At 51.6% G+C, this 112,858-nt stretch overlaps 3 protein-coding genes and 2 long non-coding RNA genes across 22 annotated transcripts; 2 read left to right on the forward strand and 3 right to left on the reverse strand.

Moving 5' to 3' along the window:
- Window positions 1–3,431: 3,431 nt before the first annotated feature.
- Window positions 3,432–63,813, forward strand: MARK2 (microtubule affinity regulating kinase 2). 13 transcript variants are annotated; one of them, XM_077862134.1, is made up of 19 exons: window positions 3,432–3,902; window positions 47,467–47,646; window positions 47,869–47,922; window positions 50,746–50,794; window positions 51,109–51,174; window positions 51,262–51,332; window positions 51,553–51,609; window positions 52,332–52,568; window positions 53,264–53,383; window positions 53,488–53,587; window positions 53,665–53,777; window positions 54,734–54,866; window positions 55,170–55,351; window positions 55,639–55,736; window positions 56,743–56,904; window positions 57,556–57,813; window positions 58,843–58,869; window positions 60,909–60,953; window positions 61,596–63,813. In XM_077862134.1, the coding sequence occupies exons 1-19, from the start codon at window positions 3,849–3,851 to the stop codon at window positions 61,954–61,956; spliced, it is 2,367 nt and encodes a 788-aa protein (XP_077718260.1). In that variant the 5' UTR covers window positions 3,432–3,848; the 3' UTR covers window positions 61,957–63,813. The 13 variants fall into 13 exon arrangements, with proteins under 13 accessions (XP_077718260.1, XP_077718254.1, XP_077718259.1 ...); XM_077862128.1 differs by lacking the exon at window positions 3,432–3,902 and adding an exon at window positions 39,768–39,901; XM_077862129.1 differs by lacking the exon at window positions 3,432–3,902 and adding an exon at window positions 39,770–39,901 and having other exon boundaries at window positions 55,173–55,351.
- On the reverse strand, window positions 8,178–21,368 carry LOC144292213 (uncharacterized). Its single transcript, XR_013359679.1, has 3 exons — window positions 21,322–21,368; window positions 10,212–10,425; window positions 8,178–9,787 (listed from the first exon to the last, which is right to left on the reverse strand). It is a non-coding gene; the product is annotated as an uncharacterized LOC144292213 (long non-coding RNA).
- LOC144292212 (uncharacterized) lies at window positions 26,641–39,708 on the reverse strand. Of its 3 annotated transcripts, none has more exons than XR_013359678.1 (5): window positions 38,756–39,708; window positions 30,699–31,270; window positions 29,425–29,514; window positions 29,176–29,317; window positions 26,641–28,392 (listed from the first exon to the last, which is right to left on the reverse strand). It is a non-coding gene; the product is annotated as an uncharacterized LOC144292212 (long non-coding RNA). The 3 variants fall into 3 exon arrangements; XR_013359676.1 differs by lacking the exon at window positions 38,756–39,708 and adding an exon at window positions 38,247–38,749; XR_013359677.1 differs by lacking the exons at window positions 29,176–29,317; window positions 38,756–39,708 and adding an exon at window positions 38,247–38,749.
- Window positions 63,814–64,020: 207 nt separating the features above from the next.
- On the reverse strand, window positions 64,021–69,104 carry RCOR2 (REST corepressor 2). 3 transcript variants are annotated; one of them, XM_077862143.1, is made up of 13 exons: window positions 68,464–69,099; window positions 68,297–68,359; window positions 67,647–67,703; window positions 67,259–67,339; window positions 66,971–67,023; window positions 66,723–66,884; window positions 66,485–66,609; window positions 66,322–66,391; window positions 66,030–66,245; window positions 65,607–65,684; window positions 65,414–65,471; window positions 65,056–65,285; window positions 64,507–64,954 (listed from the first exon to the last, which is right to left on the reverse strand). In XM_077862143.1, exons 1-13 carry the CDS (start codon window positions 68,588–68,590, stop codon window positions 64,640–64,642), a joined length of 1,635 nt encoding a protein of 544 aa, XP_077718269.1. In that variant the 5' UTR covers window positions 68,591–69,099; the 3' UTR covers window positions 64,507–64,639. The 3 variants fall into 3 exon arrangements, with proteins under 3 accessions (XP_077718271.1, XP_077718269.1, XP_077718270.1); XM_077862144.1 differs by lacking the exon at window positions 68,297–68,359 and having other exon boundaries at window positions 68,464–69,096; XM_077862145.1 differs by lacking the exons at window positions 65,056–65,285; window positions 68,297–68,359 and having other exon boundaries at window positions 64,021–64,954; window positions 68,464–69,104.
- A 19,726-nt stretch (window positions 69,105–88,830) lies between these two features.
- On the forward strand, window positions 88,831–110,677 carry NAA40 (N-alpha-acetyltransferase 40, NatD catalytic subunit). 2 transcript variants are annotated; one of them, XM_077862146.1, is made up of 10 exons: window positions 88,831–88,989; window positions 96,051–96,146; window positions 97,455–97,507; window positions 100,927–101,022; window positions 101,102–101,260; window positions 101,433–101,516; window positions 101,975–102,052; window positions 102,336–102,448; window positions 107,204–107,297; window positions 110,422–110,677. In XM_077862146.1, exons 1-10 carry the CDS (start codon window positions 88,984–88,986, stop codon window positions 110,426–110,428), a joined length of 786 nt encoding a protein of 261 aa, XP_077718272.1. In that variant the 5' UTR covers window positions 88,831–88,983; the 3' UTR covers window positions 110,429–110,677. The 2 variants fall into 2 exon arrangements, with proteins under 2 accessions (XP_077718272.1, XP_077718273.1); XM_077862147.1 differs by lacking the exons at window positions 107,204–107,297; window positions 110,422–110,677 and having other exon boundaries at window positions 102,336–104,947.
- Window positions 110,678–112,858: the final 2,181 nt, after the last annotated feature.

Here is a 112,858-nt window from a genome sequence, read left to right on the forward strand (position 1 = left end):
GTTTGGTGTCTGTCTTCCTCTGAGATATATGTTCCTCAGGGTGGAGATCTTTGTCTATTTTGTTCACTGGTATACTTGAGGAACCTAGAACAATGTCTTGCACATAGCAGGTGCTCCATAGAGATTTGTGAATGAAAGAATTTGCAGACTGAAGAGGGGTATATGTGTGGCAATCATTAATTTTTGAGGAGAACTAGGTAGGTTAGGGGATTTGAGAAAGTGACATTTGAACTGAATCTTGAAGTATGTTATATTACATCTGGAAGCAGAGGGTGGTGCAAAACTTGAAGGTGAGAGCTTGGTGGCAGGGCAGGAATTAGGGGAAGGTATCAGTTAGTGATATCTAGCTGGAGAGGATAGTAGCAAGATAAGTTGAGGCTAGACTGTGCAAAGTTTTGAGTACAGGCCAACGCTTTTCCTACCACCAGGACCAGCTACCAGATTTGTGGGGCCCAGTGCAAAATGAAAATGCAAGGCCTCCTTGGTGAAAATTTCAAAAGGGTAACAGCAGAGTTCTATTTTTATTTTTTTTAATATTTTATTTATTTATTCATGAGAGACACAGAGAGAGAGGCAGAGGGAGAAGCAGGCTCCACACAAGGAGCCCGATGTGGGACTTGATCCCAGGTCTCCAGGATCACACCCTGGGCTGAAGGCAGGACTAAATCACTGAGCCACCCAGGCTGCCCCTGCCAACAGCAGAGTTTTAAATCGAGCTCAAGGGTTCCCTGGGTGGCTCGGCGGTTTAGTGCCTGCCTTGGCCCGGGGCGTGATCTTGGAGCCCTGAGATCGGGTCTCGCGTCGGGCTCCCTGCATGGAGCCTGCTTCTCCCTCTGCCTGTGTCTCTCTCTGCCTCTCTCTCTCTCTCTGTGTGTGTGTCTCATGAATAAATAAATAAAATCTTTTAAAAAATAAAATAAAATAAATCGAGCTCGGGCAGCCCCAGTGGCGCAGCGGTTTAGCGCCGCCTGCAGCCCAGGGCATGATCCTGGAGACCCCGGATCGAGTCCCGCCTCGGGCTCTCTTCATGGAGCCTGCTTCTCCCTCTGCCTGTGTCTCTGCCTCTCTCTCTCTGCATCTCTATGAATAAATAAATAAAAAATCTTAAAAAAAAATAAAAATAAATCGAGCTCAAGGCCCTTCTAAGAGTAGGGTCCTATGTGCATAGGTCCCAGGCCCAGGAAGCCAGCTCTGCCTACCCAACATGGGAACTGGTGAGAGCCTTCTAGCAGGGCAGAGATGTAATTGGAGCTGGACTTTAGGCAGATTATTCTGGCATGTCTGGTGGGATAGGTTGGAGAGAGTTTAGGCAGGGAGACCAGTTAGGCAGCCTTGTGAGGAAGAGGAAGGGACATGTGGGGTGGGGGTAGGGGTTAAGGGACAGAAGGCAGGGGTGAGAACTGGAGTGAGTTAGAAGCATGGAGAAGGTAGGGTTTGCTTAGACAAGAACATGGCCAGGAAAGACTCTCAAGTGCACCTTCCTTTGCTCCTAAACCCATTTCCCTTCTTTTATTTCTTTCCAGACCCAAGCCTTGGAATGGTATGGGGAATCAGCAGTGTGTCTCCCTTTGGCCACCAGAGGGCAGGTCACTCTCATGGATTTTCCCGATGAATTTGGGGTGGGGGGAGTAGACTATCCTCTGTCCCTACCTCTTCCTCTCTTTTCCCTTCACCTCCTCCTGTGCTCCTTCATCAACTTCTTCCTCAGTGGCTGAGTGCCTGACTGGACCAGGATGGGCTATGGGGAGGTGCCCTGCAGTACCATAAGCAGCACCTGTTGCCTTAGGAATCGCTTTCATAACATCCTCTCCTTGCATCTGTCCAGCTGCCTATTTCTCCGGGTGACTTGGCCAAGGGCTCTGCCCAAGATGGGAGTTGAAAGTCAAGTGTCAGAGGTCCATCCAGCACTTTCTCCCCGCAATTTCAGGGGCCTCTCTGCTCTTGTACCTTTGGGGACTTGTTGCTTGAGCCCAGTCCCTGGCTCAGGTGGGGCCTCTGGCTTCTGTCCACCTTGAGCCCCGGGGTGGGGGTGGGGCAAGTTCCACACATGTCCACAGTGAGTGGAGGCAGCTTGGAGTGGGAGGCATGAAACCGGCCTACTGCTTCTCCCTGGTGAAACAGTCTAGGGGGAAATGAGGAGTGGACTCAGGTTGCCACGTGGACTCCCTGTTGGAGTTGGGGGTCTCTCAAAAAACGAGAGGGTCCTCAGTTTACTGATGAAACTGTAGCCGAGGAAAGGAAGGGAACTTCCCCTAGTGCCCATTCTTTGTGCCATCCTGAGGAACCCTCATTTCCAACCAGTGTCTCTTTTCTGTGAGTTTTCTTGTCTTAAGAGGGATAAATGAAAAATGAATTAAGATGAGAATGTCTCCCCTGCCTTACCTTACAGGGGTATTTTAAAAGGTAACAGGCGTGACTCAGTATTACCATAGTGCAATGTCATTTTGTGCTATTTTGAACAATTTAAAAAAAGGTAAGTGGAATTCAAAGACGTTATTTAGAATGTCATCACTGGAACAAAAGGCATGAATTCTCTTAATATAAGGACGTCAAGGAGTCTAAACTCGGAGGTGTTATGTAATCCTTCCAAGATCACATTGCATTTTCATTCCCCTGAGCGGGGGAGCTGAGGGGACCCCTGTAGCCTCCCACCGCGGGGCGCCCAGGATGCTGACCTGGTGCTGCTAGACCTTAAGGAACAAACACTGCAGACCAAATGTGGGGTGTGTGGAGAGGCAGAAGCCCAGAGAGGCGATGGCAGGTGAAGAATCCTAGCTAGACAGGTAGTAGACTGGCGCTGCATTTGACAGGTGACACACATGTTGATATGTTGGATGAAAAACGAGATGGATTTTATGAGCCAACAGACTGACACGCAGACGGGGAAGCTGCTTTAGAAAGAACCAAGTGATGCCAACCGTTGGTTCGGGCTAATAGCTTTATTTCCTATTTAGTCGAATAATAACGTGCGCAGGTGATCCAAGCTTCCCGTGCAAGGTTTGAAAATACCCGGAAACTGACGGAAAGAAACGAGGAGTCAAGCTCTGGGTACTGCTCCAGGGAACAACTCCGGGCTCGCCGGGTCTCGGGTGTTGCCGGAAACGGCCGACGACCGCGGTCGGCTGCGGGGCGGGGCGGAGGCGGGGCCGGCTCCCCGCACGCGGAGCCGCTTCGGGTATTTCCGGAAACCGCAGCGAGGCGGCTACAAGTGGGCGGGGAAAAGCCTATGGGCGTGACTGTGGGCTGCCGAGTGGCTTCGTGGATTTCCGTAAACAGAGCCGAAACTTGGGCTTCGGAATCGAGGCGGCGCGCGCGTCCCCAGGGGTTACCTTCTTCGGGTGTTTCCGGAATTCACCCGTAGTCGGCGGCCGGGAGGAGGAGGCGCGCCCCCCTCCCGTTCCTCTCCACTTCGGTTGTTTCCGGCTGCTGCCGGCGGAAAGAGCCGAGGGCCGGCGGTGGTGGCGGCCATGTTGGGAGCAGCAGGTCCGGCGGCGGCTGCCTGTGTGCCGGGCGCGGAGCGGTGCCGCTGAGGGCAGGGGAGGAGCGAGGCAGGCGGCCGGCTGCGGCGGCAGAGAGTAGGCGGAGCGGCGCGGCCCGGCCGAAAGGCGGCACAGCCCAGCCGGGGGTCGGGGGGGTGCGGTCCGGAGCCGCTCGGAGCCGGCGCGGCCTAGCCCGAGCGGCGCATCCCCGGGCTGGCGTGAGCGGCTGCCCGGCCTCCCCGCACCCCCGGCCGGGGCCCATGCGGCGGGTGCCCCTGCTGTGAGAAGCCCCGCCCGGCCGGGCTCCGCGCCTTCCCTTCCCTCCCTTCCTCCAAGCTTCTCGGTTCCCTCCCCTGAGATACCGGCGCCATGTCCAGCGCCCGGACCCCCCTACCCACGCTGAACGAGAGGGACACGGAGCAGGTAAGGAGCCCCGAGGGCTCCCCGAATTCTCTGGCTGGGCCCCTGCACCTTGCAGAGCCTCCTCCCTCCTCTGCTCTACTCGTGTCCCTGCTGCCACCCTGCAAGCCTGGCTGCCCTGTCATCTGGCTCTCGGCCTCGCACATCCCCCTCTGAGTCCTGTCCTGGGACCCACCTCGTCCTGACTCCAAGCTGCACACTTGTCTTTTCTGCTGACCTCCCTCTCTCCTCACCGCCCTCCTGCGCTCTTCCGTGTTACCTCCCTAGCTTCCCCTTCTCTTCCCTTTTTCTCTCAGGGGCCTTTCTGGTCTTCCTCCACCCACGCTTAAAGCCGCCACCCTCCTGCTCCTCGAATAGCACCCCGCGATTTGCCCCAGATCGTTGTCCACCTCTTCCTCCATCTCTCTAGCCCTGCTTCTCCTCTCCCCGCACCGGTTCTCCCAGTCCTTGGTTATCACCCTCAGGGTCCTTGCTCCGGAGTGTATTCTCGATCCCGATCCCCTTCCAGTTCCCCAGCCTTTTTTTTTTTATTTTTTTTTTTTACCCTCTTCTCCAAATCGTGCTCTCCCTCGTGCTTGCAACCCACCAGCTCCACCCTCATCACCTTTCCAAATGGTTCGCCTACTCTTTGCTCATCACTTTCCCTTCTTCAGGAGCTCCCTGGTGCCTCGCGCTGGCATTTGTTGCTTCCGTGTTTCCCATACTGCTGTCATGCGCATAGTTTTCCCACAGGTTGTCTTTGGGGTTCCAGTCTGAAGGGTTCCCTTCAGAGTCTGGATCTCTCCAGCTCTGTTTTCCCCAGGTTGGGTTTTAGTCTCCAGGCTTCCTGTTTCTCACCGAATGCTTTACCAGCCTGCTCCCTGGACTCTTCCTTCCAGCCCCGCTCTATCATATTAATACAACCTGTTGCTGAATCCTTTCCCTGGTCACGCTCCCTCACCATCCTTGCCTTTCTGTTTCCTCACAGTGCAACACAAACCATGATGCCCTCCTGTGTCTCCACTCCTGGTTCTGTCACTTTCCATAGTTTCTTCCTCCCTGCTTGATGCTTTCTGGTTTTTCTACCCTCACCTGGTCTTTACTCTTAACCAGGGTTGCCTTTCATCTCCGGATTCGCCTCTTGCCTTTTTCACATCATCTGTCTTTGCCCCACACATGCCCCTGCCCCTTCCTTCCCGACTGGCTTATGTTTTTAAGTCCTAGTCCAGGCACTCAGCATATTTGTTTCTTGAGCTACACGCCGCAACACCACCCCCCCCAATCTTCCTGGCAATCACTGCTATCATCTGTCACCCAAGCTTTAACGTTTTTCTGTGTCACCTCACCTGTGAGCTGAGAGGCATCCACTTTCTACCCCTCCTCTTTCTTTCACCGCGTCCCTTGCTGACTGCTGCCTGCTCTGGGGAGAGTCCCCTGCCTGGCACACCCTTGTCGGTGGAGAACTTTACTAGGCCAGAAAAACTTGACTTGAAAAAGGAGCTCTTCTCCCCTGGGGCTGCAGCACCTTTCTGCATCCTCTCCTATGTGACATTCTTTATGTTTTCCTCTCGTTCACTCCTTAGCCCAGTAGAACTGTTGTTCTCTTCTCTTGCGTGTTCACATCCTTCCCTGGACATTCTGCCCTGGTTGCGTTTTCCTGTGTTTCTGTGTCCCCTGCCCTGGCTCTACTTCACCTGGGCAATCAGGAACTCGGGAGGAGTTTTTGTTTGCCACGCTTGACCCTTTTGTTCCTGATGGATTGCTTGCTTCTGGAGGCAAAACGAGTTGAGAGGGAGGGCTGGTGGATTTCAAGTTTCATCACCGGGTTTTGCAACTGGCTCTGCATGGGACTGAAGTCTTTGGAAACCAGAGCATGGTCTGTAGCTCCTAGTCTTGCCCTCACTTGCCACTGTTTCTCTCCTTGCTGGGAACCGCTTTTTCCAGGCCCTCCTGAGGTGGCCTGTTCCATTCCTTTTCCTATCACCACCTTTGTATTAGCAGGTAAACCCTGCTTAACCAGAGAACTTTCCCAGACTGTTGATTATGAGCTGGTAGGAGGAGGCCAAGTGACTACTGACTGGCACCCTCAGGCATGTGGGGAGTGGCGTCCGCCGAGGCTGTGGGGGGCATTGTGTTCAGCAAAGTAGAGTAACAGACTGCCTCGATGTGGTTTCTTTGTGCTGTTTACTAAATGTAAATGTATTCTCACCGTGGTCTCATTCTTGCAATGTGTGCATTGATTTCCTCTTTTTCCTACATGCCTAGCACACCACTGAGTGCATAGTAAGAAGTCGGTACACACCCGTTGATTTTATAAGAGCAGTGATGGGGGGTGAACCATTTGGGACTGCAAGCTGCTCTTTGATAACTTTGTCTGGAGCAGTGGCTGCATACTTTGTCACCCTGTTACAAATTATGAATTACTCATCCTGTTTGCACTCTTCATGGACTTGGGTCCCCCTGAGCCACTTCATCACTTCTGGTGTTCTCAAGGTAGCCAGTCATGCTACTCACTTGATATTAAGTCTCGTCCCAGTAAAAGCACAGCTTTTGGGAAAGCTCAGCTACACCTACCACAGGCAGATGCCTGTATTTTTCAAAACAAGAAATAAATAGCAGCCTTTCTGGTCACCAGGCCAGTGATGCCAGAAGCAGTGGCCTCCTTTAGACTAGATCATGCCACCAGGTAAGAGCAAGAAAGCTCTTGATTCTGGTCAAAGTAGTCACGGAAGTGCAACCTTTGCAGTAAGCCATAATGTTATGAAATAAAAAGCAAGGGATTCGGTTGTGCTGATTCCTTCGCCCCAAAGATTCTCCATCACTTTATTTAGGTTTAAATGATTTAAACTGGTTTTACCAGGAAATAGGTAAATAAACTCTTCTGGTTGTCTTCAAGCTCCAATCACTTTTTGCTCTTCCTCGCCCCCTTTCTTTATTAAAACCTGTGGCTAATGAGAAGCTGTTTCCAGGAGCTCTTTGATCACATCTGAATTAAACACCCATAACGCACACACACACACACACAGAAAATGTGGAAGCATAAAAATAAACCTTGTGTTGCAGGAAGAGTGCCTGTTTGCTGTCAACTCTGCTTCTGACAGTGAAAGTGGGAAATAAAAGTCAAGCCTGTCTTTAAGATTTTTGTGACACCTGGTTGTGGATATGCTTTTTCACAGCCATAGACTTCTCTTTCACTTGCAGAAGGAGGGTTATGACCTGGGGCTGGTAGTTTTGGGGATTCTCAGTCTGCGAGCTGAGCATTCTGTCCACTTCTTGTCCAAATGGCTCTGCTGGCCTAGAAGCTTGGCTATGGTGAAAGCAATCAGCAAGATGACTGTTTGTCTTCTAGCCAGGGGCAGCAGTAATAAGCAGGTGTGGAGAGGGGTCCAACTTCAGAGCTCTCCTGCTGCTGGCAAGAGCTTCTTGTAATACCTGGTAGAGGACCTACTGGCTTCAGACCTGCCCCACCCCTGGGTCTCCAGAACCACAGGGAGGGCTCCTGAGAAAAAGCAGGAGCCTTTCACTACCAGCCCCAACTCTGCTGCAGTGGGCAAGGGTGGGGTTTGCCGTCATTCTTCTGGGGAGTGAGTGGCATTGTTTATTCTTTTGGGTGGTTCTAGGAAGAAGAGTGTGGAAGTCTGGCTGAAGTGAGCAAATCTAACATACAGAATCCTGTAAAGAACAGCTGAGCCGCTCCAAACACGTATCCCTTGGATGCCAGTGTTGATTCTGGCTGAATGTTGCATTGAGTAATTTGGTTTTAGTGGCGACTCTGATAGAGAGCTTGGTTGGTTCTCGTTTCCCTCTGTGTCCTGGTAGCTGTGCAGCACTGTGCTCTGGGTACAGACTCCAACCCTTTGACTCTAGCCAAGGGCTCCTTGGTGGTGTCGCCTTCCTGTCAGAGGTCTGGGTGGGTGTCAGACCATACATTCTCACTTCCTGCATGGCCCTAGAAATTAAAGTGAGGCCTTGATAGAACAAGGACTTTAGGAGTCTGGAGTTCACATAGTTGTTCTTCCTACCATAATCTTTGAACCCAGCACAGCTAACCACCTAGTAAATTGTAATAATTTCTCTACAATCTGTGGACTTTGGGAAGTAGCTAAACAGATGGATACAAGATGTCGTTGAAACTTGGCCTGCTTTAGATTAAAATCAAGTTTGCACAGGGAATGACTTGCCATCTTTCATATGGTGACCAAAGATTGGGCCTGAGAGTCTTTTCACTGTCTTTTTTTTTTTTTTTTTAAGATTTTATTTATTTATTCATGAGAGACACACAGAGAGAGAGGCAGAGACACAGGCAAAGGGAGAAGCAGGCTCCATGCAGGGAGCCTGATATGGGACTCGACCCTGGGTCTCCAGGATCACACCCTGGGTTGAAGGTGGCACTAAACCGCTGAGCCATCCAGGCTACCCTTCACTGTAAGATAGGAAAAAATCAAGAATTGTCTGCCTGAGAGATTTGCATGGTTAGATCTCTTGGAAATCAAAAACTTCTCTGACGAGACACTTTTCCCCTTTGGACAAAACAGCCCAGTTCTCAGTGGGCATTTGACCAGGACTAACCGGTGCCGCTGTGAACTCTTTCACATTGCACACTTAGCCCCCTGGCTGGCCTTTCTCTTCTCCCAGGAGCTTCCATGACTTTCCTACATATGTATTATGTCGACTGGAATGAATATTTTATGCCTAGAGTGCAGCCTAGCCTCAGACTTTGTGGCCCATTATCCACAAGCCGGATGGGGGCTGGGCGCCACCTTTGGCCCCATGATAGCTCTGCTAAATGGACTCTCTGAGTCCGTCCGACGTCCGTCTGTCCGTCCGTTCCCCCCCCCCCACCTCCAGCAGCACTTTGAAGCCCATTAATGGATTGGGATGAAGTAACCTCAGCAGATGGAAAGGGCAAGGAAGGTAGTTGTCCTTCCTTCCCTAAGACTGCCTGATAAGGCTTTCTTGCAGTAACCAGGTCCCACCCAGCCCCCCGCTGCTTGGTTAAGCTGTAGATTGTGGCTTCTAGGCTGCCACTGTGAGAGGAGATGGAGAAAGGGTTTTATTCTCTTGGAGCCGGTGGTGCTGCCAGGTTTGCCACTTGCCTAGCAAAGCAAAAACTGAGAGGGATGGGGAAAGGGTGGGTGGAGTTTAAACCTAGGCCTTCCTCCAACGGAAGTTCAGCAAAGTGACAAACCAGATAGGTGGCTGAGTTTCCTTCTCTTGATGGGAGATGCCAGCATTTGTACCTTTTTGCACTTCTAGCTTGGATTCTCCAGGCTTTCTCGCAGGTTTCATCAAACCCGAGTGAGTCACTGCAGTGTTATCTGTTCATTTTCCCCTTCTATCTCAGCAGAGGGAAGAGTAAGCCTTTACAAACTTTGTGGGGGAGGAAACCACCCATTTCCACTTCTGGCATGGGAAGAGGCCATCTCTCCTGACGTTAACTCTGAAAACTCTAGCTCTCAAAGCAGAATGTCACCACCCCACCACAGCCCTTTTGGTAGAGGCTACTGAGTGCCATTGCTGTCTTTTGGGCTGCCATGGTACATCTGCTTCTGAAACAGTACTACGAGAGAACCTGGCCTCTTGGTTTTCAGTTATCATTCATTGAAGGAGAGATTCCAGTTCCTTCTCTTACCCACTCACCCCACTCCTCCTTTAGGGAGGTAGAAATAGGTCAGATCCCTTCATCTGCCTGTCTGCTTTTGCTAGAGGGTTTAAAGTTTTTCGGCCGCTAGGCACTTTTCTCCCTGCTTCCATTTCTCTCTACATTTCTTATCAGAAAATGAGGGTAGAAGGGGCAAAAACAAATGCATTTCCTTTTCCTCATCAGATGTTAGACTTATGAAGGCGGACAAGCACAGTTTTGGTAGGTGAAGGTCGGATGGACACTGATATTGATGGCTAGGTGAATCCTGAGGAACAGCAGATAGGAGGGGGGAGGAAGGTGGGCAGGGGGAGAGGAGAAGAGGAGGGGTGTGTTCAGTGATTGGCTCCAAGCCATCTTTTTCTTTTTAACATAAAGAAGGCAGAACAGACCCGAGGCTTCTCTGTAGAACCAGTCAAGCTGGTTTTGAGCAGCCTCGGCCTATTTTCCTCTGTGTGCTCTTTGGGAAGTTGGCAATACAAAGGTCTGCCTCCTCTGGGACTGTGCTCTTTGAGGTAGGAGTCTGGATGAGGTTTGTAAACACACACACACACACACACACCACCCCCCCCACCCCCCCACCCCCCCCCCCCGCCCTCCACAATACTGAATGGGTCTCTGAGCTGGGGGCCTCTACGTGAGTGGGCTCTCTCCACCCCCAGTGCTGCTCAGGGCAACTTCACCTTACACACCTTTCACTGGACACTCCAAGATACAGCTCCTTTTCTTAGGCCCTTTCGCAGGTCATGGCTTGGCAGAAGGCCCTCCAGCCTGGTCCGGGAAAAGGGACCGGGGCGGTGGTTTGTGGATGGGGAACTGACTCCTGGCTTCTGTGATCTGGTGGTTAAATCGTGTAAAACCCCAGATCTTTTGGCTTGATGCAGTGGGACTGTCTGTCCAGGCCTGCTGAGGAAGAAAAAAGAATGGGTTTTGGTCTCTGGCAACTCAGCAGGTACGTCAGCCGCAGGGAACAGTGTGAGTTTGTTCCTGCTTGGTACCTGTAGGAAAGATGGGGGTTATCGGTCACCTCGTGCTGGCACTTCCTAAACAGTGGCAGGAAATCTTTCTCAGGAAAAGGACAGAGGATTCTGAGGCTCCTGTGACTGGCAGCACTACTAATACAGCAGGATCGTTTTCCCAGCCCCTGCTAAATGGAAAACCCCCACGTCCAAAAGTTTGATGATTAGTGAGTGAAACCACCTGCAAATAGAGTTCTTGCCCTTGCCCGTGAGAGTAGGCTACTCCTGTTCCTACTACAATGATCTACTCATTGCAGACACATGCAGAGGGAGAAGCAGGCTCTATGGCAGGAGCCCGACACGGGACTCGATCCGGGATTCCAGGATCGCACCCCGGGCCAAAGGCAGGCGCCAAACCGCTGAGCCACCCAGGGATTCCCCCCTTCTTTAGACCCAAGGGTCTGCTGGCCTTCCGCTACCGCCCCCCCCCCCCATCACTTCCCCACAGATGGCCATCATCTGAGTGTCTTTGCATGTGGTGTTGGATGCACTTGCGGCTTGTTGCTTTTTTTTGCCCACAAGAGTTTGAATTACTGGTTCTCTAGTCACAGGAAGTAGGGCCCTTTAGGTCAGCTTGGTCTAGCAAGAGCATTCTAATTGAGTTGAGCTTATGGCAGAGTTGAAAGGAGATCCCAGCACTTGGGGACTTCGAATAAGTAGTGTGTTGTGGTTACAGCAGGCTCTACAGTTCAATTCCCTGTACTGGAATCTTGGTCAGCCGCTACTATGACCTTGGGTTTACTTAATTGCTCCAGGCCTGTTTGCTTATCTGTAAAAAAGAAGTAATGATAGTACCTATCTTGCAGGTATAGTTATTGTGAGCATTAAAAGGGGTAATGAATATTAAGTCACTTAGAATAATGCCTGGCAGGACGAAATAATCCTTGTCCACAGTGTTCTAGTTGAGCAACTCAGTGGGTTTTCTCTGAGCACCATACAACTCCAGGTGAATGTACATTGGAATTTCTCCTAACTGAAAGAATCTTGGTTTCTTTTAGTAATTAGGGTCTCTTAGCTGCTTTTTCGAGCAACTTTTAAAAATTTATTTATTTTAGAATGGTGTGGTGGTGGTGGTGGTATTTAAAACCAAACAGCAATCTATCAATCAATCAGTCAATAAGAAAAAATAAAATAAAACCAAACAGCTATCTGAATAGAATGCTATTGGAGAGGTTGAGGTACTATGGAGATCACTATTTACAGGATATCGATATTAGGTGGTTTTATCGATTAAGAAAAAAGAAACAACCCAAAACATTACCATCTGCTTGCCCATATTTCTGTGAACGGTGTGGTGGTGGTGGTCGTGGCAGCAGCGGCCATGTGTATGTGCAACCCCATCAGTGCCTGGGAGGCTGAGTCCGAAGTCACCCGAGGTTTCTGTGAGTGCTGGGATCCAGGTGTTACAGGAGACCCAATGAGGGAGAGGGAACCTCCCCGGAGGGAGCATGGGATGGAGCATGGGATTTCTTTCACAGTCCTTCAGTCCTTTCTTCAGGTGCAGTATTAACCCTTTGGCAGCAGGAGAAAGCTCCCCGTTTCTCTTAAAGACCAGTTGTGAACCTAGCAGCTAATGATTTTAGGTTTTTTGTTGTTTTTTTTTTCACTGGTAAAGGGGCCTTTTGGGGGAGGTCCTTGCTATCTCTGTTGGCTTCTCTGAAGTGAGAACAAAGCCTCCCCTTTGTGAGGCCTGGAAGGACCGCAGCCATTGCTCAGCCGCTCCTAGGAGTTTGCGGGCTTTGAATCTTGGGCTGAGATTTTGGTCTCAGTTGGTTCCTTGTTTATCTTCATCTCTTGTGGCTTCTAGAGCCTGAATGCCTGGTCGGAACAGCAAGTAAGTTGCTTAGGTTTTTCACATTGCAACTGCGGCCAAGGAGAAGGGTAACAGTGCCACCCCAGAGCTCATCAGGGAATTTCTTTCACTGTATTTTCCTCTTCCTTTTGACCCCTTTGCTGACTTCTCTCACTTCTTTTTTTCGGTTTGGTTTCTTTGAACTCTGTTCCTTCATTATCACTGTCCATCTCAGGTTTTTATCTCTATGTCCTGCTCTGCCTGACCTGTTTCTGTGCCTCTTTTGTGGCAGGGCTCAGGAGGGGAATTCTGATAGTCTGAGATCTCCTTCATGTATAGAATCCCAGAATCACCCAGTCCCTTCTCCTATTCCTCTGATTTTTATAAAGTTAAGGATTCGCTGCTTTAGAAAACATTTTCTTTTTATGTCTCTTGAGCCACCTTCCTTGGTAAAGCCAAGCTTGGCGATCTGACAACTTATTAGGGTTGGCATCCCAGTTTCCCTAGTGACAGGGTCTAAGCTAGTTCTCGGCTGTTTCCTGTGGCCTATCCAGAATGCTACAACACTGGACCCTGTCTTAGGGGAGATCTGAGGACGCACTTGTTAATTGTGATAATATGACATTGAATTTGGCTCCCGAAGTGTAATTGTGATAATACGACATTGAATTTGGCTCCCGAAGTCCTCAGGTTTGAGGACCCTGGGGCTCCCTGAGACCCATACGGCAGTATATGAAATCAAAATTAGTTTGATCACAACATTAATGCAGTATTTGCCTTTTTCCACTCTCATTCTTTCGGTGTACAGTGGAGTTTTCCAGAGACTGAATGATGTGTGCTGACATCATCACCTTTGGCTGATGAAATGTGTGCTTCTGTATTCTTGTGTTTTCTGGAATGTTTAAGGTAGTCCTTTAAGGTATAAATATGGAAGTTTGCATTGATGAACTCCATTTGTTCTCAGTACTTCTGGACTCTTACTAGCTTTCTTCAGTTGTGTCTGCTGTAATCCCTGCAAACCTCATTATTGTCCTATAAATCACTATTTTGAGATCCCAGCATTTTCCTGGCACCTTCGAGGAAACACAAGAAGTAAGTACAACTTGTAAAACTTAACTTGTAAAAACTTCGGGAAAAGCTTCTCATTTAAAAAAATTCACTTACAACTTATTTTAGCACTTTATTCTAAAACAGGAAGATTTATCATATTTCTCTTATATTTAAGGATGAATTGTTGGCTTTAAAAAGGGAGATTAGAAGGCTTGCAATCTCTGTTTATTGAAATGGATACACCAACAAATGAATGGGAGGAATCTGAAGAACCTAGGCAAAACTGTAAATAAGAAATGAAAAATTATTAAAAGAAACAATATCACAATGAAAGCTATCTTCTCCTCAGCTTTATAGATGATAACAACATACTTTATTGTATCTTATGCAACAGAACACGTTTGTGTTAAGTTGCAATATCACATCAATACCAATCATTCAGAGCTTAATGAAAAAGGAATTGAGTATTTTAAGTGTACACACCGTGAGCTCTTTAAAAGCCAGAATTTGCTCCAGCTTTCCAACCTAGAAATGAAAATGTCACTGAATCGTACAGGATAAGTTATGACATTGCTTTGGTTGGAGAAACCCACCCAATAGCCGAGAGACTAAGTGTTGAACAGCAGATGTTGCTGAAACCCACTGGATGAAAAGTCAGTAAAATTCAGGGCAGGGCCACTTCATGTGTTACCATGAGTCGTCAAATTAAAAATCTAGCTACACATACAAAGACTGAGTTCATGTCTTGTTTATAGAGTTGTGCTTTTGCCTTAAAAATGAGCAGATTTACAGATGTGGCTCGACTTGTGTCAGCACCAACCATGCTTCAAAGAATTTTCTTTTATGTGAATGCCCAGCGGTGAACACAAGTAGTGATAAATATGCAAGGGATTGAATAATTCTTTTGACTCTCCTGGTTCATCTTGGAACAGCTTCATTTCCACTTGGACTATTTGTGCAGAAGTAATGGCAGAGAAAATTGCTGGCATCATAACACAATCAAGGCAGTGGCACCAGGACTCTACTAGTGGTAGTAGTCATGGACTTCCTTCCTGCTCTATGCTTGTGAGTTTAAAAACAAAACAAAACAAAAAACATTTTCACTTAATAATGTCTTGGAGGAAGCACTAAAAATTTGTAATTTTTATTAAATATTAACCCTGTAATAAAAGTTTTTAATATTTTGAGTGATTAGGGGGTGCCTGGGTGGTTTAGCAGTTGCGCAACTGCCTTCAGCTCAGGGTGTGATCCTGGAGTTCCAGGATTGAGTCCCATATCAGGCTCCCTGCGGGGAGCCTGCTTCTCCCTCTGCCTTTGTCTCTGCTTCTCTGTGTTCTCATGAATAAACGAATGAATGAATTTTGAGTGATGAAATGCCAAGTAGCCATGGAGCCTAGGTACCAACCATAGTATAGTGATGGTCTTGAGAAGATGCACTAGTGTGTTGGAGCTGAAGTAGCTGCGTGGATCATTTTTACTTGAAAGAACAACTGATGGGTAAACTATAGTTATTCATACTTGAGTATTTAGTGGACATTTTTTTGAAATGGAACAAAGTGAGTCTGTCACCATTGCCAGTGATAAAATTCAAACTTTCAAGCGAAAATGAAATTTTTGAAAACTTGTATTTGTCAGAGACTTTTTTGATAAGCTCAGTGGTGAAATGAATGGAAAGTGATTTTTTGATATTGTATGAAATGTCAGTATTTGGAAATTTCTGTATAATTCAGCAAAGGACCATGTCCCAGATTGTCAGTAGGTAAAAGAGCCACTCAAAGTGCAAGATGACCAATGGATTTTAATGTAAAAGTACACAAAAAAATTCATTGGTAAAATTTCAGATTGCACACTGAAACTAGGTTTTCAAAAAATTACTTTTGAGTTTTGGTCTGGTGTCAAAGAAGAAAAATTCTCAATATCTGAAGAGCTGTTAAACTCCATTTTCCAATGACAGGTCTGTATGAAGTGAGATTTTCTTTATTTTTTTTTTTTTTCTTTTTCTTTCTTTTTTTTTTTTTTTTTTTGAGATTTTCTTTATATCTTAACAACCAGAACAACATAACGAAACACATCAAATGCAGAAGCAGGTGTGAGAAGTTGGCCCTCTTCCATTAAGCAAGACATTAAAGATTGTACAATGTAAAACAATGCAACTTTTGCCATGAATTTAATTTTGTTTTAGAAAATACAGTTTTTTTCACACACAAAAAAAATAGGCTTTCCAAATAAACATGTAATGGGCTTATTATTTTGAATGAATTAATAAAAGTGTCTTTTAAATTACCTTTTCATTTTCTAATAAGGTAGCTATCAATAGCTGTAATCCATATAAACAAGATTTGTGCAGTCCTCGGTAATTTATGAAAGAGGGTAGACTCTGGGGACCAATGAGTGAGAAAAACTTTATAGACAAAACTTGAGTTGATGGTCTTTCTTGGGCTGGTTATTTGCAATGACTTCATAAGGAGCCCTTGTTTACAATTCTGGCTGCATATGGCCCCTGTCTTGGCCTCAGAGACTTTTACCCAAGCTAACTTATTTCCTCTTCCTCATACATACAGCATTGGCCCCGTGAGGTTTTTGATCGTTGTTTTATCTTGGCTTGTTTGTTTATTCCCCTTCCCTCTTTTTCCTTATTTTTTTTTCTTTTTCTCACTTTCCCTTTCTCTTTATTCTTTTGTTTCAAGTTTTCCTTATTTTTTTTCTTTGTTTTTTTAAGGTGGGTTTTTTGAGTTTTTGTCTAGTATTGTGTTTTGATTGGGGATTATGAGATCAGCTCATGGGGTGGACTTCCTTTGGTACGTGTGAAATTGTGGTTCGGCAGATACAGTGTTTTTTTTTTTTTTTTTTTTTTTTTTCCATTAAAAATAAGTAACTCATGGGACGCCTGGGTGGCTCAGTTCTTGGTTTCAGCTCAGGTCATGATCTCGGGGTTATGAGATTGAGCTCCACATCAGGCTCTGTGCTCCATGTGGAGTCTACTTGAGATTCTATATATCTCCCCCTCTCTCTCGGCCCTTCTGTGCAAGCTCTCTCTCTCTATCTCTCTCTCTCTCTAAACCAAATAATTAGGGACACCTGGGTTGAGCATCTGCCTTCAGCTCAGGGAATGATCCCCGGTCCAGGGATCCAGCCCCACATCGGGCTCCCTGCGAGGAGCCTTCTCCCTCTGTCTATGTGTCTGCCTTCCTCTCTCTGTGTCTCTCTCATGAATAAATAAAATAAAAATCTTTAAAAAAAAAAACAATTTTTTAAAAAAAAGATAACTTGTGTTACCTTTGTAATGGATTTATTATGTTCTTTTAAATGGATGGATATTAAGATTTTATTTATACATGAGAGACACAGAGAGAAGCAGAGACACAGGCAGAGGGAGAAGCAGGCTCCATGCAGGAAGCCCGACGCGGGACTCGATCCCTGGTCTCCAGGATCACACCCTGGGCTGGAGGCAGCGCTAAACCTCTGACCCACCTGGGCTGCCCTGGATATTTATTTAAATCTTTTCTCTGGGACGCCTGGGTGGCTCCGCGGTTGAGCTTCTGCCTTCAGCTCAGGGCACAATCCTGGGGTCCTGGGATCAAGTCCCGCGTCGGGCTCCCTGCATGGAGCCTGCTTCTTCCTCTGTCTATGTCTCTGCCTTTCTCTCTGTGTCTCTTATGAATAAATAAATAAAATATTAAAAATAAGTAAATAAATCTTTCTCCTATTTTTTTTAAAAGATTTTATTTATTATTCATGACAGAGAGAGAGAGAAAGAGACAGACACAGGCAGAGGGAGAAGCAGGCTCCATGCAGGGAGCCCAGTGCAGGACTTGATCCCGGGTCCCCAGGATCACGCCCTGGGCCAAAGGCAGGCGCTAAACCGCTAAGCCACCCAGGGATCCCCTCTTTCTCCTATTCCTAAATACAGTAAGTATTAATAGATAATAGTTCATAGAAACAAAAGCTTTTTGGGGACTCAGTTATTTTTAATAGTTGCAAAGAATTTCTGAAACCGAGAAGTGTAAGAATCAGAGTTGTAGACAAAACTTGAATTACTTCTTTCTGTCTTTGGTTGGTCAATTTCTTGGTAATTTCATTAAAAACATTTTGCAATTCCCAGCCCCTGTTTGGTCCTGGCTGGTTCTCAGAAAGGTACTTGCCATCTTGGTTTGCTGTTGTTCTAGCTGAGGAAGCTGGTTCTCAGAGATCTGAAGGATTTTGACCAAAGTTGGCTCATTTTCTTCTTCAAATACAGAGCATTGGCCTTGTGAGGCTTTTTTAAACATTTAATTTTTTTTTTAATTTTGAGATAATTTTAAGTTAGAAAAGTTGCAAAACTAACCCAAAGAGTTCCTGTACATTCTTCACTCAGCTTCCCCTTATGTTAACATCTTACATAACCACAGAACATGTATCAAAACTAAGAATTAACCTTGGTATAATACTATTAACCACAGTACATAACTTCTTCAGATTTCATCAATTTTTCCACTGATGTGTGATTTCTGTTCCAGGACCCGTCCAGGATCCCACATTGCATTTAATTGTCATGTCTCCATAGTCTCCTTAGATCTGTGACCACTTCTTAGTCTTGCCAGGTCTTTTGTAACGTTGACAGTTTTGAAGAATACTGGTTAGTTTATAGAATGTTCCCCAATCTTCTCATGGCCTTATGTTCCAATTCGCTTTTTCATTGTGGTAAAATACATATAAAATTTACCATTTTAATCATTTTTAAGTCAAGTGGCATTTAAGTACATTCACAGTGTTATGTAACCATCTACTATTTCTAGAAGTTTTTCGTCATTTAAACAAATTCTGTATTCTTTTTTTTTTTTTTTAAGATTTTATTTATTTATTCATGAGAGACACAGAGAGAGAGAGGCAGAGACACAGGCAGAGGGAGAAGCAGGCTCCATGCAGGGAGCCCAACGTGGGACTCAATCCTGGGTCCCCGGGATTACACCCTGGACTGAAGGTGGCGCTAAACCGCTGAGCCATCTGGGCTGCCTTTTAATTCCATCTTAAAAGTTAATTCAGGAGGCACTTGGGTGGCTCATCCGACTCTTGGTTTAGGCTCAGTTCATGATTTCAGGGTTGTGAGATTGAGCACCACAGAGGGTCCACACTCAGCCGGGAGTCTCCTTGAGATTCTCTCCTCCCTCTGCCCCCACCCAGGTGTGTGTGTGTGTGTGTGTGTGTGTGTGTGTGTGTGTACACACTCTCAAATAAATACGTCAGTCTTTTAAAAAAAAGTTAACACAGGTTTTAGTCTGATGCTATGTATTGAGTTAATGTTAGAAAATGTAATTATTAAAATGTGTAGTTGTAATGGCTTAGTAATATTTTAAATAAATTAATAGTTGAACATTTTCTCAGTTTTAATTATAATACAGTTGTTATAACCCACATAAACAAAAGCTATTTGAGGTCCTTAATAATTGGGTCGCCTGGGTGGCTCAGTGGTTGCGCGTCTCTGCCTTTGGCTCAGGGTGTGATCCTGGGATCTGGGATCAAGTCCCATATTGGGCTCCTTGCATGGAGCCTGCTTTTCCCTCTGCCAATGTCTCTGCCTCTCTCTCTGTGTCTCTCATGAATAAATAAATAAGATCTTTAAAAAAAGGCCCTTAATAATTAAGAGTGTAAAGGGTTTCCAGACAGAAGTGTGAGAATATCTTTTGTAGACAAGCTTGGGGTTGATCATCCCTGTCCTTGATTGGTTGGTTACTTGATATGACCTCATACTGAGCCTTTGTTTTGCAATTCCCAGGGTGCTGCCCAAGCTGCAGGAAGGTACTTGCTGCCTCCGTTTGCAGTCATTCTAGCTGAGGAAGCTGGTTCTCGGTGACCTGAGGGACTTTGACCAAAGTTGGCTTTTCTCCTCCTTCTAATACAAAGCATTTGCCTCCCCACCCCCCCACCATTAAAAAGATCATTTGGCTTACTTGGATTTCATTATGACAGATTTTTTTTTTAAGCTTATGTGTTGGCTATTGGTCAATTCCAAATTTGAAAACTGCAAAGCTTGCTTAGCCTCTATCCTTGAAGAACCTTGGTGCCTATAATAGCTGAAGGCCAGTCAGCTCCAGTCGCTTACTACGGCCAGAACACGCCAGAACACCCGACAGTCTGTTCCCTGGGTGGCTGCAGAGCTCACACATTTTGTTCCTATTTCTTCTGTGTTTAACTCTTTGTTGGCTCTGTTTCCTAAAGAAACATGCCTGCCAAATCCCACACTTAACGGAGGTACGCTTTATTTTCTCCTGTAAGAGGTAAGCAGATTTGGTGTGTAACAGCGTGTGAATTTTATTTGCTTGATGAGTCTTTTTTTTCCTTAAGATTTTATTTATTTATTCACAAGAGACACAGGGAGGGAGGCAGAAACAAAGGCAGAGGGAAGAGAAGCAGACTCCATGCAGGGAGCCCAATGTGGGACTTGATCCCAGGACTCCGGGATCATGCTCTGAGCCAAAGGCAGATGCTCAACCACTGAGCCACCCAGGCATCCCTGCTTTAAGGGACAGGTAAAATAGCCATAGATAACACTGTTTTTAAAGTGTTTTAGGATTCTCAGCCTCCTTCTTTTGTTTTTACTTATCTTCTAGTCTCTGTGGCCCCTCTGACTTTGGAAGGCTTCCCTTGGGGCAGCTAGTGGTAGACCTTGGGCCCCCCCCCCAGCAATAGTCACTTGTACCAGCTTGAAGCAGATCTTTTTAAAATTCATCTCATTTGCTCAGAATCACTTCTCATAGGGTCATTAAAAAACACTGTTTAATCAAGTGCTTAACTTATATCAATTTGAGTCTACATATAGACTTGGCGGGATTATAGCTCCATTTCCCATCACTCAGCAGTCCCATAATCCTCTGCTTTTTACACAAAGCTTATTTCTTTTCAGATTCACATGTGGCTTTCATTTCAATTCCAGAATTGAACTTGATGTGCTTTTCTCTCTCTCTCCTGCTGCTGGTCTCTATGGAAGATAGACTTTTGCTTTCAAAGGAGATTTGTTCACTCTATTAGCTAAGGCAATGACTCAGTAACGGTGCCTCCTGGATGGCCCTCTAGTACATTACTCTCCCAAGTGGTTGGGGAACTCTTGAAGAGAATGGACTGAGTACTTGAAGGGTCGATGACCCCTGCCCGTTCTCACTCCCAGGGCATCATTTGCACTGAAGCTATAGACATAATAATAGCCAATATGTATTGAACACTTAGTTTGTGCCAGACACTTGTTTAGCTGTCTTATATTGACTCATTTAATCTTTGTGAGATGGTAGATCTTACTCTTTTACAGATGAGGAAATAGAGATCCAGAAATGTTGAGTAACTTGAAGGTTACAAACCCAAGTGGTCCAGAGTGTTTGTCTGTGTCCGAACAAAATTTTCTTGACTGTTGGTGAACCCTTTGGTTCTGCTTCAGTTGTGTCTGGGCAGTGGGAGGTGAATCCCTTAGAATTCACTCCTAAACACTGTGGGGTAAAACCCATCTCCCAGGTTAGCCTTTTTGTTGTACATGGCCTCCTCTGCCCCAGATGGTTTCTTTCCACCCTTTGTGGCCCGAGGGTGCAGATGCAGCTCTCTGGGCTTACTTCCCTGGTCTTGACAGCTCCATCTAAGCTATGGGAAACTTTTTTTTAAACTTTACCTTTTTTTTTTTTTTTTAAGATTTTATTTATTTATGAGAGATGCAGAGAGAGAGAGGCAGACACACAGGCAGAAGGAGAAGCAGGCTCCGTGCAAGGAGCTTGATGTGGAACTTGATGCTGGGACTCCAGGATCACACCCTGAGCCGAAGGCAGACGCTCAACCTCTGAGCCACCCAGGCGTCCCTTTTAGACTTTACTTAATCCTGGCTTCTGATTGTCCTCTCTCTATCTTCTCATCTTCTGGCATTTCAAAAACCTTTTGAGAAAAGTCAGTCCTGAGACCCAAAATCTGTAACCAGCAAGTAAGTACCTCATAGTATGAGACAGCTTAAATTCCTGGATTTGACTGTCCTCTGTAGCACCCATGAATTGCTGGGATTCTAGAACTCTCTTTGTATGCACTCTCCCACATTCCCACCCACCCATCCCCCACAAAGAAAAGAAAAAAGCTTTTTTTTTTTTTTTAAAGAAAAAAAGCTTTTGTGTGTGGATCTTAACGTGTACATTTTATCATGAAAATAATGTTTTCCCTTTACAGCCCTCTACATGCCACTTCCACAGAGGGCCAGAGCTGCTTGCTTTCAGCCTTACTGCCAAGGGCGCTGAGCACTGTAGCTGGTAGTGCCAGGCCGCTGTGTGCATTTGCGCCTTGCCAGTTCAGTCCTGGGAGCTGAGTTCTGGCTTCCTGCTGTGCCTCTTTTATCCCATTGCTTGTTTTATATGCCACTACTTCCTATTTGCTTTTGTCCGGTCTTTCTTTTGGTTCCTTCTCCTGACGCTCGGCCCTATAGCTATGCTTCTGGTTCTCCCAGACCTCTGCATTTGTGTCTTAGAGTCATTGTTCTGTGCCCCCAATGGAATTTTAATTAACTTGAGTTTATGATTTGATTTACTTGGTTGTCTCACCTGGGCAGTAGTGCCTTTTCTTTTATTAAAAGTTCTGAAATTTTTTTTAAAGCTTTTATTTATTTATTAGAGGCAGAGACACAGGCAGAGGGAGAAGCAGGCTCCATGCGGGGAGCTCGACGCTGGACTCGACACCGGGTCTCCAGGATCACGCCCTGGGCTGAAGGCAGTGCTACACTGCTAAGCCACCAGGGCTGCCCGAAAAGTTCTGACTTTTTTTTTTTTTTTTTATGATAGTCACAGAGAGAGAGAGAGAGAGAGAGAGAGAGAGAGAGGCAGAGACACAGGCAGAGGGAGAAGCAGGCTCCATGCACCGGGAGCCTGACGTGGGATTCGATCCCGGGTCTCCAGGATCGCGCCCTGGGCCAAAGGCAGGCGCCAAACCGCTGCGCCACCCAGGGATCCCCAAGTTCTGACATTTTAAGGCTATTTTTAAGACACCAGCCTGGAGTGAGAGTAAACCGGTGATCTGTTGGCCTTAATGCAAGCATCATTGACCCACCCATGCCCCTCTTGCTGCCTTTACAGAGCAAAGAGAGGGAGTCCAACTAGAAGATTCAGATTTGTGTTTCAAATCTGATTTGGTTCTCCATGATAATGGTTATGTGCCATTTCTAAATTACTATAGAACCCATCTTTTTTGTTACAAGGGTAAAACCAAGGTCCACGTAAATTACGTGGAGAAGCACAGTCTTTAGGCCTGTTTATGAGTGATCTCCCCTCCCCACACCCACCTCCAACATATTTTTATCTCTTAGCAGAGGTAGCCACTGTTCACACACAGGTGTTCTCTAGTGATGCGGGCTACCGCTTCCTTGGAGAGTGCATGGCAGTGTTTTCTTGCTAATAAAAAGACTGCCATAATGGGTTAGGCCCATAGGGGCTCGGCCCTTCTGTACTTGTATTCCCAGGGAGAAAAATCTCTACCTTAATTACCACATCACACTGGCAGAGAGGTGTGGCTGCTAATTGATTAGATGACAGTCCTTTGCATTGATGCACAACTGTTGGGTGGTTTTGTTTCGTTTCATTTTTAAATAAACAAATAGATTTGAGCCAGGTAAATTTATGCTGAAGAGCTGAGTAGGGATTAATCTTCTGTTTTTAGGGCTTTTTCTGTGTTCTTATTTTCTACCGTGGTAGCAAGCACGAAGTAGGCTTTTCTTGCCATTTTGGTGCACATGGTGAATATGTCTTTTTCTTCCCTGCCCCCTCTGTGCTCCCTCTCTATTTGATAGAACCAAATTCCTTTATTTGGTTTGCTGTTCATTCCCTCCTATCTTGGAATGGTTGAACTCTATTCTGAAATATATTTCTAAGATAGTATTTAAAAGCAAACACTGCCTTTCTTGAAACCACAGAAACTGCTTGTGAAACAGCCGCCAGGGCAAGCTGCCAAACCTGCACTGTTAACCCACCCCAATGACAAATGTCAGACACTGACGGCACACTGTAGTCATGATTGTGGTGTGAGGATTTTCTCAGTAATGCATGTGTAGGTGCTGAGCTCCCGGTTTCACCACCAGAATGTCCACATTACAACATTCTTCATGGTAAACCATTCCTGAAGGGTCTTGTATAGCTAATCTGCTCTCTACTATGCAGGAAAGGTTTTAAACAAATCCAATTCCCATTCCCCCTCCCCTGCTTTTTTAATTTTAATTTTTAAATTTTTATTTATTTATTTAATTTCAGGAAGTGATTTTCTTTTGAGGTGAGTTAGACCAACTCTCTTACCAGCTTTTCCCATTTTTAAGTTAGAACTGGTTTGAAAAAAAAAAAAAAAGAACTGGTTTCAAAATTGTTTTTCCTCATGGTGGAGGAGGACTTGGGCCTTGATCTTTATCCTCAGGCCCTGGAATGACTTTATTTATTTATTTATTTATTTATTTAGTAAGTAATGGCACAGAATTTTGTTTGTCTAGGGAATTTTATTTCTTCTCAGGTACTTTCAGGAGTATTTGTTCCTTTCTACTATCTTCTAAAAGAGCTCTGGCACTGCTGGTAGCCTGATAGGTAAAGCTACTATTTAAAAACTGGTATCGGGGGATCCCTGGGTGGCGCAGTGGTTTGGCGCTTGCCTTTGGCCCAGGGTGCGATCCTGGAGACCCAGGATTGAATCCCACATCAGGTTTCCCTGCATGGAGCCTGCTTCTCCCTCTGCCTATGTCTCTGCCTCTCTCTCTCTGTGATGACTATCATAAATAAATAAAATTTAAAAAATAAAAAAAAATAAAAAAATAAAAATAAAAACTGGTATCGGGATCCCTGGGTGGCTCAGCGGTTTGGCGCCTGCCTTTGGCCCAGGGCGTGATCCTGGAGACCCGGGATCGAATCCCATGTCGGGCTCCCGGCATGGAGCCTGCTTCTCCCTCTGCCTGTGTCTCTGCCTCTCTCTCTCTGTGGGACTATCATAAATAAATAAAAATTTAAAAAAATAAAAATAAAAATAAAAAAACTGGTATCAGTGTGCACTTAGCTATGGGACTGATTGAGTGGGAGTTAAGGAGGGAGACCAGGCTTGACAACCAACACTTGGGAAATAAAAGGAAAAACCTATAAAAGCCTCCCTATTCGTAGTCAGCACTGTGATGGAGGTTGTAGATGCAGAGCTTTAGGAGTCCCTTCCAAATCTTCCCCAAGAGCACCGTCTTTTGTTCTCTTGCTAGGGGTTTATTCTGACTTCGTTTCCATGATCTGAGTCCTGAACAACTTTTTTGACTTTGTGTTTAAGCTCTTCCCATATCATCTTTGCTTGTCTGTTAGGCCTGTCCCTAGTTACCAGATGGGGAGGAGACCGGGAAGGCTAAATGATTGATTCTTTGGTGACCCTCCCTGGGTTGACTTCCCCTTATGCCAGCATCACATGACTCACCATGGTTGACCCAGTGGGTGGGCATCCCATTCACAGAAACCCCAGGGTTTAGATAGATCCCGGCAGAACTCAGAACTGTGGTCCTAGCTAGAAGTGAGACCTGCGACCTTCAGATCTCTGCCCATGGTACTTACAAAACCATAGACTTCTAGTAAACTGGGGGAATAGGCAGGCTGTGAATTTTATTTAATACCTGGATTTGGTCCCACATTGGACTGTATGATTTGTACTTATTTATCTCTCTTACTAAGTAATCAGCTCTTTTGACGTCTGGGCTGTTTTATCTTTTTCTGTATTCCTTCCTCCCCCAGAGTCTTTTGGAGTGCTTTATGCATGGTCATCTCTCAATTATTTGTAAAATAAAGAGCCAGAAAAATTATAAAATAGGCATTCTTTACTTACAGCCACTCTTGAGGGAGTGTGGCCATATTGATTTGTAAATCAGACACCTCTTTATCCAGTTTTTGGACATATAAGTCTTAATTTGTGTCTTAATAGGTGTAATAATGACTAAAGAGAACAACTTTTTCAGGATGAGAGGTTAAGGAGAAAAGTTAATGCTGTTACTGGGTTGTGTTAAGAACCCAGAGAGGAAACCATATGGGGAGAACACACTGCTGAGGAAGCCCTGTCTGGCTTCCTGAAGCAGGGACTAGAGCCAGAAAGCAAGCCCTCCTAATTTTGCTGAGTTCTTTTCTTGCCTTTGACATCTCTGGCTACATTGTTGCTTCTGGTTCAGTTGTCCTCATCCTTCTCTCTTTTGGATGGGTGAACAGAGGTACACACTGAGTGTTGGGGATTTTTTTTTTTTTTTAAGATTTATTTATTTATTCATGAGATACAGAGAGAGGCAGAGACATAGGCAGAGGGAGAAGCAGGCTCCATGTGGGGAGCCCGATGTGGGAATCAATCCTGGGACTCAGGCAGGCTCTAAACTGCCGAGCCACCCAGGGATCCCAAGTGTTGGGAATTTTGTCCAGAGTTGGAGAGATCATGTGGTCAGAAGGCTGGAGTTATTTATAGTGGGAGAAAAGCTCAGGAGCGTGGCACAGGAAGAACTGATTTCACACCACCTCAGTGCCTGATGATGACGAGAACCCAGATTTTTCTTTGAGCATCTTGGGGGGAGATCAGTTGCTTTTTGTGAATTGACCAAGAACTGTGAAATCAGGGACCATGTTCTCCAGGACCATTGTGTATAAGGCAAGAATGAGAAAGATGACCATTTTTTTTTCTTTCTTCTCAATTCGCTGATTTTTGTGACTCAGGGTGTGAAAGCTCTGACTTTTGAATCTCCTGTTTTGGAACTGGTGCTGAAGGCACTAGCTGTATAGGGTGGTAGCAAAAGGACCTGTTGGACTAGTCTGCTTGGACCCACTTCCCCCTCCCCTTACTCAGGGCAGGGAGACTGAAACTGCTGCTTGGGGCTCTGCCAAGCCAGTCTCTCCTCGTGGGTCACCTCCCCAGGGCAGTCAGGTGGGCAGCTCCCCACCCAGGAGCTCTCAGAGGAGCCAGGCTGCTGGAGAATCCTGCTGCGGATGGGCATAGGCACTAGGTGTGCCACGTACCCTACGAGGGGTGTGCCTCTTCAGCACTGCTCATGCTCAACATGCAGAGCCCTGGGGCCTGCTGGAAATAGACTCTGTCATGGTGCCTTTCCCTTGTGCCTTGTAGCCACTCTCATAGTAGGCAGAGAAGCTGGGAGGGTTGAGGAGCTTATAAATTGTGGGTAAATGAAGTCTGGGGAGGGAGAGGATCTTTCCCTAGAGCACACTGAGTTCAATGTTATAATGTTTCTAAGTCTGGAGTAGTCACCTGGGTTAACTTTAATTTTTTTTCAGCCCTAGGCAGAGAAGATTTTCCAGTATATGAGCCCATTGTCCAAGGCATATTAGATGAGGTTTATATAGGCCAGACTTTTAGGCAGGTTGACCTGATGTAAACCAAGGTCAGGATGTGGTCTTCAGGATGTGCATACCATGCCCACTTCCTGCTATAGTCTCAGGGACAGGGCTGGAAGGCTTAAAAGTACAGAGGCACTGAAAACCCTCACACCCACACAAGACAGACCCTCATTTTGCAAGTGGGGAAACACAGGTCCCAAGAGGGTGAATGACTTGCCTAAGGTAATATGACTTGTTTGAATGGGGTTGGGTCTTGGGACGCCTGGGTGGCTCAGTAGTTGAGTGCCTTCAGCTCAGGGCGTGATCCTGGGTCTGGGAATCCAGTACCACATTGGGCTCCCCATGGGAGCCTGCTTCTCCCTCTGCGCATGTCTCTGCCTCTCTGTGTCCCTCATGAATAAATAAATAAAATCTTTTTTAAAAAATGGGGTGGGCCTAGAATCTCTTGGGGACCTTACCTTGGCACTATACCCCCATTGCTTCCATTTCAGAGGCAGTCCTGCTGCTGAGAAGGCCTGTAGGGGCTGACCTGCAGACCTCATGGCAGAAGAGAGGCTGGAAAAGGATAGGTAGAAAGGCAGCAGTCCCCCAGCTTCACATACCAGATGAGTTCTGAAATCCTGCCAGACACTCCATCCATAGCGGTGCCACAAGGCCTTAGGGAATGGATTGAAAGCAACGAGTACCAACATTCTAGCCCTGACCTAGGTTGGAGGGCTCACGTGGAGAAGGGTTGTGTGACAACTCTCAGGTGAGGAGACTCCGGAAAAAGCAGGAAGACCCTGACCCTGACTTTCCCTTGTGAATTAAGAAGGCATTTATGGAGAGCCTGTTAGGTGCCAGGTACTACACCTAGGCACTGAGGACAGAGGTGACCTGAGTCCTGGAAATTGCCCTCAGGCTGCTCTCAGTCTTGTGTAACAGTGAACAAGGCAGCCACCAAGAGTTGTGAAGTAGGTCCTTCAGCAAGCCACGAAGTCTTTGTACAGGAGACTTGAAGTGATTTGTGTCTGGTACCTTGTGAAGTCAGAGGGATGGAGCAGGGAAAAGCTTCCTGGAAGCCATGTCTGAGCGGAAGCTAACCAGGAAGAAGAATGGGAATGGATGATGGAGGAGAAATACTTGGGGCAGTGAGAGACTGTAGCAAAGGCCTTGAGGTCTGAGAGAACATTCTACATTTGAAGACAGTTGGCTGGAGCCCAGTGAGACTTGAGGAAGGGGCAGGGGCCAGGCTGGAGCTGCAGACAGGGAAAGGGAGCCAGCCAGCTCATTATGCAGCTGAAGGAAAAATCCAGAAGCCATGTGGGTCTAGTCTGAAAATCAGTTATACACACACACACACCCTTACACACATGTATATACACATTTATATGAATCAGTCATGTGTGTTGAAGGGATACTTTGACTCTGAAGCCATTACTTCCTCTTGCCAGTGCTGAGTGCCCTGCTGTCATGACTGTTGGTGCCCTGACTCCATGTTGTAGGGTGACCGGGCTGGTTTTTTCCATGCTGGTTTGGGTGGAGAGGAAACAGAGGCCACAGTCCTGGTGGGGCAACTCTTTTGGAGCAGGCTGGCTAAAGACACTCTGGAGCTTCTTCAGACCCAGGGGTCAGGACCAATTTCCCTTTTCTCATGGAAGAGTGACTCACAGGCCATTGCTGCCACCTGAGCTTCTGCCAACTTTTCAGAGGCAGCCTGTGGAGGCCAGTAGTAGCATTTGGTGAGAAAGAGGAAGTACCTGGTGACTGTCCCTCCTGCCACTCCTGACAGACGTTTCTGTCGCTAAACAGCACCTCTCTGTGGCAGCCTTGGGATCTGCTCTGGCAAAGGTTCTGCCCTCCCCATGGGAGGGGCCATTACCTGTGGCATCTGCTCCACCCTTGGTCACAGATTGATTAGCTCGGACTACACAGCCAGTGAGAGTCTCCCTTCCCGCCCATCATCAAGTGCTGGAGTGGCAGATCTTAACTTACAAGGTTGTAGAAACGACTGTGCTCCAAACTGCAAGGTTCAGGGCAACCCGGGTGGCTCAGCCGTTTAGCGCCTGCCTTCAGCCCAGGGGTTGATCCTGGGGTCCCTGGATTGAGTCCCTCATCGGGCTCCCTGCATAGAGCCTGCTTCTCCCTCTGCCTATGTCTTTGCCTCTCTCTCTGTGTCTCTCATGAATAAATAAATAAAATCTTTAAAAAGAAAAAACAAAAAACAAACTGCAAGGTTCAGAGCAAAGCTGGCAAAGCGTGTAAAAATTGACCTAAGGTTAGAGCGTGGACTGTCCGCCTCAGCAAGGTGTATGGGACAGTCTTTCACTTCTGACCACATATGGATACTGTCCAGCAAACAGCTGGGTTGCCCCCTCTCCTGCCAGGGAGTGAGTTTTGTTCCCATGCTAGCCTGGCTTTTACGGTTTCCCTTTCTGCCTTTCCCCAGGGACCATAAACCTGCCCGCCTCCTGTTATGTTCTAGTTCTGATAGGAGTACCATTCAGAGTTCTTGGCAGGAGACCAATTCACTTCTTCCTGGGTTGGCTTCCCCTCCTTTTCCCAGGGTGTTTGATGTGCATGTTCTCCAGAATTCCTTACACAGCTGGTTGGCTCTGTAGTGCCCAGAGATTGGAGCTCTCCTGCAATGGGGTACTCAGCTGCTTCCCTCCCTGGTTTTAGAGGCTGGGCTTGAAAATAGAGAATCATAATCTCCCTTCCTCCCCCTCTTCCCCCCACCTTGACTCACCCCCGAAACTGCCAAGCAAACTGGAGTGACCATCTCAGAAGCTCCCAGAGGGACTCAGCCTGCCTCACTGCCCTGCATGACAGCAGCTATCTGTAGGAAGATTAATGCCCACATGAGTATGTGAACTCCAGAGCACATTATTGTCTTGGGCTAGTTGTCTGTGGCAGATATGGACTCATTCTGGTGTTAGGGAGACCAGGGCTCCTTAAAGGAGATGGTGACCCAGCCAGATGTGTGTCTGCCCAAGGCCACCCTCTTCTCTGATGCATGGGGAAATGGAAAGTGCTTCTAAACACCCCACTCTTCAGAAGAGCTTGGTGGGTGGTTTGGGGAGGTTATTCTTGGAATCCCTTGCAGCACAATATCCCTCTTTTTCCTAAGCCAGGTTCTTTAGTTCCTAAGCCAGACTGCTACCTTCTGTTTTTAAAGTGTAGGGGTTTATCTTCCCTGGCCTCAGCTAGACTGTGAGTAGAAGGTCAGGAAAATGGCAACTGCCCCCCCCCCCCCCTTTGCTAGAAGGGGGATATTGGGGAAGGGAGCACAGGTTGCCAGCAGATGTTTCACATTTCCCCTCTGGCTGGCCAGAGAAGGGGCACCACCCTAGCCCTCTTCTGCCCACCTCTCCAGCCAGCCAAGGGAACACCCAAATGGAAACATCATCTTGCTCCTAGGGCTCGAGTGCCTGATGCAGACACCTGACCAGAGTAGCTCAAGCTTGCTGAGAGAGGAGGATTGATTATTTAGGGGCTGTGACAAATGGCTTTGCAGAGGAGCAAAGTTTGAGAAAGAACCTCCTTTTGCAGAGCCAGGGGCCAGCTTCTCTGCAGCATCGCCATCAAGAGTTTAGACTGCCTGAAGCCACGGGCTCTGGTGCTAAACAGTCTCCCTCCTCCTTTCTGTGTCTTGTGGCTAGTGCTATCACTGTCAGGTTGACCCTCTGGTTAGAGAAGATGATCCTGATCTGGTCCCCAGACTCCTTGCTGCCTGAGCCCTTCTGCCGTGGAGGTATATCTAATTTGCCTCCCAATTCTGACTTTGAGTAGGGCAAGAAATGATTGTAGGAAGTTCTGTTTGGGTAGTTTGAGCCTATAGGCATCTGAGAATCAAGTACTTGCTTTATCCAAATATCCCCATGGAACGTCCCTTTTTGTATAAACCTTATACCTCAGACATTTCTTGGTGGGCCAGAGAGGCTGTTCTTGAGTATGAACTTAGATTCGGGCTCTTCAAGGAGTCCTATGTTGCCCATCCCTCCACCCCCAAAAGAAACTAACCTTTCATAAGAAGAACGTCAAAGGAATTGACGTGTCTCAAGGTCAGTGTCTCAAGGTCGCCGGATCATAAGTGCATTTGGCATGGTTAGCTGCTTTGGCGTTTGGTGAGAGATTTCAGCTTTATATTTGAGCAAAAGATTTCTTGGCGGGAGGCCTCTGTGCTGTGTTGCCAGTGTTTGCCCTGTGTACAGGGTTTGCCCCCTCCCTCCCCTAACAGGTTGTTTTAATCCTCTGGCCTATAAACAAGTGCAGCAGAACGTGTCAGGCCAGCTCATATGACCTCTCTTCATGGGGTAACCAGTATCAGCTTTAGATACCACAGTCACTTGACGTGGCAGAGTTGTCAGGGGTAGAGAGGTGGAGATGCCAGGAGGAAGCCTGCATCTGCCAAGGTAGGTAGAGTGGTCCCCCCTTAGCCAGTTACGCTTTCCACAGCTTCAGTTGCCCATGGCCACCCAAGGTCCAGAAGCAGATGGTCCTGTTTCTGACACATTATCCAAAGGTCAGTCTGCAATGCCCACATCACTCACATCACTTCATCTCACAACATAGGCACGGTGTCATCTCACGTCCTGACAAGAAGAGGGAATACAGGACAGGAAGATATTTTGAGAGAGAGAACACATTCACAAAACTTTTATTACAGTATACTGTTAAAATTGTTCCATTTTGGGAAGCCTGGGTGGCTCAGTGGTTAAGTGTCTGTCTGCCTTTGGCTCAGGGCGTGATCCTGTGGTCCCAAGATCGAGTCCCTCATCAGTTCCTGCATGGAGCCTGCTTCTCCCTCTGCCTATGTCTCTGCCCCCCTCCACCCCCGCTCTCATGAATGAATAAATAAAATCTTTTTAAAAAGTAAAATTGTTCCATTTTATTATTAGTTGTTATTGTCAGCCTCTTCCTGTGCCTAATTTATAAATTAAACTTCATCATTGGTATGTATCTATCAGAAAACACAAGTTATATATAGTTGACCATTGAACAAGGGATTCGGAATGCTGACCCCCACACAGTTGAAAATCTGTGTATGACCTTTGACTCCCTCAAGACTTAACTACCCATAGCCTACTGTTGACCTTACTGATCATATGAACAGTTGATTAGCCCATATTTTGTATGTTATATGCATTAAATACTGTATTCTTAGAATAAGCTGGAGAAAAGAAAATGTTACTAAGAAAGTCCTAAGGAAGAGAAAATACATCTATAGTATTGTATCGAAAAAAACCCGTGTATATATGGACCCGCACAGTTCAAACTCGCATCATTCAAGGGTCAAGTGTATATAGGATTTGGTGCCATCTCTGGCTTCAGGCGTCCACCGGGGAGTACTGTGGAATATCTCCCATGGATAAGCAGGGACTGCTGTAAGGGGCGGTAGGGATGTGACTCCTTAATGGAGACCAGGTAGGGAAAGTCAGCACCCATGGGACAGGGGTGAGAAGAAGGCAGTTTCATTTCATCTTGCTTTCACTCTTCCCGAATTCCTACTTCTGGTGTCTCATTTCTCTTTCTCCTATATCTCAAATCCTGGCTGCAGGGGCCCAGGACATGCAGCTGTTTCGGGAAACTGCCCCTGAGACAGATGCATGCTAATTCATGGATATAAAACCCAACACCCAAAATCCTGTCTTCCCAAACAGTGATCTTGTGTTGTGTGAAGAACAGCTGGTGGTGGGAGCCTGGCTGCCGCTGAAGGCTGCTGAGTCTCTGAGCCAGAACCACCCCGGAGCTGGGAGTGCAGCTAAATTTCCACCACCACTCTCACCCCCTCCCCTCACACAGGCTTCCCTGTCTCACAGCTGAAGAGGCAGCACTCTTCAGGACACGCCAGAGACTCCAGCCACACTGTGTATGAGCTATGTGTGTCCATTTCTTAAATGCTAGTTACATGTTGCATTTCGACTACTGATTTGCAAGATTCCAGATCTGTATATCTAGGAAATATTGACAATATTGCTGACAATTGTCTATCGTGGGAGCTGGGGGGGGATGTACTCCGGATTTTCCTAGGGTGGGATGTATGGGTTTAATGTGCTTTTTATCAAGGCACAGTAGAGTGGCCTTTTATGGAAGGTATAAAACAGTTGAGCTGCTGAAGCCTTTGCTGGCTCTGCCAGAAACCCAAGTCCAGGTCCCAGTCGTGCCAACAGATGAGCAGCACTTGATCTTCATCTCAATTGCTCTGCCAGGCCAGTTCAGAAAGATCCATCTCTTTCTGGAGATAGCATTTGTGATGAGCATTAGGTAAAGAAGTTAAAGCCAAAAATCCTGTCTTTTTTGGTAACCTACAGAAGAAGTTGGGAAAGCATATGGAATTATAGTAATAATAGCCAGCATGTCGTGAGCATTTAGGATGTGCCAGGCATTGTTCTAAGTATTTTGGACGGGGTTTGATATTTGGTAAATTCTGACTTGATACCTTTTGTATTCTCTTGGTAGGAACCCCTCTATGCCTGTGGGGTCTTTGTGGTGGTTGCATGGACTAGATAGAACAACAGAATGGGTAGCAGTGACTTCCTGCTGCCCAGCTAGAAGATCAGATCTTCTTCTGATCAGAAGCATCCGGGGTGGGTTTTTTTGTCTCAGTCTTCAGATCCTTATTTAAGCCACCATGCCTATTAGCAATTAGAGCTGCCCTTTGGGATTTGGTAGGAAGGGTCTGTTTGCCTCTGTAGGCACCCTTTCTTTCCTGCCCTCTCTAGGTGAATTTGAAGGTGATGAGCTAGAGACTTGGCTGCCTGCTTCCTTCAAAATACCCAGCATTCTCTTGTCTGCAGTCTGTTTAATAGTGCATTTAACAATACCCAACAGTAGCCTCTTTCTTCCCCAGCACCACCTGTGAATTGATGGTTCTAGTTCCAGATGGCTTCCACCACACTGAACTCTTTACTTATTACTCTTACTCTTTTGGTAATCCACACCAAAGATCCCTGCTCCCAGGTTCATATCAGAGGACAGAGGGCTCAGACCCTCAGGGACGCCTGTGGCTCAGTTGGTGGAGCATCCGACTCTTGGTTTCAGCTCATGTTGAGGTCTCAGGATCCTGAAATCGAGCTCCGAGTAGGCTCTGTGCTCTGTGTGTAGAGTCTGCTTGAGATTCTCTCTTCCTCCTCCTCCTCTGCTTGTGCGCTCTCTCTCTCAAATAAATAAACAAATCTTTAAAAAAGAAAAAAAGCTCAGACTCTCTTCCTAGGACTCTGTCTGAAAAGATGAATTAACTATAAAAAGTACTTGTTAAGAAGTCACTTAAAATGGATAATGGCTGTCTTCTCATTCTCCATATACTCTCTGCTCCCTAGGGCAGCTGCATGAACAACTAGTGTGCCCTGAGTAGAGCTGCCATTGCCACCAGTAAGTGAGCAATATTTGGCTTTAGGGGATACCAGGCCTACAAGCAGAAGCTGACATATATACAGTCTCACTGAGAAGCTTTCCAGTCTTCTCAACCTAACTTCTGACCATTGAGCCCTTTTCCAAATATCTGGCCAGCTAGCTGAGGCATCCGCCCAGTTCGTGGCCACTTAGTAACAGGGTCCAGTGGTCTCCGCCCTCAGTCCAGGGTTGAGGCCACAGTGATCCCAGTGAGGTAAATGGGAAGTACATCCCTGGCTTTAGGTGCCGAGTTGGGAGACCATTCTAAGGAGCATTTGCTCCTGATAGGTCAGGGGACTGTCCCAGGCTCCCTTTTCTTCTCTAGCTGGAAGAGAGAGCTCAAAAGGTGTTCCCTAATTAGCCTTTCTCTCCTGTAAGACAGTACCTACTCAAAATTCCTTTACAAACTCCAGCCTCATTTTTCAACTCAGCCTTGGTTCATTTCTCCTCAGACCCTCCCTCCCACCTGACCACCCCAAATGCTTTGAAGCCCCCTCCCCCAGCTCAAGAGCTCCTCACCCAAGGTTTGAAGGTTACAGAGCCTCAGTTACTGCTGTCCGTCCTGCTTAGGGAGCAAAGAGATGTTCCTAGGTCCGAAGGCAGAACTCTTGAGTTAATTTTCCCATTCTGGACTGTTTCTTAATCTTAAGTATGGGGGTGCCTGGGTGGCTCAGTCCATTAAGCGTCTGCCTTCGGCTCAGGTCATGATCCCAGATACCTGGGATCAAGCCCCACATCGAGCTCCTTGCTCAATGGGGAGCCTGCTTCTCCCTCTGCCCCTCCCCCCGCTTGTGCTGTCAAATAAATCAATTAAATCTTTTTTTGGGGGGGGATCCCTGGGTGGCGCAGCGGTTTAGCGCCTGCCTTAGGCCCAGGGCGCCATCCTGGAGACCTAGGATCGAATCCCACGTCGGGCTCCCGGTGCATGGAGCCTGCTTCTCCCTCTGCCTGTGTCTCTGCCTCTCTCTCTCTCTCTCTGTGTGACTATCATAAATAAATAAAAATTAAAAAAAAAAATTAAAAAATCTTTTTTTTTTTTTTTTTTTCTTTATGATAGTCACACAGTGAGAGAGAGAGAGAGAGAGAGGCAGAGACACAGGCAGAGGGAGAAGCAGGCTCCATGCACCGGGAGCCCGACGTGGGATTCGATCCCAGGTCTCCAGGATCGCGCCCTGGGCCAAAGGCAGGCGCTAAACTGCTGCGCCACCCAGGGATCCCCCAATAAAATCTTTACAAAATCCTTAAGTATGGTTAACATACTACTCCAGATACAATGGTGGGCCCTCATGAGTTGGTCTAAGATACATTTGTTCCTTGTCCTAATTGAACTTTTGGTAAGTTGGAGATTTCTTGACCAGTGTGTCGCAGTATATTTGCATATGCTTTGTGGAAGTGTTCTTACTAGTTTGTAGTCATAGCATCTCTTACAAAAAATAAGTTGTCCTTCTAGATACCAAATGACAAAGACAAAAAGAAACACAAGCACTGCTTCCACCCCCCAGAAAGCTTGTCTGTGAGCTACACTCACTCCCTTGATCGCTCTAAGGGTTGAGTGAGACCAAATTCTCAATTTTAGCTGATTGGACTCCTTGTCAGGAGGTGCTAGAAACAGTCCCCTGACCCCTACCCCAGTGCCACTGCTCAGGTGCTGTCACCTGCTTGGGTTCCTATCAATCTGTTGTAGAAGGAAGATGACACCTCCACCTGTGAGTAAGGACAGCCTTGTGGGAGTTTGCTCCTGCACAGAGTGGCCAGTTGGATTTTTAATGGTCACATAAGTAGAGCAGCCACATTGCAGCCTGACCAGGTGGGGACCGTTCCAAGGCAAGAGTGGCAGGGATAACCTTAGGTGGTTTCCTTTACTTATTTCCTTGCTTGAGCTCTGACCTCTGGCCAGGGTGACTTTTGGGGCAGCAAGCACTGTCCCAGTGTTTTTTCTTATATTTACTCCTCCTCCTTCAACACCCTCTTTGAAGCTGGAGGAGTAAGGAGGCAGTCTTTTTTCCACTTCCAGAGGAAGATACAGTGGCAAGAGGCACATGTCTTATTCGGCACCTTCCAGTGTGGAGCTGGAACTGGGTAAGACCCAGAAGGCTGTTTCCCAGCCTGGAGCTGGGTCTGCTTCTCCGAGTGAAGGTGTTCTAAGGGAAGCCATGTTGGAAGGGCAAATACAAAGGGTTAAACCTGCACTCAGGTGGAAAGGCTGTTGCATAAACGCTGAGAGAAGTTTTGTGTATGTGTGTGTATATTTTAGTATCTCGTGCTTCTTTTTTACTTTGTGTTGGCAAAAACCCCAGGAGAAGATGGGAGATTCTGGGAGGAGATGATTATGCTGGGTGAGTCAACTGAGCTCCCCAGCTGCCGTTTTTAGTTCCTTTGCTTTTCTGTAACAGGAGGCAGCTTGGGGAGGGGTCGGGGGCAGGGTGGGAATGCCGATTTGTGCAGCAGGACAGGAGGCAGGTGTGTATGGATGAAGTTTTTTGGCATTCTAAGGTTGACAGGGCTTTACAGTCATTACATTGGTTCCAGGAGGAAATATTAAAGCAGAGCTCATTGTGATTTACTGTGATCTCACAGTAAATGTCTCCTCCAAGTCACTCACTTCTCCAAATCAGTAGCTCTTAGAATGGCTCGAGCTGTATTGCATTGTTACAGCAAGACAGTGGTTTTGATAGCAGAGCAGTTGTGAGGTTGAAGGAATGTGGAGAGGCAGAGAGCGGTCTTAGGTGGGAGGGCTCAGTGGCATGAGAAAGTTCAGAGGAGGGCAGCCCGGGTGGCTCAGCGGTGTAGCACCGCCTTCAGCCCAGGGCCTGATCCTACAGACCCAGGATCAAGTCCCACATCAGGCTCCCTGCATGGAACCTGCTTCTCCCTCTGCCTGGGTCTCTGCCCCTCTCTGTGTGTCTCTCATGAATAAATAAAATCTTAAAAAAAAAAAAAAGTTCAGAGGAGAGCCCCCCCCCCCCGTGACAAAAGGAGGGGGCTCAGGTTTGAGGGGTGTCAGGGATGAGAGAGTGTGTTGGGGGGGTAGGCCTTCCTATCCCTTAGCTCTGCCTGTATTCCGTCTCCAGTCTACCTTGGGGACCACTTTCACCTCCAGCATTGTGTCAGGAGAGAGCACCAAAGGCCTTGTCATCACCTGCTCATGGAACTAATGCTCCATAGATGCCCTCCATTCTTGGGAGAGGGGGGATCTTGTGGTTCCCACCAGCTTGGATGTTGTCTTTGGAGGACCCAGACGTGGGTTATTGGTATGGGTCCCCGAGACCATCATGAAGATACCCCCACACCTTTTCTTATTTATTGCTTCATACACATTTATTCATCCAGTACCTACTGCATGCTTACACACTGTGCTAGAGGCATCTTTGTGGGGGCCATGAATAAGATGGACCCGGGTCCCTCTCTAAAGCACTGCCTAGTGGGAAGGCCATACAGGAACCAATGACTCCAAAGGGCAGCAGCTGTCTAGAAAGAGGAGAAATGGGTCTTGTGGCAAGAGGTTTCAATCTCTCCTCTGCCCTTGTCTTCCCTTCCAGGAGGGTGAGGTGACTGTAAGGATCAAAAACTTGTACCATTTTTATTCCTCAAGTATTTCAACATGGGCCAACTAGATGCGGGTAGTAAGCTTTAGGCACTAAAAGGCATAAAAAGGTGAGCCCAACACCGTCTCTGATTTTTCAGAGTTCCAGGAGGGGAAGGTGTGGTGACAACTGAGTCCAAAGAGATGAATGGATAGAGACAGGATCTCCTGTGAGATCCAGAGAAAGGAGAGATCACTCTATGCTAAGAAGATGTTTGGTAATTCCTTGAACAAAAGGATTTGTGATAAACTGGGGCTACGAGTGTTTACTGACCTGGATCCCTTAAAAGATGTTATGTGATGGCTGGAGACTCACTCTCAGGGGGTTTGTGTGCATCTGTGTATAACTCTCATACCACAGTTCTGAGCCATTCCCTACCTGGCAGGCAGAGTGGTGGAGCTAGGGTCCAGCTGCTGATCTGTGACCCCAGAGTGATGCGCTTTGCTACTGCACCATAGACAGCCAGACTGTGTGCTAAATAAAAACACAAACTAGAGGCATAGAAAAGGAAGGAAGAGGGAGGCCCAGGCACCTCAGCTGCACTGGTTAGTCTTCATCAGTATCCCACAATCCTCTGTAAAGTGAGCCAAACCTTTTTGCTGCAGGCTGCCTTCTGCCTCCCCCAGAGCCCTGGGCTGCTGGCAGCCTCTCTCCTGTGATATGGAGGAACTTGTTGGTCTCCATGGTTACAGTAACCCACTGGTACGGGGCGGCGCCGAATGGAGTGTGAGGCTGGCAATGTGAGCTTCCCCCAGCCCTTGGCACCATGTGGTACTGGTATGTCGGCTATTTCTTAGACCTTTTCTGGGAGGAAGGAGTTAAGGAGCCCACGAGGAAGAGAAAAAGCAGGCACACCTTCCTCTTCCTCTGGGCTAAGAGGCCAGAGGCATGGCTGGTTTTAGGTTAGGGAAGAGGGTCCTTTTTGCCTGACAGCCCAGCCATGGTAGAAATTTGACTTTTCCCTGTACTAGCTTCACTCCACTGATGCTTTGAGTCAAGTTCTTAGAGATAATAGCTCTTCTCTGGGCTCAGAGGACCCCTTAATGGGAAGCAGGTTCCTATCTGAAAGAGAAGCAAGATCTTAGGAAACACTGTTGAGACCTTACTGCACGCCGGACACTGCGGTCCACACTGGGGTGCGTTTCTTCCTTTCGTCTTCATGCCGATCTTGTGAAGTGGGTACAGCTGGTGTCCACATATCCCAAATAACGAAACTGAGGCGCTAAAGAAGTCAAAGAATCTTGGTCGTGCTCAGTGAACTAGTAAGGAGCAAAGGCAAGGCTCTCACCCCAGGACCGTCTGCTTCCAGAGCTCTGTCGTGCTATCCTGCCTCCCTTACTAAGTAAGCAGAGGTAACTGTGATGCGTCTAATATAATATACAGTTTCCTCCTCTGAGTTTCTAGAAGGCAGAAACCAGATCTCTCTGAACTTTGCAAACTGGCCCTGGCTCCAGAGGTAGGCCCTCAACAAAGGTTTGCTGAATTGGCAACAGTAATTGGGAATTGAGATAGAGACCAGACCCCAGTGAGCAGATTCTTAGGGATGAAATGGTACTAGAAGCTGGTAAAGCTCTGCTTGCTCAGTAGAATCTGTCCTGTTTGAGGAAGAGCCCAGCATTTCAAGTAGCTGCACAGGCCGGGGCTTTGAGAAGTACTTATTGCATTGTGGCTTCCATGCATGAAGGGGAGTGAGCTGGAGGTGCTGGATCGGTTCTGGTCTCACTCCAGGTCAGGTCTTGTCTGCTGGTCCCCCCAGACACATGCTGCTTCTGCCTTCAGGTGAGGCTTGCAGCTCAAAGAGCTAGCGGGCAGTGAACTACCATTCTTTGGGCTTCAGTTGCCAGCTCTGCAGTTCTCCTCTGTCGGGGAGGGGCACCTGCCCCGGCTACAAAGAGAGAGCAGCGCTCTGACACTTTGACACAGTCCCACCTCCCTTCTGCACCAGGGTATTAAGGGAAGGTGGGTGGGGGGGTCCCCCAGGCAGAGCCACCATGGCTAATTTTGAGTGCAGGGAGGTTGCACCCAAGCTCTCTACCAGTTAGTGCTTCCCACAGCCTTACAAGATCTCTCCTACCCACGATGCTCCTCTGGTTTGTTGACTCTTGGCAGTTGAGAGTGACAGTTGCTCAGGATTAAAAGATGCAAAAAGGTCTCCTGGATGCAGTGAAGGAGGAAGGGTTAAAGAACTTGCCACAGCCACATGACTTGTCAGCTCAGCCATACCCATTTCTCCCCAGCCTCTCTGAGGTCAGTGCTTAGTACTTCCTCAGTTTACAAAACCCCTTACTGATTCCCACAAACAGGATTGAGGAAACAATCCTTCTGTTACATTGCAAAACTCTAGGGACTGGAAAAATGAAGCCATTTGATCCTATTCTGGCCTCTGAGCGAAGGGGAAGGTGATCACAGACAGTCCTGAGCCCAGGGTCTGGAATAAGCTTTCAGCTCTTGCACTGAGATGGGGGCCCACTTTGGAGAGAGATAGAGGAGCAGGACGTGCTGTGGGACCTCCCGGTTATGTCCTCACAACAGCCCTACATGTAGGCCTGAGCCAGACACCAGGCATTCCTGTTGCCCTAGGCATCTCCCCACTCCCCCACCCTGCTCCCCTCTCCACTTCCTTATCTTCTTTGGGAGGGTGGGTACCAGCAAAGGAGGCCTCAAGGAACAGCAGAGTGCTGACCTGGACTTGAAAGCCCTGGGCTCCGATCCCAGTTCTGTGATTCAGTTTCTTATGTGTAATATTAGGGTGCTCCCTGCAGGTGTGGAGAACATAGGAAATACGGGGCTGCAGAAGGTAGTGTCAGGAACGTCCAATCTGTTGATCAGGGCTCCTGTGTAAGATGAATACTGAGTAGCATGGTCTCCCTAGTATCCGTGCTCAGGTGGTGGGAGGGCACACAGGACGTTTTGCCCTTCCCTAGATGGGTTGATGGCCTACCAACGTGAGACCTTTCAGGAGTTGCTTAGTGGTGGGACGCCTGGGTGGCTCAGCGGTTGAGCATCTGCCTTTGGCTCAGGGTGTGATCCCGGGGTTTGGGATTGAGTCCTGCATCAGGCTCCTTGCATGAGAGCCTGCTTCTGCCTATGTCTCTGCGTCTCTCTGTGTGTGTGTCTCATGAATAAGTGAATAAAATCTTAAAAAAAAAAAAAAAAAAAGTTGCTTAGTGGGAAACATCGTAGCCTGGAGAAATAGGATGAAGTCAAAGTAAATCTGGGAGCCAGAAGAAAGGCATGACCGGCACACAGAACTCAGACGAGGGAGGGCTCCAGTAGCCCCAAATTAGCAGATGCCCAGACAGGAAAGCTTTGCAGGAGGAAGGCATGAGGACCAGCATCCCTGCTGGCCCCGGCCCTCAGAGTTCTTAAAGCAGTGATGTGGGAGGGGGAGTGATGGAGACTGCTTGGAGGTTGGACAAGAACCAAGGGTTGGCCTCCCAGAATCAGGGCCGGAAGGGACTTAGAGGGACATTTGTTTGGTTTCCCATCTTTAGGGTGAGTTTTAGGATTAAATGTCTCATTCTGTGGTGACCAGAGTTTTTAGTCTAGAACCCATTGACCTCTAAAGGGTTCCTGACTTCCCTGAAGTTATGTCCCCAATATTTTGTGTATAAGTGGAATGTGCGTTTTTCTAAGTTAAACACTGCTTTTTGTGAGGCAGGAGGTCCATCTGCCACTGTTGGATTGCTGGTTTCTGTTTAACCCCTGCCTTGTTCTCAGGTGGTTTGCTGGTCTTTGGCAAGGGTTAGCAGGCCTGATTCACACATACTCCTCCCAGCCAATTGGAGCCCCTACCCAGGTCCCACCTGCTGCAGGTGAGATAAGGACTTTATGACAGCCCTGTCTCCTCACCCTCTCCCAGCTGTTACCCAGCAAAGCACCTTTGGGAGGGTGGGGCAGCCCACTTCCGGAGAGGGGGAGGGAAAAGGAAGTTGATCTAAACCCGCCTCTCTCTTTCTTTCTCTCTCTCCCTCTCTCTCTCCCTCTCTCTCTCCCTCTCCTTCTCCCTCTCCCCCCCTCCCCATTGCCTCCTGTCCCTTTCCTCCCACCCCACTCCTGTAGTGTCCTGGGACCGCATGCACTTTCTGGCCACCAGGCCCTGGCCTGTGGGAAGCCGTGGGGCTTTTTTGTCCCTGTCGGTCTCCTTGCCAAGCCTGGTCTCTCTCTGCTAGTGGTGGTTTCGGTTGCGACACAGTCCAGGTTCCCAGGCAGGAGCCTCTCGGGCCTGGCTGCTTCACTGTTTTTCACTGAGGAGGTGGTGGAAGGTGTCGCCTGCTTCGGCTGAGTAAGGGTGGCTGGCAGAGCCGGCAGCCCCCGCCCTGGGCCTGGCTCTTCCTGGCCTCTGTACTTTGCCCTCGCTGCCTGACAGGTTCTGCTGTGGGCTCTGCTGAATGGAAGTTGCTGGTAGTCCTTGCCCCTTTCTCCAGCCGGGTATGTTTTCCCCTTTTCTGCTGTGAGATTGCCCCTTCCTCTTAACCACCCAAACACAGGATCTTTAAAGAAGTGCTAAATGGAGCCAGGCGCTAGCACAGGTAGTAAAATTCATGGAAAGAGGCACTGGCTGGGAAAGGAAGAGGGGGCAAATACCGGAAGAAGAGTCTCCATAGGTTGAATCAGCAGTCACACCCAGAGTGGGGGCGGGGGGGACAAATGGAGGCCCAGGGAGGGCGTGCCAGTGCTCCAGTAAGGGGAGACTCGGATCTGGGGTGGCCGCCCGGAGCCAGCACCCGAGGGACCCTGTTCTTCCCACAGTGCCTGGGCTTACTGTGCCTCTGGCTGGGGAGTACCTGCCTGACTCCTCCCAACCCTGGGGAAGTCTCAGGACACTTAAGTCCAGGCCTGAATGCGGAGCCCCACCACACAAGCTTTTCTAGGGGAGAACTGTTAGTAGGAGCCCCCAGCGTTAGGGAAGGAGCCCTACCTACCTGAGTCAGCACTGGGCCTCTGGGGTGGAGGCTGTCTTCCAGGCAAACCTGGCAACACGCCTGAGGCTGAGTTTAGAGATCCTAGGTTGAAGGGCCTGCTGGATAGAAGGCTCTTTCTCTTCTCCCCGGGTCCTATGTTCCATCTCTCTGTTGAGCCTCCAAAGCTGTTCAGGTCCTGCTTCTGAGTCAGGCTTGCTAAGTCACCTGTGTAGTCTGCTGTTGGTTCCAAATACTGCCTCACAAGGCGACCCCCTGTTCTTTCTGAAGGCTGCCTGAGAGTCGGGCTGTCAACTTGCAACAGACTTCCTCAGGTTTTTAGGGCTAGCTTGTGGTGTGCTGTGGGCTTTGAGAATGTTTGGTGTTCCTATCTTACTGTGAGCAGGGAGGACAGAGGTAGAGGGAAGAGTGTGACTACCCAGATCCTGTTTTGTTGGCCTCGAAGGGCAGCCAGTCCTCAGCCCCCCCAACTGGTGGTAAGATCTGGATTCAGGCTGAGTGGGCCTAGTCAGGACCACAGAAGAGACTGTCTCCATACCCTTGCCTCCACTTCAGCCTTCAGGGCAGCGACCTCGTGTGGGGCCATGGTCCAAGAAACATTTTCTACTGGACACTTTTTCCTTTCTCCACTCCCTCTCTCGGCTTCCTTCCCTGGGCTTTCCTCACCTTGGCCCACATCCTTGCTGTGGGAAATGTCTCAGAGAAGAGGTGAAGGGGAAGGAGAGGAGGGCTGTAGTCTTTGGTCTTTGAGTCCGGACAGTTGGGTGATTTTGGTCCTGAAAGGGGTATGGGGTGAATTTGGGAGCATGGACCAGTGTTCTTTGCTTCCCTGGGTCCTGGACAAGTGGAACCTTCTCTCTTTCTGTACCGGATGCCCTGCTTGGGACCAACCCTTCACAGCTACCCTGTCTGGTCACCTTCCACGAAGGCTAGGAGGGCTGGTGCAGGCTACCAACGTGGGTCAAATGGGACAGCATCCACAGCTCAGCCTAGACCCCTCTCCAGTGGGGAGGACCAGAGCATCTCTTGTGGCCTTGGTCTCTGCTGGGCAACTGCTGGCTTTAGAGGGCTCCACTCAGACGTGGAAGTCTCGTTGACAAAGAGACCTTTGACTTTGCAGTCGTATTTGGGAACTAAAAATAATAGCAAAAGTGGTTGTTCTTCACTGAGCACTGGATAGAGCATTTTACGTGTGTTCTCTCATCTAATGTGAAGTAGGGAATATTTTATCACCACTTTACAGATAAGGAAACTAATGCCAGTAAGCAGGGGAGCCAGGATGCGAACCTGGTTCTGCTTGACAGTGCTCCTTGGCACCCACTGGACCATCTCCTGACAACAAGTATGTGAAATCATCCTGCGCTGGTCCTCTTTTGGATGGTTTTCTTCCCCGTTTGTAATAATCTCCTCTCCCACTTAAGTTTAGTGTTAGTAATAATAAAGTTATCATGTGTTGAGTAATTGGCAGATTTAGGATTTGAATGCTGGCCGTTTGTCTCTGGCATTTACACTCTAACCACACCTCTCTCTGTGTGTGAGGGGGGAGGTGGATGGCAGAGCCCCTCTTGTGGTTATGGATGTGCTGAGGTCTGGTGTGCAGCAGAGCCTGGTGGGGAATGCTGTCCTGCTGCATGCACTGCATGGATGAGCCCCGAGGGCCAGAAACACCAGGAGGGAGGAGCAGAGCAGAGGTTAGGAAGCCCAGTAGGATTCCCAGGTTTGGCTTCAGAGGGGCGACGGGCCCAGATCTTCAAGTCAACACTAAATTTCTGTTACCAGTTTTAAAGACTTGGAGACGGCCAAGCTTCTGCCGCCTTTGGCTCATATCCTCAGAAAAGAGGGGAGTGACAAAAAACCTAGGGGGGGTGAATTGGAGGTTGCCAAGGACACTTTGCCCCCCATCTTCCTCTCATGAGAGCCGGGCAGAAGAAGGCTTTCCTTGTTCATGGAAACCCTGAGGCTGGCCAGGTAGGGTGGTAGGCAGTCTAGCAGCACTTGCCGGGAAGATGGGGCTGAGAAGAGGGAGGCCGTGGAGGCCAGGCTGTCAGGACCCTGTTGGCGGGGGCTCAGGGTAACTGGTAGACTGTGCTGAAGGCAGGTACCAGCAGGGCCTAGGAATGCCCTCCTTTCAAGGGGTGTGACCCCAAGGGTTGCTTTGGAAAGGTAAAAAATGGGTGTTTGAAAATATACTGGTCTAGCAAACACTGTTTCAGGACCAACCAGACATAGGTAAGCAACAGGGTGTCTGAAACACTGAGGGCAAGAGAGTTGTGTGGGCTGCAGTGGGCAGACAGCAAAGACCCCAGGGACTTGGTGGAGATGGGAAGGTTGGTGAGGGCTCGCAGGAGAAAGAGAACACTCCCTAAAGGGTGTAAGAGGTTGAAAAGGACTCTGCTGAGATGTCAGGAAGCTCTCCCTTCAAAATCGACCATATGCATGGGATCTCTTCTTTTTTTTCCTCGAACGCCTAAATTCATGAGCTTTTGGGATCTGAGTCAGACAGTTTACCCCAAACCAGCCAGCAGCTACTATGCAAAGAGAAAGAAAGGCCCTCAGTTGACACAAGGAGGAAGGGGGGGGAACGGCAGTGGCAGGGTATTTGTTTTCTGTTCTTGTTTTTCTGCCTGGAAGCATCTGGTTAGGGAAACAAGCTTCTTGCAAAGAACCCTGGACAGTTCCTTAGGTGGTGTAGCAAGTCCTTCTTGTTCCTGTGGTTGTGGAGGGCTTCGTGACAGCCCAAAGGGGCCATGAAAGGAAGACTTGGACTTATACTCTTCTGGTCACCCTGCTTTCCTCCACACGGTCTCCTTGAAGTTTCCAAGGTAGCTGTGGATGGTTCTGGGACGAGGCTCTGGCAGCACTCTGTTCCCAGTATGTGAGAGCAATGGCATTAGGTGCTCTTTGAGTGGTAAGTCAGGTCCCCAAACAAGATTTAGACCAGACTCTTATTCAAATATAATTCACATGCCACACAATTCATCTGTTTATTTTTTTTAAGATTTATTTATTTATTTATTCATGAGAAACACAGAGAGAGAGAGAGAGAGAGAGATAGGCAGAGACACAGGCAGATGGAGAAGCAGGCTCCATGCAAGGAGCCCAACGTGGGACTCAATCCCGGGTCTCTAGGATCACACCCTGGGCTGCAGGTGGCACTAAACCGCTCCGCCACCGGGGCTGCCCCAATTCCTCTGTTTAAAATGTACAGTTAGGGGCACCTGGGTGGCTCAGTTGGTTGGGCATCAGCCTTCGGCTCAGGTCATGGTCCTGGGGTCCTGGGATCCAGCCCCGCATTGTGTTCCCTGCTCAGTGGGAAGTCTGCTTTTTCCTCTGTGGCTTCCCCACTGTGTGTGCGCTTGCTCTCTCTCTCTCTCTCTCTCTCCCTCAAATAAATAAATAAAATCTTAAAATGTACAATTTTTTTTTTTAGGATTTTATTTATTTATTCATGGGAGACAGAGACACAGGCAGAGGGAGAACAGGCTCCCTGCAAGGAGCCCAATATGGGACTCGATCCCAGGACCCCCGGATCACAGCCTGAGCCAAAGGTAGATGCTCTACCACTGAGCCACCCAGATGTCCCAATAAAATGTACAATTAAGTGGCTTTGAGTAAGTTCACAGAGCCATGTAGCCATCACCACTGTCAGCACTTCATTAGAACACATGCGTCATCACAGAAACCCTACACCCCTTACTTGTCCCCCCTAAGTCCCCACCCTCAGCCAGCCCTAGATTAATCTTTCTCCGTGGATTTGCTCATTCTGAACATTTTAGATAAATGGAAACCATATAATGTGTGGTGCTTTGTGACCAGCTTTGTTCACTCAACGTCCTGCCTTCAAGGCTCCTCATGTGGTAGCAGGTGTCAGTACTCGCTGCTTTTCATTGCCGACCAGCATCCCGCTATGTGGCTTTCTCCACAGTGTGTTCTCCATCTGTCACTTAATGGCCATTCATGGTGTTTCCCTTCCGGGGCTCCCGTGAGCATAGGATGTTATGAACACACATTGGTATGGCTGTCCGTCACCTTCCTCTTAGATACTCACCAAGGGGCATAGCAGCTCTGTGTTTAGCCACCTGAGGAGCACACAGATTTTTTAGTAAATGGATGTTTTCCTCTGGGCCGTGCAGCTTTGGGGTTATGTGTATGTAGCTGTTCGGTGCCCTGGCCATCACTTCTGCTTTGTCACACCCTTTTTCGAGCAACAGGATATCTGAGGAGGACAGACAGTCGCCTTGCTCCGACCCTGTCATTCAGTTTGTTCACAGCACAAGTTTCATTGAGCATGTACCATAACTCAGATTGTGTAGGTACTGGGATGTGTCAGGGAATAAATGAGGTATGCCTGCCTTCATGAGCTTCCATTCTCGTCGGGATTGACAACAAATGAATGTAAAGTGATAGATAATAAAAGTAAAGGTGAAGCATTGGGTGGTGATGAGTGCTTTGACGAAATTCTGACTGTTCGGCTCCTGGGGCTTTGGGGCTTTGCCGTGTAGCCTTGTCACAGTGTGAACAGGCAGCAGGGCGGCCAGCAGGAGGCACTCGCCCACAGGGGGGAGGTGCGGAGATGCTGGTGGCTTATTGAGGATGGAGCCAGCAGTGGCACAGCGGTGGGACAATGCCAGTCCTGAGCTCCCATGCCCATAGGTCCCACAGGTCCCACAGGATGTTGGCACTGGACCATATGCTCTACTCCCTTGGAGTGAAGACTGGCTCATTTCTCTTCCCCCTCCTGCGTTTGGATCCTTTCCCTGCCTGCCAGCCCCCTGCAGTCCATCCTGATTCCTCCAGCCTCTTAGGTTTTTTGCCGAGAGCTAAGGAAGGGCAAGGGTCTGGGGAACTGAGGGCAGCCTACGGAAAGGTGTGCATGTCTCCACCCTGCAGCCCACCTTGGGACACCTCGACCCCAAGCCCACCAGTAAGTCCAACATGCTGCGGGGCCGCAACTCAGCCGCCTCTGCTGACGAGCAGCCCCATATCGGCAACTACCGACTCCTTAAGACCATCGGCAAGGGCAACTTCGCCAAGGTGAAGCTGGCCCGGCACATCCTGACTGGGAAAGAGGTGAGCTCCGGGGGCGGGGCCGGCCGCACCTCCCAGCTGTTGGCACCCAGCAGGAAGCGGTGGCACCACTGCCGCAGCCACCTTCTGGTTTGTCAGGTGGAAGTGCTGAGAGGGATGGGGCACAGAAGAGGTGGAAATATAGAGGAAGAGGGAGAGGAGAGTTGAGTCCTGGGTTAAGCCTGCTCTAAAGAGGGAATCTGGGGCTTTTTGTCTCATGTGCAGGTAGCTGTGAAGATCATTGACAAGACTCAACTGAACTCCTCCAGTCTCCAGAAAGTAAGCATACAGCATTTCCTGTTGCTTTCTTTTTTTTTTTTTTTTTTTTCCTGTTGCTTTCTAAACCTCTCTTTAGGGGTTAGTGATCTACTGATCTCATGTGGGCCTCCCTTTGAATCCCCAATTTTAAAAATCTCTAGTCATTCACTGTCCTCACTGCTCCATGGCTCTGCTATCTCTGGGGCTCTGATTGGATCCATCACGTTAACCCCTCCTGGATAGGCTTCCTGACCACAGGCACTGGCTCTTTAGAAGTCTTTCTGCCCTTCCCTGCCATTTGGCCTATCTAGGTGACCTACTTCCTACATCTTGTTATCTTCTGGCCTGTGGCCAGCTCTATGCAAAAACACACTTTCGTAGCCATTACTAGAAACATGCCTTTGGGTAACTGCAAGATCGGGAATGATCCAGAGGAGTGGCTCTAGACATACAGGGACCCTGCCACCAGATTCTATGCCTGCTACATTTTAGGGGATGAGAATATGGAAGACTGGCACTGGGGTTTTTAGAAGCTAAACTCCAGGTCAAGCCTGTGACAGTTTGCAAGTGGAGGACAGGTACTCCCAGTTTGCCTCTTCACTCCTAAGTTCCTCTTGGCTAAAAGTCATGACATCATTTGCATGTAGTGTTCACTAGGTGAGGTTGAATTTTTCCTTCCCTCCTTAACTCAGGGTGGGAAACTGAGGTCTATGTTAGCTAGCTGGTCAGGGGACTCCTTTAGGTAGGAACACCTACCCCCTGGTTGGGAAACTGTGAAGAGTTCGTGGGGACATGAAAAGGAGGCTTTTATTTGCAGTATGGGACAGCTTGCTGGTGGTGACAGGTTGATGTAGAACTGGAGACTCTCTGCCCTCTCCCCTCATCTTGTGCTCCAAGCAGTTAGGGGGAAGGAGGAAATAGCCCATCTGGCTCCCCAAAAGCTGCCCCTGGTCAGTTGGGTCAGATTTCCTTGTGCCCTCACACTCCCCTGACCCTGGCTCAAATGTGCTGACCTTGATTCACCTTAGTTCTTTCTATCATGAGATAGACTGAATTTTTTTTTTCATTAGCACATGTGTTATTTGAGTTAGGAGAGGTCATAACTTCATGCAGCAGTCAACTACAGTGAGGTTGGGAAGCTTAGGGCAGGGTTTAGGGGCTGGTGTTGAGAGAGGCACTAGCATCATGGAGGTTGAGGTGCCTTGACTCGCTGGCATCCAAAACCAAGGTGTTTCCTATTTTTTTGTTAGCCCTGGGATCCCCTCAAGGTTCTTTGGTTCAGAGGAAACACTGCTGTCATCACTAGGGCTTTCCTGCTTAGAGCTTTCCGGAAGGAAGGGAAAGAGGGCTACTCTTGATGTTTTGGCCCAGACCCTACAGGGTGGAAGCCAGTTTGGTGTGGGCCGTTTGGTCTTTGGTGCAGTCCAGCCTGCCATATGGTAATAGCCACAGTCAGTCAAGCCATCTTATCTCCCTTTTTTTCTCCTTGCCTCTTCCTGACTGGCTGGAAGGCAGCAATGCCAGACAAATGTAGCCATTTGAAAAGCCTATTAACACACTCTTACCAAGGCCAATCTGATTCTGGCCAAATCACTGTTTAAATTTGATCCCAGCAGTGATCCGTAAAAAGGACAATAGTGAAGAATCTGTCCCCCCTCAGGGTTCTCAGCTAAGCCTAGAAAACTCCACATTATCCCAGGAGAATGCCCCTTCCAGGCCAGTGGGTGCTCTCAGGAGGAGAGCCCTGGCCCCCACCTCCGACCCCATCTCAGTGTTGCTTCCCACCCCTGTGGTAGTATCCGGGATTTTTTGCCTCCTTATCCAAGACAATTGCTGGACCAGGGAAGAAGGCACGAGAAACCTGGGCTCTAACAAGAAAAGGGAGCCAAATTCAGAATCAGACTCCTGAAGATTGGAAAGCTTGTCTCTTCTTTTCCTTTCCAGATTACAAAAGCTCTCAGACCTCATTAAGAGGAAAAACCATGTTCACTTGATTCCATAAACTATCCTGAATTAGGTCTCCAGACCTCACCTCCCCCCAGAAAAACCAAAACAAAATATAAACAACTAGTTCTGCTCTCTGTGCAAATGGTGAGGCCTGGGAGTTACCAAAACCCCACCTCCAGTTCTCTGGCCCCCGCAGAAAGAATGGAGTTCGTTTCTGTCATCTTTCTTTATGGAAATACATGGTTTGGAGTCCCTGATTTTGTTTCACAAAGAGAGCGTGAGTGTGTGGAGGTGGGTTTGATTAAAATTGGCATCAGCTATATATAGGAGCGGCTTCTTCTGTCACCGCCCCAGAGGCCCAGCAGAGGAGGGCCTGCTCACTAGTGCAGAGTCCTCTGACTTCTGTAAACCAGATGATGGGGACCCCCTTCCGACCACCCCCCAACACACACACACACACACACACACACACACACACACACAGACCAAATGAGTCTGTTTTGTCACTGAACTTTAGCGGCAGCCCTGGTTCTGAATATTCATGTACATGGGCTCACACTCCCTCCTTCAGAGGCACCCAGCCAAACCTGTCTGCTGTTTGGGGGTTGGATTTGAGAAGACTGCAACAGAGGGCACGTGGTTGGTTTATCCAGATGCTGAACTCGAGGGTACAAGTCACTAGAGCCCGGCTTTCCTCTTGCTGACACTTCTGCTCTTGTTCCCCTTCACCTACTTCTCAGCCACTGGGGACAGGCCTGGCTGACCTGGACAGCTGTCCTATTTCTTTTCTCTGCCCCTTTTCTCTTTTGGGAGAAAAATCCTAGCAATGGCTCTGTTTGGAAGGGACCTGAAGGGAGCAAGTAAAGCAATCATGACCCTTGATGTTTTATTTTCCAGCTATTCCGCGAAGTAAGAATAATGAAGGTTTTGAATCATCCCAACATAGGTGAGAACCACCTGTCGTCGTCCTTCCTTCTTCCCCCACAGCACAACTCCACTCCCCAGCCTGTATTCTTCCTGAAGGCCCGCTGCTTTCTGAAGTTTGGAGTCCTTGAGGATGCCTCTGGGGAAGCCTAGCTCAAAATCCAGCTCTGCCTCTGGCACACCAGGCCATCCCTAGTAGTGTGGCTGCCATGCAAGGAACTTGCCCTCATGGCGGAAGGGAGGGCTTTCATCCCCAGGATGCCTCTGTTCACATTGGGGCTCAGAATGTGGCTCCTACTACTTCTCTGACTTGTGGCTTGCGATTTTCTTTTGTAGTTAAGTTATTTGAAGTGATTGAGACTGAGAAAACTCTATACCTTGTCATGGAGTATGCCAGTGGAGGTAGGTGTGGAACTGCCTCTTCCTGGGTTTCCCTGTGTCCCCCAGCCCCAGTAAGTTCCGACCTAGCCCCCACCCCGTGTCTTGCAGGAGAGGTGTTTGACTACCTGGTGGCTCATGGCAGGATGAAAGAAAAAGAGGCTCGAGCCAAATTCCGCCAGGTGGGTGTGGCTCCTTTTGCACGGAATGGGCCTGATCTCTGCCTTTTGGGGTTTGGCATACAAGAAGGAGCTGCCTCTCTCTCTGAGTGGCCTGTAGAGGGTCCTTTAGGCTTTGCCTATCCCTATCACAGAATAAGGCTGAGTCTTAGGATCACAGATTGGCCAGCCCCATGGCCCCCCCTCAGGTGCTACTGGACTAACCCTTCTTCCTTCCTTTCAGATAGTGTCTGCTGTGCAGTACTGCCACCAGAAGTTCATTGTTCATAGAGACTTAAAGGTAAGGCATGCTCCTGTCCCCTGTGTCCCTTGAGTCGGGGCTGGGTTGTTTACCCTCTGTCATTAATGACATAACCATTAGGCCCTGAGTGTTCAGAGAAACTCCAGCTTTTAAATTTTTGGAGATGATGAGAAAGCACCTAGGGCTGCTTCTGACACAAGCCTTATAATTTGACTTAGATCTCATCTCAACCAGTGAACAGAGAAGTTCTCTGTTGTCCCCTCGCTGGGCATGTCACCTTCCAGGGTTTACAGGGTGTGGTGGGAAACGATGTAGGCTCTGCCCGCTGTTCCGGCAGCCCAGCCGCTGACTGAGGACAGAGCATTGGCTGTCCCACAGCTGCCTCACAGCGGTTTTGCAGCAAAGCCGGCTTTGCTGTGACTAGCATTCACTCACCTCTTTCCCTGAGATGTTAGAGTGTGAACCACCTCGGAGGCTCCTGGCCCCGCGGTCCTGGCAGATATGACTGCAGTTAACCCGAGTGTGATGTGGTGCAGCCCCTAGACCCCCACACTCCTGCCGCTGCCTATGTGAGGGGTGGCCTGCGCTGCCCTTCTCCAGCCCAGCCTCTGCACAGACTGAAGGCCTGCCCTGGAGTTGGTAGAGAAAGTTTGGAGACTGAGGATGGCTACCTGTTTGTGCTCCTGTTCCCCTCAGCTCCTTCCTGTTTGGTGCCTTACCATGGTCTGCTGGGTCCTGATATTTTCCATCTTACCTCCCAGGCAGAAAACCTGCTCTTGGATGCTGATATGAACATCAAGATAGCAGACTTTGGCTTCAGCAACGAATTCACCTTTGGGAACAAGCTGGATACCTTCTGTGGCAGTCCCCCTTATGCTGCCCCAGAGCTCTTCCAGGGCAAAAAATATGATGGACCTGAGGTAGATGTGTGGAGCCTGGGAGTTATCCTGTATACACTGGTCAGTGGATCCCTGCCTTTTGATGGACAGAACCTCAAGGTGGAGTGAAGCACAGGCTTTGATGTTTGTTTGTGGGGTTTTTTTTAAGATTTTATTTTTAAGTAATCTCTACACCGAACATGGGGCTCAAACTTACAACCCCAAGATGAAGAGTTGCATACTCCGCCAACTGAGGCAGCCAGGCCCCTGAGGCTAAGATCATTTTTATTGCTTCTTTCCAGTCTTGGCCTCTGGTCTTACCCCTGACCTCTCTCACCTTTGCCACCTCTACATTTTCCCCAAGCCAGAGCTTCAGAGAACTTGCTAAATTTTAGCAGCAGACACAGGGTCTTCTGTGCCCAGTGTAATGACCCATGTTCTTTCCTCAAGGGATGGGATAGATTATGTGTCCGTTCACCCCTCCAAGGCACTTGGGATGGCAGGCCTTGGGCTGGTCAAGCTAATGGGCATAGGGTATTTGATCTCAAGGCTTCTCTGGTGAGGTGCCTTGTCTGAGGCTCTCTGCTCCTACCATGTTTCATGTATGTCTGCCTGGTCGGTCTTTCTCAGGAGCCTGGATATTAGGTTTCTTCCCTTGGCCTTGGAGTGATTTAAATTTCCCTCCTATTGGGGCGCCTGGCTGGCTCAGTTGATAAAGCAGGCAAATCTTGATCTCGGAGTTGTGAGTTCAGGCCCATGTTGGGTGTAGAACTTACTTTTAAAAAGTAATAAAATAAATTTCTCTCCTACTACAGGAGCTACGGGAGCGGGTCCTGAGGGGCAAATACCGCATTCCGTTCTACATGTCCACGGACTGTGAAAACCTGCTTAAGAAATTTCTCATTCTCAACCCCAGCAAGAGAGGCACTTTAGAGGTGAGTATCCTGGAGCCTGGTGGGCTGGAAAGTTTAGGATTCTCAGGGACCCCTCCAAGCTGAATCTCCTTCCTCCCTGCCATACCCTTCCCTTTGCTCCCCAGCAAATCATGAAAGATCGATGGATGAATGTGGGTCATGAAGATGATGAATTAAAGCCTTATGTGGAGCCACTCCCTGACTACAAGGACCCCCGGCGGACAGGTGAGGGTCCGCTGAGCTATGAGGTTAAACTCCCTAGGACTTTGGACCAGCCTTAACTGTATGTCCCTCCTGTGCAGAATTGATGGTCTCCATGGGTTACACACGGGAAGAGATCCAAGACTCACTGGTGGGCCAGAGGTACAACGAGGTGATGGCTACTTACCTGCTCCTGGGCTACAAGAGCTCTGAGGTGTGTGCCCCCTGCTCTGTTCTTGCCAGCCAGCCAGCTTTGCTGTCATAGCACCCCTGTGCTTCCAGCAGAAGCTCTTTGAGTAGGTGTGCTCTCTCTCTGCTGACAAATGTTAAGCCTTAGCTCTAGTGGGTAAGGATTTCTGGCCCTTGCTTTCACTGGTCTCCATCAGCGAATGAATAGGAAAGCTAGTGGTGTCTAGGCCTGGGTCTGGGTCTCCATGTGGGTGAGTAGCTCTGGCTCGGTCTGTGTTGGCTGGGCTGGGTCTAGGTCAGTCTGGCTGGATCAGCTCTTTCTTGATCTGGAAATCTTGGTGTCTGTTTCCATGTGTTTGTGTTCCTCTGCATCTGGAAGTGTCCATCTCTGGGTGTGTGGGTCTCCGTGCCTTTCTTGTAGGAGTCCTGAGTCTTTGTACTGCTTCTGCCAAGTGCTTCTGTCTGGCTCTGTGTCTGTGTGCATGTATATCCATCCTCCCGTCTATTCATCTGGAGGCTCCGTGTTTGTTCTCCCCATCTGGGTAGCCATGGCTGTGTGTGAGTCTGTGGGTTTGTGTGGGAGTGGGGTCTTGTGTCCCCCCATGCACTCCTGGCCTCCCTGTGCTCCCTCTGGTAGTGTTGGGCTCCTTCTCTTAGTTCTCACCTTAGGCTGCTCAGGAGGTATCTAGTTGGGGGCAAGAGGGCATACTCTCTGAGTCTGAATGTGTGTTCGTAGGGACATGTGTATCCCTTCTGGGGGCTGGAGGTCTTTTGTGTGCCAGGGGCAGGGGGCTCTTTGGCTCTGTTTGTCAGGACCTGTGTAGGGGCATATGTGTCTCCAGGAGTGTTTAGGAACACCTAGATCTTGCAGGGGTATATTTCATGTGAGTCTGGAGTGGCTTTGTGTCAGGCAGGGTGGTGTGTCAGTGGGTCCATCTGTACATATCTCCGATGACTTTTGGCCCCCTTCTCTGCTTGCAGTTGGAAGGCGACACCATCACCTTGAAGCCCCGGCCTTCAGCTGATCTGACCAATAGCAGTGCCCCTTCCCCCTCCCACAAGGTACAGCGTAGTGTCTCAGCCAACCCCAAGCAACGGCGCTTCAGTGACCAGGGTGAGTGCTTTGGGGAGTTGCAGGTGGGGACTCAAACCTCTCCTGAAGGACACAGGTTCTGGGGGCTTGGGATGACACCGCTGAGTTTCAGCCCCAGTTCAGCCACTTGCTAGTAGCGTGGCCTTAGGCAAGCCACTTAACTTCCATCACCCTCTGTGACAAGGGGTTTGCCAAGTTGCTGGCAAGACTGTAGGAGAGCACTGTGTTTATGTATGTGTGGGGAGGGAGGGGTAGGTGGGTGTGGGTGGCAGGCACTCAGAGGGCCCCTCACCCTTACCCATTCCCATCATCCCTCTGGCCCAGCAGCTGGTCCTGCCATTCCCACATCTAATTCCTACTCTAAGAAGACGCAGAGTAACAACGCAGAAAATAAGCGGCCTGAGGAAGACCGGGAGTCAGGGCGGAAGGCCAGTAGCACAGCCAAAGTGCCTGCCAGCCCGCTGCCCGGCCTGGAGAGGAAGAAGACCACCCCTACCCCCTCCACGGTAAGTGTCCCTCCTGGTCCCCCACCAGCCGGCCCCCACTCCCTTCCCTGCAGCCCTCCTGCAGTGGGGCCTGGCCTCTCCCAGCAGCTCCCTCTGGCTGCCTACCTGATCTTGCCTCCCAGGCCACTTTTGCTTACTATAGAAAGCCTACCCCCAAGAGGAAGAGCAGAATTCTTTCTTTTCCCCACCCCTATCTGTGCCTGCTGGAAGGCAGAGGGAAGCCAGTCCTGTGAACAGAAGAAAATTTTAGTTTTCTGTGATACAGCTCTGCCCTTTATTCCCCACAGAACAGCGTCCTCTCCACCAGCACAAATCGAAGCAGGAATTCCCCACTTTTGGAGAGGGCCAGCCTTGGCCAGGCCTCCATCCAGAATGGCAAAGACAGGTGAGCAGACCCAGGCCCTGCCCACCATGCTGCCCCAGAGCCATCTCTCACAGCAGTGACGTCTGTCAACAGCCCCACCTCCCCTCCCTGCTCCTTGGAGTTCTGTCCTGGCTCTGTCCAGTCTAGCTTGTCCACACACCAGCACCTCCTCCCTGCTCTCACCTCCCCCCACCCAGTCTCCTCTCCCCTGTGCTTCCTGGGACTGCTCCTTGCAGCGGGCGTACCAAATAGGACTCCATGGTCATCTCGACTGCCTTCTTGCTTCCTTTTTTTTTTTTTTTTTTTTTAAGTTTAACGTATTTATTTATTTAAGCAATGTCTATACCCAGTGTGGGGCTCAAATCCACAACCCCGAGATCAAGAGTCACACCTCTTCTGACTGAGCCGGCCAGGAGCCCCTGCCTTCTTGCCTCCCTGACTGCAACCAGGGCATGGCAACCCTGTTCCCCTTGGCATCAGTGCCTGAGGCTTTGTTTTGGGGGCTCCAGCTCAGGGCAGAACCAAGAGATGCCCATCTGAGAGGTGTATATGTTGAGGGTGACCCCCCTGTACCTATGAGAACATTCACTCCGCCGCCACCACCCCACAAGCTTTGACCATCAGCATCTCTTGCTGTGTTGCATCTCTGGCTCCTCCTCTTCTGAGCTTAATGAAAATTCCCCTAGCAACACCCTGCTCTTTCTATCGACAGAACATCCTTGTTCTTAGAATTCCTAGGAGACCAGCACAACCTGGAGGCAGTTAGTCACCTCCTGTTGGCTTTCCTGCACTTTTGGTTTCCTCCCCCAGGTTTTGGCCTGCTTGGCTTTCCTCACCCTGCCCCCTCCCCTTCCCAGCCCCACCTTCCACGTCTCTGACTGGAGTCCCATTGCTGCTCCCCGGACCTGATCTGCATCCTGCTGAGGCTCCCCAGCTCTGGTGCTTCTGCCCTGCCCTTGCTTCCTAACCTAGCCTCCTGCCCCCACCCACCCCTAACCCAGGCCTCTTCGCTGCTTTTGTCTCCTAGCCTAACCATGCCAGGGTCCCGGGCCTCCACGGCTTCTGCTTCTGCCGCAGTCTCTGCGGCCCGGCCCCGCCAGCACCAGAAATCCATGTCGGCCTCCGTGCACCCCAACAAGGCCACTGGGCTGCCCCCCACGGACAGTAACTGTGAGGTGCCGCGGCCCAGGCAAGTGTGCTGAGGCAGCTGGTGCACCTGGTGCCCTCAGCCTGCCCTACCCCCCACCCTCCACAAATTCTGCCCCCACCCCTGGGGGGGTCCTGCTCTATTCTTGGCATCTTAGCCACAAGAAATGGCTCTGTCCCCTGCAGTCAGGAAGTAGAGAGAACAACAAAAAAAATAGCTTAATGCCCCTCTTTCCCTCCAGTTCTCCCTCTCAGAACAGATATGCAAGAAGCCATCCTGAGGCTCCAGAAGGAAGCCTTTTTGTTCTGAACCTTCCTGGACTTCCTTAGGACCCCAAGGACAGTCAGCATCAAAGGGACTCAGTCCTTGAGGATTGATCAACATTGTCCCCTTGAGGTGCCAGTGTCCCTAGCTCCCAAGGAGCCACTTCTCCGGCCTGTACAGCTCTCCACACACGTTACCTCCCTCGCCTCCCTCCCTCCCCCAAACCATCTACGTCCACCTCCACCCAGATGTCCTCCTCTCCGGTGTCCTCAGTGGTCACACCCCTTCCTTCTGTGTCCTCTGTGATGGCTGCCTCTGCCCTAGCATTCCCCCTTCCCTGTCCCCACCCCGGGGCACTTCAGGTGCTCGGTGGTGACAGTGAACCTGTGCCCTGATGCATTTCCTTCAACCCCACCTCTTCTCCCACAGCACAGCCCCTCAACGCGTCCCTGTCGCCTCCCCCTCCGCCCACAACATCAGCAGCAGCGGTGGAGCCCCCGACCGAACTAATTTCCCCCGGGGTGTGTCCAGTCGAAGCACCTTCCATGCTGGGCAGCTCCGGCAGGTGCGGGACCAGCAGAATTTGCCCTATGGTGTGACCCCAGCCTCTCCCTCTGGCAACAGCCAGGGCCGGCGGGGGGCCTCAGGGAGCATCTTCAGCAAATTTACTTCCAAGTTTGTACGCAGGTGAGTAGAGGGCTAAGAGTGGTAGAGAAAATGAGGCCAGGTCTTCCTACCTGCCTGGGAGTGGGATGAGGACTAGGCTTGGGTCCTGGGGTTAGAAGAGGCCTGGGGAAGCCTAAAGAATCCGGTCCTTGCTTCTCCTCATGATCCCAGACCTGTCCATCCCTCCCTGTCTCTCCCCAGCTCCTGTACATACCCCTCGTTCTCTGGCCCCAAGAGCAGATGGCCATTGCCGCCTCCTCTCTAGGAGAGTGTGAACTCAGATGCTAAAATAAAAGCCCCCCTCTTCTCTCCTGGGTTCCCATGGAAACTTATATTTGGTGACGCAGCTGCAAAGTCATAAGGCCTGAGACAGGCTGGGCCGGCAAAGAGAGTTTTTCCTGGTCCTCTGTCTCGCCCCCTCTGACCTCCTTTCCCCCACCTAGTTGGTTGGGTCCAGCTGTAGCCACTGTCTCTGCCTCAGCGCGTCCTCCTACCCTGGGCTTCTACCCGGGGCTCGTCAGGATGAAGGCTGTACATGAAATAGCCGGTGGGGGCGGGGTGGGGGGCGCCTCCCTCACAGCCCAGTGGGTTAATGCTCTCTGAAGTGGCAAGCAGGGTGGGGATTCTCTTCATGAGGTTTCTCACACCTGACCCCAGCCACCCCAAAGAGACAGCTTTGATTCTTAAGGTGCATCCAGCAAACCAGCCTGGTGGGATGCTCCCTGTCCCCATCCCACCGTTTCCTCTCCAACCTTGGCGTAGCTCAGGAAACAGCAGCGGGCTTGAGGAGAGCAGGCATGCTGCCCTTCCTGCTGCACTTCACTCAGCTGGAGTAGCCAAAAGCCATGCCCCTTTCCAGCCCTGGAATGCAGGGGTGGCGGCAGGTCACGATGTCTAGGACTCTAGTCTAGTCTCGCTGAGCGGCTCTTCCACAAATAGGGTGACCCTTGAACCTGTAAAGCCCACTCCCCACCTGCTTATCCACATACTGTCTTGTTGGGTTTTTTTTATTTCTTTTTTTATTTTGTCTTTTTTTGTTTGTTTTTTTAGAAATCTGTCTTTCAGGTTTGCCAGAAGGTAGGCGTTCAGCCCGCTGTGTGTGTGTGTGTGTTTGTGTGTGTGTCTGTGTGTCTGTGTCCTGTGTCCTGTGTCCTGTGTCCTGCCTCCATCATTAACTCCCCTTTTCTGGCTCTTGCTCCTGCCTCTATCTGCTAACCACGTCTGTGTGGCCCTCTCTCTGCCATCTTAAAGGGATGAAGACTGCCTCTGACTGGGCAGCCACTCAGGGCAGATGGCTTTGAAAATGAGGGGCCTGTCCCCAGGCATGGGGGACTTTCTCAGGGAGTTCTCCCTTTAAGATTGTCTCCTCACGCCCCCCTTCCCTGGGTTTGGGTGTTGGTCTCAAGCCCTGGATTCCTTCCCTGGCCCTTTCCCCTGTCTGTGCATGCGCTGTGAAGAAGCTCCATGGGGATTGCAAGAGCATCTGGGATGGGATCTCATTCTGGGTCTCTGGGTCTTTCCCTTTGCTGGTACCCTGGACACTTCAGAGCCTGTGTGACCTCTTGCCCCTGTCCTGTGGATAGCAGGACTTTGGAGGTACTACAGGGATGCCCGGGTCCCCAGGCTTCAGTATGATGCAGGGGAGCCTTTGCCTCATGAGTGGGCACAGCACCCCCTTCTGGCAGCTCCTGCAGAACTAGGCCCACCCCCACCCCCACCCCCACCCAGCACATCTCCTGCCTCCAGCGTACGGTACCTGGAAGAATCAAGCCAAGTCTCTCCTCTGGGCCCTATTCTCTGGATAGGGTCTGTGGCTTCCAGAGAGCCAGGGGCCATCTACTCCTTAGCTCTGACAAAACAGTGGGGGATTCCACCCCTCCCCCCAGGCATCTCCTTTCCTGGGCTGAATCCTGGCTCTGCCACCCACTGGCCTTGTCCTCATTCTCTCGGAGGCCTCGGTGGGCCAAATACCAAGCTGAAGACCAAGGGCTGGGTTGGGAGCACCAGTTCCCCAAGGTTGGCAGCCCGGGCCCAGTGCTGGGGCTAGGACACCTGGCAGACACGTTGGTGACGCAGCTGACTAATGGCCAGGGTCTCCAGGCTTGCCCCTTTCGAACCACTGCTCCCCACCCAGCTCTTCACTGCATGGCTGGCTGTGGATTCACAGGCCCTGGTGGGGGCTTGCCCGGCAGGGCGCCTCCCCCAAGAGGGCAGGGACCAGGTGGGGCTGGGAGAGCAGCAGGCTCCTTCCCTGCTTGCCCTGCGCCTGTGTGCCTTCGTGTGTCTGTCGTGTCCTTGTGTTCCTTTTCCATGTGCCGCTGCTGCTCTATCTCATCCTCCTCTGCAGTCCCCAATTTCCCGGCTCCAGGCACCCATCTTCCAGCCAGGAGCTGGAGAAGCCGCTCAGCGGGGCCAGACCTCTTCCCCACCCACCCTCCCAAGGTGCTGGCCCTGCCCTGCCCTCTGTCCTCCCTTCTGTCCAAGCAGATGGCCTGGCAGCCTGGCAGGCAAGGGAGCTCTAAAAGAATGAGGGAGACAGGCTTGTCCATGGATGGCCTCAGGGCCAGGCACCCATCCCCAGGCCCCCTCACAGTTCCAGCTCTTGGCCCTCTGAGCCTCCTGAGAGAGGCTTCTGTCCAGCTCCCCCAGCATGTCCCCCAGTGCAGCCCCTTCCCTTCAAAAGGACTGTACCTTCAGGACCCAGGTACACTGGCGTCGAAGACCCATTCACAGCGTGAGACCCTGGCTGTGGGCTGGTAGGGGAGCTGCCTCACGCTGTGGCTGCGTGCTCGATGCGTGTGCCTGTACATCCCTCCTCCTCCTCCTCCTCCCCCAGAGCAGAGGCTCCTTCTCCCCAGCACAGATGTCTGGGAGCGTGGGGAGGGACAGGCCCCACGTGCTGGGCTCCCTGCTGGAAAGGGACAGTTGAGCTGCCCGTGTGAGGTGCTGCAGAGCCATATAGGCCTGCCAGGCCAGGTGATGGGCAGGTGACCTTGGAGCTTGGGTCCTGCTCACCGTCCAGTGGCACCTCACCAGACCCACCCTCACCTGGGTCTGCGGCGGTGGAAGGAGCGAGAGGTCCCAGCACTAAACTCTCCCTCGCTCTGTTTTTTGAGGAACCTGAATGAACCTGAAAGCAAAGACCGAGTGGAGACGCTCAGGTGAGAGGGCTGGAGCCAGCACCAGCCCTGCCCAGGCCACCGGGCTTGCCACAAGCCTCCTGCTCCTCTCTTCCTTCTGCCACCTGGCTCTTCCTCCGGTGGTTCTGCCCTGTGCCCGCCCTCTTGGGGCCTCCCTTTCCTCAGAGAAACCCCAGCCCAGCTGCCGAAGGCATGGGTCCTTCTCCCATCTGGTGCATTCTGGAAGCAGGAGCCCTAGGCTGGGCGGTTGGGGCTACAGATTCCTACCGACCAACCAGCTCACCTTTCTGTACCTCAGCTGCTGCTTTCTGCCCGTCTGTGAACCGCTCAGGGCTGTTGAGCACGTGCTCCCTGTTTCTCTCTGACCCTCCCCTCGTCAAAGACAAGCATGGAACTGTTGCGCCCTCCCATTCCCGCCGGGGCCTGGCTTTTCCTCCCCTTCTCTGCCCTCCCTGAGAGATGGAAGTCACAGAACAGCCCACCCCTCTCACCCTCCCTCTGCTTCCCCCAACCAGGTCTGATGCTCCCTCCTCTGGCACTGTCGCCTCCCGGGCACCCTCCCGCTCTCCTCTCTGGTCTCGGGGGCTGTCTGCCCGGGTGGCTCTCCCGTGGGTGGGGTGCCTCAGCCCCCCACCCTGACCCCCACCTCTGCCCTCTCCGCAGACCTCACGTGGTGGGCGGTGGAGGCAACGACAAAGAAAAGGAAGAGTTTCGGGAGGCCAAACCGCGCTCACTACGCTTCACGTGGAGTATGAAGACCACCAGCTCCATGGAGCCCAATGAGATGATGCGGGAGATCCGCAAGGTGCTGGACGCGAACAGCTGCCAGAGTGAGCTGCACGAGAAGTACATGCTGCTGTGCATGCACGGCACGCCTGGCCACGAGAACTTCGTGCAGTGGGAGATGGAGGTGTGCAAACTGCCGCGGCTGTCTCTCAACGGTGTCCGATTTAAGCGGATATCGGGCACCTCCATGGCCTTCAAAAACATTGCCTCCAAAATAGCCAACGAGCTCAAGCTTTAACAGGCTGCCGGGAGTGGGGGGCGACGGAGGCGGGCCAGCTGGACTTAGCTGCTGGGGCCGGGCTCCAACCCACCTGGGCGAGACTGTGGAGATGGATCGGTGTGTCTCCCCCTGCTGGCACTTCTTCCCTTCCGCCCTTCTCGGTTCTTTCTTCCATGTTTGTTGGGTGGGGGGGGACGGGAGATGGTTCTTCCCCTCCCCCAACATTTACCCCTGCCCAGAAAGTCCCCCTTCCCCCCTCTCCCCAACAGGAGGCAAAGGAAGGGGAGGGAGGTGGGGGGGCAGGGCTCCCCCTCGGTACTGCGGTTGCACAGAGTATTTCGCCTAAACCAAGAAATTTTTTATTACCAAAAAGAAAAAAGAAAAAAAAAAAAATCCCAGCGGCCACCTTTCCTCCCTGCCCCATTGGGACAGTTGAGACTGGATCTGTGGGGTTTCCCGGGAGGGTGGCTCAGGGCTGGAACACTCTCAGGCAAGAGTGGTGGAGTTCCCTGTCAGGCCCTCCGCCAGGCCCACTTTGGGCTTCTCCCCTCTCCTTCCCCCCTTCCCCTGCAAGCAAACCACCAGAGGTGGCCTTCCCCTGACCTCAGGCCACGGGGCTGGAGGCCTACCGGGCCGGGCTGGGGGCGGGGCGCTGCGCTGGGTGGGGGTGGGGGTGGGGGGCTGGCAGCTGCCCTGGGCTGACTGGTGAGGCCCGGGCCCTGGCCCCCTCCCTACTGTATCCTCTGCCCCTCCTTCCCCAGAGCTGGGCATTTCCTTCCACAAGCTGCTGTGGGGACTTTTGTTCCCCTCCTCAAAACTCTGTGCCATCTTCTCCCACCCCTCCTGGGTAGAAGGCGGGGCTGACCCCTGGGCCGGAGAGGGAGGGGACGGATGCTGGGCAGATTGGCTCCTCGGCCCCCAGGGGGCCGCCTGGGCTGCTAGTCTCTGAACAGGGATGCCAGGCACTCTCCGTTATGGGAGAGCCTTTGTCTGAAAGCACAGCCCCGTGCTGTTCCTCTCCCCTGCCCCCTTCATTGGCATTAATCTGGGCACCAGCTCGTTCCATAGCAGTGACTCCCCTCACCACTCATCTCCCGGCCTTGCCTTTTCTTCCTGACATTGTCGCCCCTCCTCTCAGGAGACACTGCCCAGGGCCTCCATGGCCACCTGGCAGGAGGCTGGACAGGGCAGCGGGGCCGGGAGCATCTGCCCTCCCAGGGGGTGGGGGGACAGATAGGCCCAGCGACTCCCAGCTTGCTAACCTCCTTGGCCAGTGTGGGAGTGGCTGGTTATGGGCGCTTGGCTGGTGGCGGCCGCTGCATCCCTTAATTTATTTCTTTGCTGTTTCTGTTCCTGAGAAATTGGGGGAGGGAGGTCCTGCACAGAGGCTGCCCCTGCCCTCACCTGAGTTGTACATTTTTTTGTGATGGGTTTTATTTTTTATTTTATTATTTTATTTTTTCTTTTTTTGATTTATGATGACTCCACCCCTACTCATCACCCCCCACTCCCAGCCCAGGCTCTGAGGCAAGTCGAGCCCTTGGGTTCCAGGAAGGGGCCTAGCCAACCTCAGCCCTCCTGCCCCAAGCCCCAACTGTGGACTCTGAGCTGAGCTCAGGCTCAGACCAAGGGCTCCTCCTCCCTCCCTCCTTCTCTCCCTTCCTCCCTCCCAACCCCTCCTGCCCAGTGGAACAGCCCGGGTGCTCTGAGGGGGCCAGGGGGCCAGGAGGGCATGGCTTGGCTCTCAGAGGGGGGTGGTGGCCCATGGGGGGGGGCTCCCAGGCAAGGTGGCCCCTCCCCACCAGCCCACCCCCCACCCGCACTTAGTTTCTCCTCTGGATCAAACACGTAATAAAGAGAATGTTTGGAATCTGAGCTGCCTCCTCCTGTTTCTTCTCCCAGCCAGGCAGGGACCCAGTCCCTGTGGGCAAGATGTGGCTCAGCCCGCCAGCCTTGCAGGAGAGAATGGATTCCAGTCTGGGGCCTGGGGGAGGCCGGTGCTGGGTGGCTGCTCCCTCCCATCCTCAGGGCAGACAGGAAGCAAAGCCCAGGGCCCTCAACACCAAAAGAGAGAGCACTCCGTGAGCGTGGAAGATTTTATTTTTTAAAAACATTGAAAAATAAACCCATGTCTGCATATGTTCCCAGCCCTCCTTTCTCTAAGCGTTTGGGCTGTGGGTATAGTGGGCACCCTCAGAGCTCCTCAGCACTTCTCAGCAGGCTCCAGAAGACAGGAGAGCTGCCCATCCAGTTCTGCCACACTTGGGCCCCAAAGGAACCTGTGCCCACCTCCCCCCTCCAGCCCCCTCCCCACCTCCTCCCAACTTATTGCTAAAAGAAAGAGAGCAGCCAAGGCTGTCCTCTCCCCCATGCCCCAAGCTAAGGTCACTACCCCCTCTACACAAAGGGCCAGGCCCAAAGGCCAAGCCCCAGCAGACTAGGAGGCAGCCATTCCAGCCCCAGCCAGGAAGAGAAAGTACCCTCAGGTCAGCTCTGAAGGCTCCTGAGCCCCAGCTCCTGGCCAGGTGGGGGCAGAGAGGCTCAGCTGCCAGAAATTTGTGCAGAGCCCACAGGTCCAGACTGTGCCCACTGGCAGCTCTGGATCTTTGAAAAGGCCTGGCCAAAAGCTCTGTAGTCCCTTCTGTCCTTAGTGAAGCCAGCAACAGGGTTCTGGAGCTTGGTGGGTGGAGGGCCTCAGGGCTCACAGTGAGGGTGCTGGAGGCTCCAGAGGGGCTCCAATCAGGGTGGGTGGAGGCTGTGGGCCGGGGCGGGCACTGTGGCGGGAGGCAGCCAGAGCAGGGCGGATGAGAGGTGGGGGGGGCTGGTTGGGGGCCAGCCGGGGCTGGAGGAAACGACCCTGCTGGAGCGGGGGTGGCTGGCGGAGCAGGGTGGGAGCAGTAGGCAAAGGTGGCCTCAGCAGTGGGGGCGGCTGGGACAGGGAGGTGGGAGGTGGAGGGGGGGCAGGCACGGGGGGTAGCGATCGGGGCACAGAGGTCGAGACGGAGGTGATCTGCACCTGAGAAAAGGGAAACCAGACTCACACCCTCACCCCCATCTCAGGATGGAGGTGGTCCTCTCCCCACTTCCCCCAAAAGGCTTCCCCTCACCCCTTCTCACCTCATCATCTTCCTCTAGGGCCGAGGCTGGCAAGGAGGCCCCTCTCCTAGACTCCTCCATGGGGACTGGGGCTCCTGGGGCCCCATCCTGCTCAGCCTCCCACTCCTGCAGCACCTCCTCCAGATTGAAGCGGCGCCGGTAGCTCACAAAGAAGGTCTTCACTTGGGTCAGAGTTTTGTTCCCAATCACCTCTGCGATAGCCCCAAAGTCTTTGCCATACCTACGGATGGCTGCAAGGGTCAAAAGGGCAGCGAGGTGTGAATACCCCTTAGAAAACCATTTCCTTCCCCTCCGCCCAAGCTCCTTGGAAGGTGGGAAAAGCTACCAGAGGCTCTCCATGCTCCCCAGTCCAACCCACCTTGGACAGCCAAAAGCTGCTCATCCGTGGTCCAGCGGGAGTTGAACTTGGTGTTGGCCTGGACAGCAGTTAATTCATCCTTTAGACTCAAAAGTACGGAAACGGGAGGCCCTGCCCTCTGAGCAGAACTGCCCTTTCCGCTCCACTGTGGGAGGGGGTGCCCCTCCCGCACCCATACCTTAAGTCACCTTACCTCAGGAGGGCGCAATGGATCGATGCCACCCTCCAGCGCTTGGCGGAGGCTGCTGTTGGTCTGCTTCATGCTTTGCACCTGCAAAGGCCAAGCAATGACACATCAAACTCTCCTGCCAGAGCAGCCACCAATACCAACTCTCATCAGGGCTCTACTTCCCAACACAGCTCGTGGCCACCCACCATCCAGCTAGCTCCCACCTCACAACGGGCTTCTCCCCCTCTCATCACAGATCAGACCAGTTTCCTTAAAGGGCCCAGCAAAGAAGACCAAGTTACCCAGAAGCCTCAAGGATAGGGCAGAGGCAGTCCTAGCGCCTGCAACATCCTCTCCCCTTAACACCTCAACCGTCCCCAAAACGTAGCTCCCAGCTGCCCATTGTCCCCCCACCCCCACATGGCCCTTTCTTTTCTCAGGCCCCACCTGGCGCTTCAGGGAGATAAGCTGGGAATCAAGGCCTCGAAGCGTGAGGTTGGCGAGGTCTGGGCTTCCTGACACAGCCGTGAGGCCCTCGGGGCTCAGGTACATGCCCTTGGGTGGGCGACGCCGGGTTCGCAGCGGATGGTGGCGGTACTGAGAACCCTGGGCCTCCTTTTTCCCGGGGCCTGGGCGGGTATTCAGGGGCCGAGAGGGCAGAGGCTGCCAGGGAAAGGAGAGGAGTGGGTGGTATGGAGCCCAGGGACAAGGCAGGCGGGGAGGCAGAGCCAGACCTCACCTCTCTCTTGGGGTCTCCAGCATCTGGCTCTCCCTCACTCACAGCTCCTCGGCCCTCTTCTAGCTCATCACTGTGGACACAGGCACCAGGAAGGGCGTGACGCAGAGGCCAGGGCCCCCAGAGCTCAGTCTGCCCTGCCCCTGGACACCCTGGGCCCCCCCACCTGTCTTCTTTGTCCTTCCGGCCCCCCAGTCGCCGAGCCTGTCTGTCCATCACACTGGTCCGACTGCGGGTCTTCTTCCATGAGTAGTAATACTTCACCAAGCTGGGGATCAGCTTGTCAGGCAGCTGAAAGGGCAAGGCCAGAGGCTGGGGCCCCCCCAAGACCCAGTGCCCCGGGGCAGGCACATCACAACGGGAGGAGCTAAGGAACGTTGGCAGGGGTAAGGAAGGGGCTTTACCATCTGCTGGATCCGCTGGAAGCATTTGCCATGGAAGCCAAAGGCCTGTTCAAACAGCACCTTGTCCTCCACGGTCCACTCATCTGGGAATGGGGTGAAGTTGGCCAAGTCGGCCAGTGACTTCTCCACATCGTGCTTATGCCACAAGAGCATGCCCAGTGCCTGGCCCAGAAGAGGAAAGAACTCGGGTTCAGCTGCCCCAGCACTGACCTGCACCCCCCCAAAATAGATGCGGGGCCAAGGCTCACCTGCTCAATGTTGTAGCCATGCTTCTCCTTGGCCATCGCAATGTACTTGTCAACTGTAGGGATGGGAGGGATCCGGTATGGAGAAGGGGTTACAACTCCCTGACCCAAGCCTGCCCAGACAGAGGTAGGCCCCTCGGAGGCTAAGCCTGAACCTGAGCCCCAGGGCAGGGGCTGACCTTGTACCCCTCAGCCTCTGCCCACTTCTGAGAAGAGATGGTCACCAACTGGCATGAACCCCAACCCCCAGCTCCCAGGGCTGTGAGTGAACCGGGATCCTGCCCCACTCACGCTTGGCATCAGACACACAGTGGTTGGGTGACCACACCAGCATCCCCTTCAGCTCCTTGTTACTGTAGCGTGCAGGGCTCTCTGAAAGACAGGAGCAGGAAGGGGAAGACATTCAGATCAACCTGGTGGCACCAGCCTGGACCCATGGCCAGAGGGTGGCAGAGAAGTGGGGCCTGTGAGGTGAGGCCCAGGAGGGAAGGAGGGGCAGAGTCCCAGACAGGAAGGCAGAGCAGGAAAACTAACCATGCCATGGGCCACCCACCCCCGCCTGCCTGCTCGCTGGCTTGTCCTTCTAGTGGGTGCCAGCCAAAGGCTCCCCCAGGTGGGGCTCGGGGCCAAGCCATGGGCCCTCCACTCCCCTCCCTTTGCAGCCTGTCCTGCCACTCACCAGGCTTGCACTCCGGAATTACGGCCTGGTAATTGGTTCCAACGCGGATCATGCTGTCTGTGGAGCCAGGGGAGGCAGTCAGGACTCCAGGGACGGAGGGAGGGAGGACAGGAAGATGTGGTGGTTGGGGGGGGGGGAGGTGCCTGGCCTGGGGTTCTCCTTCCTGAACACCCGGGGCCCTCACCTTCCCAGAAAGCTCACTTTTCCCTGATCTCCCCTCTCAGTTACCCTCAGCCACAGAAGAAACTGGAAGATGAGAGACCCTGCCTAGTCATGGCCCATGGGGGGGGGGGGGGGGGCGGGCAGGGTGGTGGTGAGGACAACGGGGCCAGTTTAAAGCCCAGGCCAAGCAGAGCCCTTTGTTCTGGCTTGGGGGGGGGGGAGGGTTGCTGCCCCTAGACCTGGACCATAGCCCTGCAGGGAATCCAAGGCTCCTCCCCACCACATGAGCCTCACAGCTCCGTGTGTAAGTGTCTCTCCAGCCCCTACCCCAGCCAGACCTCAGTCCCCTGCAAGGTGGCAAGGTATGTGGGGCCCCAACTGTGGAAAAGAGGGCCGCCCGAGTCCCTCCGAGACGCAGGGCAGGGCAGGGCGGCGCAGGGCAGGGCGGGGGTGGGTAGGACCGTCTCCTCCGCAGCCAGGGGCCCAACCTCCAGACTCCCTGTGTCGGCAGCCCCCAGGCCCGGGGAAGAAGCAAGCCGGAGGCTCCGGTCCTAGGAGGCAGGAACCACCAAGTCCAAAAGGCCCGCGGTCCGCAACTCTTACCCCCGCCCCACTGGCGGCCGGTGCACCTTTAACCCTAGGCCGCCGGGCTCACCGTGCGAGTGCTCCTCCTCGCTGCTGTCATCCTCCGAGTGGGGCTGTCCACCGTTGGGCGCCGTCTTGGCCCGGCTGCGGGACAGGATCCCGGAGCCCGCGCTCGGCTTCTCCATCACCGAGGGCATTACCCCGCCCAGCTGCCCCGGGGGGCGCGGGAGCCTTCGGGGAGCCGCGGTGCTTGCCGCGCTCGCCTCGAGTGCCGTGCCCGGCCCGGCCTGGAGAGGTCGCCACTGAGGCTACGAGAGGCAGGAGGTCAGCGTGGCCGGGGTCCCGCGGGGCGGGAACCCTGCGGACGGCTCAGTGCTCTCCGCGACCCCCACGGGCGAGAGCGTCAGAAAAGTTTGTGCAGAAGTGGGGTACGCGGGGGACGAGCGCAAGGTCCGGTGCGGCTGGGGCGCGCTCGCTCCGAGCGCTCCACGGGATTGGGGCTCCCCGGAGCGGTCGGGGCACCCTGCCTTCGGGGCGCCCCGGAGCCCCACCACCCTCCCGGCCCACGCAGTTGAGAGAGCGGGCGCTGCGGCGCAAGTGGCGCCCCCCGCGGGCTGCACACCCCTCGGTTGCACCGGGATGCCCCGGTCCCCGGGCGGGGACCCCTGTCCCGACCGGACCCCTGCCTGCGACGGCAGGCGGCGGGGCCCCGGCGGTAGCGGTGGCGGCGGCGGCGGCGGCGGGACGGCGCGCACGGCGCGGCGCGCCGAGCAGAGTTGCCGGGAGGCGGGCGGAGCGCAGCCGCGGGCGCCGCCTCGCACCCTCCCCGGCGCGCTCGCTCTCCCCGCCGCGCTCGGGCTGCTGCTCGCCCGCCCGCTCTCCGCCGCCGCTCGCTCCTCGCGCACACAATGAAGCTGCTGGCAGGGAAGTAGTGCCGGCTGCGGCCTCAGCACCCCTCCCCCAGCCGATGCCTCCGCCAGCTGAACATCTGGCCCTGGGGTGGGAGGGAGGGCCCGGGGGGCGGGGCCTGGGGCCGGGGCTAGACCTCCAGGGGGTGGGGTCAGGGCCCGGGCGGAGAGCGCGTCCCTCGGCGGGCCCCCGGGAGCTCCCTGACTTGCCCCCGGGAGACCCCTGAGGCCCCCCAGGAGGACCCTGGGGTCAGCTCCACCCACGCGCCCCCCAGCCCCGCACACCAGTGGGCTCGGGTTACCGCCGCCTGCCCCGGGGGCCCTGGGGCCGCCTGCCCGCCCGCCCGGGTGGAGCCCAGCTTTTCCTTCCATTTCCCTTCCTGCCAAGGAACTCCCCGCCCCCCCTTCCGCAAGGGGGACCCCCTCCCTCTTGCGCCCTTGGGGGCCGGAGCGGATGGGAGGCCGGACAGGCAAGGGATGAATTCCTCCAAGAGCTACTGGGCCCAAGCCTGGCTTCTGGTCCATCTGTGGGCTTCCAGGGGTCACCTCAACTCCCTTTGCTGCAGCATGCACCCCCAAAGCAGTGGCATAAGGGGCTGAGGGTTGGGGAGTGGGAGGCGTAGAGGAAGGTCTGGGCCGCTGGGAGGGAGTGGGAGGAGCCGGGTCTCCTCCCCCCTGGGTTCACTGTCACCCCAGCTGGGAGCAGCATCCCCCTCCCCCAGGACGGGCGCGGGCAGAGTGACAGACCGGGAAGCGGGTAGAGCGGCACAGACGGAGATGGGGGAGGGGGTGGGCAGAGACTTTCAAAGCCAGACCCAGCCACCCTGCCAGGCACACAAAGAGCCAGCGCACACCCCGGCGGCGGCGGCTCTGAGCCTGCGAGCTGCGCCCGTGCCGGTCCCCGCCGCCCAGGGCACGTGCTGCGGCGCACACAGGCCGGAGCCCCCGCCTGCCGCCCCTCCCACCCGAGCCCCAGATTCCTAGACACACCTCCGCCCGGGCACACCCCGCTGTGCCCAGACCGAGCCGAGCCTGCGCTCGCACCCTCCTCTCCCTTCCCTTCCTCGGCCGCTCTGTAATCAGATTCCTAAATTTAGAAGCAACCCGGGACCCAGCCAGGGATCCCCGCCCCCACCCGCTGCCTGCGGCCAGCCGGCCGGGGTCCTGCGGTCGGGCCACGACCCGGCTGGGGCCCGCCTGGTCCTGGGGGCTCCTGGGGGCTCCTGTGGGCTCCTGTGGGCGGCCGGGCAAGCCGGCCACGACCCCACCCGGCTGCGGTGCTGTCGGGCCACATGGGGCCACCCAGCCCGCGGCCACGTTGCCCGCCACACCTCGGGCCAGACCTATGGAGCCTTTTTCCTTCTCTTAAATCATGGATTGGGCACCAAGCCCCAGGGTGGGGAGCTCTGGACAAAGGAGGAAAATAAATGGGCCCAGGGCAGGTCTGACCTAAGGGGTCGGCCTGGAGATGAAAAGAGAGTCTCCCGGCCTGACCCCTCCTGAGTGGCAAGGTGCCACCTCGTGGTGCCCAGCACATCCAATCCCCTCCTGGCTGGCAGGCAGCCATCACTGTGCACAGCCCTCTCATATGATGGAGTCTTCTTCCACCTTGCCCACGCGGCGCCCCCAGTCAGGCAGGCCCTCTTTTGCCGCCCCCCCACCACCACCTTTGCCTTCTTTCTGTCCTAATACCTCAGGTACAGGGCCCTGACCCTCACCCCTAGGCCTCAGCATCATACTTATTTGTGGCTCCTTCCTCTAGGGCTACCCCAGGTACCCCCAGCCACTGGAGTCCGTCCTTCTCAAGCCCTCCTTCTCTGCCCCCCACCCCCAGCCCTATAACAATCTATTTCTGCTCCCTGGAGCCTGGAGCTCGTAGCCAGAGAAAGATTCTGCTCTGAAGGTAGGAGCAAGGAGGGGAGGTTTATTCCTTGGAGTTGGGGGGGGGCATCCTCTGGCCCCTGGTGTGATGATGCTTCTTCCTAGGAGATGGGACATGACAAGGGAGGGGTATCCGAGGAGTTTGGGGGCAACTATGAGGACCAAAGTGTCGCGGAAGGAGGCGTATTCCTAGTGAGCAACCCCCTCCCCAAGGGGCAATGGTGCAGGGTTAGGAGGGGGAGGGGCCAGGCCCCACCCTCCCACCTGCTGCCTCTGCCCCCTCCCCAGCTGGCCCCCTCTTTTGTGCAAAGCCACACAAAGGACAAGGGGCCCTGGCCGGCCTGGCCATCTGCTCCCAGCAGCCTGAAGGCTCTTAAAGAGACAGCACCCCCTCCCTGCCGCCCCGGGGGCGGTGGGGCGGGGTAGAGCCTTGCTCCACAGGACCTGATCTCGGTAGAACCCCAAATCCCACCCACTTCCCCCTGCCCCCTGCCTCCAGGTCGGGAATCACACACCCTTCCCCAGGCCCAGGGCGCAGAGGTGCCACGTGGCCAGGAACATGGGGGTGTGGGAGGGGAGGGACAGAGAGGCAGCCCAGGGAGCAGCCCCTCCTCTCCTCCAGGCTTAGAATGGTGGGGCCTGCAAAGCTCCGTAGCACGGCACTAGGACTGGGGTCCCTGAACTCCCCAGGCCACCTCTGAGCTTTGTGAGAGCCTCTGGGCTCTGGGAATCACCTCCCCGCCATCTTCACTGCTGAGCTCCCACTCGCCCTTCCTCAGGGAGGCTGAGAGGCCCTTCCTTTTGAGGACCGGGGGCCAGGATGCAGCCCAGTGCCATGCAGCAACCCTGTGATCAGGGCACCTTTATTTTCTGCATTTCCCGGTTGAGAAAACCGAAGCTTTGCTGGGCCCTGGCCCCCCCACCCCACCCCACCCCACCCCACCCACGGGCCTCAGAAAAGACATCTGCCTGTCTGAAGCCTGCCTCTTCTCCTAGGCCAGATAAGAGTCGTCACTCCTGAGATCCCGGGAGAAGCCAGACTGAATCCCAGCTTGGTGCTTCTGCCACACAGCTTAGGAACACAAGTTTACATTATTTGTGTGATCGTTTATTTCCTGTCTGTCTCCCTGCTGGGCTGTGGGCAGGGACTGTGTCCACCGTATTCTCAGTGCCCGGCATACAGCAGGCACTCAATATTTGCTGAGTGAGTAAATGCCGGGAGCCCCCCAAAAGCTTCCTCTTCCCTAGACTCCTCTGTCCCCTCTGTCTGCTGGGCATCTGGCCTCTCTCCTCCTCAATGGGAGGCAGAGGGGACAAAGGTTAAACAGGGATGCTGGGAGGAAAAAGAAGGGTGACCTTGAGAGAGCTACCGGCCTCCCCTCGCATCTCCCTCCTCCCAAAGGCGGGGGCAGCTCCAGCCAATCCTGAACCCGCAGCCCTGCCAGACAGACTGGGACTGTCCCGAGCCCTGGCCCAGCGAGGCTGGCCGCTGCGGTGTGGTGCCTGGGACCCTGGCCAGGCCCTCGGTGGCCACGGCCAAGGGGCGAAGCTCGGGGAAGGAGGAAGGCAGGCGGGCGGGCCCTGGGGTGAGGGAGGGAGGCTGGCAGAGTCTAAGCCCGCAACCTGGCTGAGCAGCTGGGGAGCTGGGGGGAGGTGCTCCCCTGGCCTGGAGGCCTGGGGGGAGATGCAGTGGGGGAGGTGGAAAAGATGCCCTTACCGTGTGGAAGGAGCCCAGGGAGCTCCCTCCAGGGCCCCCACCCCTCCATCCTGCCCAGACAGGAATCCAGTGCCCTGGCCCCAGGGGCTCACTGGAAGGCTGCGGGGGGGGGGGGGGGGGGTCCCAGTTCTGAGTTCCCTGCACTGGCCCACACCCCACCCGGGTGGTGAAGAGCTGAGAAGGTGACAGAGGTGCAGTCTGGTGCTTGGCACCGCCTCTGCCCTGCGGGCGGCGAGAGGAGGGAGCCGCGGGAGGCGAGGCGGGAGGCGAGGCGGCGCGTCTGTGAGCTGGGGCAGGGCGCAGCAGACGCCGGCAGCTCACCCGGGGGCCCCGGGCTTCCTCACAGCGACGCCGAGGAAATCGGACCCCCCAGGAAAGCAGGACCTGAGCAGGAAGGGTCAGCAAGCCCTTCATTGAGAGACTTGAGAAGGCAACACGGGCTCCCTGGACCCTCCAGGCGCAGCTTCCAGACCCAGGAGCCTGCTCCGTCGCTCCCGAGGCCCGGAAGGGGGCCCCCCCTCGCCCTCACCTGGGCAACAGCGGGCGCCCTCTGGCGGCAACAGTGTGGACGGGGCGCGGGGTGGGGAGCGGCTGGGGGTGGGGTCCCACCTCACACTGGCCACAAGTGTCCACCCAGGGAGGCTGAGCCTGAACCCTGAGGAACCCGTTCTTCTGGGGTAATGGGATCAAGGCTGCCACCCGCTACCCACCCCTGGGCTTTCTGGAGTTCCAGAGCTTTAGACCCAATCTCCAGCAAGCCTCCTTGGCCTGGAGCCACCCAGAACCTCCCAGCACAAAGTCAGAGAGAGCGGAGAGCTCCGATGCGCAGTGAGCTCCGGCTCTGCTCTCGCCGCTGTGTGGCCTGAGGGGAGATACTTGGCCTCTCTGAGCCTCAGCCAGTCCCTCTCTGTAAGAGGCCAATAATTCTGACGTCTGATTATTGGGAGGATCCAACATCATCTCACAGGGACTGTAACTAGGGCCTCCATTGATGCTGGTTTCCCTCCAAAGCAAGGGTTCTCTCGAGCACCTCCCACGGGACTGGAGGTCCCCTCTCTGCTCTGTGAAGCAGCCCCTGCTCCGTGGACTGCCTGAGGTCATTGCCCCCTAGGGCCCTGGGTCTGACCTCTAGAGCCAGAGACTCTTCCCCTGTCACCTTTGCCACCTGACATCCTCCCTCCAGACTCGTCCACCAACCACTCCAGATTCCTTCTTTGAGTCTGATTTAATTTATTATGCGCGCACAGCTAGATACAGATATTTTTTTAAGATTTTTATTTTTTGAAAGATTTTATTTATGTATTAATGACACACACACACACACAGAGGCAGAGACACAGGCAGAGGGGGGAGTAAGCTCCATGCAGGGAGCCTGATGTGGGACTCGATCCTCGGTCCCCAGGACCACGCCCTTGGCTGAAGGTGGCGCTAAACCGCTGAGCCGCTGGGCTGCCCTAAGATTTTTTTTTTTATTTTTTTTTAATTTTTATTTATTTATGATAGTCACACACAGAGAGAGAGGCAGAGACACAGGCAGAGGGAGAAGCAGGCTCCACGCACCGGGAGCCCGACGTGGGACTCGATCCCGGGTCTCCAGGATCACGCCCTGGGCCAAAGGCAGGCGCCAAACCGCTGCGCCACCCAGGGATCCCCCTGCCCTAAGATTTTTAAATTTAGAGAGTCCCTGGGTAGCTCAGTCAGTGAAGCTTCTGCCTTTGGCTCAGGTCAGAATATCAAGGTCCTGGGATGGAGCCACGTTTCAGCTCTCTGCTCAGTGGGGAGTCCCTCTGTGTTCTTTCTCTCAAATAAATAAAATCTTAAAAAATATTTTTTTTAATTTTACTTTTATTTTTTTTTTTGCGGGGGGGGGGGAGAGAATCCTAAGCAGGCTCCATGCCCAGAGTGGAGCCTGATATGGGGCTCCATCTCACAACCCCAAGATGATGACCCGAGCCAAAATCAAGAGTTGGATGCTTAACTGACTGAACCACCCATATGCCCCAAGATTTTTTTAAGATTTTATTTATTCTTGAGAGACACACAGAGAGAGAGAGGCAGAGACACAGGCAGAGGGAGAAGCAGGCTCCATGTGGGGAACCTGATACAGGATTCAATCCCAGACCCCAGGATCACGCCCTGAGCTGAAGGAAAATGCTCACCCGCTGAGCCACCCAGGCATCTCAATTTTTTTTTTTTAAGTGATCTCTACATCCAACATGGAGGCTCGAACCTACAACCCCAAGATCAAGAGTCCCATGCTCTTCTTTATTTCTTGTTCTTTTTTTTTTTTTTTTAAGATTTTATTATTCATGAGAGAGAGAGAGAAAGAGAAGGAGAGAGACAGGGAGGCAGACTCCATGCAGGAAGCCCAATGTGGGACTCGATCCCAGGACTCCAGGATTGTGCCCTGGGCCAAAGGCAGGCGCTCAACAGCTGAGCCACCCAGGCATCCCATGCTCTTCTAACTGAGCCATCCAGGCACACCTCTAGACACAGATTCTTTTTTTTTTCTTTTTTAAGATTTTATTTATTCATGAGAAACACAGAGACAGAGGCAGGCTCCATGCAGGGAGCTTGACGTGGGACTGGATTCCAGGACTCGACTCCAGGATCATGCCCTGAGCTGAAGGCAGGCGCTCAACCACTGAGCCACCCCGGCATCCCTGGATACAGATTCTTAAATACTCCTTGTATCATGGCCCATTCCTGCTCAATAACCTTTCATGGTTCCCTGTTGCCTTCCAGGCAAAGTTGGAACTTCTCTCCCAACCCAGGACCCAAGGGCCTTCTAACTTGTTTCTGATCCAGCCAAGCAGGTCTGCTCACCATCTGCTGAGCCCTACCTGGTGCCCCAGGTGCCCCATCTGCAAATGCTGGCCCAACCCACCTATTTGCATGCCCTATGCCCAGCCCCTCCCTTGAGACTGCTGGCTCCAGCAAGCAGCGCTGCTCCGACAGGGCTCCTGACCTGGTAGCCAGCACCCTGCTTGCCCTCATGCTCTTCCTCCACCACACCACCCGCTGCACCACTCTTAGCACATGCATGACCCTGCCTCCTACTTCCAGAAAGAATTGAGGCCACTTGGGAGGAACCCCCACACCCAGAGATTCAGCTCTTTCTGGCTCCCTTCCAATCGTACCTACAGCTTCTCTTTTCAAGGCCAACTCGGTCCCTGGCTCCCATGTACCCCTTTCCACTAATGTGCTTCCACACACTCCTGGGTCCTTGGTCCCCATGTACCTGTCCGCCCTCACTCCTAGGTCTGAACATCAATTTACTTGAGTCCCTCGTTCCTAAAACCTCCCACCCCCCACCTACATCCAGCACACAATCACACACGCACCCCTCCATCCCATGTTCACCTTCAGCTGTCCCTTTCAGTTAAGCTACTGCTGCCTTCCCTCCCTCCCTCTCTCTTTCTCTCTCTGAAAGCTGGACATCTTCAAAGAGTTGTTCACACCCTTTATCCTTGTCTTCACCTCCCACTCACTCCTCAGCCCAGTGCAGTGCCGAGTCTCTCTGCCACTCGGCAGAGACTGTCCTTGCCAAGGTCACCAGTGGCTTTTATCTCTAAACCTAAAGGACACTTGGTGGGTATGGTCTCCCTCGGTGTCTGAGCAGGACTGGACAGAGAGGCCATCCTGCTCTGGATGTGAGCTCCCTGCAGGCTCACCTCCCACCTGCTTCTTAACCCTCACTGTTGATACTTCATTCTCAGTCCCCGTCCTTAAGCCCTGGGCAATGGACTCTCCAGCCTCCATCCCTAGCCCAGACCCCCTTCCAGGCTCTAGACCCCTATATCCAACCAACTGCCTTTGGACATCTGCCCTCCGTTATCTCAGGCACCTTGTCCTCATCTTGTCCAAAACAGATCTCAGCCTCTTGACCACTCATTTGCATTGCCTGTCCCCCTCCCACCCCTACCCAAAGTAGAAACCCTGAAGTTGCCCTGCACACTTCTCTCTGCTTCACTTCCAAGTCCATTAGGCTCCCATTTCTGGCAATCCCCTCCCCCGCCCACTCCGTCACTGAACCAGCCTCACCAGCGGGTCTCCCTGCCTCCTTTCCTGCTCCCTTCTGATCTACTCTTTATTCATTTTTTTAAAAGATTGTATTCATTTATTCATGAGAGATACAGAGAGAGGTGCAGAGACATAGGCAGAGGGAGAAGCAGGCTCCCTGCAGGAAGCCGGATGTGTGGGATCAGATCCCTAGACTCCAGGATCACGCCCTGAGCCGAAGGCAGATTCTCAACCACTGATCCACCAGGCATCCCTCTACTCTTTATTCAGCAGCCAAGGTGATCTTTCTCAAATCCAATCTGATCAAGTCAGTCTTCTGCTTCTCATTACCCTTGGCTTAACTTCAAGCTCCTGGAACACCTGGGTGGCTCAGTGGTTGAGCCTCTGCCTTTGGCCCAGGGCGTGATCCTGGAATCCTGGAATTGGGTCCCACATCGGGCTCCCTGCATGGAGCCTGCTTCTCCCTCTGCCTCTCTCTCTGTGTCTCTCATGAATAAGTAAATAAAATCTTAAAAAAAAAAATCAAGCTCCTGAGCATGATGTATGTCCTTCAAAATCTGACTTCCTGGGGTAGCCTAGCTGGCTCAGTCGGTAGAGCATGCAACTCTTGATCTCCGGGTTATAGGTTCAAGTCCCATGTTGGGTATAGAGATTACTTAAAAAGAAAACATTTTTTTTTAAGATTTATTTATTTATTTATTTGTTTGTTTGTTTATTTATTTATGATAGACATAGAGAGAGAGAGAGGCAGAGACACAGGAGGAGGGAGAAGCAGGCTCCATGCCGGGAGCCCAAAGTGGGACTCGATCCCAGGACCCCAGGATCGTGCCCCAGGCCAAAAGCAGGCACTAAACTGCTGAGCCACCCAGGGATCCTTTTAAAAAGAAACCTTAAAGGGATGCCTGTGTGGCTCAGCGGTTGGCTGTCTGCCTTTAGATCAGGGCCTGATCCCAGAGTTCCGGGATCGAGTCCCACATCGGGCTCTCTGGATGGAGCCTCCTTCTCCCTCTGCCTGTGTCTCTGCCTCTCTGTGTCTCTCATTTAATAAGTAAAATCTGGGGATCCCTGGGTGGTGCAGCGGTTTAGTGCCTGCCTTTGGCCCAGGGCACGATCCTGGAGACCCGGGATCGAATCCCACATCAGGCTCCTGGTGCATGGAGCCTGCTTCTCCCTCTGCCTGTGTCTCTGCCTCTCTCTCTCTCTCTCTCTCTCTCTCTGTAACTATCATAAATAAAAAAATTTTAAATAAGTAAAATCTTAAAAAACGAAAAAAAATCTGACCTGCTGACATCCATTTGCCCTTTGACTTTCTCTTTTCAGGGTCCATATGGTGCTGTTGATCCCCAATGTTAGCCTTTCCTGAAGTCCTGGACACCATCATTGATTGAGAAAAGGGGACCAGCAGCCCAATAGCATGTTACAAATATGGGACAAAGGCCAGGAAGCTGAGCCAGGAGTGTTGGCTACCATCTTTGATCACCAAGGAAAGCTAACACTGTGGAGGGCACCACAGAGAGATGGAAAAAAACTGGTCTCTCGGTGACATGGTTGAGCTGCTCGATCAAGTCACCAGAAGCCACTGAACCTGTGAAGTTTGACTCATCCGAGTCAATACATTCCCGTGATTATTTGAGCCTGGTTGATTTTAGTGTTCTGTCACTTGCAACCAAGCCTCTGACACAGTACATCTCTCAACACTACCCCACTTGAACTATGCTTTAGTCACATTCAGCAACCTGCAATTCTTTTAGTCTTCATATGTGTGGTTCCTCATATCTGGAATGCTGCTCCTTTTCCTTGTTGACCAATTGTCATATGAGCAAAGTGAAGCTCAGATATCACCTTGTCTAGGATGCCTGCATCCTCCCCATCTCAATACTGATAGCTCGCTAAGGTAACCACCTACCTGTTTACCTGTCTGTCCTTTCCCTGAGGCTGTGAGCTCAGAGAGGACAGGCATCCCCAGTTCCTTGAACAGCTCCATGCCAGCCTGCATTCTGCAAACAGCTGTCCGGTGACCCAGCTCAGATCTCCCAAGCACTGCTTCCTCAGGGAGCCCTCCCGACTCCCCCAGCCCCTCGCACTCCACAGGTATCTACACTACCAGGTCCTGGGAAATCACTTCCACCAAATCTCCCCTGATTTTCTTTTTTTTTTCTTTTTTTTTTTTTAACTTTTATTTATTTATGATAGGCACACAGTGAGAGAGAGAAAGGCAGAGACACAGGTAGAGGGAGAAGCAGGCTCCATGCACCGGGAGCCCGATGTGGGATTCGATCCCAGGTCTCCAGGATCGCGCCCTGGGCCAAAGGCAGGCGCCAAACCACTGCGCCACCCAGGGATCCCAATCTCCCCTGATTTTAACTGCTGTATAGGAAGCTCCCTGTAGGCAAAGACTTACAAAACAATAGGAAAAGCCCACTTCTTATAATAATAGGACAGCCAACTTACTTGAGCACCCGTTATTTGTTCACAGCTTTGTGCTCAGGCCCTAGATTAATGCAAGTTCACAGTAAATGCTCAATAACTCTTGAATAAACTAGTAAACGAATAAACAAATGAGTGCTTATAGGTACCAGCCACTGTGTGCAAAATGCCTCACCTAATTTCTCCCACGTTCCTCCACAGTAGCCCCAAGGGGTAGGTATTCTAGTAATCTTCACTTTACAGGTGAGGGACTGAGGCTTCAGAAGACACCCTGACTCAAATCCCACGACTCCAAAGTGCCAGAGCTGGGACCACCCTCAAATCAGAGGATGCCAGAGCCCTGTTTTCATATATATATGTCCACATCCCTTCCGTAATGATGCATTTGCCTGTTTCTCCTGTAAAGAAGGAATAGCCTTTTGATAGTGCTGTGGAGGTCAGTGGTCACCACTAACAGAGCTTCGTGTCACCAATGCCCCATATGCTTCTCATCTCTCAGCTCCACCTCTTCCATGCATCCAGTTTCCCCTCCTGATCACTAGGCAGCTGCAGTTGCTCTGAGAAGCCCACCCTTGGAGGACTATTTCCAGAGTAGGAGGGGAGGGTCATAGGGCCAGGGGTCTCTCCTTGGCATCTTGCAGGGAGAAAAACCTTTTCCAGGGATCCCTGAGCAGGCCCATGCTGCTGCTGCTGCTTCTTTTGGATTTATTTATTTATTTATTCATTCATTCATTCATTCATTCATTTATGAGGGAGAGAGAGAGAAAGAGAGAGCATAAAAAAAAGGGAGAGCATGAGCAGGGGGAAGGGCAGAGGGAGAAACAGACTCCTTGCTGAGCCAGGAGCCCCACACAGGGACTCAATTCCAGGACCTCAAGATCATACCTGAGCTGAAGGCAGCCACTTAACCAACTGAGCCACCCTGGTGCCCAGGTGCATGCTTCTTAAACCACTCCCTGGCAAAGGATTCCAACAAGTGCTCCAGCACACTTGTTATGACATTCAGGGGTCTCCACCCATTACCTGGGCAGAGCTGGGGCTCTGTTAGCCAGGAAGAAGGAGACATGACTATTGAGTAGAGAGGCAATTTCCACCCCATCCAATGCCTTCTGCCTACCCATCCTTCTAACGCAGCACCCTCTCTATTGCAGCATTCAGAAATACATTGGCTGAACTCTAAACAAAAGGAAGTGGGGGTGTGGAGTTTCTTTCCTGGCAGACATGGACTCTGGCCCCCAGGTACCCACCTTTCCTAATATGAGGACCACCAAAAAGGGCTGGGATCCTGATGGAAAATAGGCTCCTGGGGCCCAATGGTGATTCTGCAGGGACAGAGAACCTGGAAAGGCAAATGAACAGTGGCTTATGAACTGTTGTAGTTAGATGTACCCAGTCATTCATTCAACCAGTGTTTATTAGCCATTGTCTCCTCCTCCACGAAGTCTGTACTGGTGGGCAGGCCACCTGCAGATTGCTGATAAGGGGACTCTGAGTCTGCACTTTGCTTCAGCAGAAAGGATGCCAAGAGGGATTAGTAATGTCTGCTTTGAGCACAAAGTGGGTGGGGGGAGGCAAAGAGAAGGAAAGATGCCAGGAAACAGAGTGAATTATGAGCAGAAAGACCTTGGCCCTAAATACAGGGTCCTGGGGTGTTATAGGCTGAAGTGTGCCTTCCCAAAAATTCATATGTCGAAGTCCTAACCCTTAGAAACTCAGAAAGGGATCTTATTTAGAAGATAGGGTCTTTCCAGAGGCAACCAAAGTAAAGTGCAATCATCAGGGTAGGTCTTAGTTCAATATGACTGATGTCCTTTGGAAAAAAAAAAAAAGGGACATTTGGGGCCCCTGGGTGGCTCAGTTGGTGAACTACCTGCCTTTGGCCCAGGTCATGATCCCAAGGTCCTGGGATGGAGCCCCACATCAGGTTCCCGGCTCAGTGGGGAGTCTGCTTCTCCCTCTGCCTGCAGCTACTCCTGCTTGTGCACATGCGCGCGCGCTCTCTCTCTCTCTCTCTCTCTCTCTGTCAAATAAATAAATAAAATCTTAAAAAGATAATAAGAAGGGGACATTAGGACACAAAAAGCCATATGAGGAGAATGCCGTGTAAACATAAAGAACACCAAAGCTCCTGTGAGTCAGAATCTCAGGAGTGATTTCATTGGGTGATTCTGCCTTGGGGTCTTCCATGGGGTTACCATCAAGATGTTGGCTGGAGCTTCAGTCATCTGAAGTCTTGACTAGTGTGGGACAATCATCTTCCAAAGTGGCTCACTCACTTGGTTAGCAAGTTGGGGCCAACTGTTGGTGAAAAACCTCAGTTCTTCAGCAAAGGGACATGAACATGGTCCTGTTTGTGCATTCTGAAAGCATGGCAGCTGGCTTCCCACCCCCATCACCCTCTCCCACCCCTCCACCTCCATCCCTGCCCTGAGGGAGAAACCCCAGAGACTCAGGCAGAAGTTTGGTCTCAAGTTTTATCACCTAGTCTTGGGAATCCCACACCCTCACTCCTACAGTATTTTATCATCACATAAGTCAGCACTAGTCAGTGTGGGAGAGGACTGGATAAAGCATGAAGGCCAGGAGGTAAGGGTCACTGGGGCCATTTTGCTAGCTGGCTGCCATAGGCTGGACAAGAGCCCGATACTGTAGAGGGTTCTGGGGGCAAGAGTCATGAAAAGTCTGACAGATGAAGCTTGGGAAGGATGGAGCCTAAGGAGCATATTAGTTTTCCAGGACTGTTCTAACAAATACCCCAAACTGGATGGCTTAAAACAATAGCAATTAATTTTCTCACTGTTCTGGAGGCCAGAAGTCCAAAAACAAAGGTGTTGGCAGGGTTGATTCCTTTTAGAGGTTCTGTGAGAGAATCCTTTCCATGATGGCTCCTGGAAATCCTGGCCAGTCCTCCTTGGCTTGTAGCTGCTCATCACTCTGATCTCTGCCTAACTGTCTTCATATGGCCACCTTCCTTGTGTGTGTCTCAAAGCTCTCTCCTTTCTCATAGAAGGATACCAGTCATTGGATTTAGAGCGAACCCTAAATCCAGGATGACCTCATTCTGAGGTCCCTGACCTAATTACATCTGCAAAGACCCTATTTCCAAATAAGGTCATATGCACAGGTACCAGGGGTGGGAATTAAACATATCTTTGGGGGCACAGACACTACTCAACCCATTAAAGGAAGCATCTTTGTGGAGGGGCTGGTTAATGCCATGACCCTACTGTGTCCATCCGCTTTTGCTCAAGCATCAGCTCTAGGGAGCCTGCTACCTTCTCTTTGTACCCCTAAGCACCTGCGTCCACCACCATCACTGCTACCATATTCCTTCAGCTAACATTTATGGAGTACTTACTCCATGTCAGGCACCAAGCTGGGCTCCAGGGGTACAGCAGCTAGGGTTGCCAAATTGTAGTATACAAAAATACGGGAGTGGGGGACACCTGGGTGGCTCAGTGGTTAAGTGTCTGCCTTTGGCTCAGGGTGTGATCCTGGAGTCCCGGGATCGAGTCCCGCATCGGGCTCCCTGCATGAAGCCTGCTTCTCCCTCTGCCTGCGTCTCTGCCTCTCTCCCTCTCTGTGTGTCTCTCATGAATAAATAAATAAAGCCTTAAAAAAAAAGGGAGGGGAATGGGGAGTGGGATGAAGACAGAACATATAGGACACCTGGGGTACCTGGTGGCTCAGTTGGTTGGGCATTTGCCTTCAGCTCAGGTCATGATCCCAGAGTCCTGGGATCAAGCCCTGCATCGGGCTCCCGGCTCAGTGGGGAGTCTGCTTCTCCCTCTCCCTCTGCCTTTGCTTCTGGTCTCTCTCTTGCTAATGTACTCTCCCTCTCTCAAATAAAAATAATAAAAATCTTTAAAAACAATATATGGGACACCGAGGGAAATCTGAATTTCAGATAGTGAGTTTAAGTGTATCCCACATATTGTGTTTGGCCACCATAATGGCAGTGGAAGAGAGAACCACAGCTTCCAGCTACAGAAGGCCCCCGGTCTCATGGGAGACATGGTTATAGTGAGTAGGCTAGAAGCTATGCGAAGAACAGGCATGGGGAGCCCCCCAAGGAAGTGTACCCAGGCTGTGTCAGTGAGAGTAAAAGAAGGCTTCTACTATCTAAGCTGCGACCCCAGTGAGGAAGACCAAAGAGGATTTCTGGTGAAGAGAACAGCAGGGCCAAATTCTTGGCATGGAGAAAGAGCCCTGGCCAGGTGGGCAGGGGCCAAACATGTAGCCCCCAACCCCTAATGCAGGCTGGGACCTCAGTGCTTCACTGGCCTGACCAGATGTCATTTTAGGGAAAGGGGGACGCATGGTACCACCAAGGCCAAGGAAAGAACCGTGTTTCAAGGAAGAAGGAGTGAATAACAGGCCAGATGTTGTAGAGAGGTCCAGAAAGATGAGGACCAAGTCCTGTCCATTGGAAAACTGCTGGAAATCAGGGAGAAGCTTCTCTGGGGTGCCAGGAATAGAAGCCTGCCTTCTAATGAATAGCCTTGAGTGAGCAGCATAAGAAGCAAGAAGGTGGAGATAAGGTAGGCCAGTTTTCCCAAAAGTTTTTGAGTAGGAAGAGAGGCCTGAAAGCAGGACAGAGCTGGGTTGAGGAAGGCCAGGGGAGAGAGGGAGGAGTGAAGGGAGGGTCTTTGAGAGGATGAGGCCCAGAGAGGTCTGGCCCTGGAGGAGGCTCAGCTCCCCAGGTGGCAGGAAGGGGAAGGTGGGGGCACAGTCCAATTCTTTTTTTTTTTTTTTTAAGATTTTATGTATTTATTCATGAGACACAGAGTGAGAGGCAGGAAGAAGCAAGCTCCCCACAGGGATACCAAGACTCCAGAATCACACCCTGAGCTGAAGGGAGACGCTCAACCGCTGAGCCACCCAGGTGTGCACACATTCAGATTGTTGGGAAATCCAGGGACTCTCCTCTGCCAGGTGATGACACTATATCAATTCTACCTCTCACCAGCTGTGCTGTGACACTCCTATCTCCCAAGACTCTTCCCCGGTACAGAAGACAACACAGAACACCTGCAGCCTCCATGACTCCACTGGGCAGATGAATGAATGACTAGCTGGGAGCAGTTGAGGGCTGTAGAGCCAGGGGAGGACAAAGCACAGTGTTTAGGGGAGTGGGAGTCTTGGGAGGAGCTGGAGGAGGGAGGGTCCAGGAAGCAGGCTGGAGGGGTACAAGGCCTGGGAGAGAGGAGCAGTGTCCCTGTCCAGAAGGGTGTGAGAGGAGAGCAGGAAAGTTGCCTGGGAGTGGCTAATGAGGCAGTGTAGACATCCTGGTCTAAACGGGCAGAGATTTGGCAGGGAGAGATGGGGTGGGGCGGGGTGATGAACTTTTGTACTTGGGAGGGAATTCCTTTCCTGCCCCAGGCCATGCCAGGTGCCTGCCTGCATCCCAGATCATTTTATCTCAAGTAATTCTCCCAACCTGTCTGGGAGAAGATGATGCCTTGAGGGAAATAATTGCTGTGGGTAGTCTCACTATAGAAATACGGAAACTGAGTCTCTGAAACTTGAGGCGCTTTGCCTAAGTCACAAATCTCCTAAGTAGTCAAGAGAGAGTTTGGGGACACCTGTGTGGCTCAGTGGTTGAGCCTGTGGCTTAGGCTCAGGCTCAGGGCTTGATCCTGAGAGACGTCTGCATAGGCCTCCCTGGAGGTGCCTGCTTCTCCCTCTGCCTATCTCTGCCTCTTTCTCTGTGTCTCTAATGAATAAATTTAAAAATCTTAAAAAAAAAAAAAAAAAAGAGAGAGAGAGAGTTTAAACCCAAGCTGGGGATCCCTGGGTGGCGCAGTGGTTTAGCGCCTGCCTTTGGCCCAGGGCGCGATCCTGGAGACCAGGGATCAAATCCCACGTCGGGCTCCCGGTGTATGGAGCCTGCTTCTCCCTCTGCCTGTGTCTCTGCCTCTCTCTCTCTCTCTCTCTGTGACTATCATAAATAAATAAAAATTTAAAAAATAAATAAATAAACCCAAGCTGGTCTGACTCCAAAGTAGGCTCCTCCATCACCACAGGAGGCCAAGGAAGCCCAGAGCAGAGAAGAGCCCATCATGGGGGGAAGGATACTGATGTAGGGCAGGAACAGGGCACTGGACCTTCTCCGGCCTCTCAGGGGCCCAGATGTCACCTCCCCACTCCTGGGCTCACTTCCAGGGTTTGTCAGGTGTCCCGCAAATTCCAGCAGCCTGGGGGAAGGTGGACCCAAGAGGGAGGAGTAGCAGAAGAGAGACAGGGCACGAGGCAATCATGATGGCAGGTATCTGTTCTCCCAAACAGCTGACCTTGAAGTTCTAAGTGGGTGAGGAGACAAGGGAAGCCCAAACAGTGGGGACTGCTCTACGGTTTGAGCCAGATTCCCGCCTTGCCCCTCCTCCCTCTGTAAACAGCCTTGCCCACTCCTTCATGCTTCCCTGGCTCTGCAAATACTGTCCCCTCCCCCTGGAATCTCCTTGCCTCTTCCTCCTTCAAGGGCAAGTTCACACGTCCCCTCTTCCCACCTCGGCCACCCTCCTACCACCCTTAGCTCCCTCTTCTGGTCCCCAGAGTGCTAGCAAGCTTTTCTTCCCTCCCTCCCACCCTCTCTGTCCTTTCCTTCTTTCTTCCTTCTTTCCTTTCTTTTCTTTCTTGTTTTATTTTTAGTAATCTCACACCCGATGTGGGGCTGGAACTCATGACCCTGAGATCAAGAGTCACTTGCTTTTCCGAGAGCCAGCGAGGTGCCCCTAGCAAGCCAATTTTTTGACGGCAGAATAGGGTGCAGGCTGAAAGATTCATTCATTCCAGTCTACCTACATTCCTCTGCAGTCCGTCCAGCTTGAAACACCATCACACGCTGGCTGTGCTGAAGTTTGTGTCTTCTGCCTGGACCTCTCCCCCTAGGTTCCAGACTCTGATCACTCCACATCTTCATGTGAACGTATATAAAAGACATCTCCAACCCGACATGGTCAAAACTGAATTCCTGATCTTCCCCAGGCCCGCCCTCATCTTGCTTCCTCCAGAGCTGCCGGCATCTCCATTGAAGCCGCTCCACTTTTCCAGTAGCACAAGCTAAAAACCTTGAAAGGTATCTTACTCTTCTCTTTCTCTCACACCCCACCACATTTGGTCTACTGGCAAGGCCTGTTGGTTCTACCTTCATACACACCAGACCCTGACTTCTTGCCCTACCTCCACTGCTGTCCAGCTGGTACAAGCATTGCTCTTGCCTTTATTGGAGCAGTGGCCTGTGCATAGGCCCTCCTGTGACCTTGTCCCTACACTCTCTTCCCAACCCCAGCAGCCAGGTGGTCCTATGAGAACAAAAGTCACTGCATGGCTCCTCCACTCAGACTCTCCAGTGGTGTCCCAGCCCCCTCTAGTCCCCAAGTATTTCATTTTTTTTTTTTTAATTTTTTAATTATTTATTTATGATAGTCACACACACACACAGAGAGAGAGAGAGAGAGAGAGAGAGAGAGAGGCAGAGACACAGGCAGAGGGAGAAGCAGGCTCCATGCACCGGGAGCCCGATGTGGGATTCGATCCCGGGTCTCCAGGATCGCGCCCTGGGCCAAAGGCAGGCGCCAAACCGCTGCGCCACCCAGGGATCCCAGTCCCCAAGTATTTCAAAACCTACAAGCCCTAGGGCACCTGGCTGGCAGAGTCAGCAGAGCATGTGACTCTTGATCTCAGGGTCCTGAGTTCAAGCTCCAAGCTGGGGGCAGAGCTTACTTAAAAAAACAAAACAAGGGGATCCCTGGTGCCCCTTTGGCCCAGGGCGCAATCCTGGAGTCCCGGGATCAAGTCCCGCGTCGGGCTCCTGGCATGGAGCCTGCTTCTCTCTCTGCCTCTCTCTCTCTATCATGAATAAATAAAAAACAAACAAAATGTACAAGCCCTATGAATGATCCTCTGCCTGTCTGTCTGATTTTACCCACTGGCCCACTCTGTTTCAGGCACACTGCACTTCTTGCAGCTCCTCAAACATTCCAGTCTTGTTCCTGCTTGGTGCTTTGTCACTAGCTGTACCCCACCCCCCAGCCTAGAATGCCCTCAGGGATCCATGACTTGTTCCTGTAGCTCCTTCAGATCTTGACACGAGGGTTACCTCATGTTGCCTTCCCTGAGTATCCTAGTGAAAATACTAAATCCTGACCTTTCCTATCCCCTTTTCCCTGCTTTATTTTCCTCCATAGAATGGATATCATCTACCTTAGTATACATTTTACCTAGTTATTTAGTTTCTTTTTTTTAAAGATTTTATTTGTTTATTCATGAGACACAGAGAGAGAGAGAGAGAGAGAGGCACAGGCAGAGGGAGAGGGAGAAGCAGGCTCCATGCCAGGAGCCTGATGCAGGACTTGATCCCGGGTCTCCAGAGTCATGCCCTGGGCTGAAGGCGGCGCCAAACCACTGAGCCACCTGGGCTGCCCAGTTATTTAGTTTCTTATTTGCCTCCTTTTAGCATACCGGGTCTGTGTGGGCAGGACCTTTTCTGTTCCTTGCGGCTGTTCGCTGTGGGAAGGCAGCGCCTAGCCTATGGTGGGCACTCGCTGTTGCTTGAGCGCACGTGCACTGAGCACTGAAGATGGGATAATGAGCAAAACCTGACGAGGTCTATGAAGCTTAAGGCTTGGGCAGCGGTTGCCTCATTTTTACAAGCCTGACCCTACGTGGGAGGCCCTCAGGAGACCGGCCCCACCTCTGGGGATCCGGGGTAGGGCGCAGGGGCGTCCAGCGCACACAGCTCCCGCGGGGATGGGTGCACGGGGTCACACTGGTCTGCCGGGGCCGACTGCAGTGAGGACCGTGCAGGCCACCAGAGGGCTCAGGTCCGCAGCGCTGCCCACCCTCCGGTAAACAGAGGTTGCACGCCGATCTCTCTTTTTTTTTTATTTATTTATTTTTATTTTTTTTAATTTTTTTTTTGCACGCCGATCTCTAAACGGTGAAGTTTTGGCCGCTCCCGTCTGCGGCCCCCGGGCTCAGCGCGGCGTAGACGCTGGTGAGTGTTTACTTGGAGAGCGAGTGAATGGACGGTGAGTGAATAGTTGCGAGACGATGAATGAATAACGGGCTCTTATTAGAAAAGGAATTTCAAGGGTTCGAGGCCGAGAAGGTGGGAACGTTTCCAAGAAGTGCCCCCGTCCCCGGGGGTTGCCGGAAGGGCTGGGGCTTCTGAGGTCACGACGCGTTTCGTTCTCTGCGAAGGTGGCCTCGGAGGCCGAGCGCGCGAGCGGCGCCGCCACCCACCCGGCCGCCAGGCAGCGCGCTCCTCCCGGCCAGGCGCGGCCGTTGCCATAGCTACAGACACCGCGGGGCGAGGAGGAGGCGGGCCGGGCGTGACGTCATTCCCGGCGCGACGCTGCCCCGCGCCTCCCGCCTCTGCCGGGTGCGGGACCCTCGGCCCGCCCCCGCCCCCCCCGCTCTCCACCTGCGCGCTTCCCCCGTCGCGCCCTCCCCCGCTCTGCGCCGGCGCGGTGCCCGCCAGGGCGCGCAGGGGAGCCCGCGAGGCGCATGCGCGGTGCGGGGCCCGCCGCCGCCGCTCTGGGGTTGCCGCCGCCGCCGTCCCTGCCGTTGCCGCCTCCCTGCCGGCGAGTGTGGGAAGGAGGAGCTGAGGGCCGCCGCCGCCGTTGCCGCCATGGGGGTGAGTGAGGCAGAAGGAGGAGACGCGAGGGTCGGGGGCGCTCCCTGGTCCCCTCGCCCCCCGCGCCCCCATTGTTCCTTGAACCCCCTCTCACGTGACCCTGACCCCCTCCGGCCTCACGTGACCTCCACCCCCCACATGACCCGACTCCCCCGCCCCCACTCCGAGCGTTCCCACCCTGGGCGCAGCTCGGGGATCCCGGGGAGCCCTCTTCTCCGGCCCTCACCCCCTTGGCTGTCCCCCGCCCCTCGCGTCGCGCCCGTGCTGTCTTCCCGGCTGACGACTTCTCATCTTCTTGGCCTCCCTCTAACCCCTGCGCGGGCCCTGGGGTACCCCGCGCCCCCAGGGGTCACCCATCACCTGGCTGTCACCGGCTCTGCGGCTTCCCACGTCCTAGGCGGCCTCTGGCTTGCAGGGAACCGAGGCCCAGAGAGGAGGCACGCAGCCAAGGTCACAGGCAGGGAGCGGGGCCAGACCCTAACTCGGACCCCCTCGACCGCCGGCTGCACTTCCCGCTGGCGAGATTCCCGGTGAAGTCGGTTTCCCTGCACCCTTTGCAGACCTGTCCTCCAGGTTCCTCCTGCTCCTGAAACGTTCTCTCCCCTTCCAACGGAGGGGAGGGCCTGCTCGCGAGGCCTCCCAGACACAGGGTGGTTTTTAATCATTACTTGGGTGGTTGAGTGCTGCAGGTGGCTTTGCCTGGGGAAGCGGTCCGGAGATGAGCAGGGAGGGGACTGATGGGGGCGCCACTGATGGATGGCTCCAGCCGCGCAAGCTTAGTGACCACCTGTTCTGTGTGAGGCAGCCTGGAGGTGCGCCCTTCCCTGGCATGTGCCCACAGAGAGCTGGGCAGAAGTTATTAAAATATTTCTGTGAGTTCACCTCCCTAAGTTCCAGTTAGAATAGTATCAGTCACTCTCCTGAAAAACAAAAAAAAAAAATGGAACTGGTCCTCCCTGGTACGGTGTAGATTAGTTTTTCTTTTTTCCGTTTTCTTTTTTTTCTTTTTTTCAAAATCTGTACTTTTAAAAAAATTTTTATTTATTTATGATAGTCACACAGAGAGAGAGAGAGAGAGGCAGAGACATAGGCAGAGGGAGAAGCAGGCTCCATGCACCGGGAGCCCGACGTGGGATTCGATCCCGGGTCTCCAGGATCGCGCCCTGGGCCAAAGGCAGGCGCTAAACCGCTGCGCCACCCAGGGATCCCTGTACTTTTTTTTTTTTTTTTTAAAGGTTTTATTTACTTATTCATGAGAGACACAGAGAGAGAGAGGCACAGACATAGAGGGAGAAGCGGGCTTCATGCAGGGAGCCCGATGTGGGACTCGATCCTGGGTCTGCAGGATCACACCCCGGGCTGCAGGCGGCGCTAAACCGCTGCGCCACCGGGGCTGCCCTGTAGATTAGTTTCTACGTGGAGTTTTCACTGCCTTTAGGGAGCCCTGACTTTGGAGCCTGGGATATCTCAGTTCCAGTTCTATCTCCACTGGCTCGCAGCATGATACTGTACCAGTGAGGTGGCCTTTCTGAATTTGAATTTCCTCCTCTTTGTAATGTGGATGATGGTCCCCCCACCCCACCCAGTAGATTGGAGGATTAAACGAGATAGTAGATGCAAATAGCCACATGAAATCCTGGCTGTTGTTTTTGTTTGTATTCACCTTTTACTTTAGTTATCCAAAATAGATTTGTGCTACTTTTAACTCATTGGGCTTGTCCCTCCTGTTGTTAACCTAGATTTTTCTCTCAAGTCATTATTGACTGAACAAATCAACTTGTTGGACAAAAATAGTCATCTCACCCATGTCAAGCATTTTATGTAATCCACGTCAGAACACATTCATCTTGTTTCAGCAAGGAATTTGGGGTACTATGTACTTTTTTTTTTTTTAAGATTTTATTTATTCATTCATGAGAGACAGAGAGAGAGGCAAAGACAGAGGCAGAAGCAGGCTCCACGCAGGGAGCCCGACGTGGGACTCGATCCTGGGAACTACAGGATCACGCCCTGGGCCGAAGGCAGGCGCTAAACCGCTGAGCCACCCAGGGATCCCCCTGTACTTTGTATATAGGAAATCAAGTCTGGAGTCCTTAGGCAGAGTTAACCCAGATTTTGGTGAAAGGTCCCAGACCCCAGCTTTTGTTGGAATGAAGTAAAATCTGTGCCGTTGGTATCTCTCAGTGTCTACTCGGCATCAGCCACTACGGACTGAGTAGCAAACAAGGAACATAACATGCCCTTTGGGTTCAACACTTCCTCACTGGTTGAGTTGAAAGAGCAAGAGTCAGAGATACTGTGACCCTTGCTTCCTTTAGGGCCACTACATTATTACTCATACTTTACAGATGTGTTTCTCAGAATGTCCCCTGCCTAGTCTCTTCTGGCCTAAAAGTCACTGCAAAAAGAGAGACTTGAATCTTCCTTCTTGAAACAGAACTGGAACCCTCTTATTATCCTCAATTCTTCCCTGATAGGGGCTGTGGACTCCCCACCTCATGTCAGGAAGGTCGGTGTTTGTGGCGAGCACTGCCTCTTAGGGAGCCTTGCTCCATTTGACAGCCTGACCTTAGGCTGAGAGAGAATAGTATCAGATGGAACACCCTTCTCTTCAAAGTTCTTTCACCCTTGCTGCCCAAATGTGTTGTCTTTTAGACATTAGAATTCAATCTCTAGCTCCCTTCACCAAAAACGGAGGTTTTTTTCTGGATGGGGTGGGGTAAAGGTATTGACACTAAAAATCTATGAGATGCCAAATCTCTTTTCTGAAAGGTGCCTCCTGCCCCCATCTGTGTGCTTTTTGTTTTTTAATTTCTCCCTGTGACTCCTGGCAGTCTTAGAACTGCATGTGGAGATACTACTTCAATAGGAACAGTGAGGGATGCCTGGGTGGCTCAGTGGTTGAGCCTCTGCCTTTGGCTCAGGGCGTGATCCCAGGGTCCTGGGATCGAGTCCCAAATCGGGTTCCCTGCAGGGAGTCTGCTTCTCCCTCTGCCTATGTGCCTCTCTCTGTGTGTCTCTCATGAATAAATAAATAAAATCTTTAAAAAATAAAAATAGCAAGGGGAGGAGTTTCACAGCTGCATGTGAAAACACTTACATCACGCTTTATAACAAGTCCTGTATAAATGTAGTTGATGTTGTGAAAGAAGCATGGATTTTAGGGTTCAGACTTGGATTTGAATCTCGGATGATTCACTAGTACTTGCTGTCTGCTGAGCACTGGGTATACACTGACTAATAAAAGCCAGTGTGACCTCTACCTAATGGAGTGTATAGTCTGGTGTGAATGGAGGGAGAGGGTGATAGAGAGAGCTCTGAAAATTCTGTTCACCCTGAAAGCTCACAAACCTCTCTGTGCCTCAATTTTCTCATCAAAGAAGTTGGCACACATAACTTGTTATCATAAAGACTAAACTAAGTCCTCTTTATTTTTTTAAGATTTATTATTTATTCATGAGAATACACAGAGAGGAGAGAGAGGCTGGGGGAGAAGCAGGCTCCATGCAGGGAGCCCAACATGGGACTCTTTTTTTTTTTTTAATTAATTTATTTATGATAGTCACAGAGAGAGGGAGAGAGAGAGAGAGAGAGAGAGAGGCAGAGACACAGGCAGAGGGAGAAGCAGGCTCCATGCACTGGGAGCCCGATGTGGGACTCGATCCCAGGTCTCCAGGATCACGCCCTGGGCTGAAGGTGGCGCTAAACCGCTGAGCCACCAGGGCTGCCCCTAAGTCCTCTTTATTAAAGCATTAGGAGAGTAGTGTGTGACACAAGTGGATCCCTGTAAACAGAATTCCTTATTTTTAAAAATTTAATACATTGTATCATTTTGTCCTCACAATAGTCCTGTGAGGTGTAGGCATTGTTAGCCCCTTTTTCACTGATGAGGAAATTGAGATCCAGAGAAACTAAGTAACTTGCTGAAAAGAGATTAAATAACTTGCCCAAAGTTACACAGCTATTATTTGGAAGAGCTGAGAATCAAATCCAAGTCTCTTGACTCAAAATCCCACACTCTTTTTATATAAAGCTCCCTTGGGAAAGACACTTAACCGCAATGAGCTTTACTGTTCACTGTGCTTATTTCCCATTTTAATTAGGAGAATTTTCCTGTGTCCCTGCAGGATAGCCTTACCTCCAAGAGGCAGGGCAAAGCTAATTGGAACAGTAGGGGACCATTTTTCCTAGTGTGTGTTAGGTTTGAGGGAGAGACCCTGCCTGTCCTGGCCTGCTGCAGCCTGCCATACCCTGTGTGCAGGCAGTGAAGCACTTAGGGGTCTTGGGCCATGGCAGCCCTGAGCTGCACTCAGGATTGTCTGGCTGGCCTGTTCCCTTGCATGAATGAGCCCATAAATCTCCTGGAGGCTTGGGGTTGGCCCCCTGCTGCTTGTGCTTAGGAATTACTTAGCGTGCTTAGAAATTAGATGCTGTGGAGGGAACCCACGTTTCAGTGCTTTCTGGGTCCTGAGAGTCACACTTTCCTTCCAGCACCTTTGATCTTTCAGCTCTGTGTCGTGCGAAGAGAGAACTAGTGTGCAGGGTGGAGGAGGGGAACTTCACTTGCTTCTACTGTAAAGGGGACTTCTGACCTGTCCTTTCAGCTTTTTGGTGAGGCCAGCATTCGTGTCCCCATTTTTCTGGAGATGGACTTGTTTTTACGGGTCATGCGGGGGTGGCAGAAGGAGAACCAGCGTGGCCTGAGTGATGCCAGAGCTCATGTTCTTTCCTGGAGGCCGACTGTCTCAGTTTTCCCTGTTCCTTACCCCTCCCTCGGTGTAGAGGTAGGGCCTAAGGCAGCACTTGTGCTGGTATGGTGTGTCAGCCATCACCAAGCCAGAAAGGTGATGAGAAATGAATTGCTGAGTAGCTACCTTAACAGTTCCTAAAGTCTGGGCTTTCTTTTGGCAGGACTGAGAAGGAAGGTCTTTTGACATTGGAATAGGCCTTCCCATTGCGAGACAGCGTGGCTGGTGGAATAAACACTGGATCTAGGGCCCAACCCCTGGGATTAAGTCCCCCTCTGCCACTTACTCTTGGGGTAACATAATCACACCATCCCTCTGAGCCTCACTCAGTTTCCTCACGTGTGAATGGAGATGCTGGGTTTTCCCTAAGAATCGAAGCAGGTGTTTGTGAAAGTACTTTGTGAGCCGAGTGTCTCTCAATGTTGTTTTGAAATTCAAATTCCCAGGGAAAAAGATGGATGCCCTGAAACCTGTGTGCAGTAGAAAGGAGCTGGTTTGCCCCTCCAGTCCTAGCATTATGAAGACAGTCTGTTCTCTTCTGTTCCTTCCTTTAGGGAAGTAGGAAATGGGATCTAGCCGAGCTTCCAGCATAAAATAGCTGTTGGGTGAGTTTACACCCAGAAGAGCAATCCCTGTGATTTCTTTGTATCAGAACTCTTGCCTGTTGGACCCTTGACATAAGAGTTAGGCAGTGTCATTCCTTGGAGAGCTGAGGGTAGAATTTATCCTGAGAAACTTTCCTAGTATCTGCTTTTTCAACTTCCCCTTTGCTGGTGCCAGTGTCAAGGCTAAGGTGCCATTGGAGGTAGTAAAGCGTCTCTGTGGTGGTGAGCCCGGGAAACCAAGAGGTTGGAGTCAGAAGAGGTAGTGAGGTTGGTAGAAAAGCAGAGCCATCCCACCAGTGTCTTTGGGTGCCTTTGGCATTTGGGCTGGGTGAGTGAGCAACTTTGGATGCAGGTGCTGCTCTGGTCTTCCTTGGGAATGAGAATGAGAGCCCTCGTTTGTTGAGCACGTGCCATATTAAGTCTCACTGGCCTTCTACCGCAGAGGAGGTCTCATGAGCCTCACTCACCCCATTCATCAAATGAGGGGAGGAGGTGCAGAGAAGGACTGGATGTTGCCCAAACACTACTCTGAAGAGCAGGAAGAGGCTTTGGGTAAGGTCTGTCAGACTCCAGGTGTGAGCTCTTTTTCCTGTGTTACTAGCTTTTTACAGGATGGTAAATAAGAGGATCTATGTAGGCCTGAGAGAACCCCATGTGAGCCATACAATAGGATTTGCTCTGTATGCAGTTATGGGTGATTTGCGCATTGGTGACTCTGTGCAAGGCCACTCTCCCTTTGCTCCCCCCACCCCCCTGCTGCCTGTGTGTCCTGCAACATGGCCTTGCTGACCATGTATCAGCATGGCCTCTGTCCCCAGGTGAACACCTTGAGGCCCTTCACTCTGCCCTTATTCATACTAGGTGTGCAGTGGGTGCCTGCTGCTCATTGGCCTTAGCTGAGCAGTGTTTCTGTGGAACAGTTCGGTCTTATTAAGCCAGAGTGCCCTGATCTTGCTTAAAAGGGGACCCCCCAAAAAGGAAAGGGGATCCAGCGCTCAGAAGGGCTCCCCCAGACCAGATCTTTGTCTTCTGAAGCTGAGAAGGCTTTGACTAAACTCATGTTTAGGAATAGGTGTCGGGATCCCTGGGTGGCGCAGCGGTTTGGCGCCTGCCTTTGGCCCAGGGCGCGATCCTGGAGACCCGGGATCGAATCCCACGTCAGGCTCCCGGTGCATGGAGCCTGCTTCTCCCTCTGCCTGTGTCTCTGCCTCTCTCTCTCTCTGTGACTATCATAAATAAATAAAAATTTAAAAAAAATTAAAAAAAAAAAAAAAAAGGAATAGGTGTCATTGGCTACCTCAGATACCATCTCCTCCCTGAAACCTGCCCTGAATATGTCTAAAATTAGTTGTTCCCTCCTTAGGAGGGAATGGATGAGTACATATTTATTAGGCACCTGCTGGGGGCCAGGCTCTACTGCAGGCATGGTCATGTGCTCTCACTGGGTTCTCACAGTGATCCAGCAGTCCTGAGGGTCAGTACTTTTTCTGACAAGGAAGCTGAGAAGTCTAGTGATGCTCCCGAGCTCTCATGACTAGAAAACGCTTGCATCTTTCCCATCCCACTGAGTGTGCAGCAGCCAGGATTGGAAGTTCCCGCTGCTGAGGCCAGGCCTGTGGGCCCAGGGATTGACTGAAACGGTTCCTGAAACGGAAAGTCTCTGGTCGGCCACAGCCCTTCCAGCCAACTTTGCTTTTCTGTGTTGCAGAGGAAGTCAAGCAAAGCAAAGGAGAAGAAGCAGAAGCGGTTGGAGGAGCGAGCTGCCATGGATGCTGTCTGTGCCAAAGTGGACGCTGCCAACAGGGTGACTCCTCTTTCCTAAGTCCCTTCCTCCTAGAACTTCAGCTGGGTTTTCATTTGACTTCTTTTGGCGCCACCCTGTGGCAGAATTTTGTTATTTGCTAGCTGAGGAAAATGAGCCCAGCAGGGGAGTTGCCAGGAGGGCCAGAGGTTGGCCCAGGTGTGTAGGGACATGTGGACTCAAATGGAAATGGCTGCGGGTGCCTGGCTGACTTAGTGAAGCATGCATCGACTCAGTCTCAGGGTTGTGAGTTCCAGCCCCACACTGGGCATGCAGCCTACTTAAGAAAACAAATGGAAGTGGCTACTTCTCTCTGTGGGTCTTCTTCCGTACCAATAGAAGAGGGTCTGGAGAAATTTAGGATCTTGCATTTTGGAGAGGAAACCTCCCTGGTAAAATGTGTTATAGTTTCCTCACTCATTCCTTCAAAGTTTATTGACTGACCATGAAGTACCAAAGGTTGTGCTGACACCAGGAGCAGGAGGCAGCAGTCTGGTTCAGGGGGCACAGGCAAGGAAGGAGTAGCTGTGACGCTGAACACTCAGGTAGCCCCACTAGAAGCCATCTTGGCTTACAAATGGAACTGGAGAGATTCTGGTCATCTGTCTTGCAACCATTTCATATCCCATTTTTTGTTATTCTTTTAGCCCACCCAATAAACAGTCCACATTTATAAGGAGGTGGTTTAGGGACATGATTGCTCCGTTTTGGGTTTTGACTTGGGGTTAGTTGGGGGCCTCTTAGAAGTATGCAGGTGAGGAGCACCTGGATGGCTCAGTCCATTAAGCATCTGACTCTTGGTTTGGGCTCAGGTCATGATTTCAGGGTCCTGTGATCTAGCAAGGAGTCTGCTTGAGGTTCTTCCTCCACCCCACCTCCTGTGCATATGTGCACTTTTCTATCTCAAATAAATAAAATATTAAAAAAAAGAAAGATGCAGTTAAGTGGAGCACCTGGCTGGTCCAATTGGTAGAGCAGGCAACTCTTGATCTCAAGGCCGTGAGTTCAAGCCCCACACTGGGTATGGAGCCTACTTAAAATAAAAAGAAAAATAAAGAAGTATGCAGGTGGATCAAGTGGCCTCTCTTTTGGGTCAGGTGACCTATAGGCCAGTATTAATTAGTATTAGTCTAGTAGCGTCTCTTCTTTGTGAAGTGAAGCTGACTTAACTCTGTTGGGCCTCCTTACTAGAAGGGCTGCTCCTGGGCCAGGAACAGTCTCCTCATGTGGGTCTGTACACTGTCATATTTGAGGGCAGAGCCTGCAGCTGTGCCATGTATGTGTGCTACTTCTAATTTTTTTCCTCCACAGCTTGGAGACCCTCTAGAGGCTTTCCCTGTGTTCAAGAAATATGATCGAAATGGGTAAGTGGGTTTTTTTGTTTGTTTGTTTGTTATATTTTATTTATTTATTTATTCATGAGAGAGAGAGAGAGAGAGAGGCAGAGACACAGGCAGAGGGAGAAGCAGGCTCCATGCAGGGAGCCTGATGTTGGACTCAATCCTGGGTCTCCAAGATCACACCCTTGGCTGAAGGTGGCGCTAAACCACTGAGCCACCCGGGCTGCCCGAAATGGGTAAGTGTTTAGCACTCCTGACTGTTATCACCTTGAGTGTCTGAAGGAATTCACCTTCCCACAGTATGCTTCCTCCCACCCAAATTCTCTCATTCTCTGTTATGAAAAAGGAGAAGCTATGGAGAGTGTCTTATTGATATAAAAGCCCCTGGTTAGAGCAACAGAGGAATCCATAAATGGACAAAGATTGTATAATCTAATTTTTATTTAAGATGTATTTATTTATTAATGAGAGAGAGACCGCTGAGCCACCTAGGCATCCCAAGATTGCATAATCTTAGACTGACATTTCTTTAGGATTTGATATTCTCTCTGGGTGAAGAATCATAGAACTGAAACAAACTTGAAACATTATCTAGGCTGACTTCTTCCTTTTATGCACGGGCGAATCAAGGCTAAGAAAAGCTAAATAAGATTTCTTTCTTTTTTTTTTTTTTTTTTTTTTTTTAGATTTATTTATTTATTTATGATAGACATAGAGAGAGAGAGAGACGCAGAGACACAGGAGGAGGGAGAAGCAAGCTCCATGCAGGAGCCTGACGTGGAACTCGATCCCAGATCTCTAGGATCATGCCCTGGGCTGCAGGTGGCACTAAACCGCTGCGCCACCAGGGCTGTCCCTGAATAAGATTTCTGAGCCACAGGGTTTCTCCCTGGTTGCTGAGGGGGCTTTAATTCCCAATGTAGGGGTGCCTGGGTGGCTCAGTGGTTGAGCGTCTGCCTTTGGCTCAGGTCATGATCCTGGGGTCTTGGGATCTAGTCTTGCATCAGGCTCCCCACAGGAAGCCTGCTTCTCTCTTTGTCTGTGTCTCTACCTTTTTGTGTGTCTCATGAATAGATAAAGAAATTTGAAAATCTTAAAAAAAACATTCCCAATCTAGGGCTCTTTCCTTGAGTGTATGATGTAATTAATTGTTAAAAGCCACTTATTAGCTGTGTGACCTTGGACCCTGGGCTTAACCTCTCTGTGCTTCTATTTTCTTTTTTTTTTTTCTTTAATTTTTATTTATTTATGATAGTCACACAGAGAGAGAGAGGCAGAGACATAGGCAGAGGGAGAAGCAGGGTCCATGCACCGGGAGCCCGATGTGGGATTTGATCCCGGGTCTCCAGGATCGTGCCCTGGGCCAAAGGCAGGCATCAAACCACTGCGCCACCCAGGGATCCCTGTGCTTCTATTTTCTAATCAGCAATGGGCCTAATAATAAAATGATTTCAGGATACCTGGGTGACTCAGCGGTTGAGCCTCTGCCTTTGGCTCAGGGCATGATCCCGGAGTCCAGGGATCGAGTCCCACGTCGGGCTCCCTGCATGGAACCTGCTTCTCCCTCTGCCTATGCCTCTGCCTCTCTCTCTGTGTGTCTCTCATGAATAAATAAATACATAAAATCTTTAATATATAAATAAAATGGTTTTGTCAGAAAGATTAGGTATAAAGTGCTAGTGCCTGGAGCGTACCAAAACCTAGATCAGTGTTAGCTGTTATTGTTACTAATCGAGTTTACTGCTGTGGAATCTGGGTTAAAGCCCCCTTCCCTTTTCTGTCTTTTTAGTTTATAAAACAGGAAGTATAATCTGTCCTATAAGAGCTGTTGTTAGCTTAAGGAAAAACAGGGATTATGGCTTTAGAGAATCACAACTGTGGGTTTGAATCAAAACTACACCTCTGATTAACTGTATTCGGAGAAGCCACACTCCTTAAGCTTCATTTTTTTGTCTGTTAAACTGAGTGATGATGCCAAACTTGCGAGGTTGTTTTAAGGAGGAAAGAGAATTATATCCAGTCCTGTAAGTAGCAGCTGGTATGAGTATTTTATTTTATTTTATTTTTTTTGGTATGACTATTTTAGTGAACAAGATAGACAGATGTAAATATATGTGAATTATGAAGCAAACACTTTAGCAGGTAACACTATATCTGCTTTTTCTAGGTATGTCTGAATTTCATAGTATCACATTAACTTGTTCTTCCTGTCTGTGACCAGACATAATACAGTTCTTCCCATAGCCTTGCCATTCAATGTCTGGGAAGCCCTCTGATACAGTTTAGAGATCCCTTACTGTGATGTCTTCTCATGGTCCTTATTCCCCCTTCCCCTGAGTTTGAGAAAGACCAGAACAGTCCTGAATCAGGCATTGCCAGCTGACTCTGGGCTCCTTTGGTGCCTGAATTTTGTGTGATTTGTGTGGCTGTGATCCTGCTTTAACATACTTAACTCAAAAGAAGAAAACTCAGATTAGTGGAGAATTCATACCTGCAGACTGCCCTTCAGAAAGTATATGGCTGAGCCAGATGTAAGGCCGTGTTTGGGCATTTCTGACTACGACATGGTCAGTCAGTACTTACAAAGAAAGGCTCTTCAGAACCAAGAAGTTCCGAATTTATAAGGCTGAGTGCACGTGTAGCTCATATGGCAGACCAGATAGCAGAGGTGGTAGTGGCCTCCAGTGGGCACATCCTCTGTGGGGTCGTGTCACAGAACACTGGAAGGTCCTGACCCGGGGCCTCTCTAATAAGGACCTTAGTGTTGCTGACTTCAGTCCTGTCAGAATGCAGTACTGCCTGAGATTGAGGTTCCACAGTTTGGTCAAGGAACTGAACTGTGATTTACTAACATTCCACATAGAAGTAAATATAGTCCAAGACCTTAACGTCTACAGCATTTGTTAATTTAGGAAAATAGCATGGAGTTGGACATTGCTCCACCCTGTTTGCTCAGCCAAGAACACCCACTGTGTCCTCAAAGGAAATGGCAGGCAGGACCCATCAGGAGGGTGATGGACCGTGGTCTTAAAGGCCCTAAGGTGCCATAGCCGCCCAATGAAGAGTCCGTTTAGAGACTGAATATCTAAGGGCAGGAACTAAAGGGACCAAGAAGACTGGGGCTTATAGCAAAGTATAGAAGAGAGGCTGGAGAAAGCAAAGAGGTGCAGAGAGCGACAGGAGTTCACAGAGTGCCCAGGCCGATAAGGGCCTCTCAGGGCAGTCAGGAAATGGGACTGTGGTCGGGGAGGTGGGGTGGGCTTGTGATAACAGTTGTTCTTCTTGGCCAGAACGGCTTTGTTCCTTCAGTGGCACCTTCCATGGTCACGTCTTGGAAGGCAGGTGAGCCCAGACCAAGCATGCTGCACTGTGAGGCCATCAGGGCAGCAGGCAGTGCTTGGGCCTACCTCAGGCCCCACACGCTGCCTTTCCCTCTGCTTCAGGTTAAACGTCTCCATCGAGTGTAAGCGAGTGTCTGGACTGGAGCCAGCCACCGTGGCCTGGGCCTTCGACTTGACCAAAACCAACATGCAGACCATGTAAGCAAGCCCTGACAGGAGGGGAGCCTTGCTCCTCCCTTTGTGGGGTTCCCCACCCTGACTGCCCCACATTTCCCAGGTACGAGCAAAGTGAGTGGGGCTGGAAGGACCGAGAGAAACGAGAGGAAATGACGGATGACCGAGCCTGGTACCTCATTGCTTGGGAAAGCAGTTCGGTCCCTGTTGCCTTTTCTCACTTCCGGTTTGACGTGGAGTGCGGGGATGAAGTCCTATACTGGTAGGAGCCCAGCTTGGGGTAGGGCGTGGGGAGGACACACTGGTGCTGCTCTGGGCACTCAGCTGGGTGGCAGAGTCCACTGTGCCGGTCTGGGACCAAGGGCTGCCAGGGCCCCAGGCTCCTCTGATGGTCCCTGCCTCTCCATGCTCACTTGGCTGCTTTCTTCACCCAGCTATGAGGTGCAGTTGGAAAGCAAGGTGCGGCGGAAAGGTCTGGGGAAGTTCCTCATACAGATTCTGCAGCTCATGGCCAATAGGTAAGGGCCCCTGTCCCCCCAAACCCCATGTGTCACCCCTTTGGGCCATCCACTCTTCTTTGAGCCTTGTGGAGGACAAGACTCCTAGGAATGTCTTGGAAGAAAGGCATCTAGAACCCTCTCAGTAAAAGACTCCCTGCCTTACTGTGACCCCAGATTTTGTACACGCAGCTCTATGCAACAAGTGCTGCTGAGTGCCTGCTGTGCCTGAATAGTAGGGTGCAGAGAGGAAGTGGAGAAGAAGCCAGTCAGGTGGAGGCCTGATACCCGTGTAGTCTGGTCAGCCCTGGAACAGAGGACAGCACTGAGTGCTACGGGTGCCCAGCAGGGAGGCTAGAGTTGGGGCTCAGGGGAGTGCTTCTTGGGAGCAAATGGGCGACAATAGGAAGAGACACAAAAGAGGCGTGAGTCAGCATTGTTTCTCTTTCTGCAAGGTGTTTGCTCTGCTTTCTTTTCAGCACACAGATGAAGAAGGTTATGTTAACTGTATTTAAGCACAATCATGGCGCCTACCAGTTCTTCAGAGAAGCACTGCAGTAAGGAGCTGGGCCCTGGTGTGGGACGCTCTGGGTGGTAGGAGGTGCCTGCCCCAGGGCCTTTACCCTGGTCCTGGCCCTCATTCATCCTGAAGGCTGAACTCCCGGTCTAGTGATCCATGGGAATAACCTGGGCACTGATGAGATGGTGTGGGCATGCCCTCAGGCTGTGCCCTCACTCCTAGGGGTTTCATAAGTGTGGCTGGTGGAAAAGTTCCCAGGCTAGGGGGAGGAAGGCAGTCAGCTACCTGTAGTCAAGCCTTTCCTCTTGCCTGCCTTGCAGATTTGAAATCGATGACTCTTCCCCCAGCATGTCTGGTTGCTGTGGAGAGGATTGCTCCTACGAGATCCTGAGCCGGAGGACCAAGTTTGGGGACAGCCAGCACTCCCATGCGGGTGGGCACTGTGGTGGCTGCTGCCACTGAGCTCCCAAGCTAGAATGCTCTCTTCCAAGGTCTGTCCTCTCCCTGAGCTCACACCGCTGGCCAAGTGCCCTCAGAGCTGTGGCCTCCTCAGCCCTGCGTGTGCCAGGCTACAGCCTGAGAGCACAGAACCCCTGGGGTAGAGCAGTCCGAGCTGCCTGTCCTCTCTCCTAGAAGAACAGAGTGCTCTGAAGGAGCAGAGAGGAGAGGGTGCTAAGGGAAGAGCTGGCGGAGCCCGGGCATGACATGGACCCTCTCACAGCAACTGCCTTCTCGCTTGGCCCTTGTGCCCTTGTGCCCTTGTGCCCTTGAGCATGAGGTTCCCTGACTTCTCTGCAGATGGATTCCTGACAAGCCTTCCCCCTCCCCCCCGCCACACACACACTTGGACAAATGGAGTGTTTATAGCTACCTTTATAAAATCCTGGAACCATGGGTCAGGGTCTGGCTGGTCCCCAACGAGGAATGGACTGAGTGCAAGATCTGGACATAGAGATAGGCTTCGGAGAGAATCCTGTTTCATAGACAAATGCTCTGATGGAGACTGCGGGAAGGTCTTTCGTGCCACTACACTGGGAAGCAAGAGAGCTCTTTCTAGCTGTGCTTTGATGGGCCCACGGGTAGTGTGGAGGCATCCCAGGGGACCAGCCCGTTGGGAGGAAGGCTCCGTACCTCTCTGCATTGTTGTTGAGAGGATGAGAGGACCAGGAACAAGGTGTGGACAGGGGCCCCCTGGGAAGAGAGTTGCTTCTCTGGGCTTTTGTACTTTGCTGCATTCTAGCATAACCTCTTGATCTCCTGGCAGCAACTCACCTCGAGCTTTCCATTCACGGAAACAAGCCAGAGGTCCTGCCAGTTGTTCTCCACCGCCCCTCACCACTTCTCCCCTAGCTCACCCTCACCTGATACCTCTGTTCTCACTCTCAAGGGGAAGAATTACATTAGGGAGCCCCTGATCTTCCCCCAGAAGGACCCCTTGTTCCTGGCATCTTCAGTGCTGTTGCCTCTCATATCTTGGTGCTGATCGCTCTCTGCAGGTAGAGCCTCCCTCCCTTTTCAGAGAGCCCCCAGCCAGCAGCAGGCCCTACTGCCTGCACTCCCCAGCCTTGACCCTTGCTGCCTCAGTGAGGCCTTGGTGCCACTGCCCTGGCTGACAGCTCTGGCTGCGGCAGGAATGCCTCTCAGTGGCCCAAACCGCTGCTTTTCTCTCTCTCCACTGTCACCCTGTGGCAGCGGACTGGAGCTGGGGGAGAAGGCCTTCCTCTTCTCTCACAAGATAGAGAGGCTGTGGTCAGAGCTTATATTTGCTCTGATCTCTGGGCTTTGGGCCCCTTCCAGGGACGAATATGACCAAATCCTCATCCAGGAAAAAGCACCTGCCGCCTCCCTTGGGCATCCTTGAGCTCTGCTTCAGGAAGTGTCTTCAAGGTTCTAGCCTTTGTGAAGTTGCTCTCTTGGAGGTCTGTCTGTCCTGACCTCAGAGGCTGCTCACCCCCACCCTCTACCCTGACTCAGGTGGTCTCTGCTGGCGGGTCTCTTCTCTCCTTTCCTGCTGGTGCAGGGGCCTGTGCACATGGCCTCCTTCACCTAGCCTGGCCCTCCTCGGAGTGCTTTGTGGCTCCTGACCCTGCCAGCAGTGGATGTGGCACTCCCTTGGAGAGGGCCTTGCAGCTTTACACTGGAGTAAGCCCATCTCTGCCTCTACCTCCTGGCTCCCAGGGGATTCTCTGGGGGAGTGGGAGGGAACATTGGTGGGCTCCTTCTAAGAATCATGGAATGACAGAAGCATGCTTAGGAATTTTTTCCTCTGATCCCTGTCTGTTGACACAGAACAGATATTTATTGTCTCATCGTGGATTTCTGATACCTCCCACTCAAGGGGATCAAAAGGAACCCCACTGTAAATTCCTCATAAGGTGAGTTTGGTGTATGTTGTCTCTTTCCACTCATTGAACACCTGCCACTGAAGCCCACTGGTAGATGAGGTGCTCGGTGCTGCACCCTGCTCTTGTGGCCCCTGCCGCCGCCGTCTCCTGGAGGGCTGCTCGGGGCCAGGGCTGGGGTAAGAGAGGCGCCACCTAGGACTAGCAGGTTCCTCTCTTTCGGTGTTGAGCCCATTCACTTCTCAAACATGAGTCTCTCCTTCCCCAGGTCTTGGTTTTGAGAAACAGCAGGTCTTTTGTTCCCAGCTTTTTTGTGTTTGTTTGGGGCATGTTAAAATATTTTAAGATTTTTTTTAATTGTATCCACCCTATTTCAGGTTAGTTTTGTTGATGTCAGATGTGTATATGACATGTATATGGTTGTTTTTAACCCTTTCTGGGTTTTTTTTAGAGGAAACAAGATAAACTCCTTGATACTTTTTTTTTTTTTCTTTAGCAACTTGTTATCACTGGAATCAAAGGGAAAAGTGATCTCTTTTTGCATTGGTTGTATTTGTATGTCACAAATAAAAGACACTTTGTTCAGCTGCTGGGATTGTGTCCTAATGCTGGGGTACCATGGGCAGTGTGGTCTCACAGATACCTCTGACCTTCACACTGTCTTCAGTGTTTGCCCTGAGCCCTGGGAGGCACGAAGCTGTGAGGCTCCACACACCTTGCTGTGAAAGAAGCCTTGGCTTGAGAAAACTTTAGGGTGTCTGGGACAAGCAGCCAGCGGTGGGAACTGAGACAGAGTATGTGTGTTTGTGTCCCCTGGGGAGAGGTAAAAGGTCTTTCAAGGGATGCCTGCTTTGCATCTTGGACAGACTCCTAAGCCAGGCATCATGATGTTTGACATCTTTGGCTAAACGTAAACTCCAATGTACTTGTGTGCGAGGAGTGGATTGAGAGTGTTGATACTTCTTTCTTCCCTTTTACTTTATTGGGTTAGTCAGAATATTCTTTGTCTCTTAAAAAGAGTCCAAAGCCCTCTTTTCTCCACACAAAAGACAAAGGCTCAAAGGAATGTAACTCATGTCAAGCCTGACAGGACAGGAAAGTTACAAGCTGGGAGAGACTCAGCCCCTGGTTTGTGACAGATGGAGCTATGCAGTTTCTCTTCCAGGCGGGGACTCCTGCCAGTCTCTGGCCCAGGGTAAGCTAGGAGGAGAGGCAGGAAGTGGGCTAGGAGCTGGGGTTCAAAAGCACTTCCTGTGGGTGCTGGAGGGGCTAGCCTCGCTGTGCTCCTGCCTGGGAATCACCTTTTCCTGAAAGGTGGAAAGGGAGGAGGCTAGGAGGAGCCCCAAGTCACAGGGAACATTTGTGTTCTGGTAGGGCAGCAAGCTGGGGAAGGAGAGGCAGGGTTCATAGCTGTTCAGTGGGTGTCATCCCACCTGGAGATGGTTTGTGCCATTGCCTTATCTTGGAGGCACGAAGAAAGGCATCATATCATGATCCTTGGGAAGAGAGAGAGCTGATCATACAGTCATTTCCCATGCGACAAAATTCTGCCCCCCCTCTCAAGTTCTTTGTTCCTTGCAGGTTGTTTTAATCCCAGGTAGGAACTTCTTGGAATGACCATCCCCTTGTCACAGGGGAAATGGGGAGAGTTGGAAGGCTGTGGGGCCCTTCCTTGGTCCCTGCTATGAGGGGGCCGTGTGCTCGCCTCCTCTTCCACCTCCCCAAAGGACTTGGATGCCTCTTGGGTCCTCCAGTAGCTGCCTCTACCCCTCCCTGCAGCTGCCACTGAACCTTTTTCACTCAAGTGGTACTTGTTGAAGTGCCTTCAGTGAGCAGATGGAGCAAGAGGCACCATTTCTGCATGAGAAATATCCATTTCATTCAGAACATGAGCTGGTTTGAAAAGGACTATGCTTTGCCAGTGGAGACAACTTGGTCACCAGGTGGTTTCTGCTGCCAGGTTTTGAAGATGGTCATTTTGGGGTACCTGGGTGGCTCAGCGGTTGAGCACCTGCCTTTGGCCCAGGGCGTGATCCCAGAGTCCAGGGGTTGAGTCCTACATCAGGATCCCTGTGTGGAGCCTACTTCTCCCTCTGCCTATGTCTCTGCCTCTCAAAAAAAAAAAAAAAAAAAAAAAAAAAAAAAAGGTGGTCAGTTCAACAGCCTTGATCTTCACGGTGCGGGGTACTGGGGCACTGATGTTCCGCATCTGATCTGCAATGCGCAGGTACATAGTGGTGCCCAGGCAGGCTGTTGTTGGCACACAGGTCTCTGGATGTCAGCGTCACACTTGATGAGGGAGTTCTAGGTCGCCCTGGTGATCCTGGCAGATTCCGTGCCTGGTAAGGCAGGCACTTGTCGGTCTCAAGACCCTGTCTTCCCTCCCAGGGCTTGGCCTAGAGAAACAAAGTAGACTTTTCCTGTGGCCAACCTGTTTGTTGAAGGGGCAGTGTCTCCTGAGGGGTTCCTTCTGTCCCATGCGGGGGATGGGGACTGTTGAGAAAAATGGGGACTGGAGTTGAGAAGGCCAAGGTTGAAGGCCTGGCTTGCCCACCAGGATGGCCTGAAGGAGCGTGTTGAGACAGCAGCAGTGTCTGTTGCATAGTGATGACTTGTCTATCAGGTGGCTTGTGGCTCTTCTCCAGAGGAAGAGGCAGCCACAGCCATCTGGTGCTCCGAGTATGGCTCCCGACCTGAGCTTTTCCTTCACATCCTGTGTGATCTCCCCGTCAACCGGGTGGGGAAGAAGGAATTGTGCCAGAGCTCTGCCAGATGCCCTGGCTTCCAGGCTGCAGCCCACTTGATCCCCTCTGACTTGGGCCCTCTGTGTCCCATTGCCTACCCAGGGTTGGAGAAGCACCTGTGCGAACCCTCCTACTGCACCTGCGTGCACACATGGTCTCATGTTCCCTGGAGGTTGGCTGTGCAGAAGTGGACAAGGTGAACCTGTGAACCTATATTGTTGCTTTAGGAGTCCCTGCGGTGAGATCTTGAAGATGAGTGCTTGCTATGGGCTGGCAGGGAAAGACTGCCCATGCTGGGGCTGAAGTCAGACCACACTGCCCCATGCTTAGTGTAAACCAACCCAAGGTTAGAGGGATAAGGCCCTCAAGGAAGGCAACCAGGCTGGTCAGGACCTGGAGCCTCCAACAGAGTGGGGCTGTTTACCTTGGAGAATGGTTTTGGGGATCACCGCGTGAGCCAAGGTGAGCAAGCAAAACTGGAGCCAGCTGCTGCCCTGGGGGATGGGGTCCAGCTGTCCTCCATGGACTGTTCACTCCAGGGCCCTGGCGTGGAAGAAGGCTTGGTGCACCAGGTCCTACATCACTGTGTGGTCTTGCCCTGGTACAGCAGCAGAGAGTTGCAGGGAGTAGGCCTAGGAGGTAGCCTCAGCCACTCCTCCCCTTGTACCAGTTGTGACAAGGAAGTAGCCGTGTTACTTCTTCATGAGCAAGGATCTTTATGAGCTAGCAAGGCCCCAGCCAGCCAGGTCCAGGTGCTGGATGGTGAGGGGCAGAGTACAGCCCTCATAGAGGCACATTGTGCGTGCTGTCATCCCTGGAATCCAGTATGATGTCTGGGGAGTAGATTGAGGGGGAGCAAAGCGGTGGCCTGCACTCCTGGGGCAGCCCTGTCCAAATGTTGGTTACAGGGAGCGAGAAGGGACAGGGACATTGACTGGAGGGGTGTGGGGGGCTAGGGATGGAACTGTCAGGGGCAGGGACTTAGGGCCTTCCGGGGGCCTAAGAGATGGGGGTATCGAGAACAATGAGAAAGAATGGGGAACTCTCCTTGGGCTACAGATGGAGAAGAGGTCAGGGGTTCTGTGACTGAGAGAAGCTCAAGGTTAGGAGTTGTGGGTCCAGCCAGGGGTCTGGAAGGCAGAGAGGTCTGGATGCAGGGTCACAGCAGGATAGGGGTGAGGCTGGTCCTCCCTGGTACAGCCAGAGGCATATGGCCACAGCTTAGGCTTGAATGGTCACATACCTGGCAGGAATGTTAGTCTCTACCACGACCTCGGGCATCTTTTCCCTCTTGACCTTAGGGAGATGGGGCAGGGAGGCCTTGGGCATGCTTGGGGAGTGGTCCAGCCCGACAGCTCCACCCCCTCTTCTGGTCTCAGTGTACCCATCTACACCATGGAGTTGGGAGCAGCACCCAGGCTTGCTGATCTAACAGCTAGGAGTTCTGCTGAGAGTCTTGGTGGTCTGTTAGCTGTGGGGTTGGGCAGAGCTTGTCACACCAGTGTCGCTGGACATCCCTAAACCTCAGCATGTGTAGCACAAAGCACATGAGCCGGGTGATCTTACCCTCATCACACATGGTTGCTGACTGTGGGCCAGAAGGGGTTAACTGCCACCTGGCTCCAGGAGGATGGTTGAGGGGGAGTGGCTGGAATTTTCCAACCAGGTGCCACACCCCTGGGGGTGCTGGGTAGGACAGCTACATTCCACTGGGGGGAGAGCACCCCTGCCTCTGCACCCCCTTGTCACTCTATAACTCCCTGCCTCCCTCATCAAGCCGTGTCTCCCCCGTCTAAACATCTGGTGCCTGCTGACAGCTGTGCCCCAGGAAGAGCAGATGCCCCTCTGGGACTCTGCCCACAACCCGCTCTGGTGACTCCTTGCTCTGCCTGGACCAGCACCAGCTTAGGTTTCCCCAGTCAGCCTTTTCCTTCTGGTGAGACCAGCCCCTCCTCCCTCTTTCTCCTGCTGGATTTTGCATGAAAGCCACCATTTTGCAGATGGGGAAGCAAAGACCCAGGTAGGAAAAGGGTAACCCAGCAAATTAGTTTAGGATCTACACCCCCTTCTCGAACCCTACTCCTTTGGATACTGGACCCTTCCTAAGCCTCCACTAGGGCCTCTGCTGCTCCCCCCACTCCAGGGAGACAGTACCTCCAGGTCTATGGAGAGACTGCAGCTGCCCACAGTGAGAACCCTGGAGTGGGCTCCTTCACCCTGTAGCCCTCCCTCTACCAGCCCCTGGTTTCAGTGCCCAGCACCCACTCCACATGCCAGGAGGAGAGTCTAGGCCAGGTGGGAGAACTGGCAACCCCTCACTTAGGTTCTTACCAACTCCAGGTTAGGTGCTCTGGGAGGTGGTGAACTCCAGAAGGTGTGTATGTTGGGTATCTGGGGGATTTATACCTTATGGCATCAAACCGCTGACATGCAGCCCCCTCCCCAGGCTTCACAAGCTCCATATTTGGGCAGAACAGCTATTGGGCCTGCACTTTTCCTCAGGGACCTAGGGTGGGGGATACCTAGTGTTTCTCTAACCCATGTATGGCCAGTGGGGTCAGGGGGCAGCTTTGAGTTGGGGCAGCTGGTATCTTTGCAGCCCATATATGACCATCAGGCCTTGGGGGCCTGGATTGTGAAGCTGGTCTCAGGAGTAGGGACCAGTTCCCCTACCATCCCCAAGGCTTGGGATCTATTCCTGCAGCCCCATTCAGGGAAGAGAGGGGTGGGGGGAACAGTCTGAGGCCCTGGGATCAGGACCCAGGCTGGGACCTCTAGGCCTCACCCCCATAGAGAGACTTCCAACAACTTGAGTGTGTGTGTGTGTGTGTGTGTGAATGTGTGTGTGTGTCCTTCCAGGCTTTTATCTATGTCTACTTCTCTCTCTCTCTCTCTTTTTTTTTTTTTAAGATTTTATTTATTCATGAGAGACACAGAGAGAGAAAGGCAGAGACATGTGCAGGGAGCCCGATGCGGAACTCGATCCCAGGACTCCAGGATTATGCACTGGGCTGAAGGCGACGCTAAACCGCTGAGCCACCCAGGCTGCCCCCTATCTACTTCTCTAGATATTTCTTCTTCTTCTTTTTTAAGATTTTATTCATTTATTCATGAGACACACACACACACACAGGCAGAGACACAGGCAGAGGGAGAAGCAGGCTCCAAGTAGGGAGCCTGACGTGGGACTTGATCCTGGGTCTCTAGGATCACGTCCTGGGCTGAAGGAGGTGCTAAACCGGCTGCCCTCTTCTTTGTTTTCTAAAAACAAGATCATATCATACATTTGTTTTTCTTGCTTTTTTCATGCTGTTTTGAAGTTTTTAAACTGAAGTGTAGGAGACATACAGAAATGTGCATAAGTCGTGAATGAACAGTCACCCATGATGGCATCATCTGGGAGTCAACACATGTTTGTCACCAACACCCAGAAGCCCCAGCCTCTCTGGATCCCGTGCCCTCCCACTTCCCCTCCATGATTCCCACTACCTGACACCTACTCCTCTCATTGGTGGCTTTTGTCCTGCCTGCTGTTGCCCTTTGTTTTAACAAGACCACACAGCCTCTGTGCCTCTAGGTCTGGTCTCTTCTACTCCACATTACGTTTGCGGGAGCCATCCATGCTATGGCAGTCGTTTGTTAAGTGTTTTGGTGTAAAGATGCACCACTCGGGTTTGCTGCTCTCTTGGTGAAGGACTGTCCCTGGCTTGAGGGAGGGGCGCCTGGAGGGTGGGGGCAGAAGCAGAGCTGCTGGTATTAATCCCAAAGGCAGCCCTGGGTGCAAACGCTGCCCGGGGATTTGTAGACTCAGTTGCAGTATTTAAGCCCCACCGTGGAACAGAGCACAGATGGACCTGCTCCACAAACCTCCACTCCTTTCCCTCTGGCCGATGGTGAAGAAGATGAATGTGTGCTTCCCCAGGGAGTAACCCAGGGAACCACAGAAAGGCCCATTCTAAAGTATCTCTGGACCTCCTGCCTGGCTGTGCTCTAACCTGGGCATTATCACTTTGTTCATAAGACAAAGCCAGTAGGGCAGCAGGAAGGTCCCTGCCCCTTCTTTCAGTGGCAGGCCACTACTAGTGTCTAATGCCCCTAGGCTGTGCCTTTTGGGATAGAGGTGGGAGGGGGAAGTTTAGAAGCATCTGTCCTGGGCTGTTTGTCATGGCCCTAGGCAGAGTGAGGGAAAGGGGCCTGGTAGCTGGGGGGTGGGGCTGGGCTGAGACTCCTGGACATTAACAATTGTCATCTAGCAGGGGAGGAGATGGGGAGGAGTGAGGAAGAGTGTGGGTAGCTAAGGGACTGGGAGCCCATCCCTCCAGAATTTCAGGCACAGTCTGCCCTTTGGGGCACTCTGGGTGCCTTGCTACGTTTCTATGACCCCCACTCCCTGCCCCCATGGAGCTGAGGTTTCTCTTTTACAGCCCCTGTTCTCCCAGTCTCTTTGATGCCAGCAGGCTGGGTCCGAGGACCCAGGGCGGGGGTCCCACATAACCAGCCGAGAGGGTCCTTGGCTTCACACAGGACAGAAATAAAAAATGAGCCAGAGGAATTGGAAACAGTTTATTGAATAGTGTAAGTGACAGGTAGAGACTAGCAGATGGGGTGTCTGGGAGACTCGGAAAGGAAAGGAGAGTAAGTCTCAGCATTGCTGGGGTGAGAGATTTATCTTGGAAAGGGGTCTAGGGTATGTATGCCTACAGGAATCCAAGGTAGAGTCAGATCAAAGGCTAGTGTCAGGCGAACAATAGGTGCTATTCCATAAATTACTGAAGATAGGGGTGTCAATTGCCAGGGTCAGCTGGGGTTTGTTTGAAGCTAATGTCCTGGAACATTTTTGGGATCTGGCTCTTAGGTGTTACCAGGTGTTGGGACCTAGGACACAACTCAGGATGATTAACTTTCTGGCTTCCATCTTGAAGTGGGTACATAGCTTCTTTGGCTTATTCAGAAATGGGGCCTAGCACAAAAAGAAAAAGCACAGACAGAGCCATTCTTTTTTTTTTTTTTTTTTTTTAAAGATTTATTTGACAAAGAGTGAGAGAAAGCAAGAGAGCACAAGCAGGGGAAATGGGAGAGGGAGAAGCAGGCTCACCACGGAGCAGGAATCCCAATGTGGGACTCGATCCCAGAACGCTGGGATCATGACCTGAGATGCTTAACTGACTGAGCCACCCAGGCACCCTTGTTTTTTTATATATATGTAATATGTATTTTTATTTACTTTTTAAAAAGATTTATTCATGAGAGACACAGAGAGAGAGAGAGAGAGAGAGAGAGAGAGGCAGGCTCTTCGCAGGAGCCTGATGCAGGACTTGATCCAGAATCCTGGGATCTCAACCTGAGCTGAAGTCAGTTACCCAACCGCTGAACCACCCAGGTGTCCCTGTAATATGTATTAAATTAATATTAAATAAATAAATATTTTAATTTTTTTTAAATGTGGTCCTCTTCTGAGGTACTTTTTTTTTAAATTTTTTATTTATTTATGATAGTCACACACAGAGAGAGAGAGAGGCAGAGACACAGGCGGAGGGAGAAGCAGGCTCCATGCATCGGGAGCCTGACGTGGGATTCGATCCCGGGTCTCCAGGATCGTGCCCTGGGCCAAAGGCAGGCGCTAACCTGCTGCGCCACCCAGAGATCCCTATTTTAATATTTATATTATATAAAATATATATATTAAGTAAATTCTTTTTTTTTTTATATTAAGTAAATTCTACACCTAATGTGGGGCTTAAACTCAAAACCCTGAAA

Source organism: Canis aureus, chromosome 21 (genome assembly GCF_053574225.1).
Source record: "Canis aureus isolate CA01 chromosome 21, VMU_Caureus_v.1.0, whole genome shotgun sequence".
NCBI classification, from domain to species: Eukaryota; Metazoa; Chordata; class Mammalia; order Carnivora; family Canidae; genus Canis; species Canis aureus.

Coding starts and splice junctions, on each gene's coding strand:
- MARK2 (XM_077862128.1), top strand. CDS start 39,794: ATGCAAAAAGGTCTCCTGGATGCAGTGAAGGAGGAAGGGTTAAAGAAC. Junction 39,902..47,466: donor TTCTCCCCAGCCTCTCTGAG/GTCAGTGCTTAG, acceptor TCCACCCTGCAG/CCCACCTTGGGACACCTCGA. Junction 57,814..58,842: donor ACTTCCAAGTTTGTACGCAG/GTGAGTAGAGGG, acceptor TTGTTTTTTTAG/AAATCTGTCTTTCAGGTTTG.
- RCOR2 (XM_077862145.1), bottom strand. CDS start 68,590: ATGCCCTCGGTGATGGAGAAGCCGAGCGCGGGCTCCGGGATCCTGTCC. Junction 66,610..66,722: donor TCCAGCGGATCCAGCAGATG/GTAAAGCCCCTT, acceptor TTGCCCTTTCAG/CTGCCTGACAAGCTGATCCC. Junction 64,955..65,413: donor GCAGCTTTTGGCTGTCCAAG/GTGGGTTGGACT, acceptor CCCTTTTCTCAG/GTGCAGATCACCTCCGTCTC.
- NAA40 (XM_077862146.1), top strand. Junction 96,147..97,454: donor AAGTGGACGCTGCCAACAGG/GTGACTCCTCTT, acceptor TTTCCTCCACAG/CTTGGAGACCCTCTAGAGGC. Junction 97,508..100,926: donor AAGAAATATGATCGAAATGG/GTAAGTGGGTTT, acceptor CCTCTGCTTCAG/GTTAAACGTCTCCATCGAGT.